Here is a 138,119-nt window from a genome sequence, read left to right as displayed (position 1 = left end):
CTGTGACCCCTGGACATTTGAAACCATCCAGAGGTTTTTTGGTACGTATATAAAGACTTGTAGATTCTAAAATAAATGAGTTCAAAAGCTGGATGCCTTTGTGTCTAGTTCTTGTGCTCCCAGATCTGCAGAAGAATTCTCTCACAACATCCAACCTATTTCTGATTTGATTTTAAGTGTAATCCAAAACACAGAAAGAAACTTAGTGTTCGAAAGGAACCAGAAGTTTAACAGAACCCCTCCTCCGTCTAACATTAATTTGCGCACTGCCATTTCCATGTAAAGCCGAGCCTGGAGTCTCCAGTGTGTGCAAAGCAATGTCAGCAGTGGGATTCGAACCCACGCCTCCAGAGGAGACCGTTCAATGGCGCACGGGCCATTTAGAAATAACGTTCTGCCAGGAGTGCAATTCCCAGATAGAGGGGACCTTTCCTCCACACTTTTCGACACTTCACTCTTCGATTTGATGCCTATAAACCATGAGGTCTCATTTATTCATTTTTTTCAAGAATTGTATATATTAAACCAATTGCAGTAATGGTCAGCCTGTTAAGAGCATTTCCTAATGAACACTGTTTTAATTGGGAAGATAATTTAGAATCTGTTCTGGTATAAATGGCAGGGAACGGATGCATTTTTAGTAGCTTTGTCAGTAATTTGCTCGCGATGAATCCATTTAAATTGTTACACTTTGTTTGTATGTTCAGTAGATTTGACTTCAAAATAAGAACATTGACCGCTTTAATTGAACAGCCCTGATTTATGGTAAGGGCTATGTGTATGGCTTCATTATCCCAAGGAGTTTCCGTCCCTTTACCTGTTTCATAAAAAAGTGAACCCTACAGTCATTTAAACTAAGTCCTGCTCCTTATGCGATGCACTAATTGCGCTTTCACAACTCATATGAAATTGATGAATCAGATTTAATGAAAAGTTTTGTATTTTTGTGGTTGTTTTTACTTTTATAAAACATTGCATACTGAAATGTCAGGCTATTCTGTCACTAAAAACAGTCAGACCAGAGTTGCACCACTGCGTCCGGCGGACGCTGCAAAAAAGTTTAGCGGACAGCGATTTCGTATGTTTTCTCAGATTGCATCACAAGCATGGTCACAAGCAAGAATATCCATTCTTAGAACTCCCCGCAGCCTGTTTATATGTGCAGTTCCCTTCCAAAACAAACGTTTGGCCGAAACCAAATGGACAGCTTCCCTGTTATATCAACAAAAGGCCTAGTCTTTTCACTTTTAACCTTTGCTGTTTACTTAAACATGCCGTGGTACGCCTCGTTGGCGCAGTTTGGCAGCGCGTCAGTCTCATAATCTTGAGGTCGTAAATTCGAGCCTCACATGGGGCAGCATGGTGGGAAATTCTTTTGAACTGACAGACTGGCTCTATTAAGGAGACACATCTTGCTGGCTCCTGCGTAGGAACGTTCGCGAGCATGTGCCCCCTGGTTAACTAGGTCCTAGGATTCGGCGCTCTCACCACTGTGGCCCGGTTTGGATTCCCGGTCAGGGAATGCGGTTTTGGACGCCCTCTTGCTGTTTTTCGTGGGAATTTGAAAACAATGTCCTTTGAAGGTCTTCAAGGCTTAAAAAGACGCTTCCTTCCATACGGATTCGAACCAGCGACCTAAGGATGACCAGTGAGATGCCTTCTTATGAATCCACTCCTTCGTTGCCCGGGCGGTGTGTTTGGGATCATTGTCATGCTGAAAAACCCAGCCACGTATCATCTTCAATGCCCTTGCTGATGAAAGGAGGTTTTCACTCAAAATCTCACGATAAATGGCCCCATTCATTCTTTCCTTTACACGGATCAGTCGTCCTGGTCCTTTTGCAGAAAAACAGCCCCAAAGCATGATGTTTTCACCCCTGTGCTTCACAGTAGGTATGGTGTTCTTTGGATGCACTCAGCATTCTTTCTCCTCCAAACACGACAAGTTGAGTTTTTACCAAAAAGTTATATTTTGGTTTCATCTGACTATATGACATTCTCCCAATCCTCTTCTGGATCATCCAAATGCTGTCTAGCAAACTTCAGAAGGGCCTCGACATGTACTGGCTTAAGCAGGGGGACACGTCTATCACTGCAGGATTTGTGTCACTGGCGGCGCAGTGTGTTACTGATGGTAGCCTTTGTTACTTTGGTCCCAGCTCTCTGCAGGTCATTCACTAGGTTCCCCACGTGTGGTTTTGGGATTTTTGCTCACTGTTCTTGTGATCATTTTGAACCAACGGGGTGAGATCTTGCGTGGAGCTCCAGATTGAGGGAGATTATCAGTGGTCTTGTATGTCTTCCATTTTCTTACAATTGCTCCCACAGTTGATTTCTTCACACCAAGCTGCTTACCTATTGCAGATTCAGTCTTCCCAGCCTGTTGCAGGTCTGGTTTCCTTTGCCAGCTATTTGGTCTTGGCCATAGTGGAGTTTGGAGTGCGACTGTTTGAGGTTGTGGACTGGTGTCTTCTATAATGATAATGAGTTCAAACAGATGCCATTAATACAGGTAACGAGTTGAGGACAGAGGAGCCTCTTAAAGAAGAAGTTACAGGTCTGTGAGAGCCAGCAATCTTGCTTGTTTGTAGGTGACCAAATACTTTTTACCAAGGAATTTACCAATTAATTCATAAAAAATTCTACAATGTGATTTTCTGGATTTTTTTTCTTATTTTGTCTCTCATAGTTGAGGTATACCTATGATGAAAATCACAGGCCAGGAGAACTTGCACATTTACTGTACTTGTCACAAATTATCCAGTGCATATTCAATATTTCTTGACAAGAAGTATTCTCCATTCCAACTGAGATGTATACCGTCCACCTGATAAAAACACACTCTCTCCGAAAAGAGCTAAACTAAGGTTATGTTACTTGCTATACGAATCCAGCCAGTTCTTTAGGGCAAAAAGACTGAAATATACATTACCTTTTCTATGAGTCTGCAGAGGTTTAGAGATGGTAATCCTTGTAGCAGGTGAAGCATTGCATACAACTTTCAACAATTCATTAAAGTCATTAGAATTTCTGATTGTCGAAGTTTAATGTAATTCACATTGGCATGCAAGACAACTGTATCAATGTTTTTATCCTGGATCTAATACCACTTGAACTTGAGCAGCAATATCAAGCACCCGAGTCCCCATAAAAAAATGCTTGCACAACAGTGTGTTTTGTCTGAACTTCCAAATGTGGGATGATAGAATTGTCAATGATGATCAATGATGTTTAACGGATGAGGTTGGGTGGCGATTGTGTTGCAGTGCTTGGTGCACAAAGCGTCTCAAATCGATTGCTCATAGTAAAGTTTAATTTCTGGTTCCTTGGGGGGATGTTCTTTAAACTAGCATTTAAAGCATTAAATAGTCTAGCTCCCTCTTATTTATCACACCTTTTAACATAATATAGGCCCATTGTTTCTCTTCGGTCATCAAACCAGAGATTACTGTGTATCCCAAAGTCTAGGTTACGATATCGGGGTGATCGTGCATTTTGTGTTGCTGCCCCCAGACTTTGGAATGCACTGCCCCTTTCCATTAGAACAGCCTCGTCACCTTCCATCTTTAAGTCTCTGTTGAAAATATACTTCTTTGACCTGGCTTTCTGTTAGTGATCTTGTGTATGTCTTTTATGTATGCTGTATTTTCTTTTCTTCTTCTTTTTTTATATTAATTTTAACTCAGTTTAAATGGTGCAGCACATTGGTCAACTTCAGTTGATTTAAATTGTGCTATATAAATAAACGTGACATTGCCACTGACACTCTGAGAATACTGCTCGCCAGTGATAATGATCTCATGTTGAATTTTTAGTCTGGTGATCATTTTTTAATATTTTAAAGCTTGAGGCTGAGAAGTGTTGGGCAGATGAGATTTAAGCAAGAATTTAACTATTATATAACTCTTAAGAGCGTGTTGGGAAAATCACAGACATCAAGAATTACCATATTAAACTCAATGACGATGACAATCAGCAGATTCATGTATGTAACGACGTCACAAACAGTCTTTTCAAAAGACACACTATCATTATTTCTGTGTCAAATGATCACAGAAGTAACGTTACTGGGATTAAAGCAGAGAGTTGCCAACTCACACGCATGAGACTCGTTTACAAGCTTCTAGGCTCCCAAATTAATCTCACATCAATTAACATACCAACATATAAAGTAAATACAGCCTGACAACAAAACTGTTCTTATGAGTGTCTTTCGGGATTGTGATACAAATGTAGAGTTGAAGTAACTACTTATATTCCACATACTATAAGTCTAACTTTACTAGAAAATGTATTTTGGGCTACCATGTACTTCCTGTGGAAAGGAAGTAGAATAGTTATAGAAACAATAGGTACCTATACACCCTCTGTGCTTGACGCCTAATAAAATACATAATTCTCAATATTACATGGGTTCATGCCACACCCGTCTTGAGTTCAGCCCTGATAAATTCAACTAGTTTCTTTCAACAGGACTTTGTCCTATTACCCAGAGCCTCCCACATCAGTATGTTCTAATCCAGGAGCTGAAGACCTGGGACGAGTCACAAACTCACTGCAGACAGCACTTCAACCGGCATTGACGTCAGTGTGGTCTGGGGTATACAATGATATTAATAGCTGGAGATGGTCTTATCGAGATATATCGAGATATTATTATGGCAACTGGAATGATTTGGCAGCGATTTGGAGTTCTTCTTTTTTTGCTACGATGGTAAGTGATAATTGCACATATCAATAAATGATTGTAGTAGAGAAGGCGGGGCGAGACCGTGGTTCGAGTCCGGTGAGTAATTGTGAATTAGCGCCAGCTGTGCGCACACCGGGCTCGAATCACGTAGGAGATTGGGAGCATATAAAAGAAACGAGCGACCGGACCATCGAAGAGAGAGGACCGGGCCCGAACATGTGTTAAGTTTATATTTATGTTCTTGTGATTTGTATTTATGTTTTGTTTGCCGGCGGTCGGCCGTGAGGGGCCGCCACCTTTTATTATTTCTGTTATTAAATGTTTAAATATTTGCCAGTTCCCGCCTCCTTCCTTCCATATGTGAATCTTATTACAATGATGCTAATGGATGACTATAGATTAACAAAGTTCGGGAGAAGCCAGAGCATATAATTATGACCGGCTGGTTCGCAACTAGCACATAAGTAGACAAAGATTCTTACCTGAAGCCAACTCTAAAGGATTACACATCACAAGAAGGACGTAAGGTATTCAAGGGATCATACGGGTTTGAAACGATGCTGTCACGCAGCAGGGCCGATCAGTGAGGCAACATTTCCAAATTTATCTTCCCGCAGACTCCGGAAGCGATTCCGTATCCCCGCTTGTTTACGTCTTGCAAGTCACCCCGTTCGTTCCCACATGCAATTGCTGCCGGCACGCTCTAGCTCGCTGCTAGACAAACTGTAGGGTTAAGCTACACAACGGGGCATGCACCAGTTACCAGTTGCTTAACCGCATGATCTCTATGACATCTCGTCTGCCAACCTGAACACAACCGCATCTTGGAATCGCAACGCATTCACAATGTTGACTCTGAAATAATTAATAGTTTTTTGACCCACACAGTGCGCACATCAACTTAAAGATACATGAGCATTCCACAAGTCGGCTAGGCTAGGCCGCGCTCCAGGTGAGCCATTGTCGATGCCAGTTGGGGGGCAGACGGGACATTTTCCGGTCCCTCGCACAGCAACCGCCAGCGCAGCTCGAGCTGGCCTGCAACAGCACTGTCCGGTCCGTTTACCCGCTAAACATCACTCCTCCACCTACCCAAGCACCCGCCTCATGGCCAGCGGATCCGCTACTAACAGCCGTCACTTGCCGTCACCGGCCTGAGGAAGCACCAGTTGGCCGCTCCAGCGAAAGCCACAACTACCCTCATCTCTGCGACTCAGGCAACGTCTCAGCATTCTTTGGGGACTGCTGTCCCCTCTCCGATGCCTTTAATTGTCTGGTTCTGGAACCTCCTCCGGTCTCTAACAGCATCAGGGCGCAGATTTTAGCAGAAATTCAGGCTGCTTGCACCAGAGGCAGACCAATCACCAACGCCGGTCCCTCCCCATTCGGCCTAAATATTCAATTAATCATCCTCTAAATACCTTGCTAACCCTCTCCAGAAACTCAATCATCCATGCCGTTTCTCACAGGACCCAACGGACATACCTCACGGCTTGGAGGATCTTCAAAACGTTTCACCTCTCATACAACATCCCCTTCCCGGATTCTTCCCTCCTCTCCATCACGTCATTCACATCCTTCCTCAATAACACGAAGCATCTCCAAGCCAGCTCCATCAATGGTTACTTGAGTGGGATTCAATTTTTCACAATTGATGTTCAACGCACCTTCCACAGACATAGGAAGTTCTCAGACATCCATGTTCCTCAAGGCCATCCAGAGAACCCAACCCACTCCCCGAGATGCCAGACATACCATCACCTTAGAGGTCCTAACCAAATTAATCTCTAATCTTCGCAAGGTTGGAATTCACTACTACGTCTCACTTCGACCCTTCAGTTCATCTTAACATTTCTGAATTGTCCATACCCCATTCTGACACAATCTCATTCATGATCAAGCAAAGCAAGCAAGCAAGTGAGACAGACCAGGCCAGAGGAGTTCATCTGCTAACCTATCCAGCCGTTCAAACCCTGGCTGCATACATCCCCTTCAGGAGGTCACAGGTTACATCTCCATCTGACCCTCTCTTCATGGACGATTCTGATCGCCCCGGTTCTTGTTTTTGGTTCATCTAAAACATCTCAAATCGGTGCTGTTACATCTAGGCATCCCAGTGGATCCATTCTCCACCCATTCATTCCGCATTTGCGCGGCAACCACTGCCGCCCAAAAAGGCCCTCATGCAATCTCAGATCCAAGCGCTCGGTCGTTGGTCGTCTGAAAAGTTCGAACGATATATCAGGACTGACCGTGCCCTCGTCAGAAAAGCAAGTAGACAGCATCGCGTCAGCGAACACCCCCACAGGGGCACGTTGATGTATACTTCTCTCTGCCGCAGCAGAACTTGTTCCAAACACGCATACTTTTCCTACCCCTGCTATCTTCATTATCTGTTCAGGTGAACTCGTGAAATGACGTTAATGGATGACTATAGATTAACAAAGTTCGGGAGAAGCCAGAAGCCATATAATTAAGACCGGCTGGTTCGCAATCAGCAATCATAGACTCTACCCTATCAGCTCAAGCGAACCAGCACATAAGTAGAGAAAGATTCTTACCCGAAGCCATCTCTCAAGGATTACACATCCCACCACATCCCCGGCTCCTCTGCTTGAGCTCTTGTCGATAGCAGAACTCCGGGGGGTGAGTTCTGGGTTCGGCCGTTTCTGAGCTCGGCGCACTCACCCCTACTGGGGGGCGGGAGCGTTCCGGGATCGGATGGAATCGGCGAGCTTGGAACCTGCTCCCCGGACAGCACGGCAAACACGCATACTTTTACTACCCCTGCTATCTTCATTATCTGCTCAGGTGAACTCGTGAAACAGTCAGTTTATTCTCAATCATTTAAATATGAAAAAGTTGGTAATAGTGTTTGTGAAATTGTTAAAATCTAGATTTCATGTTTTCTTTTATCTTCAGTTAATTCAATTAAAAGTTGTGGCTGAGGTCAGTGGTTGGGTTGCATTTCATTTCTTGTTATCACATCATTTTCTAATTAATTGCAACATTCAGTGTTACATTTAGCACCCTTAAGTAGTATGCACACTAGGCAGTGTTCACTTCATCTACATGTCGGATTCAGCTGTTATTCATGTTTTCTTCAGTGATTGTGTTTGTTAACAGCAGGTGTTCATCATTATTGAATCAATCATCACTTCATTATCTATATTCTATATTATTAAAATATTCTGTAAGGGGGCAGATGAATGGAGTTAACATTGACGAATTAACTATTTTTTTTACAGAGATACCTGTAGAGGAAGGCAATACATTTAGAATTTTAAATTATTTTATGAAACATTGGCCCGGTTTCATAGACAAGGCTTAGCCTAGGCCAGGACTATGCCTTATAGTTAATTTAATTTCAACATTTTCTGAAGAAATATCACCTCTGTGATTGAGAAGTTTCCAAAATTCAGAATGTGTTGGGAATAGCTCCACGTTTCTTCCTGCTTTATTTTTTCAAATGAAATGCATTGTTTGATACTCTGCATTTGTTCATATGGATCTCTTGTTATAAATGATCAATGTTTCATAATAAAGGACATTTATTGCAATTAAAGTGGTCTAGGACCCCCAATACACATTTGAACATTGTTTTGTGAAAGCATTCACATATATCAGACATGCATAAGAATACAAATGCACAGATGTATTGCTGTATTGCACATGCAAAGTTTTTTATTGAGCTTTCATACAGAATTACACTTATTGCTAATTTACTTAACAAAGTTAATTTAGTTTACTAAAATTAAAAGTTTGACGACGTTCATAGAAATTAAATAAATATGGACCTAGTAATGATTGGAAAAACTTTTGAAAGTTGAATTAAATTAAAATGTTGCCTCAATAAGTTAAATAACTTTAAGCACTGGAATTATAAGAATGAACAAAAATGAAAATAAAACTGCACTAGAAATGTATTAATACACAACATAAAAATAAGCCAATAAATTATAAAATGACAAAAACATATACTAAAATTGTAAAACTTCAACTAAAATTAAGACAAAAACAAAAGTAAAAAAATAAAAGCTCATTTAAAATATTTATAAAACTAAATAAAACTAAATTCAAAATAGTAACTCTAAATTACTGTGTTTAATAAAAATCTAACAAAATCATTTAACATAGCTTTAAATGTTTCATAGTTACTTTAACCGTATATGATTTCCACTATAAGTATAAATGACATATTCGTTCACTAAGACATTTTCTGATTAATTTAGTAAGTAACAATAGATGCTGAAATTACAAAACCCAATCCAGCATAGGCTTACTTCTTTTGAATATATTGAAGCAGTGTAAATATTACAACTTGAATATACATATAGAATGCATAGCTGTTAAACATGTAAAATAATTGATTTATTTGTTTTGCATTTAACTGTGTTGAATCAATATCACTTTTGTTCCCGCAATTAATGAAGATTTTTTTATATTTCAACAAACCAGCATTACTGTGATCAGGGTTTGCTTTAGTTGGGCTCCTGATTCTTGTATTTTAGAACCTACAATGGAAACAGAAACTGTTGCTGTAGTTTAGTCACTCACAACTACCAGAATCGTATCAAGGTGTCATTTCAGTGATGTTTACATCTATTTTGTAAAGAATTCCTCGCCTTAATTGTGGGTCCAAAAGGGTAATGATTCAACATACTTAACATTGACCATTGATTAATAATTTCATGTTACTTGTTTCCTTTCAGTTTAATCTCTTTACAGATGTATTACTGACTGTTACATGTCGAAAGGAAACCCTGAACAGCTTCTCTGTTTGAGATTTATTTCTTCAGGTTTTTGTGTGAAAACATTTCCATCAGGCTGTTGTCTCCATGTCAATCCTGTGTAATCTATCCCACGATCCTCCAGTTTCTGCTTTACCTGAAGACCAGAGTCAATTCTTCATTACTTCTGGTTTACACTCACACTCTGCCTGGATTAATAACACTTTTTAAAGTGCTTTTTAATAACAACTTTTTCAGGAATTCTAGAACACAGTTTAATGCTCACCCACTGTAAAATGGTCTCCATCACTGCGGGGTCATTTACATCTAAACCACACTTCACCTCCAATCTGACAATCTGCTGCGTTGATTCTGGGAAAACACTGCTTGATGCTGCAAGAACATTAGTTGAATTCGGAACAAAATAAATCCCATTGCCATTAATAGTTTTTATTAACTACTATTTATTAAATTTGAGTGGCTAAGAATCACTTGAAACCTACTGTGCATGCAGATTAAGGGAAGGACATCTGAGCAGAGCTCCTTATCTATCAGACCATCAGGACCTGCTGCGCCACAAGGTCGATTCATCCCAGTCATGTCAGGTTGATACGTATTCCAGTTAATTGGATAAGCGGTGACGTTTGTTCCATCAGACCACTTCCAAGAGTCTCTGAAAAGACCGATCCATACATAGTCATTAGATGAAAGAGGTACATTCAGCACATCGTTGTCAGCTAGAGTCTGAATGATGGCCAGGTCGGTGTAGTGTTGTCTGCAGTAGGCCAGAGCATCATGCCAGGTCCTCTCCAGATCTGTGATCAAAATAAACCTGCTGGTTCCTGTTTGATTTTCTGTAACAAGATTACATTGAAATAAAAGTTTTGAATGAATAATGAATGACCTTAACCCCCAAACAGAACAACTTTCATAAAGTGCTGAGCTCGAATAGGTTGATAAGCTAAGGTAAGAACTGTTGCTTGTGTACACCAGTGTTTTTCAACACTGTTGATTTTGGCATCAACCAGTACACATTTGGACATCTCCCAATTCAAACACAACTGATCCAATATATAAGCTCCAGGAACTGAAGTGGTTGTATCAGCAAGGGAAGGGATAATGTGAGTTTGGTGAAATGTCAACACATGTTTAAAAGTAGTAGGACGACCAAAAGGTAAAAAAGTATCTGAGTTAATTCAATTTAACTCCTTGATTCAAGTGACAATTTTTAAAGGTTGTTTAAATAATTGTATTGGGAAACGAAAAATTGAAGAATGAGGATTATTATTGACAAGTGATTCTTAGCATAGCAAAATGCAACAAGTCATTGTTGAAATCCATCCAGATAAATATTCATTATAGATACATCCCACCAAAGAAGACATTTCAAACAGACGTCTTTTCTGCATTGTCCATGACATAATCTAATTCTACAGGATGTGGATAAAGCAGTGATATTACAATTTTTAAGATATAACCTTGTTTGTTGGGAAGTGTTCAAAACATTATTAAAAATACATCATTGACTCAAATTATTCACATTATTGACATGTGCAGTTATATTTTCTTACCATCGTAGCAAAAAAAGAAGAACTCAAAATCGCACGCCAAATCATTCCAGTCGCCATTATAATATGCTACACATTCCTGTTGCCCATTATTGTTGTTTGGATCTTCAGAATAAAAGTTTGCAAATGTCACAGGTTCATCTCGATAAGTCCATCTCCAACTATTATTATCATTGTATACCCCAGTCCACACTGACGTCAATGCCGGTTGAAGTGCTGTTTGGAGATTTGTCTTCATTGCTTTGAACAGTGGCCAGGTCAATGTAATTCTGTCTGCAGTGAGCTTGTCAATCGTCCCAGGTCTTCAGCTCCTGGATTAGAACATACTGATGTGGGAGGCTCTGGGTAATCGGACAAAGTCCTGTTGAAAGAAACTAGTCGAATTTATCAGGGCTGAACTCAAGACGTGTGTGGCATGAACCCATGTAATATTGAGAATTATGTATTTTATTAGGGGTCAAGCACAGAGGGTGTATCTATTGGTTCTATAACTATTCTTCTTCCTTTCTACAGCAAGGACATGGTAGCCCAAAATACATTTTCTAGTAAAGTTAGACACACAGTATATGGCATAAAATAATTTACTTCAACTGTTCACTAAACTGAGAGGGTAATAAGTGATAGACAGAGGTAAAGTTAAGCTTCTCTAATTAATATTGGGATTTGGTCCATCCATGACTCGTTTTGAATTGTGGTTGAAAAAAAATTAAAAGTTGCTGACATAGTCAGACATCTACACGTGTCACACAAACCTCAACAATGAATAAAAGCATATTTAGGCTGTGTAATGCGGTCAGTCGTTAAAAATCTGGATATTTTATAACGCCTTAAAACTCGGCTCAGCCCATTAGTATAAAGGAAACCAACAAGAACTAACCATTTTATAATAGATATTTTTCACTTTGCAATTCAAAATCAAGGTGTTATAATTACCCAATTCAGACAGGCAATTTGGTATTATCAGTTTATAAAGTTTTCTAGTTTAGTAGTCACCTAAACAATTTTTAGTCAAATAGGTTGATGCTTTGTGCAAATATATTATGCTAATGTCAAATAAGATCGCATTTACAAATGGCACCCCTAAAGAAGCTTATACTATATTTTATTGTAATCAGCAATAATGCATCAAACAATAATTTATCACAACAAGTGAAGAATACTGTTCAAGTTCAACACTGATCACAATAATGGTGACATCAAATGAATCTTGTGTTCATTGTCAAAAAGGGGTTTTGTAGACGTTTGTTATATGGTCACTAAAAGCAATTGATGTGATCTCCTGTTTGTAAGTCATATTTAGTGTTTAATTATTCAATATTTATCATTCATAATAAGAATATTAACTGTTGTTGGTTATATAAACTAATATTACAAATTTTTCATGAGTAATTCATTTTGAGAAATATTGGGTAGACTTTATCTAATTTCTCTAAGTGTGACATGACCCATATCTGATAAATTTAGGTAGTCTTTACTTACAAACATAGAATAAAATCTACTCTATCTAATTGAGTGCAAATTGTTACCTCAATTTTATTGAGTAGATTCAGTAAGTTTGCATATAGTTTACTTTACCTAATATATGTGAGTAAAATTTAACCATAAAATGTAACACTCAAGAATATTTTTTTTCACTGTACCATTGTGATACATATACTGTCATGATTCACAATTACACAATCAGACAGGATCCCTTATTTAATGTTGGAGGGAGACTATTTTGGCACCTATTGGTTGCCCTACTCTCTCTCCGGTCTTGTCATTGTTCCTGCCCTCCTGTTTCCTAGTTAGTGTTAATTAGTATATCCCCTGCACCTGTTCCCCTCTTGATTTGGTTCCCTTTATATTGACCTCGTGTCTCTTGGCTTGTGCTGGTTGATTGTTTGTGTTATCTGTGGTGAGTTCATGTGTCTTGTTTAGTCTAGTTTATTGTAGTTTTATGTCAAGTGTCCAGTCTAGTCCATGTTCCTGATGATATGTTACACTCTCTTGGGTGTTTGTTTTGTATTACTTATTAAAATCTTGTTAACCCATTACCACCCTGTCTGCACTTGGATCCTCTGTCTCCATGTCCTCACCACCCCTAATTTTAAAGACAAATTATATATGCTTCCAGACCTTTTTGTTAATAAATTAGACTTGTATTATCAGTGAATGCAACAACAATGATGACAATCAACAAAAAAACTTCATGTTGCAATGCGTGCTGGGTAACATCTTAGCACAAAACTCATTCATGATGCCCAGCATGCATTGCAGTTGATCTGTTTATCTGAATCTGTTTGATGATTGTCACCAGTGTTGAGGTTTGTGTGATGAGTGTTGATGCCTTAGTGTGGCAGTAAAACATTTTTTATTTTGACACAATGATTGTGCATTTGTGAACTGAAACATTTTCATCAGTAAGAAAAGTCTCAAACTCATTCTTAATTTCAACAGCTTCTGTCCATTATAAAACATTGACAACTATTTTGAAATCATCTCCAAACCCTTTTTGTCCTTTGTCCTTTTAAAGATCTTATTTTCAACAATGCGCAAATGTTATTTGTGAAACACACAAGCACTAACAGAGAAAGTAACTTGAGTCAAGAGCCCAACTAAAGCAAACACGATCACCATAATGGCAGTTTAATCAGTTCCTAATATTTCTATAGTAAAGTGAACACTATTGTAATAAGTTAACTTAAGTGATGATTTTGAGTCCAGCAGTACTATTTATACTTGATAAGTTCAGACAACAATTATTTTTGAGTTCTCCTAGCAAAGAATTAAAATACTTCTTTACTTATAAGAAAATGAGGAAAACGATTGCAAAAATATTTTTTAGTAAAGTCAACTTATTACATTTCACAGTTTGACAGAGCAGTTGATATCACTAATCATATTAAGTTCAGTCTACATAGAATTTAGTGCAATTTGCATTTTTGATGGATGACCTGAACATTTTAAGTTCACCTTACTCAAATATCAAATACACATTACTTAACTTTTTTTAAGACAATCGGTTTCCTCAAAATGTTGAGGTCAACTCAACTTATTCGGGTTTACAGTAGTGCATCAGATTGAAGTGTTGTTTGTCTAAAAGAATATACAGAATGTTGGAACATTATATGCACTATTCACACCAACTAGGCATAGGTCAAATACCAATTGCAAGGTATACCGAGATTTTAAAGAGTTAAGGTTTCAAAACCACCAAGATTTTCTTTGATACCGCTTCTAAGGTATGCGATGTGTTATAACGAAAATAAAGAATTAAGTTTCAGGAATACAAAACCTACATCACAACGACTTAATAAACGATTTACACAATAAATCATTCTTCTTGTGTTTTATGAATGAGGGCCATTGTCCTTATTTGTATGAGAAATTATTGAACCCTGAGGCAAAAACTGAGATACATGCCAAACTCTTTTATGTATCATTGAAGGACTAGTACATAATGCACACAAAGTAAATATTCACAATTACCTACGAAAAACAGCAAATGAATTAGTCTTTCCATCAGTGATGTGAAGTTTATAATAGATCTGAAACAGTGAAAAGCACATATTGAATCATGACAAAAATATTTAAATAAACTGAACCAACTAGCAAATGTGAGGCAAAACATAATACAAGAAAAACTGTATTAAACAAACAAATGAAAACATTCCAGTTTACCTGCAACAAAAGTCAGAGCTGAAGTTAAAATGATCTACAATCTCTGAACATTTGGGATTTTATATCCTACGCAAATCATTATGAAAAAGCCTTTATGCAAAGCTAGTTCCAATCGGGAGATACTGAGAAACTGATTTCCATTCAGATTTTGTTAAGAAAGTGAGGCTTTATATTCAAATGGCATTAAATAGAATTTAAATCATCAGCCCAGGAAATGCATGCTCCTTCCAGCGAATTCCAAGAACACCAAGCATCAACTTTATTCCTATTGCATCATATAACCTGATGTCAGCAGTGCTTTTGAAGGTGTGTATGATAATTTTACCAGTCAACATGATGATGTAAGTGATCTCACAGTGATGTCACCATCAGCTTTCAGAATACTCATGATGAAGTCAAAATGTAACCTCACAGCAAACTCACTAGGTGCGTTTACATGGAGCACTGTAATCGGTTTAAAAGTTCAATCCGAATGAAAATGCTTCATATAAACACCTCAATGGGAATAAAAATCCCCAAACCAAATGAAATTCTAATCGGTTTAAGAGGGGTGCTATAAACCTTTCTATTAACCGAACAAAATTTAAATTCTGCCATGTAAACGCCTTAAACCGATTACTTTGTGACAAAATAAGCTTCCTCAAATCTCTGAGCAATTTCGGATGCCTCCTCTTCCCCTGGCATCCGTATCATATCTCGTATCAACCCATCCATCATCCCCTTGCAGAACATTTAGACCAACTCTTTTGAACACCCAATTGATTTGTCACTACACAGTATTACGCACAGCTTCAATATGGTCTCTTATAATGGTAAAAAAAAAACTTCCAAACATCTCATGTTCAGCCTCTAATTGTAAAATGATGTAAAAATGATAACCAGACTAAATATGTAAAAAGATCAGTGGATCATTATCGGTAGTTAGCCGGTTCTCAGCATGGGATCACTTTAGTTTGTCTTGTTATAACAATTGTGATTCACAAACCAACAATAACAGCAGGCAGGTAATACAGTGAAAAATGTGAAAGTTTTAACCAGCTTAAAAAGATTACTTTAACTTTGGATTTTGCTACGGAGACAAAAAATTCTGCAGTATTTGTATATATATACAATATATTTAATATTTTAAATTAGTAAGCATAATAGACCTTGAATAGGAGAATATAACGTCTTCTAATAGTTTGAATAAATGACTCCTGCAGAAGCTTTGCTTTTAGCAAAATGTCCTGCTTTCTTTCCTACTTTACATCGAAAGTGCACTTTGTTTACTGATAGTCAAGCTCAGCTGCAGTTTTGCTTGGCTCATTTGAATATCGCATTTCAGCTTTAGTTTAGTAAAATAGTTGAACTTTGTTCCTTCATAAACTTCTCAATTCCTCAGGTAAAAGCAACTGGCTTAATTTAAAAAAACTACAAAAAGAAGAACCGTACCTCTTTGTCTATCTTATATTTTGTGCATACAAAATGTTTAAAAACATGTTAGCTCAAGTTTGCACTTTCAATCAACTAATTTAATCATCTAAAATTTCACACATGCACACACTGAGATAGAAAAAATCTAGACCCAGCTGTAATGTGATAATCAGCTTTCAGAAAGGTCTTCGAAGCATATTATGCACATAAAATGTACACACATTCATATTTAGACACAAATACATCAATAATCAGTCTATGAATCTCAAAAATTGTGAAAATTAAGAGCGAAGCTTCAGGCTTCAATGCATGCTGGGAGTCATGATCATTTACTATGATACTGCATAGCATGCATTTTTGTTTATTGTCTTTTTTTAATCGTCACTGTTGTTGAGTTTATTGTACTGGTTCTTGATGTCCGTGTCCTAAAACCTTATCTAGCCTAAATGAGCCACATACATTCAAACTTTTTTACTTTGAGAACTCAAGTGGTCACGTTACCTGTCTGTTTTTATCTTCATCACCCAAAGACTGTTGTAGAATCCTCCATATTTCTTCTCCAGTCGGCAAAGGTCAAAGCATCTGTTCAAAGCACTACTTAATTTATTTATATATCACATTTAAATGCAATGTTGTTGCCCAAAGTTAAAATCCAATACCACTGTTGCGCACGTCACTCCTACATTACATTGGCTCTCTTTAGTCGCTCGAATCAAATTCAAGACTCTAGTCCTGGAGCCATTCTGTAGCCATCAAAAAAATCACATCTCTTCCGTCAATACCTATCTGATCAGTTCAGACTTCTATCTCTTTTCTACAAAAAAATTCCCATATGTTTTATTTTATTTAGTGGTGGGCGCCGTTAACGCAGTTAGACTATTATCGCGCGTTAAAAAAAATGTCGCCGTTAATCTATTCTCAAAGTTGGGTTGTGAGCTGGGTCTATACTACGCAAGCTATGATGACTTTCACCTTGATATTTTAGCGCGGATGTATACCAGCTTCACTGTACGGGGCGAGAACGAGATTTTTCAACTCGCGTGATTCGCGTCATTCGCGGAAGCAGAAGCAGCCTCATCATCTCATAACCAGGGCTTCATTCTCGCCGCCTCATCATCTCATAACCAGGGCTTCATTCTCGCCGCCTCATCATCTCATAACCAGGGCTTCATTCGCGCGATTCGCGCAGCAAGTAGGTCTATTGGCTCTTTTCATTAACATATAAATCACTCGCGCTTGAGGCGCCATTCGCGTTTGGTCTGAACACAACATAACGTTACTGTGAAATTACCGCATCAAACGTGACGTGCTAACATGGATGCAGCTATGAAGCCGCCGGGTTTGCTTCAGGGAATATGAATTTTTAAGAAGCTTCCCAATAGGAACATCGACAGGACTAACGTTGTTTGCACCTTGTGCAATGCGGAATTGGTTTAAAAAAAAAAACTTTCTCTCAACAGGTAGTGGTCTAACTTTAGTTGAAACCAGTAACTTTGTATTGAGATCTAATGTATTATGGCTCCTGTATGACATATCGCTTGTTGCTCCCTCACTCTTTGTAAATCGCTTTGGATAAAAGCGTCTGCTAAATGACTAAATGTAAATGTACTGTAGGAGCTCTTCCAGTCTCAAGTACCACCTAAACGGAAATCATCCCTTAGCTAATGCGGAAGTAAACGCAAGTTCATCTTATTGAACATAATTTAATTTTCATCACCAATTATCATAGTAGAACAGCTTTCTCAAGCAGTTTGTGATGCATTTTGGAAACAGGAGATGAGCCCCTGGTCTAATGCGCCACCTGGCTTGAGAAACCCGTTCTCAAAGACTTACTTTTAGTCATTATTTGGGTAGCACACATATTCTGAATGCCTTCGGCAGAATTCAAATGAGCCATTTTAATCTAGATTAATCTAGATTAAAAAAATTAATCTATGCCCACCACTAATTTTATTGCATGTTGTTCCAATTGCTTCCATTGTTTCCCTCATCTGTACGTCGCTTTGGATAAAAGCGTCTGCTAAATGACTAAATGTAAAGTTATGAGTGAGCTCTGACAGTTACTGGACATGGCTGATCAGAGACATTGGCGGCGGTATTAATAGACTCCACTGTCCACTGGGACTCCTGGACTGGCCATACATGTTGCACTTCTCATGGTCTGCCTTGGAGAAGGGAGGAGGAAAGAAGGTTCGCAGAACAATGGGTCTAGGCACACCTTGCCTTGGGTACATGAAGGCTTTGACATAGGGGGCTAAGGAGAGGCCCTCTAGAACCATGGCCAGATCCCAAGACGGGACCCTTAAAGGGGCCAATTTTGGAAAGAGGTGGAGGGCTGAGGCTGACCCAGATCTGTGAGCCCAAGGGGGATACTGCTCAAAGGTGACGGCTTGCTTCTACTGATTTCAGCTCTCCTCGATGCCCTCAACGGCCAAGACGTGCCGCTGCTGGCTCACATCGAAAATAAATACACCTGGCCACTTTGACGCTGTCGTCGGCAGCGGTGAAAACGCACATTAAGGGAGACGTCAGTACCCTCACAAAGCTCCTTAAAGGGTTCCGGGGTAATTCCTTGTCCCTTATCGAGCTCATGGAGAAGTTTGGCCAGTTTACCTTGAAGTAAAGGCATGGTTTGGTACTCTTGGCACTCTATTTCTCAACAGCCCAATAGATAGTATTCATATCCTTCTCTGTATTAGTTATCACTTCCAGAAGATCCTGATGAACAGGGTAGGCTCCAGTACATTCCTTAAAATCACAAGGATATCGGCGTCCTCAGAGCTTGATGGCTGAGGGAAGAGGCTCCCACCCCGGGCAGAAGAGGCCGCATTGCGGGATTCTGAATCCAGATCGCTAGCACTTTACGGGCCATCAGCAGGCTTTCGGCACAGGGCCCCTGAGAATTTGTTCACTGGCAAAATGTTGGCCCTTAGCGCTGGTCCTACACAGGCAGCCCTCAGCTCATCCCCCAATGTAGATTTGTAGAAATGTTGATCACTTTTGCACCTCATATTAATGTAGAATTTTTTTTGACATTTCAACAATCCAACATTACTCTGATCAGACTCTGATTAAGCTAATTAAAATTCAGTGCTTGTAATAGTGTTTAATGAAAACATTGATGAAATATATCTATAGATATGTTTAACAAAAGTTGTTTTGTATGCAATAAAATAAAATGGTTACATCAGTCAGGTACTGTAGTTCTTAATGTCTCTATTGCCTCAGACTTTGTGTACAGCGTGTGAGGGAAACATGATTAGACAGGCAAATATGCCCAACCTTAAATTCCCAAGCAAAACAGTCAGTATTGACAGATGAGATTGACAGTCAGTAATCACGATGCAGTTTCAACTGTGTAAACAAATCCGAAGGCGATCCTTGCAGCCTTAAGCTTCCCAGTGCACACCTTAGGTCACGCGATTATTACAGTGATGTCACACCATTCTCGTACTTTGATAGTGTAAGTGATATGTGAGCTCAAAGTGAATTTATTTTATTTAGTTACTATGTGGTGAGTGTTTGCTTTAACTGGACTCTTCACCCTTAACTTTTCTATACTATTTTTCCTTTGCCTGCTGCCATCGTTGCTTAATGAACCACAATTGTTATAGCGATGAAAAACATGAAGTAAATCTGATCTGAGAAAATAAACTAAATTCACATACTTTCACTCTTAAAGGTGGGCAGCCTGACTTTAAATTGACATAAGAAACTGGCCAAAACCCAAATCAAACTGATGTGGAAATTTTTACATCCACTTGATGTCAACACACTGATGTGTATTTTTGGATAAGAAAAAAACGTGTTTGCATGGTGCCTGCCTGATAGTCCAGGGGAATGTTTAAGGCGGTCTCCCAGGGCTTTGGCTATTGATGTGGTCGGTGGACTTGCTGTCCCACTTTTTGGTTGCATCTGCAATGATAAAGAAAAACATGTTTTGTGTTTAGTGTGTTACTCGTAAGGAATAATTAGTGAGTTGTTAAGATGGTTCAGTTCGCATGTAACCTATATGAAATGCCTAGGATCCACTGTTTCAGATAAATGTATTGGCCTGTGGTGCCAAATTCCGTCCAATCAAAATATAAACACTTATGCTGCTTTCATCCTTTGTTATTTTAAGAAACATTGTCTCATCTTTCAAATGTAACAGGGAATTATAATAATATGCAATCCAAAACCTTTTTCTAAATAATTATGACAAAACCAATCAGAGTTGAACTTCTGGAGCAGGAGAGTGAGTGAGTAAGGCCTGATTCACATTTCGCATTTAAAATGAGCGGAAAACAAGAGCTGCACTTACTCCTCCTTTTTTTCAAAAGTGCCAGGACTTTGTGCTCTCCTGACGTCTGTTATCCCTTAGCAACCATGGGCCAAGATTGCCGTTGAGACGAGGAGGTATAAACAAAGGATATATGGATTATATGCACTGTAAATACCTTGCAATAACCGTGCTACTAGATTTATTTATGCAGTGATCATCTGTGTCTCCATTTTCATTGCGCTTGTCTATATTGGCTGGTTGTTTCTTGTTACAAGACCTGCGAAGTGCTTGCGCCTTTATGAAAAGTTGAGATTTTTCCATCTCGATGCAACACCAATGCGCCTAAAAAAAAGAGCGCGTCGCACCATATGTAGCGTAGCGCCGAAATGTGAATCGGGCATAATTTCATAAAATGATGAAATGAACACAGATAATTTCTGTATCCGAGTCTACTAATATGTTCCTTAACAAGTAGGACTCTTTAATTCCCCGATGCGGAACGCAGACAGATTCACGTTATCCAGGGGATAAAACGGAATAACGTGGATGTGTAAATATATGCATGATCCTCATGGAGTTTTCGGTGTCTGCATCTTACTCTTTAAGGGCCTAAACACATGAAAATCTGAGCTGCTCTGAGAGTTTACTTCACATGCATTTCAAAGTTTCATTTGAGAAAAGTTAGTGCAACTGTCAAACATGCACTGAAAAGGTCTTTGAAGCGCCCCGCCAAAATAAAAGTCATTCCTCCTAATAAAAACAGTAGTTCACTTTTAGCATAATCTGTATTGGTTACTATCTGTATACTGTTGTATATCATAATAATGCTATAGTGTAGTATATATAATAATAATCTAGAAAACATCCAGAACAATTAAAAGAGGAAACAATGGAATTTAAACAGGGCTCTGCAGGATTTCTTTTGTGGGGCTTTTGGATAGATTTACTGGCTTTCTTAATTCAATATTATACAGTCATTTTATTTTCATCAATACTTAAGAAAAATGAAGTGGTTTATTTATAGATTTTCTTTTGATCCAATCAAAATTTCATTTGGATCAACCCAAATCGGTTCGATTGTTTACCTGGAGGCTTCAATCAATTTGATTAAAAGAGGATAAAATAAAAACAGAGATTACCAAGAGCACCTTTAGGAGCAGTCTAGGATTATTACTCACCTTGAAATAAAAACTGGAAGCAGAGGAAGATAATCCAATCTGAAAAATAAATAAATGCAGGGTTATATCCTCATTCATATAAACCCAAGCATCTCTGATAGTTTGTGTGATGGGTGCGATATAAGTGTGATGGGCCTCTACCACTAAAATGTTTCATCAATGATTACGGACTAATCAGAATGTAATGAACATGGCAAATCTGAGAAAAACAAACAAATAAGACTTTTCTGATAGTTTGTCAAAACCTGTACTTACAAAGTCAAAGGACTGACTGGTTGTGGCTTTTAAAAAAGCCTTTGGTGTATTTGGCAGCTTTTGACAGACTTTTCTAGTGATTGACACATCTTTTTAAAAAATAAGTTTTAGCAATAGGAAATTTACTATTTAGGTTATATAAATAAATATATATAGGCCTAATAAAATGCAACCAAGCAGCATTGGCGTGTCACAACCTTAAACAAGCAATGTAATTTAACAAAGAGTGGAGCATTATTTCTCAAGCTTGGGCCTTTCAAATACATGAAGTATTAAGTATGAAGTTAACAGCATGGCTAATAAACACTAAGATTATACCTATCCCATGTCCCAGCAAGCAATAAGCATCATTTCAATGACTCGGTTATGTATAGACAATATATAGTCCGGCAATGAGAAACCCAAATCTAGCCAAAATAACCTTGAATTTGGTTATGTTTTGTTTTTGCCCCCCAAGAAACCTTGTATGATATTCCACAATGTAAACGAAACGTTTGTTGATGTATCTTATCATGTTCTATACTTTAAAATGATCAGCAAGATGTAGTGTCCTTTCATTACACGGTCGATCTGTATTCACGATTTAGCCCTTTATTGACTAATTGTTATGTATTGGCTAGCCCTGATTTAGACCTATTAGACTAAATTGTACTTACAATTAGACCATAAACCATTCGATCATGAGTAAAAGTGTTGACATGTATATGTCCCCCACGCATATCATTCTTACTGTCATTCACAACATTTATATACATTCTTTTTGTTTATTTGGTAAAATACAATTACAATCTCAACCACTAGATGGAAAACTCTGACAAGTGATGGAACAAGTCATCGCAGCCAGATCTCGAGATGACATTTCCACCATGTTATTGCATGAGAGAGAGAACTCAGCACTGTGACTTCACTGCACAATAAGTTGGAAATTCTAAATTATATACAAACATCAAACAAGAACATTTTTGCTTTGGTCTACACTGTAAAAAATGTTCCGTAAATTTACGGAAAAATACCGGCAGTCGTGGTTGCCAGTAAAATTCCGTTAAAAATTCAGGAAAAGAACGTAAACAGCTTTGCAGTTTAAAACTTCAGGGCACAAACTTCAAGCTGTGTATGAACTTAATACATTTGCGTCTTTTATATTAATTTTACAGACAATTTTACAGTGTTTTCCCGTATTTTTGATGACAGGTTTTTTGTGTGAAAACAACAGAATTTCAATGTTCATTTCACAGACATTTTTACAGTGTAGTATGTATCTGTGTTTTCGATCTCACGTGTTCATTATTTGTTATTATGTGTAGGAACCGTAACATTTAAGCGTTAACAGTATAAGACACGTTGTAGTTAGCTTTAAATGCTAACTTAACTTAACATTACGTGCTCTTGTGCTGTAACACCAGTGTTTCTTTGTGCCCTTAAACAGTGCCCTTTTTACAATTATCTGAATTCAAGAATGTAAACATTCATGCTCTCAAATTGATCCTGAATCCCCCTCTTAAAGCTAAGACCGCTAGTTATTTATTTATTCGGTTTTCAAACCAAATTTCTCTGCTTGCGCGACATTACGTATTACGCAATCACATAGAAAAGATTACGCACGACAATCCACTTGCTGAGGCTGACGTCACCACCATATATGGAAAGTCAAATACTGTTTCCAGGTCCAAATGCTCAATAAATGCAACAACAAAAAATGCTTACATAAGATCGTGGCGAACTATAAAACTATCGGAAAACCATGACCTATAGCCTTTATCCTTATAATGAAATCCCACGTACCCAGTCAGCGATTTATTTTCATAATTTAATCAAATATTAATGTCGGAGATTCCTTGAGCCTGGTGAATGTAGTGTATACTTTGAGTTAATACACGTTTCGCTTAAATTTGCATTATGAGTAAACAGTGGTCATAAACAGCTGTAAACTGTAACTTTAGCCCCACTTGAAATTAATAGATGCTTGGACCGTTAAAACTATATATTATATAAGAAGCCAATATACAGGGAGGAGCCCTTTTTTAACTTTTTTAATTATAATTGATATATAGTAATTTTTGACTCCTGAGATAGGCGCAGGCTCCCCGTGACCCGAGGTAGTTCGGATAAAGCGGTAGAAAATGGATGGATGGATATAGTAATTTTTAAAATTTTTTTAAGAATTTCAATTAAAATTGTAAATTATTATATATTTGATTAACTTCTTATTTACATTATATTTAAAAAGCTATTAATTCACGTTATATTTGAAAAGCGATTTAAGACACTGAGTACATGAATTATGTCGTCTCTCTGTGCTTTTTTCTTGATATAAAATTGCGCCCCCCCTGTTGTGAACCACAGCTTAAAAACAACAACTTAAAACATTTCAATTTAGATTAGATCTATATATCATGTGTCACTTAAAAAATAAAACAGAATTCAACATTTAGAAATAGTATAGTTAAAGTATAGTTAAGAATTAAATTTTATATATTTCTTGTAGACATTTTCAGATTTAGAAATTCACGTATTTAATGATGTATTCATTTCTTCACATATAATCATTTATATGAAGAGTTTGGTTTCAAAATGAGATCTCAAAAATAATGTTTTTTATTATGTTTACATGTTTTTACAGTGTTTTATTGTGTTAGTTTGAAGTACTTATTTTGCTTTTATGGCTTAAATCAAAACGAACCAACTGCAGTTAATTGAAATTAACTGGAATACACAAAAACATAATTTAAAAAAAAAAAAACTAAGTTATATCATTTTGGAACCAAATTCTTCATATATTTCCTTTACAATGAACAAGTATGCGTCAAAAACAAGTTTATTAAGCAGACATAGACAGAATATCTGCGAATGACAAGTGGTCATTTCCTGCTTCATATATGACTTATTTAAGACGGTTGAAGAATCTAATTAGATGTGCAGAGAGACGCAGGAAACTTGAATCATGAGAGGAGAAACCACAGTAGATCTGCATTATTGAAGACAATGTCCAGAGCAAGATCAACACGGCAGCTCAGACGTTTCTCACCCAACACACTGAACATCAGGTGAGTGTCTTTATCTTTTCACCTCTTCAGGAAGGCAGCAATTATTTATAATCTGTACACCTACAATCTAAAAAATGACCAGGTTCATAACTCTTTTATCATTCCTTTCTAATGAAAAAAGATCTTTACATCCCTAGAGAGTAAACTGAAAAACTTTATTGTAAATATTCTAAATATACCAATGCCACAATTTTATTCATTTAATTTGTTTGACAAGCTTTTTTTAAATTAACTTCTAATCACATATATTTACTCAGGCACTTTTTAATATACATAAGTACCTATTAACAAAAATGCGAGCAGATTTACTACTAACCGTTCAATTTGGACCACTGGAAAATTATATTTTCAAAATACAATGTTTTAAAGTATTAAATTTATCCTAACCTTGTGTTTTAGACATTAAAACTCAATATATTGTCTTTGGAAGAAACATACATGTTCTATTATGTAGATGTTTAATGTTTACTCAAAATATATTTGGACTGAAATGTAATTAATTTGCAGGGTAAAAATAATATAGTACTTATAAAAAGTCATTACTTTTACATAACTGTTTCTGATCATAGAATTTCTAACATACTTTTTTACAGTAGGGATCATGTATAGACAGATATTGTTAAGACGGAACAATCCCAAGAAGTTGACCAGAACAAAGAATTGAAAGTTCAAGAGTCAAGAGCCCAACTAAACCAAACATTGATCACAATAATGGTGATTTACATTTACATTTACATTTAGCAGACGCTTTTATCCAAAGCGACTTAGAAAGAGTTTAGGAGCAATAAGCGATAGTTCATACAGGAGCCATAATACATTAGGTGCCAATACAAAGTTACTGGTTTCAACAAAAGCTAGACCACTACCTGTTGAGAGAAAGGGTTAGTGTATTTTTCTTTCATTTGTTTGTCAAGTATTCACAGAAGAGATGGGTTTTAAGTAGTTTTTTAGATGTTGTGAGATATGTGGTTGAACGAACAGAGATAGGAAGAATGTTCCACCAGGAAGGAGTTGTGAATGAGAAAGAGCGGGAGAGCGATTTACTGCCCTTATGGGAAGGCAATACAAGCCGCCGCTGGTTTGCTGAACGCAGGGATCTTGATGGGGTGTAGGAGTTCAGGAGAGTGTGGAAGTAAGCCGGTGCAGATCCAGTGATAGTCCTGTAGGCAAGCATTAGTGACTTGAATCTGATACGGGCTGCAACCAGTAGCCAGTGAAGAGAGATGAAAAGGGGAGTCACTTGAGCCCTTCTGGGCTGTTGGAAGACGAGGCGTGCTGCTGCGTTCTGAACCAACTGAAGTGGTTTGATAGCCTTTGCAGGAAGACCAGCAAGGAGAGCATTGCAGTAGTCCAACCTTGAGATTACCAGGGCCTGGACAAGGAGTTGTGCCGCATGCTCCGTGAGATATGGTCTGATCTTTCTAATGTTGAATAAGGCATATCGGCATGACCGTGTTGTCTTAGCTATGTGATCATTGAAGGACAGCTGTTCATCAAATATGACTCCGAGGTTCCTGGTTGTTTTGGAATGGGTGATTGTGGTATTGCCAAGATGGATGTTGAAATCGTGTTGGACTGTAGGGTGTGCCGGAATCACGAGTAGTTCGGTCTTGGCAGGGTTCAGCTGGAGGTGATGGTCTTTCATCCAAGCTGAGATGTCCTCGAGGCAGGCTGCAATGCGAGCTGCTACAGTGGTATCGTCTGGGTGAAACGAGATGTAGATCTGGGTGTCGTCAGCATAACAGTGATATGAGAAGCCATGTGCCTGTATGATGGGTCCCAGTGATGTCGTGTAGATGGAAAAAAACAGGGGTCCAAGCACCGATCCCCTAGGGACCCCAGTGATCATGTGGTGAGCCGTGGACAGCGAGCCCCTCCATCACACCCTGAAGGATCTGTTGGAGAGGTAGGATTTGAACCAGCAGAGGGTAGTAGTGTCAAACCCTGCAGATAGGTCTAGCAGAATCAGGACCGAGGATTTAGATTCCGCCTTGGCTAGCCACAGTGCTTCTGTGACCTATAGCAATGCCGTCTCAGTGGAGTTGTTTGTTTTGAAGCCAGACTGCTTGTCATCCAGTAGTTTATTCTGGAACAGGTAGGAAGACACCTGGTTGAAAGCTGCCCTATCAAGTTTTTTGCTATAAATGGGAGGAGAGAGACAGGTCTATAACTGTCGGGAGTAGAAGGGTCCAATGTTGGTTTCTTCAGTAGGGGCGTGACCTGGGCCTGTTTGAATGTGGATGGAAAAGTGCCGGTGAGCAGGGAGGTGTTGATGATGTGTGTGAGTGCAGGTGTGAGCGAGCTGGATATGTCCTGAAGGAGATTGGAGGGGATAGGGTCAAGGGGACAGGTGGTGGGGTGACTGGAGAGAAGCCTGGTGACTTCAGTGTCCTTAAGTGGGTCGAAAGAGGAGAGTTCGATGGTTGAAGTGTGGGAGGTGTTTCCCAAGGTCTGAGGTACCGAGAATTGTTTGCTGATGGATGATGTTTTGTCAGTGAAAAATACATCAAAGTCTTCCGCAGTCAATGATGAAGTGGGCGGGGGAGGATTGGGGCAAAGAAGAGAGGTAAATGTCTTGAAAAGCTGTCGAGTGTTAGATGCATTGCTTACCTTGGTGGTATAGAAAGACATTTTTGCCGTGGTAACACTAGCAGAGAAAGAGGAGAGTAGTGACTGGTAGTCCCCTAGGTCAGCAGGGTTCTTGGTCTTGCGCCATTTCCTTTCAGCAGCCCTGAGTGTACTACGTTGTTCACGGATGATGTCAGACAGCCAGGGGCAGCGGGGAGTGGCACGAGCCGGTCTGGAGGACAGAGGACAAAGGTTATCTAGACAGGATGTAAGTGTTGAGCATAAGGTGTCGGTGGCAGTGTCAGCTTCTTGAGAAGCAAAGTTGGAGGGAAGAGAGAATGTCACTCTGGCAGAGAGTGTGCTAGGGGAGAGAGAGCGAAGGTTCCTTCTAAAATGAACGGGTGGTGGTGTTGGTGTAGTGCATGTAGGAAGGAGCATGTTGAAAGTGATGAAGAAGTGGTCCGAGATGTGAAGAGGTGTGACTTGAATGTTATCTGAGGTGCAGTTACGGATGTAGATGAGATCCAGCTGGTTACCAGATCTATAAGTACTGGCTGTGACGAGGCGCGTGAGGTCGAACGAGGCGGTGAGGGTATGGAAGTCAGCAGCATAGGGTTTCTCCAGGTGGATGTTGAAGTCCCCAAGGACTACAAGAGGGCCGCTATCCTCCGGAAATGATGAGAGCAGCACATCTAACTCTTCAATGAAGTCGTGAAGAGGACCTGGGGGACGGTAAACTACAACAACGCTGAGCTGAGTGGGAAAAGTGATATTAACAGCGTGGTATTCAAATGAATAGTTTTTGCATAGGGAAGATAGTGTGGAATATTTCCAATCATTGGTGATAAGCAAACCTGTGCCTCCTCCTCTTCCAGTTTGGCGGGGAGTGTGAGAGAAGGAGTAGTTTGTGGAGAGAGCAGCGGGTGTGGCTGAGTCTTCAGGACGAATCCAAGTCTCAGTAAGACCAAGAATGTGAATCTCAGACTGGCCGGCAGACGCATGGATGAAGTCAGTCTTGTTCACAGCTGACTGGCAGTTCCAGAGACCCATAGATAGAGACAGAGGTGTAAAAGGGGAGATGTGAATGGGACGCGCTGGAGAGTGTGTGCGTCGTGCCTTGCGTCTTGTGTGAGAACGTGGTCTACGGTAGAATACAGGAATAAACTCGAAACACAAGTTACTAGACAATTAAATGAAAGCAAAGACATGTTAAATATACTGATGTGCCTTCCCGGTGTCTTTGCTCGGTGGAGTCGCGCAGGAAGAGTCGCAGGTCTTTACACTCGTCGGTCTTCACACGAGGAGGCTAAACACAAGGGCTGTTGCTACCGCTGACGCTTGGCGCGACAGCGCAGAGGCACTGCTTAAGTTTGTGTGGGGATTAGCGCGAACAGAATACAGCTGGAACACGCCTTCTCGATTAGCAAAACAAAGTCTGTACAACTTGAATGGGCCGCGGATCAAACAGCGATCAACTAGCTCGATGCTTTTAAGTGCAAACTTGTAATGTCAAGCCGTAACGAGCGACTAACGGCAAATTAAATTCAGTACAAACGCAACAAAAAGCGCTAACAACTTCAGTCAACAAATCATTAAATAAACAAGCTCCAATAATCTGTTGAAATTTTAAACATAACTTGTGGATCAACTTAAAAAAAATAGTCCAAATAGTAAAACCTAAAAAAGTTAAGTTGGTCCAATTTAAATTTTGCTGCTATCAAAAGTATAAAAATGTATCAGTTTGATCAACTTAAAGAATTACTTCAATTGGTAACAATTGAAAAATTAAATTGGTCCGACTTAAATTTCCTAGCTAAGAAAAGTCACAATCATGGTAACAGTGTTTCCTTGAGTTCAGCTCTTGACTCTTATTTATAAATGTGTTTGTCATTGTGTGTTTAAAGTACATTTCTTACTTTAAAATCTATTTTCTAGTTTTTAAAGTACATTTGTTTTAAAGAACTCAAATGAGAAAAGAGTTGGTTGTTAAAATGTCCGTCATCCTGTACTTTGAATCATAGCTCTTCTGAATTGTACATTTTTTTGCGTCCAGTTTTCACAAATCTTTTTTTACGTCAAAAAGAAGCGAATTCCCTTTCCACTAAAATGTTCTTTCAGCAGCACAGCATATATCTAGATGAGATCAGTGATTTACAGGATGATGGACATTTTAACTACCAACAACATTCAATACAATTCTTATTGCATTACCATAACAAATATTATTTAAAATCACACAAATATTAAAGTAACAAATGTACACTAAGCACACAGTGGCAAACAAATTTGTATATGAAAGTCAATGGTCAAGAGCCCAACTCAAGGAAACACTGATCACCGTGATGATGACTTTTTCTAGCTAGGAAATTTAAGTTGGGCCAAATTTAAGTATTACCAATTGAAGTCATTTTTTTAATTGATCCAAATTATAATTTTCTGTAAGCTGGGATGTTTAGATTGGACCAATTTAACTTTTCAAGGTGTTACCATTTGGAATAAAAAAAATTACGTTGATCCAACTGTTAAATTTTTACAATGTAAAAGTCTATGATATCTGACAGCAGACGTCTCAGAGACATATTGCAGATGAACAAACAATCAAAAAGGGAGACATTAGGGTTAACTCATATCTTGACCTAAATAAGAAGGGTATATATATTTTGCACAAATTAATTTTTCCTCATTTGTCAGGTCACTTTCGATGTCGACATGGAAACAAATGTTCTGACAGAAGAGCACAACGAGAAGGAACAGAGGTATATTGAAGGCTGTTTCTTTTTCTTTTAATCATCAGTTTCTTAACAGACAAGTTTGTGTGATCTGTCAGCTAATGAACAAGCAGGACTCGTGCAGTCTCGCTGATGTGACAGACGACTATAAAAAGCAGACAAGCTGAAAACACACCTGTTGCCCATCCAACGATTACCCATCATTTCAAGTTTTATTTTGTATAGCATTGATGTTGGATTCCGAACACACAAATACACACATGTCAAGTTCTATCTCCCGTTTTCTTATAGGTCATATTCAGCGGTGGAAAACTCTCATGAGTTCAGAACAGAGAAGACCCTGCCATCAGCGCACTACACCATCACCAGAGGAAACTTGAAGAACAGAGAACTCTGCTGGATGAGGTGACACAATAGTATCATTTTACCAGCATTTTAGCGCTAAAGTTGGGTTGCACTGAGAACATTTATGACCTGTAATAAATTACTGTTACTTAAGTGTTTGACAGGAAGAGATTTAAAGACTTCTGTGTCATGCAGCTGACCTGTATAGAGCAGGACCTGAAGGAGAACATACACAGTGAGGAAAAGAGACAATAAGAACTGGACCTAGTGAGACGGGAGTAAAATCGCATTTGCTGGAGAAGTCTGTCTTCCTCAGCCTCAACCAGCGCACAACCAAGTGTGTTCTACAACTCCAAGAACACTTTAACCAACTTTCAAAAATGTGAAAAACAATAAAAAAATTCCAGCAGGTTATACAATATATTTTAACATTTGTTTCTTTGTTTCCTGTTAGACCCTGGGTGACCAGCTACTATAAGAACATACCTATGCACATCTACTGCCTTCCCATTGAGACTGTTGTCCGAAAACAGAACAAAAAATGGATTCAAAGATGAAGAAAGTCTGCTTTGTAAAATCGATGCATTCCATGTCCGTGGGATACATTTTGTTACGTTGTCATAAATAAAATTATTTTCCTATTACAAATGATCTTTTCCCAAACTCCCACCACTACAAGTGAGAAAATACATCCTTGGTAGAATGCAAAGCAGATAAAACCAATGAATGAATGTTGAAAGTGAAATGTTAATTTTAGTGAAACAATTTTGCTTTTGCACGCTCAAATAATGTTGAAAACATGTTGAAATTTCAACAAACCAACATTATTGTGAAGAGTGTTTGCTTTAGTTGGGCTGCAGTACTTTCAATAAACTTTAACCACAACACATGTGCACTGAAAATATTTTTTTTATTTGAAATGTTTGTTGTTTTGGTTAATTTGAAGGAGTTTGCTTTATATATCAAGTGTCTCAGAGGGATACATTTGAAAAGCTTCTTTAAATGATAGTATTCAAATTGAAATAGAACAATCCAGATTATAGAGTCTATAAATAGATGATTAGGCCTTTTGTGAGAGAGGTAATACATCCAATAGTTCCATAGTTTTGTGGCTGGAGGGCTGCGGATGAAAATTCGGTCTTCGTTTACTCAACCTCAGATTATTGCAAACCTGGCATGTTTTTGTCCTGTTAAACACAAAGGAAAATGTTTGGAAGAATGTCAGTAAAAAAAATATACAGGTTCACAACAACCTGAGGGTATTTAAATTCAGTTTCTACTTTGGAATGGAGGTTGGGTGAGTATGAGGCTGGGAGGGGAAAATCACAGTATATTCTTTACGAAAAAAAAAAACTACACCTGCTACAATTTTCCAAGGCACAGGGATGAGGATCCAAACGCAGTTTATTAAAAGGGGTAATTCAAGGCTCAATCCAAAAAAGTTCAGGCACAGGTATGAAAAATACAAAAACCAGAAACGGAGAACAGAGTAACTAAAGAAAAGCAACTGGAGCATAAACACAATCCCAAGCAAAGATTGAGTTGGAAAACCGAGTTTAAATAAATGGAAGTAAACAAATAACTAGAAACCGGTGGAAGTGATTAAACAAAGAGTCCAGGCAATGAGTTATGGGAAATGTCGTGTGAAGTGCGGTTGTTGATAAGAGTGCCCTCTGGTGGAGCATGAATGGCACTGCAGCTGGAAGCTGAGACAACACTTGAGTCTGTGTGCATTATCTCTGAAAACAAGCAAAATAAATATGTGAGAATAATGTAAGTACATTAGCTAGCAAGTTAAAAGTATGTCTAGCTAAGGGATCGGCAATCCGTGGCTCTCGAGCCACATGTGGCTCTTCGGCCCCCTTGCTGTGCCTCCCTGCAGGCTTTATTGTTATTATTTTCTTGTGGTACAGTGGACATAGTTTATCAAACTGACCAAACAATCAAGGTAACAGATTTGACATGGAAAATATAGTTTAATATTTTGTCATTCAAAACAAATGTAACATCCTTTCTAAGTATACTTCTTTTACGGTCACAACTTCACCTGATGCTGCTGCTTTCATAAGCCATTCCATTCCATTTTCTACCGCTTATCCAAACTACCTCGAGTCACGGGGAGCCTGTGCTTATTTCAGGAGTCATCGGGCATCAAGGCAGGATACACCCTGGATGGAGTGCCAACCCATCACAGGGCACACTCACTCACTCACTCACTCACTCACTCACTCACACCCTACGGACAATTTTTCCAGAGATGCCAATCAACCTACCATGCATGTCTTTGGACCAGGGGAGGAAACCGGAGTACCCGGAGGAAACCCCCGAGGCACGGGGAGAACATGCAAACTCCACAAACACACACACAAGTCGGAAGCGGGAATCGAAACCCAACCCTGGAGGTTTGAGGCGAACGTGCTAACCACTAAGCCACCGTGCCCCCCCCTTCATAAGCCATGTAAATCTAAAAAAAAAACATCTCGGAAAGCAGACGAGAGTTTAATTCTGGGTGGACAGAATTATTCGCCTTAACTGCAAACGATGCAGGCCTCCCGGTATGTTTAATATGAGGTGATAAATTGGCAAACAACTTAAAAACTGAAATTGAACTACATTTCCAAGCAAAGCATGTAGCTTTTGGGTCAAAAATAACAAACTGGAAGAAAGAAAAAAGCCAATTTAGATCTGTTGCAGAAAGCTGAGCAGCGCAAATGTTACTTTGTGTGGTGGGTAAAGTCTCCAAATTCAACAACAGCTGGTAGTTTGCAGCAACCCAGGAAATATTAAAGTGCAGGGAACCGTTAAATGAACAATATATAGAATTGTTCATTAAAATGTCTGAGCATCTATTCTCAGACTTCAAAAAAATAAAGATGACATTGTTCAGAAAATCTGACAAACTCTCTAGGACAGGGCCATTGAAATAGCAGCAAACATCACAAGCCAGCAAATTAAGGACATCAATTCAGCTCATGTGATGTTAGTGACATCAGGCAGAAAGCGCTGTTGTGTAGTTATGTGAACTCTGATGGCCCGTAGGAAGAAGTCATTGAGTTCATTCAACCAAAAGTCCAAATGCAAGGTGAATACATCTGCAAGGCTGTGGTGAATTGTTTGAAAGACAAAGAAATAAATACCACCCACCTGGTGTCTGTGGCGACTAATCGTGCACCAAGCATGAAAGGAGCACAGAAGAGGGTTGTGACTTAACTTCAGAAGTCATTGTGTCGAAAGGTGCTGACATTTCACCGCATTGTGTGCTCAAACAATTCCATCCGAATGTAATAAAGGCATGGACCTTCTTATCCAGATAGTGAACAAATTAATGGCAAAAGTGTTAAATCACCGACCATTTTGTTCATTGTTAAATGAAGTTGAAGGTGCATATTTGAATCTTATGGCTGTCTAGAGGAGAGGTGCTGAAATGATTTGATGCTTGTCTGGAACATGTGAAAACCTTCATGGAAAGCAAAGGCCTTACCTATCACGAATTGGATAATGTAGATTGGTTAGAAAAGTTGTTGGATATGACAAATCACCTGAAAATTCTGAATATTACTCTCCAGGGTAAGGGGTGCACACCCGTGCAGATGCTGGACGATGTTTTGGCATTTGAACGCAAGATGACATTGTGCGCCAGAGATATACAGAAAAACATGATCTCTCATTTAAAGTTAAAAGAAGAACATAAACAGTGATTATTTACACTGTGCAAAGGTAGGGAAGAAATGTGGCCTTGCTATGTTGGTGTCACAAAAAGTCAGTTAATGTTGGGGGAAAGTTGTGAAATACCACTTTTTAGTACATCAAGAACAGGTATGTGCCAAATCCATTGGTCTTGTTGATGTGATGGGTGATGTCGCCAAAATTGTCAATAACGTACGCTCCAAGGTGCTGACTCACCGACAGTTCAAGGTTCTGTTGGACGAGATGGATGCGCAATATGGAGATGTGCTGTACAAGCAGGAGGTAAAATGGCTGAGATGAGGAAAAGTTCTCAGGAGATTTTTGGATTTGCGTGATAACATCAGAGCTTTTCAGGAAAGCAAGAATAGTAACTTTCAAGTGCCCATGGCACTGAGCATATCAATCCAATCTGAGCATATCACTCCAATCCAATCTGAGCATGTCACTCCAATCCCATGCTTTCTCAGGGTAAGGGCACGTTGTGGCATCCAAAACCAGACCTCTGGAACCTCCATTTCTGGCTCCTGGACGGGACGAGGAGATCCTGAGTGGCCTACCCCCCATGGAGGTTGAGACAATCACTCAGGTAAGGGAACCTAGCGGGTTTGTGTACCGCTGCATGTAATTTCGGTTCCCCGGACCCTCGTACAAAAAAAAACACATGTCCATTAATATTTGGGCTTCTGGGCGTCCACGTTCATGTGTTATATACTTAAAACGAAAGCGCATCCAATAACAGTCTGTTATAGTAAAGGGTTGCAGTAATAGACTGAAAATGAAAGCTGTGCGTTTCCATTCGTTCTGTATTTCTATTTTCGAAGGTTTTAGCTCTTAAAAGGAATACTTTAAATTCATTCAAAGTGAATTTAGCTGTAATATTTACATTTTTAACATGTTGTTTACATTTTAAAATGTCTATATATGCGGTTTGTAAAAACAAAAAATGTTTATATATACACATTCGAAATTTCCACTTATAAATGTCTATTTTTACCAATTCAATTATCAAAGTTAATCTTAAAGCAAATACAGCGTAGCTGAAGTATTTACATTTATACTTTTCCAGGGGGCGCAGGATGCCGTCAGGTCATCCAGCACAGGGGCCTTCCTGATCAACGTAAGTTTTTTCCAAAGTGCGGACTCAAAAGGACAGTCACATCCGGCTCTACGCCTTTCTGAACGTTGTTTCCCTGTGTTTCTGCAGATGGTGCTGCACAAGACGAACCACGCTTCCCTTCTAATGCTGCGGTACATACTGGTGGGCGGGGCGGATGCACAGTTCTTTTTTTACACATAGACACACAACCCCTGTAAAAACCTGAAAAATTATTTGCAGGGGGCTTGGGTGTCGATGGGTTTGCCTGGAGAGCCCATGATCACCGACCTCTGTACGTCCATCGCCACCCATGTTAGTGTCGAGAATCTGCGCCTTGCTCAGCTTTTATGCTCGTGTGCCTCTAAACAACATGCTGTGTTCTCTCTACCACAGGCCAAAAATAGCCACAACTCAGACAACCGCCAGAAAGTGGCACAGTATATGTGCCACGACACGTCCACAGCTGACAAGTTTTACGCCGTAAACTTAAACGCGAGAGAAGCCATCGAACACCGGCGGTTGTTTGAGGAGGCGCTGGTGGGCGAAGATGCATCGCCAGCCAAGGCAGGTGACTACGATGTGAAGGAGGAAGCGGAAGTGCTATGGCCCGGCAAGAGGTAGGCAAAGAGGAGGGGTGACCGGCATGGGGCAAAAAAACAAAGGGCCGACTTGCCCTGCTTCTTCCTGACATGCCGGCAGCACCAGTTTGTAGGAGTCCGATGAGATGAGTTCTCCAATTTGGGTTTCTCTTGAACTTCTCACACTCTCATTTGATTATAATTCCTGTCACGTTCGGTTTGAATTGTCGCTGTCTGCTTTCTACCTCCCTTTCTATCTTTACAGAGCTTGGCAGAGTTCCCCAGCACCCTGGACGAGCCGTCCCCTGCAGCATCTTGCTGAAAGTCCACGTCACCCGAGTCGCCAACTGAGGCAGCGTCACCGGAGCAGGCTTCCTTGGAGTCACCTAGCTCTGATGTGGAGCTGGCGTCCTCACACCCAGCCTCATCGGAAACGGCTGGATGTTTTGCTATAAACTCTACCGACTGACTTCTCCCCTGTACGATTTCACATGAAAAATGTATCTACTTTCCACAAATCGAACATAAAACAATAATAAACAGTATAAATAACAGAAATAACCCTTTAAATGCAAACAGTAAGTGTATCCATAAACAAAGTATTGCTCTCTCAAAACTTAAAGTGCCAACAGAAACACATTTTTTCTTCAAGCATGACAAAAGAGATAAATGAACACAGAGCAGTCTAAGATATGGTCGTATTCTTTTTCAAGAATATAAGCATGTCGATGATTACTGGCAGCAGTTGAGAACTTTTGGCAGTAACTATGTCTCCTGCAGTTGAAAAAACATGCTCGCTTGGAACAGAGGTAGCAGGGATGGAAAGGTATGCTTTGGCAAGAGGAGATAGCACAGGATATTTATAGCGGTTTTCTCTCCACCACTTCAGAGGGCAGCACATGAGTGGGTTAAGAGCCTCTCTTCTGTAGAGATCAATTTCCTTCTCAATCCCTCTGCTGGACTTTTCTGTCTTTGAGAAAGAGTCCACTATTAGATCCTCAAGCACTGTCTTCTTGGAAGCAGATTCTGTCTCTTCTGACTCGACTCCCAGAGCCCCCTCCCTCCAATGTGTGGAACAGTGAGGTTCTGCCTCTTCTCTCATCTCAGGGCTGGGGAGTATGTATGATACATGTATTTTAAATACAAAATATTATTTTGTTATTTCTATTTGATTGGGTTAATGAAAATCGCTTCATATTTTGTATCAAAATGAATATGTCAGATTTATTGCATGACTTGGGCAGTGAAAAGCTTTTGCTATCAAACATTGTTTACTTAATCCACAGATAGTGCTCTCTATCAGAAGATGGCAGAGAGCTATATCTCCCTGAAATATTACTGAGGATTGTATTACGGTGGCTTAGTGGTTAGCACGTTCGCCTCACACCTCCAAGGTTGGGGGTTCGATTCCCGCTTCCGACTTGTGTGTGTGGAGTTTGCATGTTCTCCCCGTGCCTCTGGGGTTTCCTCCCCTGGTCCAAAGACATGCATGGTAGGTTGATTGGCATCTCTGGAAAAATTGTCCGTAGGGTGTGAGTGCGTGCGTGAGTGAATGAGTGAATGAGTGAGTGCGTGTGCCCTGCGATGGGTTGGCACTCCATCCAGGGTGTATCCTGCCTTGATGCCCGATGACTCCTGAGATAGGCGCAGGCTCCCCGTGACCCGAGGTAGTTCGGATAAGCGGTAGAAACTGGATGGATGGATCTCAAAACCCTGGAGGAAACAGTACAGCATCTTAAGGAGTCAACTTGCAGCCTTGACACACTTCCAACATCCTTTTTCAAAAGAGTGTTTAACTGTTTGGAAGCAGATCTCCTAAAAATAGTTAATACCTCACTGCTCTCAGGAACTTTCCCAGAGTCCCTAAAAAATGCAGTTGTCAACCTTTTCTAAAAAAGGGCAATCTGGACAAAACCTTACTGTCTAACTACAGACCAATAACAGATCTTCCTTTTATAGGCAAGATCATAGAAAAGGTTGTCTTCAATCAGCTGACCAAATTCTTGAACTCAAATGGCTACCTGGACAATTACCAGTCTGGTTTCCGTCAGCATCATAGCACAGAGAAAGTGCTCATAAAGATAATTAATGATATTCGATTGAATTCTGATTCAGGCAAAATATCAGTTCTGGTTTTACTAGCTCTCAGTGCTGCTTTTGACACGGTAGATCACACCAAACTCCTAAATAGGCTGGAAAGCTGGGTAGGGCTTTCTGGATTGGTACTTAAATGGTTTGGGTCATACCTTCAAGGGAGAGGTTACTATGTGAATATAGGAAACCATAAATCTGACTGGACACCCATGACTTGTGGTGTTCCACAGGGCTCAATTCTTGCTCCGCTCCTCTTCAATTTGTATATGCTCCCACTTGGCCAAATAATGAAAAAGTACCAAGTTGCCTACCACAGCTATGCACACGACACTCAGATCTACTTAGCCCTCTCACCCAATGACTACAGGCCTATTGACTCTCTTTGCCAATGCATTGATGAAATTAACAGCTGGATGTGTCAAAACTTCCTTCAGTTAAATAAAAACAAAACTAAAGTCATTGTTTTTGGCAACAAGGATGAAACTAAAAGGTAAACGCAAACCTTGACTTAAGAGGTCTAAAGACACAAAGCAAGGTAAAAAATATTGGGGTCATTTCAGAGTCTGACCTTAGTTTCAGCAGTCATGTCAAAGCAATAAGTAAATCAGCCTACTACCATCTCAGAAACATAGCCAGAATCAGATGTTTTGTCTCAAGCCAAGATTTAGAGAAAGCTTTCATCACCAGCAGGGTGGATTACTGTAATTAATTCCTTACAGGTCTTCCCAAAAAGACCATCAGACAGCTGCAGCTCATACAGAACGCTGCTGCCAGGATTCTGACCAGAACTAAAAAATCTGAGCATATCACTCCAATCCTCAGGTCCTTACACTGGTTACCAGTTACTTCTAGAATCAACTTCAAAGTATTATTAATTGTCTATAAATCGCTTAATGGTCTAGGACCTAAATACATCTCAGATATGCTCATTGAATATAAACCAATCAGATTTCTCAGATCATCAGGATCAAGTCAGTTAGAGATAACAAGGGTTCACTCAAAACAGGGCGAGTCAGCATTTAGTCATTACGCCACCCGTAGCTGGAATCTGCTCTCAGAAGACATCATACATTCACCAACAGTAGCTACTTTTAAATCCAGATTAAAAACACACTTGTTTAGCTGTGCATTCACAACCTGAGCACTGTGCTGCTTTACATCACCTGCACTTCTATTTCTAATTTATTTTTATTTGCTCTTATTCTTTTTATATATACAGTCACATTTTTTTTATTTTTTTTAACACTTATTTCTTTCTGTCAATCATTTTATGTAAAGCACTTTGAATTGCCCTTGTGTATGAAATGTGCTATATAAATAAACTTGCCTTGCCTTGCCTTGCCTATCAATGTTATGAGCGTTTTGTCTCATCTCAGGGCTGGTGAGAGCTGCTGATGTGACAGCTTGATGTTCCAAGTAACGAAACAGCATATCTAAAGTGCTATTCCATCGGGTGGTAATGTCCATGATTAATTTTTGTGGTGGTAGTTGTAGCAGATTCTGCTTGGACAAGAATAACTTGGCAGCCGTTGAACTCCAGTGAATAAAAGCAGTTACTCGTCTCACTTGCCCAAGCCTACGGCGACACACGCAACACTGAGGCCAGCCCCGGTAGCAAGGTTTAAAGTGTGTATAAAGCACTTGCTGTGCGGCTCCAGTTCTGCCTCGGGCACAGCCACTTCCATATTACGAGCATTATAAGTCACAATTGCGATGCCATTGTTTGTTTTTAAAAATCTCCGAGTCTATGACATGGCTTATAAAACTTCAACTATGTTTGCTTGCCCCTGTATGGGACTCAAAAAGTGGGCGAGTCTTCATTACAAACTTTACCATTCACTGTTGATTATGTGGGCTGTAATTGTGATATTATTATTTTGAAATCAAAACGTCTATGATTGTATGGATTAGTCCGACAAAAATTGCTGCACACTTAATGTGTTTTTTAATTGCATTTAATTTCATTATATTGATAAGTTAATTCGTTTCAAAGTATGTAAAAGTATTAAAAGTATTTAAAAGTACAAAAAGTTTTTAAACTTATGATACATGCATGGTTAATTGTAAAGAAAGTCATTATGATCTCTGACTTTTCTGCATTTCTCACCAAGTTAAAGTTTTAAACTATTTTGCTTCACATGTAAAGTCCTTTTCAGCTATTGAGTGTCAGTAATGCACATTTTCATTAAAGGGCCTTTCTGTGTGTATTAAAGGATGACGACAGACCTCTGACACATGCGAATCTAAACCTGACACACTGTTTTCTCTAGGTTCAGTACAGTTTTAACCTGGGCTGGGTTCAACCCGGACAAAACGTTGCAAAACGTTTTTTAAATGGAAACAGTGGTGTGATTGAACACCCTGTTGTGATGAAGCAATCGTTGAACTATGGCAGCTGAGAAGGACATTATGTGCGTTCGTTTTGAAGAATTTGCTAAGCCTGATGAAATCGTTTAATAATTGTTTAATACTGCAAAATATGCTTGATGTTACAGTCACTGCCCTTGCCGTCCAGAATAAAAGAAAACATTTAGGCTTGTCACTGCTGCTGATCATTGCTGTTGTGATTTGATATTATAATATTTACGATCATAGGATAATATAAAAGTTTATTAAAGTGACACTCCACAATACAATAGTAAAATATTTACGTTTGTATAGTGTTTCTATTATTCAATTAATCTGTGTCTAGCACACCTTCCTAAGGAAAGGATACGGACCAGAAGACATTGCAATTACTAAATTATATTTAAACAGCCTTAAGAAAGGTCCAGATCTATACTTCTGAGCTTATTCTGTGATTTAAATAAACATGTGCAAACAATATACTTTCTCTTGTGGATTTATTTTGATTAAACATTCACTTACCAAATTCCTGCTGTATATTGGATTAGCCAATTTTGTGTCAGCTTGTTTACAGAATTAAATGGATGTAGATACTTGTACTATAAATTACCCAGAATACTTTTTCACAGGTTCTCTGTGAGAAGTTGGTTCTTTCTTGGTACACCTAACCTTGGACACCCTGATACAATTGCTGTGCTCTATTTGGTTTTTGGTGAACCAAGAGAGCTTCAGGAGTGTTGCAGACCGGTTTTATATGTCAAAAGGAACCTGTGGAGAAGTGGGCGTGGCTCAGCACAGTCTGCGGGAAGAGAGATCGACAGATCCAGAGGCAGCAGATAGAGAGAGGCTGGGAAAATGTGTGTGTGTGTGTGTGCCGGAGCCAAGAGACGTTGCGTCCAAAGGGCTGACCAGAAGGAATCTACGATCCAGAAAGATTGTGTAGAAATTTGTATGTTGAAGCCGGAAGTGAATACCCGGAAGTACTTTTGAAATAAAGAGATTCTTACAGTTTTCCCCATGCCGACCCCGACTCCTTTCTTCCCTCCCATTATTTGAACCTGTTTACAGAACCCTTCGTTATATTTTCTCTGACATTTGCAAGGTCCTTTGTACACTTAGAAATAAATACATTCATTGGCTTAGAGAGCATGAGTTCCCAAACCTGGCAAATGGCTTTCTGGTCAAAACTTGCTTCCCTGGAGTCATTGGAGGAATACATGGTAGACACATTCCCATCCCAGCACCCACAGTCCATAGAAACAGTTACATAAACAGGAAAGGACATGCAAGTATTCAACTCCAAGCAGTGTGTACATCCAGGATGATGTTCCTGGATGTGTACACTGGTTGGCAGGGCTCTGTGCACGGAACTCCCCATTAAGTGGCCATCTCCAGGATGTAATGAAAAGGGACTATCACCTGCTTGGAGACTACGCATATCCGCTAAGCACATCTCTCATTACACCATACAAAGATAATGGGCCCTTATCTCTAAGGCAAATGAAAAATTAACACACTCCACAGCTCAACTACAGTTGTGTTTGAAAGGGCATTTGCGGAAATGGAGAAGTCTGAAGTACTTGCCCATGGAAGAACTTAAAAAAGTGCCAGTGGTTATAACAGCTGCATGTGTCCAACACATTTTCCTCTTGAGGGAGGAAGGCCACCAAATTGAGGATTGTTAGGTGGATGACAACAATGACAAAGACCTATATCTGGAGGCAATGCCATCTGTTGATTGGAGTTCATCAAATACACTTGAACCGGGTAAAGGGCTCTGGGAGCTGAAAGATAAGTGAAAGTCAGACGTGTTTTAAACACTGCCCTGACAGCTCATCTTTAGTCTTTTATCTGGCCATGCTTTTCTTAAAGGTCCCTGCCAAGAAAACATTTGTAAAATCACATAAAAGGCTATAAAGTATGTACACATTGTTTTACATTAAATGTTTACTACATTTTCTAGTCTTAATGCACAGATTGGTCCACCTGGTGTTTAAATTAAGGGGCCACATGTATTAAGATGCATTTAAAGTTACAGTTTATGAAAGAGCAATGTGTCCACCAAGTTCATACGTGTGGCCTATTCTTATAAACTGCAGGGGGACTTTTACTCTGTTTTTCTCTAAGTCATACAGGAAGTTACAACATGCAGTTTGTAGGAATGGGCCACGTCTATTAAGTTGGTGGACATCCACTTTCAGGGCAGAATTCCGCCTTCTGCGAGTTGATGCTAACATATATATGTCTAATAAAGTGTAATAAAGAAATAACGTGTTTTTTAAAGCACACAAACGCAGTCAAAGTTATAGTTTATGAATGAGCAATGTGTCCACCAAGTTCATACGTGTGGCCTATGATGTGGAAAAAGTTGATCTTACAGTTCAAAAATTGCTCAGACAAAGAAGGTCCAGGTGTCAAAGATTTGACTTTATTTGTTCAAGTGAAACAAAGTGAGATGTCCCAAGTCATTCTGAAAACATCTGAATTCCAACATCTAGTTATAGTGAAACTTCTCAGAGTTGTTTCCTTTCAAAACCAAGGTAAAATTCCCGCTATCTCTTATTTTTTGTTATCCAATTGTTCTTGTCTGCCAACATTATTTCTAGGCAACAAGGTTTGTATCTTATGGTGGAATTTTAACCTTAACTCAGTTTTTTTTAAATAACTTACTCTATAAAACATCGCTGGATTTTGTATTGCTGAAATATGTTGTGCTATACTTGATGAAAATCATTATGATATTTTTATGAAAACAATCATTGCATAAGTATGTTGATTCTATCGTTATTTGTATATACTCCTCTGGGTTAGTGTGATTTCAGAGTATTCTACTTACACAACTATGTTACAAACATTCCTATGAATACTTCTTCATAACCGGGGTGAATATAAGAGCCCCATAATATACATAATATGATAAAAATTATACTCAATATATTCCCCCCTTTGGGGCTTCATAAGAGTCCCACATCTGATTAAGACTAACATAAAGGAATAATTACTTTAAAATGAATATATCAGCGTCAATAAAATGAATCAATATCAATGATAATACTCATTATTTTATGTGTATGCGTATAATCTATAAAATATAAAAATCCATCTGACCCGGCTAGGTTATCTCGTAACACGGACAACTCCTGTTTGTAACCAATGACTTTATAAAAATGACTTCTACATTAGATTGCAAATAGTTGATCGTCACTGACCGAGTACACCACCATCTGATGGTGAGGAGCAGATCTAGTAATCCTCTTAACTGCCTGCATTATGCAAGGCCAAAAAGATTAGATTAGATTAGATTCAACTTTATTGTCATTACACATATACAGGTACAGTGTAACAAAATGTAGTTTAGGTCTAACCAGAAGTGCAATTAGCAAGTGCAGATATACAGTTTGAATAAATACAGAATACAATATTAGGAAAATAATTTACGATGGGCATGTACTATGAAAATGTGACAATCGGTATGTACTATGAACAATATATACAGAAGGCTATATACTGTGAACATTAATGTACAGGAGGTTATGAACAGATAACAATATAGACTATACAATAGTGCAAGTGACTTGAGTGTGCATTAGTTACAGACATTAGCTATTAAAGTTACAGTGCAGTAGATGAGTTAATGCGGTTATTAAAGGTACGGTGCAATACATGAGTAGATGCAGATATACAGTTACAGTGCAGTAGATGAGTTAATGCGGTTATTAAAGGTACGGTGCAATACATGAGTAGATGCAGATATACAGTTACAGTGCAGTAGATGAGTTAATTCAGTTATTAAAGTTACAGTGCAGTAGATGAGTTAATGTGGTTATTAAAGGTACGGTGCAATACATGAGTAGATGCAGATATACAGTCACAGTGCAGTAGATGAGTTAATGCAGTTATTGAAGTTATAGTGCAATAGATGAGTAGATGCAGTTAGTTATGCGATAGATGCAATAATGCAATAGATGAGTTACAGTGCAGTAGGTGAGTTAGTGCATTTATTAAAGTTACAGTGCAGTAGATGAGTTAATGCAGTTATGAAAGTAGTCCATTAGTGCAAATGAGCATTCAGTGTAATGTTCCTGGTGTGCAAGTGAGCAGTATAGAGTGCAAATGATGCGTGTAAACAGTCCGGTAGAGCAGATACATGAAGTACTGGTGTGTACAGTTCCGTCATGCATGGCAGCCCTGTAGTGCAATGTAAACATTGTAATAGCAGCATTAAGTTAAAGTTATGAGAGGTAATGAAATCAGTGGGGAGCAGAGTTCAATAATGAAACAGTTCTGGGAAAAAAGCTGTTTCCTAGTCTGCTGGTTCTTGCCCGGAGGCACCTGAAGCGCCTACCGGAAGGCAGGAGAGTAAACAGTCTATGAGCGGGGTGAGAGGAGTCCTTGAGAATGCTGCGAGCTCGACGCAGACAGCGTTTCTTCTGGATGTCCTCAATGGAAGGGAGTGTAGTTCCTGTGATGCGCTGGGCTGTTTTCACCACCCGCTGCAGTGCCTTGCGCTCAGCAACAGAACAGTTCCCGTACCAGACTGTGACACAGTTGGTCAGGATGCTCTCTATCGTGCAGCGATAGAAGTTCACCAGGATAGTTGAAGACAGTTGGTTCTTCTTCAGTGTCCTCAGAAAGAAGAGACGCTGGTGAGCCTTCTTGACCAGGCATGAGGTGTTGGTGGTCCAGGACAGGTCCTCCGAAATGTGGGTTCCCACATTTCCCAAACACAGTAATATCAGAATTGGAGCCAAAATGCAGATTATCAACATCAGTATGTTATGCAAATTAGGAAATATGTTGTCAATCCAGTTCCATATTGAATTATCTGAATCTACTTCATCCTTTGCTATCATGGTAGACAGCATTGAGATATTGTGTATTCCTTGTTCGATGAGATGTCCATCCGCGTCTTTGTCTTTTATGTATGTGCAACGAGTCTCTCCAACCGTAGCGCAAACACCTCCTTGTGCTGCAGTAAATTGATCCAGTACCAAACGATTCTGAAGAGCAGTAAAACGTAATCCTTATAGTTTTTCTTTGATTTCTTCCAACATGAGTTTCGTTGTGTTGATAAATGAAGAGAACTCATATCTAGTGATCTCTACGCCAGTCATCAGTGATTCTACTCCCAGTGCTGGAGCAAAAGCAACCGCAAGTTTTTCTGCAATTGTCTATATATATAATGATTTTCTGGCACTGGGCTGTCCTGTAGGAAGTTGAATAATCCTCTTCTCACACGCCGTTGACTGTCCATCGATCGATGAGGGAAGATAATAGCTCCTCCATGTAGCTGGACTAAAGCAAACAGTCCTGTCCAGTTCTTTGGTAATAATAAATAAAGTTGATAGCCACACAGCCAGTAGTATCCCTCAACGACTCCCGTTCCTTCGTGATCAGGAACATGCACAGTTGAGCACGATGGGCATTTACTTGTCTTCTTTCGGAAATAAGAATGTACTGGTAGGTAACAACTGGCTGTGGTACTTCATGAGTAATGCTGACAGTCGTAGATGGAGGATTTAGGTAGTCTGCATAACAAAGACAGGCCATACAACTTTGTCGCGATGAATCATTAAAGGGTTTATACATTTCTGTACATTTTCACTCTGGTGTTGTTCCCAAAAAATGATGTCCTGACTTTCTTTCATTATAGACAAGATTGCTAGGTACATGTTTAACAGTTGCTATCTGAGCAAAGAGTCTGTTAGGAAGAGTGTGTGGAATCCAAGTATCATGCATAATAGTCTTCTCATTTGGGATATCTTTAGTCTATCAGCTAATATCGCATCTATGGATTCCCGCAATTTAACATCAAGGTCCTTTTTTAGTCCAGCAGCTGCTACCGCAGATTTGGCTGCTTCAAATATGTTGTTGGGATTCTGATGTGGCCACCAGTCTCCTCCGGTAGTGCTGTGAGGAACGTGAGCACAAACATAACAGTGTCTGGCAGCATACATTCTAATGGTATGATTTGTCAATCTCCTGAACATGTTAATAGCATAAGGATGAGGGGGATTGGGGTGATCCATCCATGAGTCAGAGAGTTCACTCTTCTTTCTGTTGACACTCTGTCTTTTCTGTCGGTGCTTTGATTCAGACTCTGGAACTAGTAGACCCCGGAAGAAATGTCCAGATGATGTATGATTTACTTCAAAGTCCACCAGTCCCAAGGTAGTGTTCAAGAAGTCCGTGTCATTTGAATCCATATCCATGTCGTTTCTCATAAGGATTGGTATTATGATTACACATGTTAAAATGATCAGCATAGAAGCAATGTCTCACTCTCCACACAGTCCCCGAAGCCTCCTGGGATGCCATGGATGTCTTCTACCTTCCATTATGATAGTTGCTAAAGTTCAATTCAACTTGTATCCTTCCGTGTGATAATTAAAAACCATCCACTGACCGGGTCTTAATCTGGATCCCGCCTTAAATCGAGTATGACAATTATGAGGTTTTAATTTCAAATCCCCTGTATGTAGGGTAATTGAGGGCCAAAGCAAATATTGTTTAAAGTTAAAGTCCAACTTGGTCTTCTCTCAGTCCATGTGTCATCTTGTGTTGAAGTGAATCCTACAGCCAGTATAGCACTATCAAGTGTTAGCTATCTCAAAGTTTCTATCTGTAGCTCTGGTTGTCTTTGTCCTGAAATGCAGATACATAACCGGAGATCACCAAGTCATAATAACACTGTCTCTCAGTACATTCATCTCTACATGCCGACTGAATTTCTTACGGCCAGAACCGCTGGATCCTGTTCCAGTATTTGCCGTGCTGCTGGTCCTAGTTGTCGCCTGGCATACTATGGTTGTGAATGTTGTAGCACTATTCTCTCATTCCAGTGTTGGTGTCGGTTTCGTGAATACTCTTCTTCCTGCAGCGGAAGACATCGTTTCCATGGTATCCTAATCTCCTGTCATTCTATGAACTTTAGCACGGACGCCACCTTGCTAAGAATCTGTAAACTTGCTCTGGAACACCCCCTGGTCTTGGCCTGTATATGGTGGTGATAGTAGCAAGAAAGAAAGTAAGAAAGAAAGAAAGAAAGACAGAAAACACATAATGCATATCCCTTTCATTGACATCATTTGGGACCTTTGTATGGGCAAACTAAAAGAAAGGGAAGGGGTTTTTGCCAAAAACATAAAATAAAATATCAGTTATCTTTCTGCCTATTTATGCCTAAAAGTATAAAACTACACTACACACCCCAAAAGGAAATACAATTCTAGACTTTCTCCCTTTCTTATGAAAACCGAGTTATAATAGTTAAATAAAAGTGGCACCCCCCTATTCTGGTTTGGTTGTTTGGCAAGCTAAGGTGTCTAATATTCTTCACATTTGTCCATTGCTGTGATCATGGTTAACATAAATGCCTCAGAGTCATGCTGCACATGTAACTCTGTTTGCAGTGACATTTGTTGAGCTGTGGCCTTAACCAACAAAGATCTTAGTGTAGGGAGAACACAACAGGATAATATTGCAGAGATTATTAACACAATAACAATCGTTATTCCCACTTTAGTTAGCCATTCTCCCCAGAAACCAAACATTGACTTAAACCATGTCCCCAATGCCCTCTTCCTGCATTAGCTGTTATTTAATCTCTAAGGTTTTTCAATTTCTCCATAGCATGAGTAACAGACCCATCAGGGGCAGTATTATTAGGAATGTAAGTACAGCAATCTTCTCCAGACATTGCACAGACTCCTCCTTTTTCAGCTAACAACTAATTCAGAGCTTGTCTGTTTTGCCAGGCCATTTTACTTGTTGGGGCTAGTGCATCATTTGTGTAGTTAATAAACCTCTGCTGGTTGTAATACACATAATTTCTTATTTGGGATAATCCATACAAGAATAGATTCAAATCCGGATTTAACTTCATCTCTTGCTTTAAACTGGTGTGGGATATGTGGGTCACTTTGGTAGGCCCTTTTCATTATTTTATGTTTTGGTTCCCTTTTAACATTCTCATTCGGATCCCATGTGATCATAGTGACATCTTGTTTTAGCTTCACTCTTGCACATAAACCTCTCCAGTGTTTTGGTAGTGTTGGTCTTAGTTTGCTTTCTCCACATACCCAAAAGTAATCAGCTATAGCATTAACCTGAGTTTCATAAGATTCAATCAAGGGCCATTCTATTGTCATTTTTGGGCAATCTTCCCATCCTATCACTGTAAAATTATCTGTGAGTGTAGCAGAAGCAAAGTTATTATCCCAATGCCTTTTAACCCACTCATGACTTCTGTAATCATATGGGTTTGACACAACAGTAAGTTTGCTCAATGGTGACGGGGTGCAAAACACACAACTGTCCATGTATGATTGATCTACTGTGAAATGTGCTCACCTGTACCACTCATTTTGAATAGCAATGTCCCAAAGTCCCTCATATTGGGGCAGTTCATAACATGTTGAAATCTGAGGGTGTGCACTCAAGTGTTGACAAGTCGATTGTTGGGAACTCTTCTGCCAGTAGTTGTTCGACGGATAATTATGGGCTGGGAAGCTCTGGGTCTGTGGTATGGTCTGCACCAGGCTCATCAAGAGCAGTACGGTCCTGCATCTTCCTTCAGACTTGGGCCCGGCCGTGGTTCACCGGGGGCTGTTGGGGTTGAGGTGATGTCTGGTTCTAGTCTATGGCAGCTATCTCGAGCAGCACTATGTTCCCCATGTATGTCAGGATCGTATACAGTCCTGATAACATGTTCTTCTATGCAAGCAAGGTCTGTAATTCGGGGCTCTGGTTGTATCATAACTATGGGTGCCATTATAGCAGCTTGGCACCCTGAGGCTTTTCTAGCCTCTGCATCTGCAGCATTATTTCCTTGTATTACAAAGTCATTTCCCTTTTTATGCGCTTGGCACTTAATGATACCCTGCAGTTTAGGTTGCATCATAGCCAAGATTAACTGTACAATCTGATTGGCATGCTGTATTGGGGTACCATCACTTTTTCTTAACCCTCTTTGTTTCCAAACTGCTCCATAAAGATGACAAACTCCATGCGCATATGCGTAGTCTGTATAAATATTTACAATTTGCCCCTTTGCCATCTGGCAAACTGTGGTCAAAGCTTTCAAATCAGTCAAATGTGCTGAACAAGGCTGTTCACAGTGCTGAGAAATTACAGGAATTAATTCATTTCCTTCTCGTTTAACCACAGCAAATCCAGCATGATTTCCTAAATGGTCTCTGAAGCAAGAGCCATCTACGAAATAATAAGCCACTGCATTTAGTATGGGCGTAGACTCTAAGTCTGGTCTAAGACGGGTAAAAGCTAGTGATTCAGAAACACAATCATACGGTGTGCATTCATTGTCCAGAGGTATGTAATTTGCTGGATTTACAGTAGCATAATGTTTAATGTTACATCAGGATATGTTAAAAGCGTTGAATATGCCAAGCTTCTGGCCTGTGTTAAAACAAATCTGCCTTGTTCCAACATTTACACCACCTTGTGATGTGCATATATAATCACAGGGTATCCCATAGTCAAAGTAGAAGCCTTCTCATAAGCATAATATACAGCTGCGAGTCCTTGATAGCAAGGGGATACCCCTGTGCTACACTGTCCAATTTTGTACTGTAAAAAGCAATGGGTTGTTTTCCCCTTCCCTTACAAGTTTCCTGCATCAATACTGCAGAGGCATATCCCTCTTTTCTGTTGGCAACGTACAGGTGAAAGGGTTTCATATAGTCAGGACTGGTCAGAGCTGGAGCACTTTGCAGTTCTCTTTTAATGAATTCAAATGTTATTGTTGCATCAGTATTCCATGTGAGTGTGGTTCTTAAATTTTGCTGCCCTGCCTGTTTCATCAAGGCTCTAAGTGGGGCAGTTTTGATTGCATAATCCTCTATCCAATCTGAGCTGAATCCAGTCATGCCCAGGAATGTCATGATATTACCAACAGTCTGTGGGAGCGGCACTTTGCTAATTCCTTCTAATTGGCTTTGTGATATTGCTTTGGTTTTGTATGCAATCAGTCTTCCCAAGTACTCTACTTGGGGAGGCAATACTGTAACTTTGCCTTTGAGGCTTTATGTCCTCCTTCTCCTAATATAGTCAGAATTTTAATGGAATCTCAATGGCATTGCTCAAGCGTAGGGGCACAAATCAGTAAATCATCCACATACTGGAGAAGTGTGCTGTCCAGTACCTGATCTTCCAGATCAGCTTTTAACAGCTGATTGAATATATGAGGGCTATGGCAGAACCATTGAGGGACCCTGATATAGGATATTTGCTTCCCCTCATAAGTAAAAGCAAACAAATGTCTGATGCTTTCTGCCAATGGAATGCTGAAAAAGGCAGAGCAAGGATCAATCTGGAACACCCCCTGGTCTTGGCCTGTATATGGTGGTGATAGTAGCAAGAAAGAAAGTAAGAAAGAAAGAAAGAAAGAAAGAAAGAAAACACATAATGCATATCCCTTTCATTGACATCATTTGGACCTTTGTATGGGCAAACTAAAAGAAAGGGAAGGGGTTTTTGCCAAAAACATAAAATAAAATATCAGTTATCTTTCTGCCTATTTATGCCTAAAAGTATAAAACTACACTACACACCCCAAAAGGAAATACAATTTCCTTTGTAAGCAGGGTGTGAGGATTCGGAACGTCTGCTGGCCAATCTTCTACTATTTCATTGATTGCCCTCAAATCATGTACCCAGCGCCAATTAGCTTTATCTGCTTTGGTAACTGTCAATATAGGAGTGTTATAAGGACTGGATGTCTTAAACAGCACTCCTGCTGTGGTTAGTCCTTATATAGCAGAGGTCCCCAACCCCTGGGTCGCGGCCAAGTACCGGGCCGTGAAAGAGCCGTTGCCGGGTCGCAAGAATGTGCAAAAAAATCATGTACACCACTGTATATTTTAATTATGCCTTGGCCCTTTAAGAGCGACCGTCACATGTACAAAGAGGGCGTTTTTTAAGCAAAGATTACGCTTTACATGTTCTGCCAGAATTAAAATGAGAGCCAAACAAACATCGCTCGAGGGATTCTTTAGTGGAGGAGGTAAGAAAAGACCAAGTGATGGTGATTCAGAGACCGCTAACGTTACTTACGAGAAAAAGGGGAAAAAGAAAGCCTTGGTCATACTTGGTGGCGGTTCTTATCGCTAAAGCTTAAAAGCCTTTCACTTTTGGGATGGAATTGATTTTGCCAGCTGCCAAAGACATTTGTCGTGAGATGTTTGGCGAAACTGCAGCTAACAAAATAGGCCAGATTCCTCTTTCAGTTACCATTGTCACAATGAGAATTGATGACATCGTACATGACATCGAAGATCAATTGTTAGAAAGGATTAACGAGTCACCGTGGTATGCACTGCAAGTCGACGAATCGACCGATGTTGACAACAAGGCAATACTACTTGTTTTTGTGCGATATATATTTCAAGACGATGTGCACAAAGTCATATTGTTTGTGCGCTCTTTGCCAACCAACACAACTGGAGAAGAAATGTTCAAGTCTTTGAATGACTACATATCGGGGAAACTTGACTGGTCATTTTGCGTTGGAATATCCACAAGACGGAGCTGCCTGTATGACTGGCCGACTGTCCGGCCTCACTACCCGGGTTAAAGAAGTTGCTTCTGAAAGTGAACCTACACACTGTGTCATTCATCGGGAAATGCCGGCTAGCCTTAAAATGTTACCAGAACTACACTCTGTGCTGAACGACGTTGTTAAAATAATTAACCACATCAAAGCAAATGCCCTCAACTCCCGTCTTTTCGAACAGCTTTGCGAAGAAATGGAAGCAGAACACAAATGCCTTCTGTTAAACACGGAAGTCAGGTGGCTTTCTAGGGGGAGATCTTTGGCGCGAGTTTACGAGTTAATAGAGCCTATCCAGATATTTCTTTCAAAAAGAAAGTCCCCTCTGGCAGCAAACTTTAGTGACGATGAATGGATTGGTAAACTTGCATACCTGTGTGACATCTTCAACCTGTTAAAAGAACTCAATATGTCCCTTCAGGGTAAAATGACAACAGTGTTTAAGTTGGCAGATAAAGTATCTTCATTCAAAGTTAAACTGCATATTTGGGGACAGCGTGTGCCAAGGGGTACATTTGACATGTTTCCAACATTATCTGGACATTTAGGAAAGAAGACACCTCATCCATCTCTCTCCCAGCTGATCTGTAACCACATAGCTTCACTGTCAGTAGAGTTTGAACATTACTTTCCGTGCTCGAGCGATCCAAGAATCGGAAAAGAATGGGTCTTGATCCTTTTGCAAATATGCCCTGATGAAGCATCCACGACCAGCACATTGAAATCGCAAATGATGGGGGAGTAAAGAACATTTTTCAGACATCCTCCCTTGCCCTAAGCAGAATATCCAGCCATAGCTGTGAAGGCTCTGAAATGTTTACTCCCTTTCGCAAGTTCATACCTTTGCGAAGCAGGGTTTTCTGTACTGACAACAACAAAAACAAAGTCACGAAGCAGGCTGGACATTTGCAACACACTTCGCGTCTTACTGTCACCCATCCCTCCTCGTTTGGACAGTATTATTGAGGGGAAACAAGCCCAAGGCTCCCATTAATTGAGTTATGGTGAGTTTGTAAATGGCTTTGTGTGTACCGTTAGTTTTAGAAGTCTGACGAATGGATGTAAATAAAATTGACTCTGTAATGTTTTATTAAGTTGTATGAAGTTGGAATGACGTCGAAGTTTGACGATTTAATGGAAATTTAATTGACTTTGTAATGTTTTATTTTTATTTAGTTCTTGTATGAAGTTGCAATGAGGCGAAGTTTGACTATTTAATGGAAATTAAATTGACTTTGATGTTTACTTTTTACGCAGTTGGCATGAATGTGCAGTTTGATGATTTAATGGAAATTAAATGTTACATAAATGAATAAATAAAAAAGTACGTAATGAGTTATTTATTCACAGTAATAGATAATTACTTTCATTGTATTTCCCTGTATCCCCACTGGCCGGTCCATGTAAATATTTTTAAAACAAAACCGGTCCATGGTTTAAAAAAGGTTGGAGACCGCTGTTCTATAGTACCCCTGATGCCATTTATTGCTTAATGTTTTGATGGTTATTGGTACTTGTGTGGCAATTAAGTCCCTGGTTTTGTCTTATTGAATATAGGGGAAGCAGATTTTATCAGCCCAACATCTGTGGTTATTGACTTCCACCTCTGTAGGAGTTCCCTGCATAATTGTTGCTCATGCAATCTTCATAATATGTTTATCTGCCAAGATAAAGATTAAGGGGTTGTCTGTGCTTTTCCTTTTGTGGCGAGTCACCCCATTGCGCAATCAGCGTCGCCAGGGAATAAAAGCCAGTAGGACAGAAGACACGGTGAGCTACGACTCCAAGACAAACCTGAATTGAATACTGTGTCTTATGTCCCGCAGGTTTGGACGAGTGACGACCGGCAGCACACTGTGCACGATTCACACAGGAGACACACACACGGTGGACGGACACGCACCTTGACAGGGAGATCACGGAACGCGGAAGGATATTTCCAGAGACACTCCTACGCCAGGCATCCATCCACCCATCAGACGGCGCACAGAGCACGTTCTTCACTGAACCACTGCGAGACACGATTGCGGCCCGGATTCCTCTCCAGGAGGCTCGGTCGGTGGCCCACCACTTCCTCACTAAATTCACGGACCAGGATGATGTGTAGGCATACCTCCACACCTTCAAAGTCATTGCCATTAGGGAGGCCTGGGATAAGTCCGAGTGGGTAAAAATCCTTGCCCCCTTTCTGACGGGAGAAGCACAACGGGCCTATTACGCTCTCCCCGCGGCTGTAACGGAGGACTATGGCGTATTAAAGGCAGAGATCCTCGCCAGAATGGGACTGTCAGCCGTCAGTGCAGCGCAACTTTTTTTCAAGTGGACCTATGATGAGACCACTCCGGTACGAGCCCAGGCAGCGCAACTATCACGCCTGGGACATCTATGGCTTCTTTCAGACGGACCCTCCGCATCCCAAGTGGCAGATAGGGTGCTCCTACAGGCACAACCGTGCCGGTGACGTACTACGGTCAGCATGAGGGGTCCTACCACGCTGAGAGAACTGATACAGGCAGTGGAATCGGCGCCCCGTCCTTGCGACCAACGGAGGCCACCTCCCGACCAGGTAACAGACCTGCGGCCCCCTCACCCATGGATGAACCCATGCCCACGGAGCCGGAACCAGAGGCTCCCCGAGGCTGGATGGCCGGTTGTGCGATACATAGACAAGCACCACCGGGGAATTCCCCGCCCGTCACGTCACCGTGACCGCTACCCAGGAGTCCTGGCCTCTGGATGTAGGGATTGTGGAGGATCTACCCGCCCCCGTGCTGCTCGGTTGGGATTGGCCAGGGCTTGATCAACTCCTGGCAACTTCGCTACGGCAAACCTGCCGAGGGGGCCACCCCCAGAGACACCACCCTCGGAGGACCCAGAGATCCCGCCAGGCCTGGATGGCCACCGGAAGTGAACCAGAGGGTGAGTGTCGCAATCCCAACCTCTTCTCTAACCTTTTCCAACAGATCACCGGGGTGGTCGTTTGGAAAAGAACAATGCGAAGATGAGCGCTTGTGAAACTGCTGGACCCAGGAGACGGAGTGGGCTTTCCGCTTTCCAGGCATTAAAGGTAGCCCTAACATCATCCCCGGTGTTGTATGCCCCCGACTATGGCTGCCCCTTTACACTCCAGACCGACGCCTCAGATACGGGAATAAGTGCGGTGTTGTGCAGGACTCGGTGAGGAACATCCCATTGTATACATCAGTAGAAGGCTCACCCCCGCCGAGTCTCGATATGCAATGGTGGAGAAGTAGGCCCTAGCCATAAAGTGGGCAGTCCTGGAGCTCCGATATTACCTCCTCGGGAGGAGCTTTACCCTCATTACGGATCACGCCCCCTTGCAGGAGTTCCCCCTCACCGTGGCACACAGGGCTGGGGCCTCCCACGGCAACGCCAACGGTCTGTCGAGACTCTAATCAGGTTGAACATCCCAGTCAGGTACATTCCCCAAGTCGTTATTGGAATTAGCTGCGTTTGTCCGGATCCTACTGTCTCTGTGAACTTGCCAGACATGGTGAGGTGAGAGGCATGACCTGAAATTATACATGTATAAGTTGCTCCAGTGTCTATCATCATTGGTGTGTTCTTGCCTTCAATATTGACCTGCAGCATTGGTTCTGTATCAACATCTTCAGTGATCATTGGGTGCTGTCCCCTCCCCGTAGGATCTTCTTGGCAGCCCTATTATCCGACATCTGGACCTCCACATGGGTTGACTGGTCCCTGTTGCTGTTGACCTTGTTCTGGTTGATTTTGGTGGTCCTGCCAGTGAGGTCCCTGTTGATTCTGATCTTGCCATGGGGGTTGCTGTTGCCCCTTTTGCCATGGGGGTCGCTGTGGCCCCTGACTTTGCCATGGGGGTCGTTGTTGTTGGCCTGCTTGACATCGGGAACCTTGTTGCTGGTTTGTAGTCCAAGGGTTGGTTGGACATTCTCTTCTGTTGTGTCCCAGTTGCCCACATCCCCAGCATGTGTTCCTTCCTTTATTTTGTCTTCCTTGCTCTCCTTCCACAGGCCTTGGGCCAAATCTGTTGTTCAGGTTTTACATAGATGACAATAAGCGCTGGCTGTCACAGTTTGTTGCACAGTGGCTCCTGCACCCGGCTGCTGTATCATAGGAGCTGGGACATTTACTGGAGCCATCATTGCTGCATGATCTTTTTCTTTGTCTTTGTCTTTGACCACGGCTTGTGTCTTTTTCTTTTCTTGCCAGTTCTTCGAGGTGTAGCTGTACCAGTTTTCTTTGAAGTTATTTTTCTTGGTTCTTCAGCTTTAGTTCATTTCCTTTATATTGGACGACTGAAAGGGTCACATGATCACAGAACTCTTTATGTGACTTGGAGTTCAGACCCACTATATCTTCTAGTTTGGTCTTCACTTGCGGAGGCATCGCATCAACAACAGCATTTCTGAACAGTGTTGTGATCAACAAGTCTTCATCAGGATCTCTTTCAAGTTCTTGCTTTCACTTTCTTAGTTGTTTTTGTATATAGGAGGCAGGGTTATCTTCCTCTCCCATCTGTTCTCCCTTGAGTGCTCGGGATCAATGAGGTTGTGAAATTCATCTCTTAACCCCTGCCATATCCGTCTTCCATATCTGTCGAATGGGTGTCCATCATGATCTAGGGCGTCCACCTGGATGTCTGCTGCTCTTAAAAGATCATTCAGCTTGGAGCTTCCCACACATTTGGCAAGGAGTGCTTTGATATCCCCTAATGCCAATAGCTTTCCTGTTGTCTCTTCCTCCACCAGTCTGATCCAATTGCCTGCCCCTTCATCTACGTTTGGTAGGCGCACAACTAGTCCATCCAGATCTTGAGATGCCCATGGCACATATTGTGCTTGAGCCCCTTTTAATAAAATGGGGCACTGCTTTTCTTCATTGGTGTCATGAGATTTCGGTAATGCCCCTTCAGGAAGGAATGTGGTACTTGCAGAACTTCTCAGTCTTCCTTCTGGCATTCGGGCCCAGGGCATTTTCCAGTGTTCGAGGTCTGCATCCTGGAGATAGAGACTCCCTTTGACCAGCTTTCGCTCCCCTTCCCTTGTAGGCTTCTTGAAGATACTCTCAATGAGCCGCTTTTGTTTATTGTTGGATGTCGTGTCTTTTCTTGACTGCTGGCTTTAGTGGCAACGTCTTCTTCATATTCTCCTTCTGAGCTGTTGCCTGAAACTTGACTTAAAGCATTTGCAGAATCTGTATGTATTTGTCTTAGATCTTCTGCTGTACTTTCGTAGGCCTCCTCATGTCTCTGTGTTATTTCACCAAGTGCTTTTTTCAGATATTTATAGGGACAAGGACAAAATGCAGCTCTGTCTCCCTCATCCTCTAATGCAGCGGTTCTCAACCCTGGTCCTCGCGCCCTCCCATTCTGCATCTTTTTTTGTATCTCTCTTGTTTAAAACACCTGATTTAATCTCTAGCTCATCAGAAGAGAGCTCAATGAATGAACCGCGTTCCGATTGACGTGTTCCCTGAACTGTGTCTATTGCTCTCTAATCCCTGCACACAGAAAATCGGCTGACGTTGATTTAAGAATACGAATTTGCGCAACCCTACTGCCTGCAGCATCTTCACCCAGACAAAACCTACTACGGAAGGTTTAAGGGTTATTTAACCATAATCTTGAGATTTGCGCAACATTATGCCCATTTCAAACTGGAATTATGGCAGAATATCTAGTGATGCTTACTTCGCAGGGCTCTTTCGGGTTTATTGAACAAACCTTCGAAGCGGTAGGAGAAGCATACAAAATATGCAGAGCGGGGGGGCACGAGGACCAGGATTGAGAACCGCTGCTCTAATGGATTTCTTGTATAGACTGGGGATTTCTGGCTGGCCCTGTTATCCTTACTTTTTTCTGCTTTCTTTCTCTTAATCTCAGTTGTATCTGTATCTATTTCTACCAGTCCGTCTATGGTGACATCTCCTGATAGTGCTACCACTGGCATTTGTGTTGATGTATATATCTTTTCTTACTTTCAGCTGGGGGTTCAAAGGGAGGTGGCTGAGTCATTTTCTCAAAGTTTTCTTCATTTCTTTCATCATCCTTTTTAGCACTTCTCTTATATTTTACATATTTTTCAGGAAATTAACTCCTTCATTTTTTAACAGGTTGAGCACCTTCTGTTCTAATTTTCACTTTTCTTCTCGTTGTTTGCTTCTGTCTTTTGGTTTATAGTTCTTTATTAATCCCTCCATTTCCTCACACACTGTTACATCAAAAGTACCACTTTCTGGGCATATTGTTCTTAAGTTTTTGGTTCTTGTGGCCCATTTTTTACATAATCGTTCGAGTCTTTGCATACCGGGTATCTGGACCCCAACAGATCTACAGGAGTGGACGACATAGTTAAACAATGCACAAATCAATATCGTTCTTCAATGTATTGTTTTTTTTTTAAATATAGAGATTTTAAATGTATTTCATTTGTTTATTTAAACATTGAGGTGGAAACCAAGATCTGGAGTTCTCTCGGGCTATTTCCATCACCATTTTTTTCACAGTTACTGCCACAAACTGTTGAGGAACCACTTCTCCAATTTCATTCCACGTACATAATATCTTACTTGTCCAGTTCAATGCCTTGCATGTTTAATATTTTACTACTCCTCTTTGAATTCCCTATATACTGAGCGATGTTATAAAAACATAGCATGCATCATACTATGTCCATAACTGAGTTTAGATATTAAAATGCAAACTGACCATCCTGTCAGAGCTATGCAAATGAGGCACCATGAGAAACAAAGGAACTTTCTCTGGCATACACACTTTCATGGCGTTGGCCCGAAGACCATCTGGGGGCAGGGCAGGTATGCATTTCAAACACCATCACCGATCCACTTCGGGTATATACCCTTTTGGAATTAGGAATTGGAAGGGAAAGAGAGAGGACGTGTACGACACTCAAACGGCTCTCCTCTGGGGAATCCGATTAGGCCATCTACCTTTGGACTCAGAACCCAAACTCATCGTTTCAACAGGACTGCATTCTGAAACCATTCAAGATTTTCATCCATGCGCATACGGATATTGGTCCAACAACGAGATTGCAAGTATCCGTCTCTAAATATAGAGTAGCTGCGTTAAGAGTGTGCCTCTTTGTTAAAGATGATTTTATTGGTTTTCAGACATGTTTTACCTGCCTAGCGGCCATGCCCTCTCACTCTCTCTCTCTCTCTCTCTCTCTCTATCTCATTATCACTCTCCCTCTCTCTATGTGCTCCCTATCACGTTTGTGTTTCATGTATTTGTTTTGTTTGTCGTCATTATGTTTACCATGTAGAGTAGAGTTTAATAAAAACCATAAAGGCATTTGTGATGGGTTCTCTGTGTTCACGCTCACAAACGGGTAACTTAAACTGTGTTTCGATCTATGCTACCTCTGCTCTTAATTCTTTTTGGTAAATTCACGTTACTTTTGGTCATGAGATAATGTTAGTGTATAAATCATCAATGCATTTGCTGGACGAATACATATAGGATTTTTATCACTATATTGCTTATCAGAATTGTAAAATATGTATGTGTAATGACGATAATTATATGTATTTTCCTTTGCGCTTAACTAATTCCTTGACTGAAATTGACGTTTTAAATAAGTCATTTCATGTATGTGATGTTGATAGATCTGGTGGAGAATCTTAATTTGGTGAGTTAAACTCATCCTTATTTTAAAATGCAGCTAATATCGCTACAAATGGATATTCTTGCTTGTGACCATGATTTGATACAATCTGAGAAAACATAGGAAATCGCTGTGCGCTAAAACTCTTTGGCAGCGTCTGTCGGACGCAGAGGCGCAACTCTGGTCTGACCGTTTTCATTTCAGTGACAGAATAGCCTGACATTTCAGTATGCAATGTTTTATGAAAATAAAAGTAACAACAACCACAGAAATGCACAACTTTTCATTTAGTCTGATTCATCAATTTCATATGAGGTGTGAAAGCACAATTAGTGCACCGTATAGGGAGCAGGACTTAGTTTAAATGACTGTAAGGTTAACTTTTTTTATGAAACAGGCAAAGGGACGGAAACTCCTTGGGATAATGAAGCCATACACAAAGCCCTTACCGTAAATCAGGGCTGTTCGATTACAACAGTCAATATTCTTATTTTGGTCAATATTCTTATTTTGAAGTAAAATCTACTGAACATACAAACAAAGTGTAACAATTGAAATGGATTCATCGCGAGCAAATTACTGACAAAGCTTCTCAAATGACGCCATTCCATGCCATTCCATGCCATTTATACCTGAACAGATTCTAAATTATCTTCCCAATTAAAACTGGGTTCATTACGAAATGCTCTTAACAGGCTGATCATTAATGCATTTTGTTTAATATATATAATTCTTGCAAAAATTAGAAACAGACCTCATGGTTTATAAATAAGCATCAAATCGAAGAGTGAAGTGTCAACAAGTTAGGAGTACAGGTCCCCTCTAACTGGGAATTGCGCTCCTGGCGTATTGCGCTCCTGACGTGAAAGTCGTACGTGTACCGACTGGACTCCTCCACAGTCAGGATGGCCGAGCGAGCTAAGGCGCGGCGTTCAGGTCGCAGTCTCCTCTGGAGGCGTGGGTTCGAATCGCACTTCTGACATTGCTTTGCACATGCTGGACACTCCAGGCTCGGCTTTACATGGAAACGGCCGTGCGCTAATTTATGTCAGACAGTGTAGAGTTCCAATCCACATCTGCCTTGAAGTTGCTAGTAAACCTCTGAAGGTCTTGATTTCCAGGCACGGGTTTGTTCCAGCGAGCGTGAGTTCTGTCAGCCCCAGGTCCTGTATGCCATCAGGGAGGGCCAGTGGCGGAACGGATAACGCGTCTGACTACAGATCAGAAGATTCTAGGTTCGACTCCTGGCTGGCTTGTTGCCCCTCTGCTCCTTTTTCGTGCCAAGAGGGCTTCCGCTGAGAAGGCCCAAAAATGGCTCAGACGATAGCCTTTGATAGCTCAGTTGGTAGGGTGGAGGATTGTAGCCATCTCAGTGGTCATCCTTAGGTTGCTTGTTCGAATCCGGCTCGAAGGAAGTGGCTTTTAGAGCCTTAGAGACCTTCAAAGGCCATTGTTTTCAAAGTCCCAAGAAAAACAGCCAGAGGGCATCCAAAACCGCATTCCCTGACCGGGAATCAACCCGGTCCGCGGCGGTGAGAGCGCAGAATCCTAGCCACTAGACCACCAGGGAGCACACACTAGTTAACGTTCCTGTGCTGGAGCAGCGGGTGCCGGCAAGATGTGTATCCTTTACAGAGCCAGTCTGTCAGTTCAAAAGACGGCTGGAACTCACGACCTTCAGATTATGAGACTGACACGCTGCCAAACTGCGCCAACGAGGCGTGCCACGATACGGATCATTTAACATCAACGGTCAAAAGCGAAAAGACTAGGCCTTTTGTTGATATAACAGGGAAGCTATCCATTTGGTTTCGGCCAAACGTTTGTGTTGGAAGGGAACTGCACATATAAACAGGCTGCATTGTGACCATGATGTGATACAATCTGAGAAAACATAGGAAATCGCTGTGCGCTAAAACTCTTTGGCAGTGGCGCAACTCTGGTCTGACCGTTTTCATTTCAGTGACAGAATAGCCTGACTTAGGCCATCAGATGTATTGAGTAACTTAAATGACGCGAAATGGACGTCACCTAATGGACGCTGCGAGCCAGCGCCCCCAGATTTTTCCCAGGTCTCGCGGCGGTCCCGAAATGAAGGGGAAGTTGCCCGAACACGATCTGCAGTGTCTTGGCGCGCCCACGCCGCTCGGGGTTAAAAAATGCCTGAAAAGCCCCCCACGGAAACAAGGTTAGGGGCAATACCAGGCGAAGCAACCAGAGGGCGACTGCACGTACGCCTGTAACCTACTTCGCGTGCGTCAATTAGGTGGCGAGTGGGCAGTCAGAATGAAGCCTAAACGTCCCCTTGTACCCTAGGGCCCGGCTCCGCACCTGGCGTACACGAATCACCTACGCATCTCCCTTGCCACCTATTGTGGGCGGGCATCCCAATGAGCACGCCTCCGTCCACAAAACGCCTATGCATCCCCCTTGCAGCCTAAACGTATCGGAGGCCCACCCGACGCCCCCCGAAGCCCCAAAGAACCCGAGTTTTGGGGTTCTCGCTGCCGGCCGCCGACTCCCGCTCCATATCAGTGCCGACTGGCTATATTCAAGCCTATATGCTCCGAGCGGCGGTGTGACGCACGCCAAAACACCCAAGAGCCTTTCGCTTCGAATTTCTAGTCATAATAGCGCAATGTGTATCCAAACCTAGTTTTCGCACACCTGCGATTTATTTGAAAGCGGCCCCGACTGGTGCACAGGGCGAGAACCCTGTCGGTGGTCTTGTTTACTTCGGCAATGAGTTATACAGCCTAAACCAACTGCAGTGTGCCTAAGAGACATGGTCCTTCGTGATGATGTACTTTAAAGCTCATCTTTGTGCTCCAGAAGCATAAAAACGGTGTGTCCATTATTTACCTATGTAGACCCTGTCAAATAAGTTATCTGTGGCATGTACATTACTAACTTATTTAATGGGGACCTCGTAGGTAAATAAAGGACAATGCCTATATGTGTTATTATTCAATGAGTTATTCAGCTCAAACCTACTGTAAAGCACACAGGAGACACTGGGCTTCGTGGTGATGTGCTTTACAGCTCACAGTTGTGCCCCATAGGCCTAAACAAGTTGTGTACATTTTAAACCTACGGGTAATGTGTCAAAAGTGTTATGAGTGGGATGCATTTGACTTATTAGGCCATTAACTGTTAATTACAACGTTATAACACATGTATTAAGCTTAATATCGGTTTGTCCATTATTTACCTATGGAGACCCTGTCAAATAAGTTATCTGTGACATGTACATTACTAACTTATTTAATGGGGACCTCGTAGGTAAACCATGGACAACGCCTATATCTGTTTTACCTGTTAATTACAGCATTATAAGACGTTTATTAAGCTTAATATCGGTGTGTCAGTTTTTTACCTATGGAGACGCTGTCAAATAAGTTATGTGTGGCATGTACATTACTAACTTATTTAATGGGGACCTCGTAGGTAAATAATGGACAATGCCTTTATGTGTTTTTACCTGTTAATTGCAGCATTATAACACATTTATTAAGCTTATTAACAGTGTGTCCATCATTTACCTTTGGGAGTAATGCCAAAAGTGTTATGAGTGGGACTTCCTGTGACCACCAATTATCCAATGGGGCCCTAATAATTAAATAATTAAGTGAATAATGGACAAAGTGTACATTCATAACATAAAAATGGTGTGTACATTAGACACCTACGGGGGAATCGTCAAATAAGTTACGACAGGGACTTCCTGTAACTCATCAAAACACCGGGAGTGACAGTCATAACTTATTTTACAGTTGCCTCGTAAGCTATGATTAGACAATACTTTAAATGGCTTATTTTAAGATTTTTAACAAATTTCGTATGACAAAAGATATGCATTCTGGAAGCACCCCATCAAGATATATTACACAATTCAGGCTGTTAAAAAGCTTATTTTGCATACAAGTGGACTTTTGAAAGAATTATTTTTCTGCCCAGCTTTTTATTGCTATTTATGCTTTATTTTTGTGCAAATGCTTTGGGCTTCGAATGCTAGTCCGTCGCATCATTAAGCAACACATATTCAAAGGCCATAACCCTCGCAGTAGGGCAAGTGCTTGAAATAAAATCACAAAAAATATTCCCCAAAAAATTACGTCTCAAATGGTCCCTAAAACGGGCAATTTAGCAAATAACGTGGCCGTACGCACTCGGTGCGCTAGAAAATGAATAAGGGGGCTGTGACTAGACATAGAATTTGAATTGGGGTCATTCGAACCTCCAGGGTCAGTTCTGGGGTCATCTATGAGCCTATGAGCACACCAGAGCACACCCAATTAGTACAACGGGAGGAACAGAGATGTATGAAAAATAATGAAAAATATTTAACTTTGCTCCTCGACCTAGCTCCCTCAGTATGTTGTCGTGGGCCACGTGACGCAACTTTCTGTTAGGTTTCGGGCACCTGGGGCCTGCGTGGGCTGTATGGGAGCCTCTGACACGCGCAACCTATCCCGTTCATTTTCATAGGCTCATGATGGACACTGCCGCAGAAGGTCCGATTGGCCCATTTTTCACGTAAGGTGGCCCGTGAAAGGCACCCGGGTCAGGTCTTGAAGATCCGTGCCCCTCCGACCTATTTGACCGCTCGGTTTGACCACCAGAAAAGACACCGACAGCCTATAAATAGACTACTAATGTATGCGCTAGAATACAGGGGTCAAAAGGTCACAGGGCCTCGATGTTCGTCAAGGTATACAGTGGGGGTCCCATGAACCTTGACAGCGAAATCTACTGAACATACAAACAAAGTGTGACAATTGAAATTATCGGAGAAAGACGCGCATTGCTTTGGCTCAATGAAACGGGGCACACGGGGAAAATGCTTTTCCAAAGCGCCATTAAATCACAATCGCTGCACACCACTCGCTGCACACCACTCGCTGCACACCACTCGCTGCACACCACTCGCTGCACACCACTCGCTGCACACCACTCGCTGCACACCACTCGCTGCACACCACTCGCTGCACACCACTCGCTGCACACCACTCGCTGCACACCACTCGCTGCACACCACTCGCTGCACACCACTCGGATCGTTGGTCTAGGGGCATGATTCTCGCTTTGGGTGCGAGAGGTCCCGGGTTAAATCCCGGAAGAGCCCTGCTTTAAGCGTTCCTCGTATTGTGAGGACACTCAAGGTGGCACTATGGCAATCCAGATCATGAAAGCAGGAGACCCATGGCCGGTCTCCTGCTAATAACGCCAAGGTCGCGGGTTCGATCCCCGTACTAGCCAAAGGCTTTTCTCTGGCATTCTTTTCCATTATTCAGGGCTTCAACGCCAGGGGTCGTCCGCGGACTACGATTCGCAAGTCAAGAAACCTACAAACGTGGCCGAAATAGCTCAGTTGGGAGAGCGTTAGACTGAAGATCCAAAGGTCCCTGGTTCGATCCCGGGTTTCGGCATGCGGCCCTCTGTCCACTCTAGTTATAGTGGAGCTCTTGCATTCACAAGACCGTGCACTCTTTTCTTCGGAATCTGGCATGTCGAAAACAGCTTCACATTGGGTTTCATGGTGTAATGGTTAGCACTCTGGACTCTGAATCCAGCGAGTTCAAATCTCGGTGAGACCTCTCATTGAAAGTCTACACCTTTTCGAGGGGGTCATGCCAGGGATTGTTACAGCCCCGCTCTTTGACCATTGTACTAAAACGTTTGAGCTGTCAGGCAAACACAAGTGAATTTCATGTTTACGTGCAGGAAAAGTGTTGTACATGTGAACGAGGAACCACATAGAAGGCGGAGGGTCTTTGTAATGATAACGTAAGACAATGGTAGGTTAACAACTAGGTTTCAGTAAACCTCAAGTTAAAGTAGCATTTGCTGCTTTCACACTGACAACAGGCCAACGGTACACAATGAGCCAAAGGTCAATACAACCAAGGCAAAGCGGAAAATAAATATAACAATTTGCCCATTTCTGAAACGTTAATGTGATTGCACACACACACGTACTATAAAGAGAAGATTAGGGGAGAGAGATTTTTCATGCTTAGCCTTATTTTGACAATTGCCCAACAGTAATGGAGGATAACCCTTTTCAAGAAACTACAAGAAAAGGGCAAGGAAACGATCCACCTCACATATCCACACTGGTTTATTGAAAATGCAAGTTACACAGCAAAAAAAAAACTTGTGGAATCTTAAGTGACAACTTGATTGTCTCTGATCGTGAAATGTCCTGCATTACGTTGCTCTGGGTAAAAGCAATGCGCACACCATATGGGAGATTCTTGTCATTTGTGTCCAGGTGCCATAGCGAGGAGAGACAAGGGGCACTAACGGCTTTTTGTGACTGAATATATGAACAGTATTCAACACGAAGACCTTTTTCTGCAAAGGTGAGCCTCGACAGGTAGCATAGGGAGGGCTAAGTCGCACGAAGGAAGCTCCAAAAGCCTCTAATATGGAGAATAAGACCGTCATTACCTCTACCTCTCGAATGCCAAGCGAGCGCTCTATCCTTTGAGCAAATTCCCATGCATTATCGGAAAAAGACGCGCATTTCTTTGGCTCAATGAAACGGGGCACACGGGAAAATGGTTTTCCAAAGCGCCTTGAAATCACAATCGCTGCACACAACTCGGCACGTTGGTCTAGGTGCATGATTCTCGCTTTGGGTGCGAGAGGTCCGGGGTTCAAATCCCGGACGAGCCCTGCCTTAAGCCTTCCTCGTATTGTCAGGACACTCAAGGTGGCACTATGGCAATCCAGATCATGAAAGCGGGAGACCCATGGCCGGATAGCTCAGTTGGCTAGAGCGTGGTGCTAATAACGCCAAGGTCGTGGGTTCGATCCCCGTACTGGCCAAAGGCTTTTCTCTGGCATTCTGTTCCATAATTCAGGGCTTCAGCGCCAGGGGTCGTCCGCGGACTACGATTCGCAAGTCAAGAAACCTACAAACGTGGCCGAAATAGCTCAGTTGGGAGAGCTTTTCTTCGGAATCTGGCATGTCGAAAACAGCTACACATTGGGTTTCATGGTGTAATGGTTAGCACTCTGGACTCTGAATCCAGCGATCCGAGTTCAAATCTCGGTGAGACCTCTCATTGAAAGTCTTTTCGAGGGGGTCATGTAAGGGAAGTTAGGTAAACGGTGGACAAAACCCCATTCATATTGATTGCCATTGGACGACTAGGGGTGCGAAGGGATCGTATGCCTCATTTGTACGCCCAATTAGCGCACTTTGCGATGGCAAGTGGCACTTTTTCCCTTATCGTAGTTTAGGGTCCATTTTCCGTCAAAGGCATCGTGCGGACACCACAAGGGGTGGTAAAGTACTGCGAAATGTACCATTATGCCGCGAAACGCCTAAACATCCCCCTAACTGCCTAATCTTCATCACTGCGTCCAAAAGGTGCCTTCTGCGTCCCCTAACAGCCTAACTCTACAGCAGTCTTCCTCACCGTCCATTGCGCACCTAGAGTTGGTAGTTTGACACCCCTTGCTGCCTATTGATGGCGCTTGGCCGCAAAACGCCTAAACATCCCCCTAACTGCCTAATCTTCATCATTATGTCCAAAAGGTGCCTTTCGCGTCCCCTAACCAACTAACTCTACCACAGTCTTCCTCTCGTCCGTTGAGCACCTAGAGTTGGCAGTTTGACGCCCCTTGCTGCCTATTGATGGCGCAACACCGCGAAAGTGCCGAAACGCGCCCTCGTGGGGTATCTGACAAAAAGTCGTCGGATATGCACGCCGACCGCGCCAGGCGTGCGCGGGCACTCAGAGGTCCAAGCGAGCTATAAAGATGTACGAAAAATAATGAAAAATATGTAACTTCGCGTCTCGACCTAGCTCCCTGGGTATGTCGTCGAGAGCCACGTGGCGCAACTTTCTGTTAGGTTTCAGGCTCCTGGGGCCTGCGTGGGCCGTACGGTAGCCTCTTACCGTAACCTATCTCATTCATTTTCATAGGCTCATGATGGACACTGCCGCAGAATGGTCCGATTGGCCTAATTTTCACGTATGTGGACCGTCACAGGCCCCCGGGTCGGGTCTTGGAGTTCCGCGGCCCTCCGACCTATTTGACCGCTCGGTTTTCCAGAAAAGACACCGACAGCCTACAAATAGGCTACTAATGTACGCTCAAGAATACAGGGGTCAAAAGGTCACAGGGCCTCGATGTCCGTCAAGGTATACGATGGGGGTCCCAAGAACCTTGACAGCGAGTGTGGTCATTCTAGGTCACTTCTAGGTGCCATTTTCGTGAAAAACGATTCAACCTCACTCTGGTTCATTTTGCCGATGAAAGAGCCTCTTTGTGTCTTTCAGTCAAAGAAGCTTGATTGAGAGATTTATGTGAATCACACTGAAAAAGGTTTGCTTTGGCTCTAGAAAGCCCCTCTTTTGGTATGTGAAACAGGGGCCTACAGACTACCAGAACATAATTTTGGGGGCCTCTAGAGACCCCTTGGGCCCTACGGGGGCCGCTGACACTCGTAACCTATCCCATTCATTTTCATAGGCTCATGATGGACACTGCCGCAGAATGGTCCGATTGGCCTAATTTTCACGTATGTGGACCGTCACAGGCCCCCGGGTCGGGTCTTGGAGTTCCGCGGCCCTCCGACCTATTTGACCGCTCGGTTTGCCAGAAAAGACACCGACAGCCTGCAAATAGGCTACTAATGTACGCTCAAGAATACAGGGGTCAAAAGGTCACAGGGCCTCGATGTCCGTCAAGGTATACGATGGGGGTCCCAAGAACCTTGACAGCGAGTGTGGTCTTTCTAGGTCACTTCTAGGTGCCATTTTTGTGAAAAAAAGATTCAACCTCACTCTGGTTCATTTTGCCAATGAAAGAGCCTCTTTGTGTCTTTTAGTCAAAGAGGCTTGATTTAGAGATTTATGTGAATCACACTGAAAAATGTTTGCTTTGGCTCTAGAAAGCCCCTCTTTTGGTATTTGAAACAGGGGCCTACAGACTACCAGAACATAACTTTGGGGGCCTCTAGAGACCCCTTGGGCCCTACTGGGGCCGCTGACACTCATAACCTATCCCATTCATTTTCATAGGCTCATGATGGACACTGCCGCAGAATGGTCCGATTGGCCTAATTTTCACGTATGTGGCCGTCACAGGCCCCCGGGTCGGGTCTTGGAGTTCCGCGCCCCTCCGACCTATTTGACCGCTCTGTTTGCCATAAAAGACACCGACAGCCAAAAATAGACTACTAATGTACGCTCAAGAATACAGGGGTCAAAAGGTCACAGGGCCTGGATATGCGAAAAGTTTGACCGCCAGGGGCTCCCCTATCGGGATCTCGAGTTCCTTGTCTCTAGACACTTCCCGAGACCCATATCTTCCTGGAATTATTTGCCAATCCCTTAGCCTAACCCCTTATCCATAGAGAACAATGGGAGGAAGAGAGATGTATGAAAAGGAAGAAAAAATATTTAATAGCATGTCACCAACTAGCCCTTTAGGTATGTCGTCGAGGGCTACTAGACGCAACTTTCTGCTAAGTGTTGGACTCCTGGGGCCTGCGCGGGCCGTACGGGAGCCTCTAACACGCACAACCTATTCTGTTGTCCTCATAGGTGGCTATCGTACGATGACCCCAGAACTGACCCTGGAGGTTCAAATGACCCCAATTCAAATTCTATAACTAGTCCTGGCCCCCTCATTTTTCCTAGCATACGGAGTGCGTACGGCCACGTTAATTGCTATATTGCTCGTTTTGGGTTCCATGTGAGACGTTAATTTTTTGGGAATATTTTTTTTTTTTTTTTTTTTCGAGCTCTTTCCCTACTGTGAGGGCTATGGGCTTTGAATATGTGTTGCTTACTGATGTGAAGGACTAGTATTCGAAGCCCCAAAGCTTTTGCACAAAATTAAAGCATAATTATGCATTAAAAGCTGTGCAGAGATGTAATTATATTAAAAGTCCACTTGTATGCAAAATAAGCATTTTAACAGCCTGAATTGTGTAATATATCTTTTTGGGGTGCTTCTAGAATGCATATCTGTGAGATAGTCACACAAAAACTGTTCAAAGTCTTAAAATGAAACATTTTCAGGCCCACAGCCCATAGAGATCGACGAGAGGAAATGGCATGCATGAAAAATAAGGAAAAATATTTAACTTTGCGTCATGACCTAGCCCCCTCGGTATATCGTTGAGGGCCTCGTGCCGCAACTTTATGTTAGGTTTCGGGCTCCTGGGGCCTGCGCGGGCCGTACAGAAGCCTCTGACACGCGTAACTTATTCTGGTGTGCTCATAGGTGGCTATCGTACGATGACCCAGTTAATTATTTATGAATATTTTTTGTGATTTTTTTTCGAGCACTTGCCCTACTGTGAGGGCTATGGGCTTTGAATATGTGTTGCTTAATGATGTGGAGGACTAGCATTCGAAGCCCCAAAGCTTTTGCACAAAATTAAAGCATAAATATGAATAAAAAGCTGGGCAGAGACATAATTCTATCAATAGTTCACTTGTATGCAAAAAAAGCATTTTAACAGACTGAATTGTGTAATATATCTTTATGGGTTGTTTCTAGAATGCATATCTGTTAGATTGTCATATGAAATTTGTTAAAAATCTTAAAATAAGCCATTTAAAGTATTGTCCAATGACAGCTTACGAGGCCACTGTCAAATAAGTTATGACTGTCACTTCCGGTGTTTTGATGAGTCACAGGAAGTCCCAGTCATAACTTATTTGACGGTGCCACCGTAGGTGTCTCATGTACACACCATTTCTATGTTATGAATGTACACTTTGTCCATTATTTACCTATGAGGTCCCCATTAAATAAGTTACAAATGTACATGCCACAGATAACTTATTTGACAGGGTCTCCATAGGTAAATAATGGACAAACCGATATTAAGCTTAATAAAGGTGTTATAACGCTGTAATTAACAGGTGTGGCCAAATAAGTCAAATGCATCCCACCCATAACACTTTTGACACATTACCCGTAAGTTTGAAATGTACACACCTTGTTTAGGCTTATGGGGCACAACTGTGAGCTGTAAAGCACATCACCACAAAGCCCAGTGTCTCTTTTGTGCTTTACAGTTGGTTTGAGTTTAATAAGTCATTGAATATTAACACAACTAGGCATTGTCCATGGTTTACCTACGAGGTCCCCATTAAATAAGTTACAAATGTACATGCCACAGACAACTTATTTCACAGGGTCTCCATAGGCAAATAATGGACAAACCGATATTAAGCTTAATAAAGGTGTTATAACGCTGTAATTAACAGGTGTGGCCAAATAAGTCAAATGCATCCCACCCATAACACTTTTGACACATTACCCGTAAGTTTGAAATGTACACACATTGTTTAGGCTTATGGGGCACAACTGTGAGCTGTAAAACACATCACCACGAAGCCCAGTGTATCTTTTGTGCTTTACAGTTGGTTTGAGTTTAATAAGTCATTGAATATTAACACAACTAGGCATTGTCCATGGTTTACCTACGAGGTCCCCATTAAATAAGTTACAAATGTACATGCCACAGACAACTTATTTGACAGGGTCTCCATAGGTAAATAATGGACAAACCGATATTAAGCTTCATAAACGTCTTATAACACTGTAATTAACAGGTAAAACAGATACAGGCATTGTCCATGGTGTACCTACGAGGTCCCCATTAAATAAGTTACAAATGTACATGCCACAGATAACTTATTTGACTCGGTCTCCATAGGTAAATAATGGACAAACCGATATTAAGCTTAATAAACATCTTATAACACTGTAATTAACAGGTAAAACAGGTATAGGCATTGTCCATGGTTTTCCTACGAGGTCCCCATTAAATAAGTTACAAATGTACATGCCACAGATAACTTATTTGACAGGGTCTCCATAGGTAAATAATGGACAAACCGATATTAAGCTTAATAAAGGTGTTATAACGCTGTAATTAACAGGTGTGGCCAAATAAGTCAAATGCATCCCACTCATAACACTTTTGACACATTACCCGTAAGTTTGAAATGTACACACCTTGTTTAGGCTTATGGGGCACAACTGTGAGCTGCAAAACACATCACCACGAAGCCCAGTGTCTCTTTTGTGCTTTACAGTTGGTTTGAGTTTAATAAGTCATTGAATATTAACACAACTAGGCATTGTCCATTATTTACCTACGAGGTCCCCACTAAATAAGTTACAAATGTACATGCCACAGACAACTTATTTGACAGGGTCTCCATAGGTAAATAATGGACAAACCGATATTAAGCTTAATAAAGTTGTTATAACGCTGTAATTAACAGGTAAAAACACATAGGCATTGTCCATGGTTTACCTACGTGGTCCCCATTAAATAAGTTAGTAATGTACATGACACAGATAACTTATTTGACAGGGTCTCCATAGGTAAATTATGGACAAACCGATATTAAGCTTAATAAACGTCTTATAACACTGTAATTAACAGGTAAAACAGATATAGGCATTGTCCATGGTTCACCTACGAGGTCCCCATTAAATAAGTTACAAATGTACATGCCACAGATAACTTATTTGACAGGGTCTCCATAGGTAAATAATGGACAAACCGATGTTAAGCTTAATAAAGGTTCTACAATGCTGTAATTAACAGGTAATGGCCAAATAAGACAAATGCATCCCTCTCATAACACTTTTGACACATTACCCGTAGGTTTCAAATGTACACACCTTGTTTAGGCTTATGGGGCACAACTGTGAGCTGTAAAGCACATCACCACGAAGCCCAGTGTCTCCTGTGTGCTTTACAGTTGGTTTGAGTTTAATAAGTCATTGAATATTAACACAACTAGGCATTGTCCATTATTTACCTACGAGGTCCCCATTAAATAAGTTACAAATGTACATGCCACAGACAACTTATTTGACAGGCTCTCCATAGGTAAATAATGGACAAACCGATATTAAGCTTAATAAACGTCTTATAACACTGTAATTAACAGGTAAAACAGATATAGGCATTGTCCATGGTTTACCTACGAGGTCCCCATTAAATAAGTTACAAATGTACATGCCACAGACAACTTATTTGACAGGCTCTCCATAGGTAAATAATGGACAAACCGATATTAAGCTTAATAAACGTCTTATAACACTGTAATTAACAGGTAAAACAGATAAAGGCATTGTCCATGGTTTACCTACGAGGTCCCCATTAAATAAGTTACAAATGTACATGCCACAGACAACTTATTTGACAGGGTCTCCATAGGTAAATAATGGACAAACCGATATTAAGCTTCATAAACATCTTATAACACTGTAATTAACAGGTAAAACAGATATAGGCATTGTCCTTGGTGTACCTACGAGGTCCCCATTAAATAAGTTACAAATGTACATGCCACAGATAACTTATTTGACTCGGTCTCCATAGGTAAATAATGGACAAACCGATATTAAGCTTAATAAACATCTGATAACACTGTAATTAACAGGTAAAACAGGTATAGGCATTGTCCATGGTTTACCTACGAGGTCCCCATTAAATAAGTTAGTAATGTACATGACACAGATAACTTATTTGACAGGGTCTCCATAGGTAAATAATGGACAAACCGATATTAAGCTTAATAAACGTCTTATAACACTGTAATTAACAGGTAAAACAGATATAGGCATTGTCCATGGTTTACCTACGAGGTCCCCATTAAATAAGTTACAAATGTACATGCCACAGATAACTTATTTGACAGGGTCTCCATAGGTAAATAATGGACAAACCGATATTAAACTTAATAAAGGTTCTACAATGCTTTAATTAACAGGTAATGGCCAAATAAGACAAATGCATCCCACTCATAACACTTTTGACACATTACCCGTAGGTTTTAAATGTACACACCTTGTTTAGGCTTATGGGGCACAACTGTGAGCTGTAAAGCACATCACCACGAAGCCCAGTGTCTCCTGTGTGCTTTACAGGTGTTTTGAGCTGAATAACTCATTGAATAATAACACGTATAGGCATTGTCCATTATTTACCTACGAGGTCCCCATTAAATAAGTTAGGAATGTACATGCCACACATAACTTATTTGACAGGGTCTCCATAGGTAAATAATGGACACAACGTTTTTATGCTTCTGGAGCACAAAGATGAGCTTTAAAGTACATCATCACGAAGAACCATGTCTCTATGGCACTCTGCAGCTGGTTTAGGCTGTATAGCTCATTGCCGAAGTAGACAAGACCACTGGACTGGGTTCTCGCCCTGTGCACCAGTCGGGGCCGCTTTCGAATAAATGGCAGGTGTGAGAAAACTAGATTTGGATACACATTTCCCTTTTATGACTCGAAATTCAAAGCGAAGGGCTCTTGGGTGTTTGGGCGTGCGTCGCACCGCAGCTCGGGGCCTATCGGCGCGAATATGGCCAGTCGGCACCGATACGGAGCGGGAGTCGGCGGCCGGCAACGAGAACGCCACGTCTCGGGTTCTTTGGGGCTTCGGGGGGCGTCCGGGGCGTCGGATGGGTCCTCCGATGCGTTTAGGCTGCAAGGGGGATGCATAGGCATTTTGTGGACGGAGGCGTGTCCATTGGGATGCCCCGCCCAAAATAGGTGGCAAGGGGGATGGGTAGGTGATTCGTGTACGCCGGGTGCGGAGCCGGGCCCTAGGCGTCAAGGGGACGTTTAGGCTTCATTCTGACTGCCCACTCGCCACCTAATCGACGCGCGCGAAATAGGTTACACGCGTACGTGCAGTCGCCCTCTGGTTGCTTCGCCTCGTATTGCCCCTAACCTTGTTTCCGTGGGGCGCTTTTCGGGCATTTTTCACGTGGTCCCCGGGCGTGGGCGCGCCGAGACACTGCGGATAGCATTCGGGCAACTTCCCCTTCGTTTCGGGACCGCCGCGCGAACTGGGAAAAATCTGGGGGCTCTGGCGCGCAGCGTCCATTTGGTGCCATCCATTTCGCGTCATTTAAGTTACCCAATACATCTGATGGCCTAAGGCATGCCAGGGATTGTTACAGCCCCGGTCTTTGACCTTTGTACTAAAACGTTTAAGCTGTCAGGCAAACACAAGTGAATTTCATGTTTACGTGCAGGAAAAGTGTTGTACATGTGGAACGAGGAACCACATAGAAGGCGGAGGGTCTTTGTAATGATAACGTAAGACAATGGTAGGTTAACAACTAGGTTTTCAGTAAACCTCAAGTTAAAGTAGCATTTGCTGCTTTCACACTGACAACAGGCCAACGGTACACAATGAGCCAAAGGTCAATACAACCAAGGCAAAGCAGAAAATAAATATAACAATTTGCCCATTTCTGAAACGTTAATGTGATTGCACACACACACGTACTATAAAGAGAAGATTAGGGGAGAGAGATTTTTCATGCTTAGCCTTATTTTGACAATTGCCCAACAGTAATGGAGGATAACCCTTTTCAAGTAACTACAAGAAAAGGGCAAGGAAACAATCCACCTCACAAATCCACACTGGTTTATTGAAAATGCAAGTTACACAGCAAAAAAAACTTGTGGAATCTTAAGTGACAACTTGATTGTCTCTGATCGTGAAATGTCCTGCATTACGTTGCTCTGGGTAAAAGCAATGCGCACACCATATTAGAGCGTTAGACTGAAGATCGAAAGGCCCCTGGTTCGATCCCGGGTTTTGGCATGCGTCCCTCTTTCCACTCTAGTTATAGTGGAGCTCTTGCATTCACAAGACCGTGCACTCTTTTCTTCGGAATCTGGCATGTCGACAACAGCTTCACATTGGGTTTCATGGTGTAATGGTTAGCACTCTGGACTCTGAATCCAGCGATCCGAGTTCAAATCTCGGTGAGACCTCTCATTGAAAGTCTACACCTTTTCGAGGGGGTCATGCCAGGGATTGTTACAGCCCCGCTCTTTGACCTTTGTACTAAAACGTTTAAGCTGTCAGGCAAACACAAGTGAATTTCATCTGTTTCCCATGCATTATCGGAAAAAGACACGCATTGCTTTGGCTCAATGAAACGGGGCACACGGGGAAAATGCTTTTCCAAAGCGCCTTGAAATCACAATCGCTGCACACCACTCGGCTCGTTGGTCTAGGGGCATGATTCTCGCTTTGGGTGCGAGAGGTCCCGGGTTCAGATCCCGGACGAGCCCTGCTTTAAGCGTTCCTCGTATTGCGAGTACACTCAAGGTGGCACTATGGCAATCCAGATGATGAAAGCTGGAGACCCATGGCCGGTTAGCTCAGTTAGCTCAGTTAGCTAGAGCGTGGTTCGATCCCCGTACTGGCCAAAGGCTTTTCTCTGGCATTCTGTTCCATAATTCAGGTCTTCAGCGCCAGGGGTCGTCCGCGGACTACGATTCGCAAGTCAAGAAACCTACAAACGTGTCCGAAATAGCTCAGTTGGGAGAGCGTTAGACTGAAGATCTAAGGGTCCCTGGTTCGATCCCGGGTTTCGGCATGCGTCCCTCTTTCCACTCTAGTTATAGTGGAGCTCTTGCATTTCAGTATGCAATGTTTTATAAAAATAAAACAACAAACACAAAATACAAAACACAAAACTTTTCATTAAATCTGATTCATCAATTTCATATGAGTTGTTAAAGCGCAATTAGTGCATCGCATGAGGAGCAGGACTTAGTTTAAATGACTGTAGGGTTCACTTTTTTATGAAACAGGTAAAGGGACGGAAACTCCTTGGGATAATGAGGCCATACACATAGCCCTTACCATAAATCAGGGCTGTTCAATTAAAGCGGTCAATGTTCTTTTTTTGAAGTAAAATCTACTGAACATACAAACAAAGTGTAACAATTTAAATGGATTCATCGCGAGCAAATTACTGACATAGCTACTAAAAATGCATCCGTTCCCTGCCATTTATACCAGAACAGATTCTAAATTATCTTCCCAATTAAAACAGTGTTCATTAGGAAATGCTCTTAACAGGCTGATCATTAATGCAATTGGTTTAAAATATATAATTCTTGCAAAAAATAGAAACAAGAACTCATGGTTTATGAATAAGCATCAAATCGAAGAGTGAAGTGTCGAAAAGTGAGGAGGAAAGGTCCCCTCTATCTGGGAATCGCGCTCCTTGCGGTACGTTATTTCTAAATGGCCTGTGTGCCATTGAACGGCTGCACTTAAGGGTCCATTCCGAAAGTGGTGTGTGCACGATTGCTGAGAGGCCGAACGCCCACACTGTCAGGATGGCCGAGCAGTCTAAGGCGCTGCGTTCAGGTCGTCATGGGTTCGAATCCCACTTCTGACATTGCTTTGCATGTCACACTGGAGACTCCAGGCTCGGTTTTACATGGAAACGGCCGTTCGCTAATTTAAGTCAGACAGTGTAGGGGTTCCAATCCACATCTGCTTTGAAGTTGCAAGTAATCTTGATTACCAGGCACAGGTTTGTTGCAGAGAGCGTGGGTTCTTTCAGCCCCTTTGCCTGTTCTCGATCTGCGTTCTTCCTGTGTGCCCTCAAAGAGGGCCAGTGGCGCAATGGATAACGCGTCTGACTACGGATCAGAAGATTCTAGGTTCGACTCCTTGCTGGTTCGTTGCTCCTCATCTCCTTTTCGTGCCACGAGGGCTTCCGCTGACAAGGCCCAAAAATAGCTCAGAGGATAGACGGTATCCGGGCCTTCGATAGCTCAGTTGGTAGAGCGGAGGACTGTAGGCATCTCACTGGTCATCCTTAGGTCGCTGGTTCGAATCCGGCTCGAAGGAAGCTTCTCTTTAAGCCTTGGAGACCTTCAAAGGTTATTGTTTTTTCAAAGTCCCACGAAAACAGCCAGCGGGTGTCCAAAAGCGCAGTCCCTGACCGAGAATCGAACCCGGGCCGCAGCGGTAAGAGCGCCGAATCCTAGCCACTAGACCACCAGGGAGCACCCGCTCGTGAACGTTCCTACGCGGGAGCCGGAAAGATGTGTCGCCTTAATAGAGCCAGTCTGTCAGTTCAAAAGAATTTCCCACCACGCTTCCCCGTGTGAGGCTCGAACTCACGACCTTCAGATTATGAGACTGACGCGCTGCCAAACTGCGCCAACGAGGCGTACCACGGCATGTTTAAGTAAACAGCAAAGGTTAAAAGTGAAAAGACTAGGCCTTTTGTTCATATAACAGGGAAGCTGTCCATTTGGTTTCGGCCAAACATTTGTTTTGGAAGGGAACTGCACATATAAACAGGCTGCGGGGAGTTCTAAGAATGGATATTCTTGCTTGTGACCATGCTTGTGATGCAATCTGAGAAAACATAGGAAATCGCTGTCCGCTAAATTCTTTTGCAGCGTCCGCCGGACGCAGTGGAGCAACTCTGGTCTGACCGTTTTCAGTGACAGAATAGCCTGACATTTCAGTATGCAATGTTTTATAAAAATAAAAGTAACAACAACCACAAAATACAAAACACAAAACTTTTCATTAAATCTGATTCATCAATTTCATATGAGTTGTTAAAGCGCAATTAATGCATCGCATGAGGAGCAGGACTTAGTTTAAATGACTGTAGGGTTCACTTTTTAATGAAACAGGTAAAGGGACGGAAACTCCTTGGGATAATGAAGCCATACACATAGCCCTTACATAAATCAGGGCTGTTCAATTAAAGCGGTCAATGTTCTTTTTTTGAAGTAAAATCTACTGAACATACAAACAAAGTGTAACAATTTAAATGGATTCATCGCGAGCAAATTACTGACAAAGCTACTAAAAATGCATCCGTTCCCTGCCATTTATAACACATTTAAGTGAGCGATCTAAGGCACTGGATGAAAGCTCCAGTCACTTCAGAGGCGTGGGTTCAAATCCCACCGCTGCCAGCTGAGGTGTAAAACGATTAGTTTGCCCTCGGCCGAGCTTTGAGGTCGACTTTTAAATCACATCTCACTTTCTTGCACCTGCAGACCATCTGAGCCAAATTGACCGGTACAGATGTGCTCGATGGGTTGTCGATGCAACTAGGTATACAACAATGTAGTAAACATTTAATGTAAAACAATGTGTACATACTTTATAGCCTCTTAAGTGATTTTACAAATGTTTTCTTGGCAGGAACCTTTAAGGAAAGCACGGCCAGATAAAAGACCAAAGATGAGCTGTCAGGGCAGTTTTTAAAGCACGTCTGACTTTCAGCTCCCAGAGCCCGTTACCCGGTTCAAGTGTACTTGATGAACTGCAATCAACAGATGGCATCGCCTCCAGATATAGGACTGAACACCCCTGCATCAGAAAGGTGCACCCCGGTTCGAATCCGGGTTACGGCAGTCCTTATTGAAGTCCTGCCTTTCCCTTTTTGACATCGTCCTCTTTGCAGCACGACCGAAACCCAGAGGCCCTGGAACCTGTTGTAGTCGTGGCCGAGCGGTTAAGGCGATGGACTTGAAATCCATTGGGGTCTCCCCGCGCAGGTTCAAACCCTGCCGACTGCGGCTGCTTGAGAGAGAGAAGAAGATCAAGCCTTTATAGACTACCACGTTTTTCTTTAAGAGCGACTCTGCAACAGATCAACGTGTTGTTGATATAACACAAATTGACAGGTACAGGACTGCTCGATGGGTCGTCGATGCAACTAGGTATATAACAATGTAGTAAAACAATGTGTACATACTTTATAGCCTTTTATGTGGTTTTACAAATGTTTAAGAGCGACTCTGCAACAGATGGCACGAGTTGTTGATATAACACAAATTGACTGGTACAGGAGTGCTCTCTGGGTTGTCGATGCAAATAGGTATACAACAACGAGTAAACATTTAATGTAAAACAATGTGTACATACTTTATAGCCTTTAATGTGATTTTATAAATGTTTTTTTTTGCATGGACCTTTAAGCCAGATAAAAGACCAAAGATTAGCAGTGTTTAAAACACGTCTGACTTTCAGCTCCCAGAGCCCGTTACCCGGTTCAAGGGTACCTGATGAACTGCAATCAACAGATGGCATCGTCTCCAGATATAGAACTGAACACCCCTGCATCAGAAAGGTGCATTGAACCCTAGGCCGACAGAACCCTGTAAGCTCTTGATTGTCTGCGAAATATCGGTCGGTAGAGCATCACACTTTTAATCTGAGGGTCCAGGGTTCAAGTCCCTGTTTGGGCGATGTGTTTCCACTCTGTTAGTAACCTTTACCTTGTGAGCTCTTATGGGCCCTCTCTCTGTTTATATAAATTAAATAAACAGTTTGCTCGTGCTTTGTAGGTCTGCAGATTGGCTTTGAGCAGGGACTTCATCGAGCACATGCGTAAGGAATTCCGTGAGACCTCAGCAAAAGCTGCCAATCTTCTCCCTGCAGATCTAGTCACTCAGTCGTGGTAGCGCAACTTTGCCTGAGGCATGTTGGCTAGCCGTGATCGTATAGTGGTTAGTACTCTGCGTTGTGGTCGCAGCATCCCCGGTTCGAATCCGGGTCACGGCAGGGCACCACGTCTTATTGAAGTCCTGCCTTTCCCTTTTTGACATCGTCCTCTTTGCAGCACGACCCAAACCAGAGGCCCTGGAACCTGTTGTAGTCGTGGCCGAGTGGTTAAGGCGATGGACTTGAAATCCATTGGGGTCTCCCCGCGCAGGTTCAAACCCTGCCGACTACGGCTGCTTGAGTGAGAGAAGAAGATCAAGCCTTTATAGACTACCACGTTTTTCTTTAAGAGCGACTCTGCAACAGATCAACGTGTTGTTGATATAACACAAATTGACAGGTACAGGAGTGCTCGATGGGTCGTCGATGCAATTAGGTAAATAACAATGTAGTAAACACTTAATGTAAATCAATGTGTACATACTTTATAGCCTTTTATATGATTTTACAAATGTTTAAGAGCACCTCTGCAACAGAGGGCACGTGTTGTTGATATAACCATAAGTGACCGGCACAGGAGTGCTCGATGGGTTGTCGATGCAACTAGGTATACAACAACGAGTAAACATTTAATGTAAAACAATGTGTACATACTTTATAGCCATTAATGTGATTTTATTAATGTTTTCTTTGCATGGACCTTTAAGGAAAGCAGGGCCAGATAAAAGACCAAAGATGAGCTGTCAGTGCAGTTTTTAAAACATGTCTGACTTTCAGCTCCCAGAGCCCGTTACCCCGGTTCAAGTGTACTTGATGAACTGCAATCAACAGATGGCATCGCCTCCAGACATAGGACTGAACACCCCTGCATCAGAAAGGTGCACTCATTCAATGCACTACATTCAATGTAAAACAATGTGTACATACTTTACAGCTGTTTATGTGATTTTCCGAGGGTCCAGGGTTCAAGTCCCTGTTCGGGCAATGAGTTTCCCCTTTGTAAGTCCCCTTTACCTTGTGAGCTCTTTTGGCCCCGCCCTCTGTTGATAAAAATACAAAGGGGAACAGCAAACTGTTTATTTTAAGACACCATTACCTTGTGAGCTCTTCTAGCTCTTCTGATAAAAGACCAAAGATGAGCTGTTAGGTCAATTTTAAAGCAGGTCTGACTTTCTCTTGCCTGCCAACTCCCAGAGCCACGTTTCCCGGTTCAGGTGTACTTGATGAACTGCAAGTCAGCATGCTCTTGACTGCCTGCCAAAAGTCACAGCGTGCCTACTGTAAAACACAATGGTGGAAAGTGGAGGCAGAACGTACCATTTTGTGGTAGCGTGGCCGAGCGGTCTAAGGTGCTGGATTAAGGCTCCAGTCTCTTCGGAGGCGTGGGTTCAAATCCCACCGCTGCCAGCGGAGGTGTAATACGGCCAGTTTGTCCTCGGGCTGAGCTTTGACGTCAGCTTTTAAATCGCATCTCACTTTCATGCACCTGCAGACCATCTTAGCCAAATTGACCGGTAAATGTGTGCTTGATGACTTGTCGTTGCAACTAGGTATATAACAATGTAGTAAACATTCAATGTAAAACAATGTGTACATACTTTACAGCCATTTATGTGATTTTCTGAGGGTCCAGGGTTCAAGTCCCAGTTCGGGTGATGAGTTTCCACTTTGTAAGTCAGCTCACAAGGTAATGGTATAACAATGTATAACAATGTGTACATACTTTACAGCTGTTTATGTGATTTTCTGAGGGTTCAAGGGTCCAGAGCTCACAAGGTAATGGTGACTTACAAAGGGGAAACTCATCGCCCGAACAGGGACTTGAACCCTGGACCCTCAGAAAATCACATAAACGGCTGTAAAGTATGAAGTATGAGCATGATGACTTGCAGTTCATCAAATACACCTTAACCGGGAAACGTGGCTTTGGGAGTTGGCAGGCAAGAGAAAGTCAGACCTGCTTTAAAATTGCCCTAACAGCTCATCTTTGGTCTTTTATCAGAAGAGCTAGAAGAGCTCATAAGGTAATGGTGACTTACAAAGGGGAACAGCAAACTGTTTATTTTATTTTTATCAACAGAGGGCGGGGCCAAAAGAGCTCACAAGATAAAGGGGACTTACAAAGGGGAAACTCATCGCCCGAACGGGGACTTGAACCCTGGACCCTCAGAAAATCACATTGTTATTTACCTAGTTGCATCGAAAACCCATCGAGAACTCCTGGGGCCCGTTTCAATAAGGAAGTTCAACCAACACCGAGTTAAAATCTGAACTCTGAGTTGATTTACTCAGAGAATCGCTACTCTGAGTTTTCAGTTTCAGAACAGCTGATTTGAGTTAGTTCAATCAACCCTGAGTAAGTTCACTCTAGGTTACGCGCGTTCAGCATGGCGATGAAAAGCCATTATCAATTGAGTGAAGATAGCACGATTCACCATGGCAACGGCACGTGACAAAAAGCGCTCTGTTCATTTCTCGCCAATCGAATTGAAGGTACTGTTACAAGCGTAAGGTGAATATTAAGAAAAAAAGAGCAACACAGCCGCAGCAGCAAAAGAAAGAGAGTTGGTATGGGAGAAAAGTGCTTCACTTGTTAATGCGCCAGTTTATATGTCAATCACTTTTATATTTATTTTGTTGAAACTGTGAAAATGCGAATTATATTTAACTCTCTCGCTCTCATGTAGGTGCTATCCTTTTGCAATAAAAAGATCTTGGCAGCAGCTGAATATGAAATATACGACGGCGTCGTAAAAAAAAAAAAACATTTCGAGAATAAAGTCGAAATGTTACGAGAATAAAGTCGAAATATAAAGTCAAAATGTTACGAGAATAAAGTCGAAATATAAAGTCAAAATGTTACGAGAATAAAGTCGAAATTTTACGAGAAAAAGTCGAAATATAAGGTCGAAATGTTACGAGAATAAAGTCGAAATATAAGGTCGAAATGTTACGAGAATAAAGTCGAAATGTTACGAGAATAAAGTCGTAATATTTTGATAAAAATAACAGAATTTCTAGAAACAATGGATGTGGAGGATTTGGTTAAATCCTACTTTAGATTATGATTTAGCAATAAGGAAATTCTTTGTATTTTGGCGCATCATCACGGAGTTATAATTAGTAAAAGGACACTGCAGCCGTTATGTAGGAAACTGAATTTATTCAGAAGAAAAAATCTGACATGAACTACGAATTAACTCACTGATTCAGATGACGTGCTCAAACATAACTTCAACTCTTAAACTACAACCTTCACGAAAATAAAATACGTATTACGACGAGTTTATTCTCGTAACATTTCGACTTTAATCTCGTAACATTTCGACTTTAATCTCGTAATCTTGAATTTATTTTATTTTCAACGTGCCACTAAAACGCCGTCGTAGAAATACAATAACATCATTTATTCAGGAAACTTTAAAGAAATAAAATGGTCTTGCTAGTAAGATGCCTGATTGGGAAATGTTAAATATACTTCTTAAACTGGCCTTAAAAGTTAAGATAAAACGTCCAAACGGGGCCTCACAATTCTCTCCCGACATAAATATAATTCTCTGCGAATTAATGCAGCTTCCTCTTCTATGGGTTCCTAAATAAACGGACATGCCATTTTAAGTTCTGTGTGACTAAATTGAGCGCGATTAGGAACACGAATCAATAAACAAATGACGTATGTAATTTCAACACCGCTCGCTTTCACTTCGAAAAGGGGGAGGAGATTGTAACAAACCCTAGGTTTGCGGAATAAAACCTGCTCCCGACCAGGTTAGGTTCACGGAGTAGGTTACTCTGGTTACTCACTCGGAGTATAAAATACCTCGATTTCTGAAATGGGCTTGACTTACTCCGTGGTCGCGGGTTTGACATACCTCGCGTTCTGAAACCAAAAACCCTGAGTATTCCGTTTTCTGGGGTTGACTTACTCTGAGTTTGCACTTACCCTGCTTTCTGAAACGGGCCCCTGTACCGGTCAATTTGTGTTATATCAACAACACGTGCCATCTGTTGCAGTGTCGCTCTTAAAGAAAAACGTGGTAGTCTATAAAGGCTTGATCTTCATCTCTCTCTCAAGCAGCCGTAGTCGGCAGGGTTTGAACCTGCGCAGGGAGACCCCAATGGATTTCAAGTCCATCGCCTTAACCACTCGGCCATGACTACAACAGGTTCCATGCCCTCTGGGTTTCGGTCGTTCAGCTGCAGAGGACGATGTCAAAAAGGGAAAGGCAGGACTTCAATAAGGACTGCCATAACCCGGATTCGAACCGGGGTTACTGCGACCACAACGCAGAGTACTAACCACTATACGATCACGGCTAGCCAACATGCCTGCGGCAAAGTGACTGAGTGACTACATCTGCAGGGAGAAGATTGGCAGCGGGTTGAGTTGCAGCGACCTGTTGAGTACAACAGGTACACTGGCAGCGATTGCAGGTTCATCCCTCATCAAACACACCTTAACCAGCTAATATGGCTCTGGAGGTAAGAGAAAAACTAGACTCACAACGATCCAAGCGGAGCAGAGACCCACTGGCAGCGGTGGGATTTGAACCCACGCCTCCAAAGAGACTGGCGCCTAAATCCAGCGCCTTAGACCGCTCGTCCACTCTACCTCAAAAATGCACGTTGTGCCGCCGGTTTCCACCATTGTGTTTTACAGTAGGCCCGCTGCGACATTTCGCAGACAGTCAAGACCTTACAGGGTTCTGTCGTCTTAGGGTTCAGTGCACCTTTCTGATGCAGGGGTGTTCAGTCCTATATCTGGAGGCGATGCCATCTGTTGATTGCAGTTCATCAAGTACGTTTGAACCGGGTAACGGGCTCTGGGAGCTGAAAGTCAGACGTGTTTTAAACACTGCCCTGAAAGCTCATCTTTGGTCTTTTATCTGCCCGTGCTTTCCTTAAAGGTCCCTGCAAAGAAAACATTTATAAAATCACATTAGAGGCTATAAAGTATGTACACATTGTTTTACATTAAATGTTTACTACATTGTTGTATACCTAATTGCATCGACAACCCATTGAGCACTCCTGTGCCGGTCACTTATGGTTATATCAACAACACGTGCCCTCTGTTGCAGAGGTGCTCTTAAACATTTGTAAAATCATATAAAAGGCTATAAAGTATGTACACATTGATTTACATTAAGTGTTTACTACATTGTTATTTACCTAATTGCATCGACAACCCATCGAGCACTCCTGTACCGGTCAATTATGGTTATATCAACAACAGGTGCCATCTGTTGCAGAGGTGCTCTTAAACATTTGTAAAATCATATAAAAGGCTATAAAGTATGTACACATTGATTTACATTAAGTGTTTACTACATTGTTATTTACCTAATTGCATCGACAACCCATCGAGCACTCCTGTACCGGTCAATTTGTGTTATATCAACAACACGTGCCATCTGTTGCAGAGTCGCTCTTAAAGAAAAAACGTGGTAGTCTATAAAGGCTTGATCTTCATCTCTCTCTCAAGCAGCCATAGTCGGCAGGGTTTGAACCTGCGCGGGGAGACCCCAATGGATTTCAAGATACCCCACCAAACAGCACATTCGGGAGCACTGCAGAACAAAGATTCCTGGTCCTCAAGAACTTCTCAAAAGGATTGAGGGGGTCATGCAGCACTTCCATTTGGCAGCTGATCCAAATGGTGTTCACCTCTACAAACCCTCTATGTTGAAGACATGGCGCATTCAGCGTGTCCATATTTTGAGGGGATGTCTTAGTGATCCTGAAGTAGCAGGTGAGATCCTGTATAGGCATGGTGGGACACTGCAGCTTAATCACGTCCAGGGTGAGGGAGCTAAAGTTATGTCTGGTTGCCAATAAGAGGCACATCACAGCAGGAGGGCTACCACTTCCACCAGGCTCAGTGGGTCACCGGCACACGTGTTTCCTCTGAGTTGTTTCAAGCCTAGGGGATGATGGGAGTGGCGCCTGGTGGACCTGAAATCACCAGGTGTTCGGCTTCCTGGTGTATTTGATCCATCCCTGATCGCAGATCTCAATACTGCATCTGAAAGGGTGTTCGGAATGCCCAAGTATCCTGCCCTTCTAGTGTCCAGCAAGGATTCTGGGGAGAGGTTTGGGCTAGACTATGTGGAGCCTGGATGTCGCCCTGTTGTGCTAGATTGGGAAAAGCACAAGAGCAAAACTGATCTGCCTTTAGATCTTCCCGAGCAAAGCAGACCGTCCACTGCCAGGGCTGGATACCTTTCATCTGACCTTGATCCACAGCCAGAGTCAGGTAACGCTTTTTTAAAAGAACATATAGGACGTTATCATACACTTAATGTCTTTAAAGTGACTCTATTAATGCTGTTTTGTTCCTCTAGGTTCCATTACCACTTTGCCTGCCCCCTTGCTGTCCTCATGCCATGGTGCTCATGTGGATCTTCAGCCTAAGCCAGGTAAACATTTTACATATGTACAGTGTCATGCTTAAAATGCCCTTTTTCTTTACACATAAAAGCAAATACTTGCTAAAAATACACCTTGATGAAAAAAGTATTTCTGCTGCTGCTGTTGTAGAATCTGCTGATACGCTGCCTGTGTCATTGTTTCACCGTAACTGCACAGAGCCTCAGTCAGAGCCAGGTGAATATTAAAAAAATTAACAAATTAATTTAACAAATGGTATAAGAGCCAAAATATTGATTGCCTCATTTTCTGTGCTATAGGAACAAAACATGTACCGCCTCTGCCTATGGTGTCCTCACCTCCAAGCGCTCGTACTGGACCTGTGAAGACTGGTGGAAGGGTGTTTGTGCTAGACCACAAACGGTGGACAACGGCAATGAAGGAGGCAATTGACAACCTGCTTACTGAACATCATGGGAAGAAGGATATGCTCAAACTTGTGGATTTGGAGTATGCAGCAATGGTCCATAACTCCAGTACTGATCCCAACAGCATGCTCCATCCTACTACAAAACTGCACATAGCTCAGTATGTCAAGCACTTGGCCAAATTGCTAAACACCAGTTCTTCGTTAAATACTTCTTCTGAAAAACTACTTCAGACACAGCGACTGTGGCACTCTCTGACAGAGGGGAGCGAGACTACTAGTGTGCCAGTGGTTAAAATTTATCCTGCAGTTGTAAACCCACCAGCACTTGCTCTGACCACACCACTTTCACACGCAACCATTGAGAGGATCGTTGAGGGCATTATGGAGAAGCATCAACAGCAACAACAACAACAACAACAACCAGAACAAAAAAAGAAACAGATGAAGACTTGTGCTGCCTGCAGACAGCCCAAGTCTCGCTATGAAAGTGATGGTTCCTCCATCCATTTTTTTTCCAGCAAGGACCTGTTAGGTACTTCTACTGTTCCACCAAGGTTTTTAAGGCTTATAGTGGTGAAGGGCTGACAAATCCCATAATGCCTTTTAAAGATGTTATGGAAACAGAGTTCTTCCAGAGGGAACTGGATGACACAAAAAAAAGGGATGGAAGAGAAGGGACAGCAAAAACGAAAAATTCCTGAATCTCCGCATGTAGGTCGCCTGTGTCGGTTTTGTAAAATGGCAAAACCACCGTGAGTTTAATGTAATTTTGGACGGCTCCGCTCACAGCAGGCCTTCATTATTGTGCCAAGAACCAGAGCGTTTAAGAATCTGCCTCTGTCGGATTGCTTCTGAACATCGTTGTCTCCTAGCTGTTTTGGGACTCTTGGTTTCACCACGTTTGTTGCAAGTTTATTGTCAGCACCTGCTCAGATAGGTAGAAAATCTTCTGCGATGCACTTCAAATGTGTGATTGTTATTTCGCTTCCTCTGTGCTGGGAAACAGTTGAAGTGCACGTCGGCTCCAGGTCGGAAGAAGACAGCTAAGGCGTCCCATATGGTCTAGCGGTTAGGATTCCTGGTTTTCACCCAGGCGGCCCGGGTTCAACTCCCGGTATGGGAATTAGCATTTTCTCAGTTGGTTATTTTCAAATGAAAAAGCTGCTGTTTCACGGTGAGGCTCTGACGAGTCAGCTGTGTAGGAGGTCAAACAAATAGTCACTTATCTCGTATATCAGCCTTTCTTGGCACCTTCTACATTTTAACTCCTTTGCACAATCCAAATTCAAGTGAGCAAACAGTATTTACCTTGTATTATATGGTGCGTCCTGAGGTCTCAGGCAACAAGTGCTGGACACAAAGTGCTGCGTTCTGGTTGCCGACAACTGAAAAGTACAGAAGGTACATCTGGGACAATTTTTACGAGATGTCTTTACACTATCTTGACGTTTTTAACCACACCTCTACATGGAGAAAACCTTAAACATCCAAAAGAGCTAAAGTGGTCAGTCATGTGGGTACAAAAAGCTCCCTTTGGTTCTAAAACGTAATCTCGGTGAACGACTTCCTAGCAGCAATTAGTGTGCGACATCAGCCTCACGGTGTTGTTAACAAGCCGTCCACGCAGAAAGAAATCTTGACCCCGACGTGATTTGAACACGCAACTTTCTGATCTGGAGTCAGACGGCCTACCGTTGCGCCACAAGGCCTCTAGCTGGGCAGTCGCCAATGATGGCGCCACAGAGACGGACAGTTGCACGAAAGCCATCAGGAGACGGCGGCAGAAAGAGACGTCAAATTTGTTGTTCTCGGACAGAGCAACGGTTTGACTAGGAAAGAAACAGCAGAGGTTTGCAAAGTCATAACAACGAACGTCGCCGCACGAAAATATAGCGTCCGTCTTCCGAGAGCCGCCTTTGCAGCATAACGGTTAAGCCGTCAAGTGTTCAGTATTTTCCAAGAAGCTGCCTGACTGTTCTGTCACTAAGCCTGGGAACCGAGGCCTAGGTGAAAGACACCAAGATCAAAAGTCATTTGCACGTCCAACGTGGGGCTCGAGCACACGACGCTGAATCTTATCCTCTACCGACCCTGACATTAAGAGTCTCATGTTCTACTGACAGAGCATGCCTGGCATACCTTGCTGCACATAAAGGCTGACAAAGCAAAACATGGCAGGGATGACCCACAAGGACACTCAAGCTCCCCGTCGGGGAAATCGAACCCCGGTCTTCCGCGTGACAGGTGGAGATACTGTCCACTATACTAACGAGGACTGGCTTGCAATTGCGGAAATGTTTTTGTGCCGAACTGCAACCGATATCTCATAGCGTTCTCTTTGGAAAAGATTAGTTTTTTGATATTGGATGTGTGCAGGAGGAAGGCTGCAAGCTTGGCTAATTTAGAGTGTTGTGCAGACTTTCTGAATCCTCCTTTGGACCTCGGTGGAATTGTCAACACATCATCACACTTTAATTTGTTGGTTAAAAGAAATTCAGTAGAGGAAGAAGGACGCCGTACTCTATCCATTTGCATTTTTCATTTGGCAGATGCTTTTATCCAAAGTAGGAGAGCATATGAACCATGTGTCAACATGCTAAACAGTACCATTGTTCTGATTCAGCTAGAGTTTTCGGAGATTGAAGATTTGTATTTTATTTCTTGGCAGATCCAGATCCTAGTACCTGTGGTCGGTAGGATTCTAGCTTCAGGAACATCTCTTCAGACTTGGCTTTTGCAGTAATTTGTTGATGGAAGAGAACTTTGTCTCTTTGGCCCCTCCCAGAGTGAATTTTCAGGTAGGAGCCTCGACCAAATATTAGCCCCTTGAACATTGCGGTGCGACAAAGGAAGCACACTGGGCCGAGAGCTGGTGGATGCAGCTCGAGTTTCTCTTAATCTACGCATAAATCTTCTGCCTTTTACAAAATATTTCCGCAGAATGAAACCACCGTGAGTTTAATGTAATTTTTGACGGCTCCGCTCACAGCAGGCCTTCGTTATTGTGCCAAGAACCAGAGCGTTTAAGAATCTGCCTCTGTCGGATTGCTTCTGCACATCATTGTCTCCTAGCTGTTTTGGGACTCTTGGTTTCACCAAGTTTGTTGCAAGTTTATTGTCAGCACCTGCTCAGATAGGTAGAAAATCTTCTGGGATGCACTTCAAATGTGTGATTGTTATTTCGCTTCCTATGTGCTGGGAAACAGTTGAAGTGTACGTCGGCTCCAGGTCGGAAGAAGACAGCTAAGGCGTCCCATATGGTCTAGCGGTTAGGATTCCTGGTTTTCACCCAGGCGGCCCGGGTTCAACTCCCGGTATGGGAATTACCATTTTCTCAGTTGGTTATTTTCAAATGAAAAAGCTGCTGTTTCACGGTGAGGCTCTGACGAGTCAGCTGTGTAGGAGGTAAAAACAAATAGTCACTTATCTCGTATATCAGCCTTTCTTGGCACCTTCTACATTTTAACTCCTTTGCACAATCCAAATTCAAGTGAGCAAGCAGTACGTTCTTGGTGCCAACAACTGAAAAGTACAGAGGGTACATTTGGGACAATTTTTACGAGATGTCTTTACACTATCTTGACGTTTTTAACCACACCTCTACATGGAGAAAATCTTAAACATCCAAAAGAGCTAAAGTGGTCAGTCATGTGGGTACAAAAAGCTCCCTTTGGTTCTAAAACGTAATCTCGGTGAACGACTTCCTAGCAGCAATTAGTGTGCGACATCAGCCTCACGGTGTTGTTAACAAGCCGTCCACGCAGAAAGAAATCTTGACCCCGACGTGATTTGAACACGCAACTTTCTGATCTGGAGTCAGACGGCCTACCGTTGCGCCACAAGGCCTCTCGCTGGGCAGTCGCCAATGATGGCGCCACAGAGACGGACAGTTGCACAAAAGCCATCAGGAGACGGCGGCAGAAAGAGACGTCAAATTTGTTGTTCTCGGACAGAGCAACGGTTTGACTAGGAAAGAAACAGCAGAGGTTTGCAAAGTCATAACAACGAACGTCGCCGCACGAAAATATAGCGTCCGTCTTCCGAGAGCCGCCTTTGCAGCATAACGGTTAAGTCGTCAAGTGTTCAGTATTTTCCAAGAAGCTGCCTGACTGTTCTGTCACTAAGCCTGGGAACCGAGGCCTAGGTGAAAGACACCAAGATCAAAAGTCATTTGCACGTCCAAAGTGGGGCTCGAGCACACAACGCTGAATCTTATCCTCTACCGACCCTGACATTAAGAGTCTCATGTTCTACTGACAGAGCATGCCTGGCATACCTTGCTGCACATAAAGGCTGACAAAGAAACACATGGCTGGGATGACCCACAAGGACACTCAAGCTCCCCGTCGGGGAATCGAACCCCGGTCTGGCCCTCTTTGGGGGCACACAGAAAGAACGCAGATCGAGAACAGGCGAAGGGGCTGACAGAACCCACGCTCTCTGGAACAAACCTGTGCCTGGTAATCAAGATTACTTGCAACTTCAAAGCAGATCTGGATTGGAACCCTTACACTGTCTGACTTAAATTAGCGCATGGCCGTTTCCATGTAAAGCCGAGCCTGGAGTCTCCAGTGTGACATGCAAAGCAATGTCAGAAATGGGATTCGAACCCACGCCTCCAGAGGAGACTGCGACCTGAACGCTGCGCCTTAGACCGCTCGGCCATCCTGACGGTGGGGTCATACGGCCTCTCAGCAACCGTGCATTCACGACTTTCGGAATGGACCCTTAAATGCGGCCGTTCAATGGCACACATGCCATTTAGAAATAACGTACCGCAAGGAGCGCGATTCCCAGATTAAGGGGACCTTTCCTCCTCACTTTTCGACACTTCACTCTTCGATTTGATGCTGATTCATAAACCATGAGGTCTTGTTTCTATTTTTTGCAAGAATTATATATTTTAAACCAATTGCATTAATGATCAGCCTGTTAAGAGCATTTCCTAATGAACACTGTTTTAATTGGGAAGATCATTTAGAATCTGTTCTCTTGTTACACTTTGTTTGTATGTTCAGTAGATTTTACTTCAAAATAAGAACATTGACCGCTTTAATTAAACAGCCCTGATTTATGGTAAGGGCTATGTGTATGGCTTCATTATCCCAAGGAGTTTCCGTCCCTTTACCTGTTTCATAAAAAAGTGAACCCTACAGTCATTTAAACTAAGTCCTGCTCCTTATGCGATGCACTAATTGCGCTTTCACAACTCATATGAAATTGATGAATCAGATTTAATGAAAAGTTTTGTGTTTTGTATTTTGTTGTTACTTTTATAAAACATTGCATACTGAAATGTCAGTCTATTCTGTCACTGAAAATGGTCAGACCAGAGTTGCACCACTGGGTCCGGCGGACGCTGCAAAAGAGTTTAGCGGACAGCGATTTCCTATGTTTTCTCAGATTGCATCACAAGCATGGTCACAAGCAAGAATATCCATTCTTAGAACTCCCCTCAGCCTGTTTATATGTGCAGTTCCCTTCCAAAACAAACGTTTGGCCGAAACCAAATGGACAGCTTCCCTGTTATATCAACAAAAGGCCTAGTCTTTTCACTTTTAAGCTTTGCTGTTTATTTAAACATGCCGTGGTACGCCTCGTTGGCGCAGTTTGGCAGCGCGTCAGTCTCATAATCTGAAGGTCGTGAGTTCGAGCCTCACACGGGGCAGCGTGGTGAGAACTTCTTATGAACTGACAGACTGGTTCTATTAAGGTGACACATCTTTCCGGCGCCCGCGTAGCGACGTTCACGAGCGGGTGCTCCCTGGTGGTCTAGTGGCTAGGATTCGGCGCTCTCACCGCCGCGGCCAGGGTTCGATTCCCGGTCAGGGAATGCGCTTTTGGACACCCTCTGGCTGTTTTCGTGGGACTTTGAAAACAATAGCCTTTGAAGGTCTCCAAGAGACACTTCCTTCGAGCCGGATTCGAACAAGCGACCTAAGGATGACCAGTGAGATGCCTACAGTCCTCCGTTCTACCAACTGAGCTATCTAAGCCCCGGATTCCGTCTATCGTCTGAGCTTTTTTTGGGCCTTGTCAGCGGAAGCCCTCCTGGCACGAAAAGGAGCTGAGGGGCAACGAGCCAGCCAGGAGTCGAACCTAGAATCTTCTGATTCGTAGTCAGACGCGTTATCCATTGCGCCCTCTTTGAGGGCACACAGAAAGAACGCAGATCGAGAACAGGCAAAGGGGCTGACAGAACCCACGCTCTCTGGAACAAACCTGTGCCTGGTAATCAAGATTACTTGCAACTTCAAAGCAGATCTGGATTGGAACCCTTACACTGTCTGACTTAAATTAGCGCATGGCCGTTTCCATGTAAAGCCGAGCCTGGAGTCTCCAGTGTGACATGCAAAGCAATGTCAGAAGTGGGATTCGAACCCACGCCTCCAGAGGAGACTGCGACCTGAACGCAGCGCCTTAGACCGCTCGGCCATCCTGACAATGGGGGAGAACGGTCTCTCAGCAACGTTGCACCCACGACTTTCGGAATGGACTCTTAAATGCAGCCGTTCAATGGCACACAGAAATATTTAGAAATAACATTTAGAAATAACGTACCGCAAGGAGCGCGATTCCCAGATAGAGGGGACCTTTCCTCCCCACTTTTCGACACTTCACTCTTGGATTTGATGCTTATTCATAAACCATGAGGTCTTGTTTCTATTTTTTGCAAGAATTATATATTTTATACCAATTTCATTAATGATCAGCCTGATCAGAGCATTTCCTAATGAACACTGTTTTAATTGGGAAGATAATTTAGAATCTGTTCTGGTATAAATGGCAGGGAACGGATGCATTTTTAATAGCTCTGTCAGTAATTTGCTCACAATGAATCCATTTAAATTGTTACACTTTGTTTGTATGTTCAGTAGATTTTACTTCAAAGAAAGAACATTGACCGCTTCAATTGAACAGCCCTGATTTATGTTGAGTACAACAGGTGAGTGCAGGTTCATCCCTCATCAAACACACCGTAACCAGCTAAAGTGGCTCTGGAGGTAAGACGAAAACTAGACTCACAACTATCCAAGCGTAGCAAAGACCCGCTGGCAGCGGTGGGATTTGAACCCACGTCTCCAAAGAGACTGGAGCCTAAATTCAGCACCTTAGACCGCTCAGCCACGCTACCTCAAAAACGCACGTTGTGCCGCCGGTTTCCACCATTGTGTTTTAGAGTAGGCCCGCTGTGACATTTCGCAGACAGTCAAGAGCTTACAGGGTTCTGTCGGTTTAGGGTTCAGTGCACCTTTCTGATGCAGGGGTGTTCAGTCCTATATCTGGAGGCGATGCCATCTGTTGATTGCAGTTCATCAAGTACACTTGAACCGGGTAACGGGCTCTGGGAGCTGAAAGTCAGACGTGATTCAAACACTGCCCTGACAGCTCATCTTTGGTCTTTTATCTGCCCGTGCTTTCCTTAAGGTCCCTGCAAAGAAAACATTTTTAAAATCACATAAAAGGCTATAAAGTATGTAAACATTGTTTTAGATTAAATGTTTACTACATTGTTGTATACCTAGTTGCATCGACAACCCATCGAGCACTCCTGTACCGGTCAATTTGTGTTATATCAACAACACGTGCCATCTGTTGCAGAGTCGCTCCTAAAGAAAAACGTGGTAGTCTATAAAGGCTTGATCTTCTTCTCTCTCTCAAGCAGCCGTAGTCGGCAGGATTTGAACCTGCGCGGGGAGACCCCAGTGGATTTTAAGTCCATCGCCTTAACCACTCGACCATGACTACAACAGGTTCCAGGCCCTCTGGGTTTCGGTCGTGCTGCAAAGAGGACGATGTCAAAAAGGGAGAGCCAGGACTTCAATAAGACGTGTGTCACAGGGTGAGGGACAAGGGGGAACTATTGTCCCGGGAAATGTTTCCGGGTGGGGCCAGTTAGAGTGTAACATCGAGCTGGTTCCGGGTGTTTCCCCATGTTTTGTGTCCGGGCGCAGTGACCGAATGCATAGATAATAGTCAGCTGTGTGGGAGGATGGGAGAGAGCTGTGATTGGGACACGTACCCATAATGTGGATTATAAATACGGCGTGCGGACAGACGGAAAGGGAAGAGCATCGGGGGTAGAACATCGAGGGGTACGGAGCAGGAAGGATTGACGTGAAGGAAAGTCTTTCTCTGCATTTTGGGGAACTGGACGGGGAGATTTACGAGGTGAAAGCAAGCGGGATGGAAGAGTGGCTGAGTATCCATATCCTCCAGGCAGCAGATACCCCATACTGTGTTGGATATACAGACCTATAAAAGGGAGATGACATCGGCTGGGACCTCGAATGGGAGCCTTATTCACTGTGAGTTTGCTGTGTACTGCAGTGCTTTGTGTGAAGTGAACAGGTGTGACTCTTTGAAGTGATTTACCATGTGCACGAGTGAGGGTGATTAATCCTGCTTCCACCCGTTGGCCCAGTGGGTAGAAAGTCTCTTACCACATTCTGTTCTATGGATTGCCACTGCCTGTTCCGAAGGAAAGTTGCTGGAAGCCGCTATGTACTCTGAAGGAAAGCCGCTGTGAGGAAGTTTCTTACCACATTCTGTTCTATGGACTGCCGCTGCCTGTTCCGAAGGAAAGTTGCTGGAAGCCGCTATCTGCTCTGAAGGAAAGCCGCTGTGAGGAAGTCTCTTACCACATTCTGTTCTATGGACTGCCGCTGCCTGTTCCGAAGGAAAGTTGCTTGAAGCTGCTGCCTGTTCTGAAGGGAAGCCGCTGTGAGAAAGTCTCTTGCCACCTTCTGACCCATTGGTCGCTGTGGCCTGCTCTGAGGAGGAACGATTGAGCCAATCCTCTGCTTCGTCACCCGCCGGATTGGGACTGAGGTGCCAGGAGCTCCCACCGCTGCTGGACAGGGGAGATCAGAGTTGGGGCTCGCCCACTATGTGTTTTAGCTATAGGGAGTTTTTACTATAATAAAACCGAACTTTTAATTACTTACGTTGTTGTCTGTCTGTGGTGTCTCTGGGTAACTCCTCGAGGTGGTCTGTCCGCGAGGGGCTCGTCCCGGCCCGTGACACGTGGTGCCCTGCTGTGACCCGGATTCGAACCGGGGTTGCTGCGACCACAACGCAGAGTACTAACCACTATACGATCACGGCTAGCCAACATGCCTCCGGCAAAGTTTAGCTACCAGGACTGAGTGACTAGATCTGCAGGGAGAAGATTGGCAGCTTTTGCTGAGGTCTCACGGAATTCCTTACGCATGTGCTCGATGAAAACCCTGCTCAAAGCCAATGTGCAGACCTACAACGCACGGCAAACTGTTTACTTAATATTTATCAACAGAGGGAGGGCCCATAAGAGCTCACAAGGTAAAGGAGACTAACAAAGAGGAAACACATGGACCCTCAGATTAAAAGTCTGATGCTCTAACGACTGAGCTATCCGGGCTCTTGAGTTGCAGCGACGTGTTCTAAGTGTAGGCTCTCGGGTTGGGGCATGCCAGGGATTGTTACCGCCCCACTCTTTGACCTTTGTCCAAAAACGTTTAAGCTGTCTGGCAAACCCAAGTGAATTTCATCTGTTTACGTGCAGGAAAAGTGTTGTACTTGTGGAATGAGGATCCACATAGAAGGTGGAGGGTCTTTGTAATGATAACGTAAGACAATGGTAGGTTAACAACTAGGTTTCAGTAAACCTCAAGTTAAAGTAGCACTTTCTGCTTTCACACTGACAACAGGCCAACAGTACACAATGCGCCAAAGGTCAAAACACCCAAGGCAAAGCGGAAAATAAACATAACAAATTGCCCATTTCTGAAACTTCTCGTTTGGCTCTCATCGGAGGCGGTCACATTTTCACTCTCCCCGTCCTTGCCCATATCTTCCCTGCTTTGTCTCCTGTCTTGTCTTGTCTCATCTATTGAGAGACTCTCTGCACTGCTCTCGAAACTTGGAAATTATGGATCTGATCAACTGGTCACTTAGCGCAATTGACACCATTTTCTCGACGAGAAACAAAGGTTCGGGTGAACCTGAATGCCCTGACGGAACGTTCGCAGCTGGCTACACGATGGACGCGTGGGAGAGATGGCGGATCGTGTGTCTGGCGGCTCTTTCCGTGGAGGACATTGAAGATATCTACCTTTTCGGAACCATGATAACAGGTATTATGCTGATTGGATTATGCTTTGCCCTGGGTTATCGAAAAATTCTTAAAACGGGAACAGCTGTCCAAAGCCTCACAAACAGGTTTTGACGGAGGCCGTGGGAAGAGCGGTCAGCATTGAGACTGGGACTATTAATCGCAATATGGATTACATCTTGAAAAAGCTCACGGCTCTGGAAAGGAAAATTGATGATGTTAGAGACCAGAATGGACGAAGAGAGTAGCCGTGGAATTGGAATGCGGTTTACTCGCCTCAAGACGAAACATCTGCAATCTTATCTTTTCGGCCCCCCTTGAACCAGGATTGGCCTTGGCAGAGGCTGATACTGGAGAAACAACCCTGAAGGGCAATGTGGCGAGACGCTCTTGGGTTCCCTCCCCCATCATACACACACACACAGACTTTTGGACCTTATCGCTCACACAGACACACACACAAACACAGACTCTGACCAATTCCAAACCTCCGTCGCTTTGACCCGCCAGCTTGGCAAGTGGGTCTGTGTTAAGCGCCGTAATGGCTGCAGGACCGGATGGCTGCTTGCCGAAGCTGGATTATCTTACCCTTTTGCAAGTCTTGTCTATGGTGTATTATGTGTATCTGTTTTTCTCTCCACTTCCCTCATGTTTGCTGTATTCTTCTTCTTAAATCCATTTCGTTACACTGTACTTGTTATATGTGTAATGACAATAAATTGAATCCAGTCCATCCGATCCAAAACGTTAATGTGATTTCACACACACATACTTAAAATAGACAATTTGGGGAGGGACATTTTTCATGCCCAGGGCTAAGGACTTCTTTTGACAACTGCCCAACAATAACTGAGGATAATCCTTTTCAAGAAACTACAAGAAAAGGGCAAGGAGACGTATAACAGCAGACGTCCACACTGTTTTTTTTTAAATGCAAGTAACACTGCTAGAAAATGTGTGGAATGTTAAATTACAACTTGATTGTCTTTGAACATGAAATGTCCAGATCATGTGACTGAAAAGTAACAAAGGGGCAAAAACTCACAGTAAAATGGAGGAAAACATGCAAAGGGATTGTTTAAGAGTTATTGAATGTGTGTACCCTCTTCATGTAGCAACATATCCTTCCCTTTTCACGATTTTGGGGAGTTTTCTGCAAACTAAATCAACCACGACTCTGGTGGGACTCGAACCCACAACCTTTGAATCCCCACATTACTCAATCTAGAAGTCCAATGCCCTATCCATTGCGCCACAGAGCCTTGAATGCTGTTCCTGTCCATGTTCATCAGGCATCACGCGCATGACAAAACTATTCCCAGGAGAACGGAATAAATCTGTCTATAAAGACAGGGGAGTAGTAAACAAAGAGCACACACACTAGGCACCGCTGGGATTTGAACCCAGGATCTCCTGTTTACAAGACAGGCGCTTTGACCAGCTAAGCCACGGCGCCAACTCCAAATAGCGGTTTTAACAGGGTAATGAGTAAAACTACATGTCGAGGGGCAATGGCTAGGTTTCCCTAGTCTAAAGATCACAAAGGAATCACACAAACTTCCCAGGCACCGCTGGGATTTGAACCCAGGATCTCCTGTTTACTAGACAGGCACTTTGACCAGCTAAGCCACGGCGCCAACTACAAAAAGCGATTTTGTGATGACTGTGACTGACCAGTTACAAAGGGGAAAACAAACAATTAAGGAGAGATGGGAATCATGGAAGAGGTCTCCTTTGACAGGGGTATGGGAACCCAGGTCCACACTGGGGCAGAGTCAGTCATGAATAGATCAGTTTATTTCAAAACCGTCACGGTCTTCATTTTTGATACAACAATTACAGTTTGTGAACTTGACAAAATGTTTTTTAACTGAAACTTGCCACACAAGTCCGATTTTTCTGTGGACTGCTTGACATCCACCATCACTTCAGTGCTGCAATACTGTGCAGGTAAGCAGGATGTGATGAGCAAGTTCACTTCTTGGGTGTTTCTGGAACATTTAAAATAACAAAACCCTTCTTTCATTTACGAAACGATGTGCAACAAGAAGCTCCAAGGCACTAGGCTCCGCTGGGATTTAAAACCCAGGATCTCCCGTTTACGAGACAGGTGCTTTGCCAGCTAAGCCACGGCGCCTACGCCCAATGCCTGCAGATCATGTGACTGAAAAGTAACAAAGGGGCAAAAACTGCCAGTAAACTGGAGGAAAACATGCAAAGGGATGTTTAAGAAATATTGAATGTGTGTACCCTCTTTATGTAGCAACATATCCTTCCCTAGGAAGGATTTTTAGGGAGTTTTCTGCAAACTTAATCAACCACGACTCTGGTGGGACTCGAACCCACAACCTTTGAATACCCACATTTCTCAATCTAGAAGTCTTATGCGCTATCCATTGCCCCACAGAGCATTGAATGCTCTTCCTGTCCCTGTTCATCAGGCATCAGGCGCAAGACAAAACTATTCCCAGGAGAAAGGAATAAATCTGTCTACAAAGATAAGGGAGTAGTAAACAAAGAGCACACACACTAGGCACCGCTGGGATTTGAAGCCAGGATCTCCTGTTTACTAGACAGGCACTTTGACCAGCTAAGCCACGGCGCCATGACCCGGAATGATCACAGCACGTGTAACTGAAAAAACGAAAGGGGCCAAAACATGATGACAAAGTATCAAGTTGATGCAGAAGGCAGTCGACAGGTTGAAGCCCCATCTCTAGCAACTGAAAGGTTTGCAGTATTTTCCTCAACGTTTAGAGAGTATATTTTACCCCTGCACGCCACACATTATTCCTACGTCACGTTGCACACGCATCCAGCTTTTGCGAGGATTAATGCCCATCCATCATCTCTTAAATATTTCCAAACTTTGCAGTTTAAACGGGGTAATGAGTAAAACTACATGTCGAGGGGCAATGGCTAGGTTTCCCCAGTCTAAAGATCACAAAGGAAGCACACAAACTTCCCAGGCACCGCTGGGATTTGAACCCAGGATCTCCTGTTTACAAGACATGCGCTTTGACCAGCTAAGCCACGGCGCCAAATACAAAAAGCGGTTTTGTGATGACTGTGACTGACCAGTTAAAAAGGGGAAAACAAAAAATTAAGGAGATATGGGAATCATGGAAGAGGTCTCCTATGACAGGGGTATGGGAACCAAGGTCCACACTGGGGCAGAGTCAGTCATGAATAGATCAGTTTATTTCAAAACCGTCACGGTCTTCATTTTTGATACAACAATTACAGTTTGTGAACTTGACAAAATGTTTTTTAACTGAAACTTGCCACACAAGTCCGATTTTTCTGTGGACTGCTTGACATCCACCATCACTTCAGTGCTGCAATACTGTGCAGGTAAGCAGGATGTGATGAGCAAGTTCACTTCTTGAGTGTTTCAGGAACATTTAAAATAACAAAACCCTTCTTTCAAATACGAAAAGATGTGCTACAAGAAGCGCCAAGGCACTAGGCTCCGCTGGGATTTGAACCCAGGATCTCCTGTTTACGAGACAGGTGCTTTGCCAGCTAAACCACGGCGCCTACGCCCAATGCCTGCAGATCATGTGACTGAAAAGTTACAAAGGGGCAAAAACTCACAGTAAACTGGAGGAAAACATGCAAAGGGATGTTTAAGAGTTATTGAATGTGTGTACCCTCTTCATGTAGCAACATATCCTTCCCTAGGAAGGATTTTTAGGGAGTTTTCTGCAAACTTAATCAACCAAGACTCTGGTGGGACTCGAACCCACAACCTTTGAATACCCACATTTCTCAATCTAGAAGTCCAATGCGCTATCCATTGCGCCACAGAGCCTTGAATGTTAATCTTGTCCCTGTTCATCACGTATCACGCGCAAGACAAAACTATTCCCAGAAGAACGGAATAAATCTGTCTACAAAGACAAGGGAATAGTAAACAAAGAGCACACACACTAGGCACCGCTGGGATTTGAACCCAGGATCTCCTGTTTACTAGACAGGCACTTTGACCAGCTAAGCCACGGCGCCATCACCCGGAATGATCACAGCACGTGTAACTGAAAAAAACGAAAGGGGCCAAAACATGATGACAAAGTATCAAGTTGATGCAGAAGGCAGTCGACAGGTTGAAGCCCCATCTCTAGCAACTACAAGGTGTGCAGTATTTTCCTCAACGTTTAGAGAATATCTTTTACCCCTGCACGCCACACTTTATTCCTACGTCACGTTGCACACGCATCCAGCTTTTGCGAGGATTAATGCCCATCCATCATCTCTTAAATATTTCCAAACTTTGCAGTTTAAACGGGGTAATGAGTAAAACTACATGTCGAGGGGCAATGGCTAGGTTTCCCTAGTCTAAAGATCACAAAGGAATCACACAAACTTCCCAGGCACCGCTGGGATTTGAACCCAGGCCCTGTTTACAAGACAGGCGCTTTGACCAGCTAAGCCACGGCGCCAAATACAAAAAGCGGTTTTGTGATGACTGTGACTGACCAGTTACAAAGGGGAAAGCAAACAATTAAGGAGAGATGGGAATCATGGAAGAGGTCTCCTTTGACAGTGGTATGGGAACCAAGGTCCACACTGGGGCAGAGTCAGTCATGAATAGATCAGTTTATTTCAAAACCGTCACGGTCTTCATTTTTGATACAACAATTACAGTTTGTGAACTTGACAAAATGTTTTTTAACTGAAACTTGCCACACAAGTCCGATTTTTCTGTGGACTGCTTTACATCCACCATCACTTCAGTGCTGCAATACTGTGCAGGTAAGCAGGATGTGATGAGCAAGTTCACTTATTGAGTGTTTCAGGAACATTTAAAATAACAAAACCCTTCTTTCAAATACGAAAAGATGTGCTACAAGAAGCGCCAAGGCACTAGGCTCCGCTGGGATTTGAAGCCAGGATCTCCTGTTTACGAGACAGGTGCTTTGCCAGCTAAGCCACGGCGCCTACGCCCAATGCCTGCAGATCATGTGACTGAAAAGTTACAAAGGGGCAAAAACTCGCAGTAAACTGGAGGAAAACATGCAAAGGGATGTTTAAGAGTTATTGAATGTGTGTACCCTCTTCATGTAGCAACATATCCTTCCCTAGGAAGGATTTTTAGGGAGTTTTCTGCAAACTTAATCAACCACGACTCTGGTGGGACTCGAACCCACAACCTTTGAATACCCACATTTCTCAATCTAGAAGTCCAATGCGCTATCCATTGCGCCACAGAGCCTTGAATGTTGATCTTGTCCCTGTTCATCAGGGATCGCGCGCAAGACAAAACTATTCCCAGAAGAACGGAATAAATCTGTCTACAAAGACAAGGGAGTAGTAAACAAAGAGCACACACAATAGGCACCGCTGGGATTTGAACCCAGGATCTCCTGTTTACTAGACAGGCACTTTGACCAGCTAAGCCACGGCGCCATCACCCGGAATGATCACAGCACGTGTAACTGAAAAAAACGAAAGGGGCCAAAACATGATGACAAAGTATCAAGTTGATGCAGAAGGCAGTCGACAGGTTGAAGCCCCATATCTAGCAACTACAAGGTGTGCAGTATTTTCCTCAACGTTTAGAGAATATCTTTTACCCCTGCACGCCACACATTATTCCTACGTCACGTTGCACACGCATCCAGCTTTTGCGAGGATTAATGCCCATCCATCATCTCTTAAATATTTCCAAACTTTGCAGTTTAAACGGGGTAATGAGTAAAACTACATGTCGAGGGGCAATGGCTAGGTTTCCCTAGTCTAAAGATCACAAAGGAATCACACAAACTTCCCAGGCACCGCTGGGATTTGAACCCAGGATCTCCTGTTTACAAGACAGGCGCTTTGACCAGCTAAGCCACGGCGCCAAATACAAAAAGCGGTTTTGTGATGACTGTGACTGACCAGTTAAAAATGGGAAAACAAAAAATTAAGGAGAGATGGGAATCATGGAAGAGGTCTCCTTTGACAGGGGTATGGGAACCAAGGTCCACACTGGGGCAGAGTCAGTCATGAATAGATCAGTTTATTTCAAAACCGTCACGGTCTTCATTTTTGATACAACAATTACAGTTTGTGAACTTGACAAAATGTTTTTTAACTGAAACTTGCCACACAAGTCCGATTTTTCTGTGGACTGCTTTATATCCAGCATCACTTCAGTGCTGCAATACTGTGCAGGTAAGCAGGATGTGATGAGCAAGTTCACTTCTTGAGTGTTTCAGGAACATTTAAAATAACAAAACCCTTCTTTCAAATACGAAAAGATGTGCTACAAGAAGCGCCAAGGCACTAGGCTCCGCTGGGATTTGAACCCAGGATCTCCTGTTTACGAGACAGGTGCTTTGCCAGCTAAACCACGGCGCCTACGCCCAATGCCTGCAGATCATGTGACTGAAAAGTTACAAAGGGGCAAAAACTCACAGTAAACTGGAGGAAAACATGCAAAGGGATGTTTAAGAGTTATTGAATGTGTGTACCCTCTTCATGTAGCAACATATCCTTCCCTAGGAAGGATTTTTAGGGAGTTTTCTGCAAACTTAATCAACCAAGACTCTGGTGGGACTCGAACCCACAACCTTTGAATACCCACATTTCTCAATCTAGAAGTCCAATGCGCTATCCATTGCGCCACAGAGCCTTGAATGTTAATCTTGTCCCTGTTCATCAGGTATCACGCGCAAGACAAAACTATTCCCAGAAGAACGGAATAAATCTGTCTACAAAGACAAGGGAGTAGTAAACAAAGAGCACACACAATAGGCACCGCTGGGATTTGAACCCAGGATCTCCTGTTTACTAGACAGGCACTTTGACCAGCTAAGCCACGGCGCCATCACCCGGAATGATCACAGCACGTGTAACTGAAAAAAACGAAAGGGGCCAAAACATGATGACAAAGTATCAAGTTGATGCAGAAGGCAGTCGACAGGTTGAAGCCCCATATCTAGCAACTACAAGGTGTGCAGTATTTTCCTCAACGTTTAGAGAATATCTTTTACCCCTGCACGCCACACATTATTCCTACGTCACGTTGCACACGCATCCAGCTTTTGCGAGGATTAATGCCCATCCATCATCTCTTAAATATTTCCAAACTTTGCAGTTTAAACGGGGTAATGAGTAAAACTACATGTCGAGGGGCAATGGCTAGGTTTCCCTAGTCTAAAGATCACAAAGGAATCACACAAACTTCCCAGGCACCGCTGGGATTTGAACCCAGGATCTCCTGTTTACAAGACAGGCGCTTTGACCAGCTAAGCCACGGCGCCAAATACAAAAAGCGGTTTTGTGATGACTGTGACTGACCAGTTAAAAATGGGAAAACAAAAAATTAAGGAGAGATGGGAATCATGGAAGAGGTCTCCTTTGACAGGGGTATGGGAACCAAGGTCCACACTGGGGCAGAGTCAGTCATGAATAGATCAGTTTATTTCAAAACCGTCACGGTCTTCATTTTTGATACAACAATTACAGTTTGTGAACTTGACAAAATGTTTTTTAACTGAAACTTGCCACACAAGTCCGATTTTTCTGTGGACTGCTTTATATCCAGCATCACTTCAGTGCTGCAATACTGTGCAGGTAAGCAGGATGTGATGAGCAAGTTCACTTCTTGAGTGTTTCAGGAACATTTAAAATAACAAAACCCTTCTTTCAAATACGAAAAGATGTGCTACAAGAAGCGCCAAGGCACTAGGCTCCGCTGGGATTTGAACCCAGGATCTCCTGTTTACGAGACAGGTGCTTTGCCAGCTAAACCACGGCGCCTACGCCAAATGCCTGCAGATCATGTGACTGAAAAGTTACAAAGGGGCAAAAACTCACAGTAAACTGGAGGAAAACATGCAAAGGGATGTTTAAGAGTTATTGAATGTGTGTACCCTCTTCATGTAGCAACATATCCTTCCCTAGGAAGGATTTTTAGGGAGTTTTCTGCAAACTTAATCAACCAAGACTCTGGTGGGACTCGAACCCACAACCTTTGAATACCCACATTTCTCAATCTAGAAGTCCAATGCGCTATCCATTGCGCCACAGAGCCTTGAATGTTAATCTTGTCCCTGTTCATCAGGTATCACGCGCAAGACAAAACTATTCCCAGAAGAACGGGATAAATCTGTCTACAAAGACAAGGGAATAGTAAACAAAGAGCACACACACTAGGCACCGCTGGGATTTGAACCCAGGATCTCCTGTTTACTAGACAGGCACTTTGACCAGCTAAGCCACGGCGCCATCACCCGGAATGATCACAGCACGTGTAACTGAAAAAAACGAAAGGGGCCAAAACATGATGACAAAGTATCAAGTTGATGCAGAAGGCAGTCGACAGGTTGAAGCCCCATCTCTAGCAACTACAAGGTGTGCAGTATTTTCCTCAACGTTTAGAGAATATCTTTTACCCCTGCACGCCACACTTTATTCCTACGTCACGTTGCACACGCATCCAGCTTTTGCGAGGATTAATGCCCATCCATCATCTCTTAAATATTTCCAAACTTTGCAGTTTAAACGGGGTAATGAGTAAAACTACATGTCGAGGGGCAATGGCTAGGTTTCCCTAGTCTAAAGATCACAAAGGAATCACACAAACTTCCCAGGCACCGCTGGGATTTGAACCCAGGCCCTGTTTACAAGACAGGCGCTTTGACCAGCTAAGCCACGGCGCCAAATACAAAAAGCGGTTTTGTGATGACTGTGACTGACCAGTTACAAAGGGGAAAGCAAACAATTAAGGAGAGATGGGAATCATGGAAGAGGTCTCCTTTGACAGTGGTATGGGAACCAAGGTCCACACTGGGGCAGAGTCAGTCATGAATAGATCAGTTTATTTCAAAACCGTCACGGTCTTCATTTTTGATACAACAATTACAGTTTGTGAACTTGACAAAATGTTTTTTAACTGAAACTTGCCACACAAGTCCGATTTTTCTGTGGACTGCTTTACATCCACCATCACTTCAGTGCTGCAATACTGTGCAGGTAAGCAGGATGTGATGAGCAAGTTCACTTATTGAGTGTTTCAGGAACATTTAAAATAACAAAACCCTTCTTTCAAATACGAAAAGATGTGCTACAAGAAGCGCCAAGGCACTAGGCTCCGCTGGGATTTGAAGCCAGGATCTCCTGTTTACGAGACAGGTGCTTTGCCAGCTAAGCCACGGCGCCTACGCCCAATGCCTGCAGATCATGTGACTGAAAAGTAACAAAGGGGCAAAAACTCACAGTAAACTGGAGGAAAACATGCAAAGGGATGTTTAAGAGTTATTGAATGTGTGTACCCTCTTCATGTAGCAACATATCCTTCCCTAGGAAGGATTTTTAGGGAGTTTTCTGCAAACTTAATCAACCAAGACTCTGGTGGGACTCGAACCCACAACCTTTGAATACACACATTTCTCAATCTAGAAGTCCAATGCGCTATCCATTGCGCCACAGAGCCTTGAATGTTGATCTTGTCCCTGTTCATCAGGGATCACGCGCAAGACAAAACTATTCCCAGAAGAACGGAATAAATCTGTCTACAAAGACAAGGGAGTAGTAAACAAAGAGCACACACACTAGGCACCGCTGGGATTTGAACCCAGGATCTCCTGTTTACTAGACAGGCACTTTGACCAGCTAAGCCACGGCGCCATCACCCGGAATGATCACAGCACGTGTAACTGAATAAACGAAAGAGGCCAAAACATGATGACAAAGTATCAAGTTGATGCAGAAGGCAGTCGACAGGTTGAAGCCCCATCTCATCATCTCTTAAATATTTCCAAACTTTGCAGTTTAAACGGGGTAATGAGTAAAACTACATGTCGAGGGGCAATGGCTAGGTTTCCCTAGTCTAAAGATCACAAATGAATCACACAAACTTCCCAGGCACCACTGGGATTTGAACCAAGGATCTCCTGTTTACAAGACAGGCGCTTTGACCAGCTAAGCCACGGCGCCAAATACAAAAAGCGGTTTTGTGATGACTGTGACTGACCAGTTACAAAGGGGAAAGCAAACAATTAAGGAGAGATGGGAATCATGGAAGAGGTCTCCTTTGACAGTGGTATGGGAACCAAGGTCCACACTGGGGCAGAGTCAGTCATGAATAGATCAGTTTATTTCAAAACCGTCACGGTCTTCATTTTTGATACAACAATTACAGTTTGTGAACTTGACAAAATGTTTTTTAACTGAAACTTGCCACACAAGTCCGATTTTTCTGTGGACTGCTTTACATCCACCATCACTTCAGTGCTGCAATACTGTGCAGGTAAGCAGGATGTGATGAGCAAGTTCACTTATTGAGTGTTTCAGGAACATTTAAAATAACAAAACCCTTCTTTCAAATACGAAAAGATGTGCTACAAGAAGCGCCAAGGCACTAGGCTCCGCTGGGATTTGAAGCCAGGATCTCCTGTTTACGAGACAGGTGCTTTGCCAGCTAAGCCACGGCGCCTACGCCCAATGCCTGCAGATCATGTGACTGAAAAGTTACAAAGGGGCAAAAACTCGCAGTAAACTGGAGGAAAACATGCAAAGGGATGTTTAAGAGTTATTGAATGTGTGTACCCTCTTCATGTAGCAACATATCCTTCCCTAGGAAGGATTTTTAGGGAGTTTTCTGCAAACTTAATCAACCACGACTCTGGTGGGACTCGAACCCACAACCTTTGAATACCCACATTTCTCAATCTAGAAGTCCAATGCGCTATCCATTGCGCCACAGAGCCTTGAATGTTGATCTTGTCCCTGTTCATCAGGGATCGCGCGCAAGACAAAACTATTCCCAGAAGAACGGAATAAATCTGTCTACAAAGACAAGGGAGTAGTAAACAAAGAGCACACACAATAGGCACCGCTGGGATTTGAACCCAGGATCTCCTGTTTACTAGACAGGCACTTTGACCAGCTAAGCCACGGCGCCATCACCCGGAATGATCACAGCACGTGTAACTGAAAAAAACGAAAGGGGCCAAAACATGATGACAAAGTATCAAGTTGATGCAGAAGGCAGTCGACAGGTTGAAGCCCCATATCTAGCAACTACAAGGTGTGCAGTATTTTCCTCAACGTTTAGAGAATATCTTTTACCCCTGCACGCCACACATTATTCCTACGTCACGTTGCACACGCATCCAGCTTTTGCGAGGATTAATGCCCATCCATCATCTCTTAAATATTTCCAAACTTTGCAGTTTAAACGGGGTAATGAGTAAAACTACATGTCGAGGGGCAATGGCTAGGTTTCCCTAGTCTAAAGATCACAAAGGAATCACACAAACTTCCCAGGCACCGCTGGGATTTGAACCCAGGATCTCCTGTTTACAAGACAGGCGCTTTGACCAGCTAAGCCACGGCGCCAAATACAAAAAGCGGTTTTGTGATGACTGTGACTGACCAGTTAAAAATGGGAAAACAAAAAATTAAGGAGAGATGGGAATCATGGAAGAGGTCTCCTTTGACAGGGGTATGGGAACCAAGGTCCACACTGGGGCAGAGTCAGTCATGAATAGATCAGTTTATTTCAAAACCGTCACGGTCTTCATTTTTGATACAACAATTACAGTTTGTGAACTTGACAAAATGTTTTTTAACTGAAACTTGCCACACAAGTCCGATTTTTCTGTGGACTGCTTTATATCCAGCATCACTTCAGTGCTGCAATACTGTGCAGGTAAGCAGGATGTGATGAGCAAGTTCACTTCTTGAGTGTTTCAGGAACATTTAAAATAACAAAACCCTTCTTTCAAATACGAAAAGATGTGCTACAAGAAGCGCCAAGGCACTAGGCTCCGCTGGGATTTGAACCCAGGATCTCCTGTTTACGAGACAGGTGCTTTGCCAGCTAAACCACGGCGCCTACGCCCAATGCCTGCAGATCATGTGACTGAAAAGTTACAAAGGGGCAAAAACTCACAGTAAACTGGAGGAAAACATGCAAAGGGATGTTTAAGAGTTATTGAATGTGTGTACCCTCTTCATGTAGCAACATATCCTTCCCTAGGAAGGATTTTTAGGGAGTTTTCTGCAAACTTAATCAACCAAGACTCTGGTGGGACTCGAACCCACAACCTTTGAATACCCACATTTCTCAATCTAGAAGTCCAATGCGCTATCCATTGCGCCACAGAGCCTTGAATGTTAATCTTGTCCCTGTTCATCAGGTATCACGCGCAAGACAAAACTATTCCCAGAAGAACGGAATAAATCTGTCTACAAAGACAAGGGAATAGTAAACAAAGAGCACACACACTAGGCACCGCTGGGATTTGAACCCAGGATCTCCTGTTTACTAGACAGGCACTTTGACCAGCTAAGCCACGGCGCCATCACCCGGAATGATCACAGCACGTGTAACTGAAAAAAACGAAAGGGGCCAAAACATGATGACAAAGTATCAAGTTGATGCAGAAGGCAGTCGACAGGTTGAAGCCCCATCTCTAGCAACTACAAGGTGTGCAGTATTTTCCTCAACGTTTAGAGAATATCTTTTACCCCTGCACGCCACACTTTATTCCTACGTCACGTTGCACACGCATCCAGCTTTTGCGAGGATTAATGCCCATCCATCATCTCTTAAATATTTCCAAACTTTGCAGTTTAAACGGGGTAATGAGTAAAACTACATGTCGAGGGGCAATGGCTAGGTTTCCCTAGTCTAAAGATCACAAAGGAATCACACAAACTTCCCAGGCACCGCTGGGATTTGAACCCAGGCCCTGTTTACAAGACAGGCGCTTTGACCAGCTAAGCCACGGCGCCAAATACAAAAAGCGGTTTTGTGATGACTGTGACTGACCAGTTACAAAGGGGAAAGCAAACAATTAAGGAGAGATGGGAATCATGGAAGAGGTCTCCTTTGACAGTGGTATGGGAACCAAGGTCCACACTGGGGCAGAGTCAGTCATGAATAGATCAGTTTATTTCAAAACCGTCACGGTCTTCATTTTTGATACAACAATTACAGTTTGTGAACTTGACAAAATGTTTTTTAACTGAAACTTGCCACACAAGTCCGATTTTTCTGTGGACTGCTTTACATCCACCATCACTTCAGTGCTGCAATACTGTGCAGGTAAGCAGGATGTGATGAGCAAGTTCACTTATTGAGTGTTTCAGGAACATTTAAAATAACAAAACCCTTCTTTCAAATACGAAAAGATGTGCTACAAGAAGCGCCAAGGCACTAGGCTCCGCTGGGATTTGAAGCCAGGATCTCCTGTTTACGAGACAGGTGCTTTGCCAGCTAAGCCACGGCGCCTACGCCCAATGCCTGCAGATCATGTGACTGAAAAGTTACAAAGGGGCAAAAACTCGCAGTAAACTGGAGGAAAACATGCAAAGGGATGTTTAAGAGTTATTGAATGTGTGTACCCTCTTCATGTAGCAACATATCCTTCCCTAGGAAGGATTTTTAGGGAGTTTTCTGCAAACTTAATCAACCACGACTCTGGTGGGACTCGAACCCACAACCTTTGAATACCCACATTTCTCAATCTAGAAGTCCAATGCGCTATCCATTGCGCCACAGAGCCTTGAATGTTGATCTTGTCCCTGTTCATCAGGGATCGCGCGCAAGACAAAACTATTCCCAGAAGAACGGAATAAATCTGTCTACAAAGACAAGGGAGTAGTAAACAAAGAGCACACACAATAGGCACCGCTGGGATTTGAACCCAGGATCTCCTGTTTACTAGACAGGCACTTTGACCAGCTAAGCCACGGCGCCATCACCCGGAATGATCACAGCACGTGTAACTGAAAAAAACGAAAGGGGCCAAAACATGATGACAAAGTATCAAGTTGATGCAGAAGGCAGTCGACAGGTTGAAGCCCCATATCTAGCAACTACAAGGTGTGCAGTATTTTCCTCAACGTTTAGAGAATATCTTTTACCCCTGCACGCCACACATTATTCCTACGTCACGTTGCACACGCATCCAGCTTTTGCGAGGATTAATGCCCATCCATCATCTCTTAAATATTTCCAAACTTTGCAGTTTAAACGGGGTAATGAGTAAAACTACATGTCGAGGGGCAATGGCTAGGTTTCCCCAGTCTAAAGATCACAAAGGAAGCACACAAACTTCCCAGGCACCGCTGGGATTTGAACCCAGGATCTCCTGTTTACAAGACATGCGCTTTGACCAGCTAAGCCACGGCGCCAAATACAAAAAGCGGTTTTGTGATGACTGTGACTGACCAGTTAAAAAGGGGAAAACAAAAAATTAAGGAGATATGGGAATCATGGAAGAGGTCTCCTATGACAGGGGTATGGGAACCAAGGTCCACACTGGGGCAGAGTCAGTCATGAATAGATCAGTTTATTTCAAAACCGTCACGGTCTTCATTTTTGATACAACAATTACAGTTTGTGAACTTGACAAAATGTTTTTTAACTGAAACTTGCCACACAAGTCCGATTTTTCTGTGGACTGCTTGACATCCACCATCACTTCAGTGCTGCAATACTGTGCAGGTAAGCAGGATGTGATGAGCAAGTTCACTTCTTGAGTGTTTCAGGAACATTTAAAATAACAAAACCCTTCTTTCAAATACGAAAAGATGTGCTACAAGAAGCGCCAAGGCACTAGGCTCCGCTGGGATTTGAACCCAGGATCTCCTGTTTACGAGACAGGTGCTTTGCCAGCTAAACCACGGCGCCTACGCCCAATGCCTGCAGATCATGTGACTGAAAAGTTACAAAGGGGCAAAAACTCACAGTAAACTGGAGGAAAACATGCAAAGGGATGTTTAAGAGTTATTGAATGTGTGTACCCTCTTCATGTAGCAACATATCCTTCCCTAGGAAGGATTTTTAGGGAGTTTTCTGCAAACTTAATCAACCAAGACTCTGGTGGGACTCGAACCCACAACCTTTGAATACCCACATTTCTCAATCTAGAAGTCCAATGCGCTATCCATTGCGCCACAGAGCCTTGAATGTTAATCTTGTCCCTGTTCATCAGGTATCACGCGCAAGACAAAACTATTCCCAGAAGAACGGAATAAATCTGTCTACAAAGACAAGGGAATAGTAAACAAAGAGCACACACACTAGGCACCGCTGGGATTTGAACCCAGGATCTCCTGTTTACTAGACAGGCACTTTGACCAGCTAAGCCACGGCGCCATCACCCGGAATGATCACAGCACGTGTAACTGAAAAAAACGAAAGGGGCCAAAACATGATGACAAAGTATCAAGTTGATGCAGAAGGCAGTCGACAGGTTGAAGCCCCATCTCTAGCAACTACAAGGTGTGCAGTATTTTCCTCAACGTTTAGAGAATATCTTTTACCCCTGCACGCCACACTTTATTCCTACGTCACGTTGCACACGCATCCAGCTTTTGCGAGGATTAATGCCCATCCATCATCTCTTAAATATTTCCAAACTTTGCAGTTTAAACGGGGTAATGAGTAAAACTACATGTCGAGGGGCAATGGCTAGGTTTCCCTAGTCTAAAGATCACAAAGGAATCACACAAACTTCCCAGGCACCGCTGGGATTTGAACCCAGGCCCTGTTTACAAGACAGGCGCTTTGACCAGCTAAGCCACGGCGCCAAATACAAAAAGCGGTTTTGTGATGACTGTGACTGACCAGTTACAAAGGGGAAAGCAAACAATTAAGGAGAGATGGGAATCATGGAAGAGGTCTCCTTTGACAGTGGTATGGGAACCAAGGTCCACACTGGGGCAGAGTCAGTCATGAATAGATCAGTTTATTTCAAAACCGTCACGGTCTTCATTTTTGATACAACAATTACAGTTTGTGAACTTGACAAAATGTTTTTTAACTGAAACTTGCCACACAAGTCCGATTTTTCTGTGGACTGCTTTACATCCACCATCACTTCAGTGCTGCAATACTGTGCAGGTAAGCAGGATGTGATGAGCAAGTTCACTTATTGAGTGTTTCAGGAACATTTAAAATAACAAAACCCTTCTTTCAAATACGAAAAGATGTGCTACAAGAAGCGCCAAGGCACTAGGCTCCGCTGGGATTTGAAGCCAGGATCTCCTGTTTACGAGACAGGTGCTTTGCCAGCTAAGCCACGGCGCCTACGCCCAATGCCTGCAGATCATGTGACTGAAAAGTTACAAAGGGGCAAAAACTCGCAGTAAACTGGAGGAAAACATGCAAAGGGATGTTTAAGAGTTATTGAATGTGTGTACCCTCTTCATGTAGCAACATATCCTTCCCTAGGAAGGATTTTTAGGGAGTTTTCTGCAAACTTAATCAACCACGACTCTGGTGGGACTCGAACCCACAACCTTTGAATACCCACATTTCTCAATCTAGAAGTCCAATGCGCTATCCATTGCGCCACAGAGCCTTGAATGTTGATCTTGTCCCTGTTCATCAGGGATCGCGCGCAAGACAAAACTATTCCCAGAAGAACGGAATAAATCTGTCTACAAAGACAAGCGAGTAGTAAACAAAGAGCACACACAATAGGCACCGCTGGGATTTGAACCCAGGATCTCCTGTTTACTAGACAGGCACTTTGACCAGCTAAGCCACGGCGCCATCACCCGGAATGATCACAGCACGTGTAACTGAAAAAAACGAAAGGGGCCAAAACATGATGACAAAGTATCAAGTTGATGCAGAAGGCAGTCGACAGGTTGAAGCCCCATCTCATCATCTCTTAAATATTTCCAAACTTTGCAGTTTAAACGGGGTAATGAGTAAAACTACATGTCGAGGGGCAATGGCTAGGTTTCCCTAGTCTAAAGATCACAAATGAATCACACAAACTTCCCAGGCACCACTGGGATTTGAACCAAGGATCTCCTGTTTACAAGACAGGCGCTTTGACCAGCTAAGCCACGGCGCCAACTCCAAAAAGCGGTTTTGTGATGACTGTGACTGACCAGTTACAAAGGGGAAAACAAACAATTAAGGAGAGATGGGAATCATGGAAGAGGTCTCCTTTGACAGTGGTATGGGAACCAAGGTCCACACTGGGGCAGAGTCAGTCATGAATAGATCAGTTTATTTCAAAACCGTCACGGTCTTCATTTTTGATACAACAATTACAGTTTGTGAACTTGACAAAATGTTTTTTAACTGAAACTTGCCACACAAGTCCGATTTTTCTGTGGACTGCTTGACATCCACCATCACTTCAGTGCTGCAATACTGTGCAGGTAAGCAGGATGTGATGAGCAAGTTCACTTCTTTGGTGTTTCAGGAACATTTAAAATAACAAAACCCTTCTTTCAAATACGAAAAGATGTGCAACAAGAAACGCCAAGGCACTTGGCTCCGCTGGGATTTGAATCCAGGATCTCCTGTTTTCGAGACAGGTGCTTTGCCAGCTAAGCCACGGCGCCTACGCCCAATGCCTGCAGGTCATGTGACTGAAAAGTAACAAAGGGGCAAAAACTCACAGTAAAATGGAGGAAAACATGCAAAGGGATTGTTTAAGAGTTATTGAATGTGTGTACCCTCTTCATGTAGCAACATATCCTTCCCTAGTCACGATTTTGGGGAGTTTTCTGCAAACTAAATCAACCTCGACTCTGGTGGGACTCGAACCCACAACCTTTGAATGCCGACATTACTCAATCTAGAAGTCCTATGAACTATCCATTGCGCCACATGGCCTTGAATGCTGTTCCTGTCCATGTTCATCAGCTATCAGGCGCATGACAAAACTATTCCCAGGAGAACAGACTAAATCTGTCTACAAAGACAGGGGAGTAGCAAACAAAGAGCACACACACTAGGTACCGCTGGGATTTGAACCCAGGATCTCCTGTTTACTAGACAGGCACTTTGACCAGCTAAGCCACGGCTTCATCACCCTTAATGATCACAGCACGTGTAACTGAAAAAACGAAAGGGGCCAAAACATGATGACAAAGTATCAAGTTGATGCAGAAGGCAGTCGACAGGTTGAAGCCCCATCTCTAGCAACTGAAAGGTGTGAAGTATTTTCCTCAACGTTTAGAGAATATCTTTTACACCTGCACGCCACACATTATTCCTACGTCACGTTTCACACGCATCCAGCTTTTGCGAGGATTAATGCCCATCCATCATCTCTTAAATATTTCCAAACTTTGCAGTTTAAACGGGGTAATGAGTAAAACTACATGTCGAGGGGCAATGGCTAGGTTTCCCTAGTCTAAAGATCACAAAGGAATCACACAAACTTCCCAGGCACCGCTGGGATTTGAACCCAGGATCTACTGTTTACAAGACAGGCGCTTTGACCAGCTAAGCCACGGCGCCAACTCCAAAAAGCGGTTTTATGATGACTCTGACTGACCAGTTAGAAAGGGGAAAACAAACAATTAAGGAGAGATGGGAATCATGGAAGAGGTCTCCTTTGACAGGGGTATGGGAACCGAGGTCCACACTGGGACAGAGTCAGTCATGAATAGATCAGTTTATTTCAAAACCGTCACGGTCTTCATTTTTGATACAACAATTACAGTTTGTGAACTTGACAAAATGTTTTTTAACTGAAACTTGCCACACAAGTCCGATTTTTCTGTGGACTGCTTGACATCCACCATCACTTCAGTGCTGCAATACTGTGCAGGTAAGCAGGATGTGATGAGCACGTTCACTTCTTGGGTGTTTCTGGAATGGAATAAATCTGTCTACAAAGACAAGGGAGTAGTAAACAAAGAGCACACACACTAGGCTCCACTGGGATTTGAACCTAGGATCTCCTGTTTACGAGACAGGTGCTTTGCCAGCTAAGCCACGGCGCCTACGCCCAACACTACAAATGTAAATGTAGTGTTATCATATACTGTGTGTCAAAAAGTTTGATTGATTTATGTACACCTGTCAAATTTTCTGTCCACCCTCATTTCATCTTCTCAGTCTCAACCATCCTCAGGGGAAACCCTACACCTTTTTTTGTCTTATAACGAACCACATCTCCTAAGTAGCCCTCATCCTCTTTTCTCTTCCAGAACGCAGGCCATGCCTCCAAAGTGCTCAGCATCGAGTTGGGGGGTATGCGTACTCCGGCGGCTGTCCCACTTTCTCGCTTTATGGGGGTGCGCTCTGGCCTCAGACCGGTTTCTTAGCTCGGCGCACTCACCAGTACTAAGGTAGAGTGTTTCGGGTTCGGATAGATCTGGCGAGCTCGGAGCCCGCTTCCCGGACAGCACGCCAAATACGCATAACCTTAATAACCAAGCTCTATCATTATCCCTATCAACATCACTGTTATCTGTTGGGGGGGACTTGTGAATGATATTGTTTGAAATTAAATAATATACTGCATGTCTTTAAACAGCACGTCAGTCACGTGACAAATGTTCAGACATCAGACATCAAGCAGACATCAAGAATAAAACCAAAAAACCTCATAAGATAAACGCAATGCATTCTGGGTATCATCAAAGCACAAAACTCATCCATGACTCACAGCATTGCAAGGCTGAAAGCTTTTCATTTGTTGGTCCCAACTGTTGAGTTTCATACACAGATTCTTGATGTTTGAGTCAAAGACCAAATGCAGACCTTTTAACGGTTTAAATGTAATTTCACTCAGTCTGTTGTAATAAAAAACAATGAGAAACTATACAACATCAGAGAAAACGCTTGTGAACGAATCTTATCACATTTTCTTTTGATGTTATTTGCTACAAAACTATGTTTTATATTAAACACTGTTTTAGCAGCCCCAAGAAAACTGGAATTTTACATATGTACACTATATACACTAAAGCAAACACTGATCACAATAACAGTGACTTTAAACAACAATAAAACATCAAGTCATGGATGTTATGCTGCAGTCCCTGTGTAGCAGAAGTGGTGATCATCTTCAGTATTCTGACATATAATTCCAAGATGAATAGTGGGTTTAGATCATGTTTATCACTGTGAATTTCTTGGTGAATAAAAAGAGGATGTTCCCGTAAGTTTACGGTAGTTTGCTGGCAACCACAGCTGCCGGTATTTTTCCGTAATAACTAAGGAATTTGTATCTTCTCTTTTCTTTTCTGATATTAACTTTTTTATGGGTCACCACAATGCTGAAGAGTGGAGTCTGTGTTTAAGTCAAGGTCCGGCAATGAGATGCTGATGTCATGCTGCATGTTGCTTTGTTTAAAAGTGACTTTGATGTTTTTAATAATGAATTAGAAAGAAATAAATTAAGTAAAAGTAATGTTTTCACTTTTATGCATTTGTACCAAGTTTTCATTTAAAAAAAAAAATGCTGTTAATATAAAAGACTCAAATGTATTAAGTTCATGCCAGCTAGAAGTTTGTGCCCTGAGTTTTAAACTGCAAAGCTGTTTACGTTCTTTTCCTGTATTTTTTACAGAATTTTACTGGCTACCACAGCTGCTGGTATTTTTCTGTAAAAATAACGGAACAATTTTTAAAGTGTACTGTAAAAGAAACTTAAATACAAATATAGTGCATATAGGAGGGAAAAATGATATTAAGATGTTTTTAAAATTTAGTAGAGGGTATAACCAACCAAAATTGCCTCCATGGAAATGAAACGTAAGTGTGACAACAAGAGGAGCACATCTAGGAATAGGGAGGAGGAACACCGATGTTCATCTCATACAAGGCAGTGTAGCACAGTATTTCAGAAGAGGTAGCCCCACCTTTACATTATCAAGTTGATCAATAACTTCATCATTCAAGCACTGAATGCTCTTCACACTGTGGAGAGACCAGAGTACATTGATTTATTCAGATAGAATTACCCTCCATGCATTTGATGTCTAGAATAACATTGGGAAGCGTGCTTGATGATAAGTATATTACAATGAAAAGTACGAAACCCAGTCTTCCGCGTGACAGGCGGAGACACTTTCCACTATACTAACGAGGACAGGCATGCAGCGGTGTCTGTTTTGCCGAACTGCTGGTGGCGAAGTTGTGCCCGAATGCAACCTATAAGTCGTTGCATCAACATATGAAAAGAAATACTTGAGGTTCTTTGGGTCACATTCAAATAATTCAAACAAAAGTAAGTGGCAAATGGATCCAATGAATTGCTGTTCGGGATTTTGGATATGTGCAGGAGCAAGGCTGAAATCTGGGATCATAAGAATGTTGTGGTGAAATGAGGGGTTCGTTGATGATTAAATTTGGATATATGAAACAGTAGGCAGTCGGTAAGAACTGAGTGAGATGGATTCTTAAATCAGAATTAAGCACTCGACAAAGGTTTGAATGATGTCCAATATACTGAAGAGCTTGGTGGATATACAGATGTGGTTTTCTGCAACAAGTTAAACCAAGAACAAACTTAATCACATGAATATACAACGTTTTCCCATTAAACATATCTTAAACACTGCAACACTGTAACACAATTACCACATAACATTACTAATTCAATATATATAAGAGGTAATTATCCTCTTAATGTCTGCAAGAGGGCCCTACTAGCATGCAAATGTTGTATAGTTGCAGCTTTCCGGACTGAACATGGGCTCCCACATGTCCAATAATAATGCGGATAGGCAATACTAACAGTTAAAATATAAACATCTTACAACAAACAGCATGGAAGCATTAAGGAATGTACAGAATCAAGCATGTTATATCAACAGAGCTTTGTGCATAATAACGAGAGATATGAACAGCTATCACTTACTTCACATTTACGCACACTGTAACCCAATAAAGTCACTAGCTCAGTTGTATCTGAGTGGATTAGAGTACATTTACATTCACATTTAGTCATTTAAAAGACACTTTTATCCAAAGCGACTTACAGGTGGGGTAGGCAATGGAAGCAATTGGGACAGCATAAGTACAACAAAAGCATAAGTGCAATCAAAAAGAAGGCTGGTCTCATATAACCTAACACAGTATACAGAGCTAAGTTAGTTTTAAGTTTTAAGTTCGCTAAGTAGAGAAGAAATAGAAGTCAGAAAAGATCAGTCAGATGTTGATGGAAGAGATGTGTTTTTAGACGTTTCTTGAAGATGACTACAGAATCTGCAGATCTTGTAGCAGCGGGCAAATCATTCCACATAGGCGGAACAGATCTGGAGAAGGTACGAGAGAGAGATTTTTTACCTTTTTGGGATGCCACCACAAGTGGTTCCAAGTTGGCGATTGCACCGGTTTTTTGATGGACGAGAACTTCAACTCTTTAGCCCCTCCCAGATGGAATGTTTAGGGAGGTGCCCGCACCAAAGATCTCCCCTTTAAACATTGCGGTGCGACAAAGGAAGCATGCTGGTTTGAGAACAGGTGGGTGTAGCTCGAGTTTCTCTTGATCTAAGCATTAAAACGTCGGCCTTTTCCAAAAGAATGTCTTTTTACAAAGAATTACAAAGAAATGAATTAAGTAAAAGTAATGTTTTCACTTTTATGCATTTGTACCAAGTTTTCAATACCTTGAAAATGGTTATCGGCCCATGCCTAAATACAAGACGGCGCTTGTTTGCTGCACACAGGGTTCTTGGTGGGATGTAGGTGTGTGGGAGGGTGTGAAAGTTTGCTGGTGCAGATCCAGTGATAGTCATATAGACAAGCATTAGTGACTTGAATCTGATACGAGCTTCAAGGGGTAGCCAGTGGAGAGAAATGAAAATGGGTGTCACATGAGCCCGTTTTGGCTGTTGGAAGTTTAGGTGTGCTGCTGCATTTTGAACCAGCTGGAGCGGTTTCATAGCGTTTGCAGGAAAACCAGCAAGAAGAGCATTGCACTAGACCAACCTTAAGATGTCATGGGCCTGGACAAGGAGTTGCGCCGCATGGTCAGTGAGAAAGGGTCTAACCTTTCTAATGTTAAATAAGGCATATTGCCATGACCGCGTTGTCTTTGCAATGTGATCATTGAAGGACAGCTGTTGATCAAATATGACGCCGAGTTTCCTGGCTGTTTTGAAAGGAATGATTGTGGTATTGCTTAAGTTTGATTTTGAGATTGTTATGCACCATGGGTTGTGCCAGAAAGACGAGTAGTTTTGTCTTGGCGGGGTTCAGCTGTAGGTGATGCCCTTTCATTCAAGCTGAGATGTCTTCTAGGCAGGCTGTAATGCAAGTATCAACTGGGTGAAACGAGATGTAAATCTGGGTGTCGTCAGCATAACAGTGATACGAGAAGACATGTGCCTGTTTGATGGGTCCCAAGGAAGTTGTCTATATGGAAAAAGCAATGGTGACAATCAACAAAAGAAAGCTTCAAGCTGCAATGCATGCTGGGTAACATCATAGTAGAAAACTCATTCATGTCTCCCAGCATGTATTTGAGTTGATCTGTTTATCTTTTTTTTTCAAAGTTTGATGATTGTCACCATTGTTGAGGTTTTCATGATGACTGTTGATGTCAAAGTGTGCCTAGTAAATTGCCTGTTTATTTATCACAACTAATATTATGGAAGCAAAAAAATATTATGCAAGCAAAAAACAGCATATAGTTTAAATCATATATTTCATTAGATTTCCTCAATGTATAGTTGTTTGGCTGAAAATGTACACAGGACCAGTCACAGCATTCCCCCAAAACGTTTTGATTGGCAAATGTTTTTTGGTCCTACGCCTTTCACATATGATATATACTTATTATATTATATTAATATTATACTAAAATATTATTTGACCTTTATAATTCTTTGTTGCTATCAGAATGTGAAGAGACTTCCAAACAACATGACAAATAATGATTCTGGACAGGATCACCCCCCCCTTGCTTTCAAATAAAGCCTATCTCTGCAAGCCTGTGAGAAAATGAACCGATCATACTTCGCACCCCTTCTGACGTAGGCAACCGTACTTATTATAAAATTACCGCCCCTTTTTCTGAAGTTGTCCACCCATAATTCTGCCGCCATTTTTGTTTTCGCAAGCTACATGCCTGAATTAGTTCTGACACCATGGCAAAAGTAAGAAAAGCAGAACAAAGCATGCTTACTGTTCTGTTGTTTGCTGCACAGAGCAGCACAGAACACTGTTCCCAGCCTCACAGGAGACAAGAGATTACAAGGATCGTCCTGTGTTCCGTTACTATCACTTAGAGAAAACACGATGCATTTATCTTGTGTACCTTAACTTATAGTAAGCAGTGTGCATGGTTTGTCAAGCAACGGGTTTGACGTGCTGCTTTCATTCACCTTTTGTTCTTCGTAGCCTGTAATCCCATGAGCAATTGTGAAAATGGCCAGTTGGGTTGCAGGAGTGAAAAATTCTGTACAAAACAGAATCGATACTATCACTTTTGTAACCCTCTGGGTGTGGATTATATTCAATTCAAGTTTATTTATATAGCGCTTTTCACAATGTGCATTGTTCCAAAGCAGCTTTTCAGGGGCAAACAGGAAAAACACAAAAAAGGTAAAACACAGCACAGTGCATGGTGTTTATAGAATGAGCAGGATCATTCTCATAAATAATATCTAATTAATGAATAATTAAATAAATGCAGTCTCCCGGTGAGTAAGCCAACACTGCCCTGCTGTTGCGAGGAACCCAAACTCCAATGATTGATTAATGGAGCAAAAACCTTGGGAGAAACCAGGCTCAGCCGGGAGGGCCAGATCCCTCTCTGACGTGTCATAGCTGCACTCAGTGTCCCCGAGCAAATATCCACGAGGAAGAGGGAGAGCCCACCATTCGCAACCCAGAAAGTCCCACTTGCCGAAAACCGTGCAGGTTCAACCCGGTCCCACTCCACGATCGACACCAGAAAACAGAGGAACAACCAGGGAAAACAGTAATGGCATGTTGTAACTTTATTCCTCTGTTGTCCGATATCGACCACAAAACAAGGCAAAACGGGACCCACACAGCCCCAGCAAATGAATACCTCAACCACAACCAAAGAGCCCCCTCACTCCCCACAAACACCCATCCAGGAACCTCCAATCAGGGCCACTGAATGCAGCTATAACTTCAAACTGCTGACATGTGATGTGAGTTTAGCATTAAATACCAAGTATTGTAATTTCAGCATTAATGTGACAAGTAGTCCGTCTTTGCTCTTGGTTGGAGATGAAGTGGTCTAAGCTGTGATGGTCCGATGGTCGTATTTCTCTTGTGTGGTGGTGGAATTGCCTTAGATGTAGCTGGGATTGTCAGTCAGTCTGCAACTGTAGCTGACGTAATCTCTATTTGGGGATGGGCATATGTCGATCATCTGGACCTGGCTGAATTTCTTCCTTCCTCGGAATGGGCATCCCGAGGCGGAGGCAGAAAGAGAATAAACAGGGCCCTAAAACCGATCCCTGAGGTAATCCATAATTTACTTGCGTGAGATTTGACAATTTCCCATTTAAATGGACATATTGATATCTGTATGTTAAGTAAGATCTTTCTTCCGTTCTCAGCCCAGTGCAATAGGCCTCTGCAGGACTATGCTCGGGAGGTTGACGCCAGGAGGGCATCATTCCCCGAGGTGCTGGTGAGTGGCTACCTAATGACTGGGATGGACAACCCACCATCTTTTCCTGAGCGGGATGAGTTGGTGTATCAGCTGTTCCCACAGTTAGTGGAACGGCTGCAGCTTCGAGAGGAGTGTTACAAAGACTCCTCTCCCAGCTGTTTGGGTCCATCCCAGAGGACCATGTGGTGGGTACTCTCACCTTGGGGAATTCCACACCGTCCTCCTTCTCACCTCCTGTAGTCCCTCCGCCGCTGACGGACCTCGGTGGCAAAAGGGGGAAACAGGAATCCTGGGGGTCCTCTTCTGAGGCCTCCAACCCAGAGCCAGACGTGCCCTTCACCTCATTCCTCCTGCCGACCACCAGACGGGTGGGTCGGCTAAAGAAGAAGAGGCAACGGGCGCAGTTCCTGTTGTTCCAAGTCCCAAAGATTTTTTGAGGGGCGGCGTAAGGGCAGGACGGTCCGATCGGCAAGTTCGGCCGTCGGGTCCCCTCAGCAACCGGTACCCAGCCCGGTCCAGCAGCCATCACCAAGCCTGGTCCAGCAGCCGCCAGAGAGCACTGCCCAGCCGGCATTCCAGTCCGTGTCCAGTTCAGCCATCCAGCCGGTGTCCGCTCCAACAATCCAGCCGGTGTCTGTTCCGGCATTCCAGCCGGGGTCTGTTCCGGCATTCCAGCTGACGATCCAGTCGGCATTCCAGCCGACGATCCAGTCAGCCTTCCAGTCATGGTCCACTCCGGCATTCCAGGCGGCAGTCCTGCAGGGGACAATGACAGTTCCCCCCAGGACTTCCCCAGTCAAGCCCCCCGGGCCTCGGCCCCACAGACTAAGACTTCCCCACCCAGTCCCACCCCTGGAAATCCCCCCATGTACTCTTGTTTGACTCACCCCCCTCCCTTGTTTGTTATTCTTATTGTTATTTGGAGGTACAACAGTGAGCTTTCTTCTTCCATTCCCACCTGACAATTTAAAAACACATTATACAATAAGGATCTAGTATTGATGAACTTGTTGATTACTGTGGCGAGGCGCTGACCTAGGTTCAGCGTCGCCTTGGAAACGGCATAAAAGCCGCTGTCCTCGTTTGACCCCCAGCGCGACAGAGTTAGGGAGACACGAATTAGAACGACCTACCTGCACGAGCACGGACTGGCGGACATTATATTATGAGCACCCCGGGTGACACCTTTTCTATTGTTTATTGTTGAGTTGTGCAATAAATGCCCCACTGGGGTTGTTCGTATCACCCTTCTGCCTGTGTCGTGTCTCTCACCTCGTTACATTACGATTTTCACTGAAGTGTCTTCTTACCCATATTCTATCAACTCTTCCCAGTGCATTACTGTAAAAATGAGATGTAGCCTAGGCTCTAAGGTTGGAATGTAAAGAGAAATGTTCAATTATAATTATCCATTGAAATGACTTCCAATTTGCACAGCTATTCACATGTTTGTTTCTGTTCTGGTTGACAGTACACTGTAAAAAACAACCTATAAAATCTACTCAATAAAATTGAGGTAACAATTTGCACTTACTTTAAAGGAGTATATTCTACCCCATATTTTTGAGTAAAGAGTAACTAAATTTATAAGTTATAACAAACTAAATTAAATTGGATCAATTTTACCTAATATATTATACAAGTAATTACTTAATAAAATTGGGTAGTGTTTACCCTTTGACAGCAGGTATTGCTCTTCTACCTAATTATTATTAGTGATATATAGCCAATATAAATAATTAAATGTTACTCATTAAGAGATGGTTGAATTTACTTAAAAACGGTGAAAGGTCATTGCAATAAAAACATTTCAATGAACACTTTATTTTGTAAACACTGAAATCCTCTTACACTCAATTTCTAATAACATACCACATCACTTCTACAAATTACTCCTCACATTTCAAAATAAACATGGACTGCTGACACAAACATTTCATCTTTTAAACATTAAACACTAATGCAAGTGCAAAAGAGCCCTTCTACATTCAAATTCAAGTGACACAGAACTATTGCAAACTATACAAAATATTCAAAATATACATTCATAGCAATATTCTTATTCTTAACATCAATTTCAATTGTGATTCTTGAACATTTTCCATCCAAAAATGTCTTTGTTGGCTAAAGCAAATGTACAGTAAAAAAGCGTATTCCCTAATCTTACGTTTAAGGGTTTGCCCACGTAGGAGGAGACGTTCGCGCGACCTTGTTCAACGTTCCCTAAAAGTTATCTAAAGGTAACGAAAGTTCCGAACCTTTACAGAACATTAAGGACGTTCTTGGAACGTCCTACTTTGGTTATGAAAGTGCTGCAGTTCAAGGTTCCTTATATGACTATAGGGGGACGTTCTATTTGGGGCATTTTATGGTCACATAGAAAACGTAACAGAGAGGACATTTGAGACGTTAACAGAACATTATCGCATGGTCCTCTGTTGGTCATATAATAACGTTCCCAAAGTGACTTTAGGGGAACGTTCCATACTGGTTGCTATATGGTCATGAAACAACGTTACAAAGAGGACATTCCGGACGTGAACAGAACGTTCCCATATGGTTCTCTGTTGGTCATATAATAACGTTCCGAATGTGGTTATTATATGGTCACAAAACAACGTTAAAATATGACAAATTAATGAACGCAAAGATGTATTAAATCTACATCTAATTCATGAAAATATTAAATAATAATATAAAAAGTATTAAACGTATTTGTTAGATAATAACACTAACATGCTAGCCAATTTATTAGGTCCTCTCTGCTAATTTTTTAGGATTTGATATTTGTTAGGCTACTTCAAAATAAAAACTATGGCTTTTACTCTACAGATTCTAAAATCCTTGAGTGTCCATAAATCCCTTATTAACAAATAGAACAATACAAAACAATACAATGTCATAGATCAAGGCAACGTGAAAATAAGCGATGCGTAAGTGATGCAGTTAAATTTTTTAAATTTATCAAGCGCACTTTACGACTTAATATAGTCTAAAAATACTTACTACCATTGCTGCAGAATGGTGAACACATTTACCATTTATTATTTTCTATATAAATGTCCAATATAAATGTCTATATAGCCTACTGTACATTTCAATACAAATATTAAAAATATTTTGGTGAGGTACTGCAACACCAATTTGAATACAGGCTGTCTGTATTCAGAAGGGAGAGCTGCAGCCCAATTTAACTGCTGCTGGTGCATCGTCCTTTCTTTATGTGCGGAGCGCGCGCACTGCGGGCATGGAAGCGGCCATGCAGTCCTTTGCATTTTTTTCCTGTCAACAGTGTAAAAAAACTTAAAATACTAAATTTTTGGTCAAAATAATAATACATTATTTAAAGCTTTTATTTGTGTAAACTGAAAATATCAAGAAAACTTTAGCTAAATAAATCACCACAAAAAGGACTGTTTTAAATCTGCTATGAATATGAAGTATGAAGATTGTTGTATTGTACTGTATCTTCTATAAAGATGAATATTACAGTTCGTTAATTTAAAAAGCACTTTAATGTTGTATAAATAAATAATAAACTTTTGTTCTGTTAGATGTGTTTTGGCTAGTTTTTGTATGTTGTATAATTAATATCTAGGTAATGAAAAAAAAATATATATATTTATATTTATATATTTACATTTATTCATTTAGCAGATGCTTTTAACAAAGCGACTTAAAGATGAAGACAGTGGAAGCAATCAAAAACAACAAAAAGAGCAATGATATATAAGTGCTATAACAAGTCTCAGTTAGGTTAACACAGTGCATGTAGCATGGGATTTTATATAATATAAAGAAAACAGATAGAATAAATAAATAAAAAAAAGAATAGAGCAAGCTACCTAGAGGTCTTTACACATACACATACAATTGCATAATAAATGAAAATAAAATAGAATACAAAAGATTAGAAAGGTAGTTAGATTTTTTTAAGAATAGAATTAGAATAGTGAGTGTTAAAGTTAGAGGGTCAAATAAAGATATTATATATATATATATATATATATATATATAATGAAAACACAAAAACAAAAACTGCTTGAGTGATTCAGGAAAGCAGCTGCTTGAACCTCATTCTGGGAGAAGACTTATTTATTTTTTACCATGAAGAAAAAAAAATCAATCGGAGGAGTCAGGTTCTGCACATCTGAGAAGAAACAGGTATGACGTTTATACATCTTTATCTTACACATTACAATAATGTGTATATATACGATTTTTCATGAGAAATGTTCGCCTATCTATAAGACGAATAAAACACGACAATTTTACAACCGGGAAATATGACCTATGGGTTTATTTGCACTTCAACATTTTTAAATAAATTGTAAAAATAATACTAAATTACAATTTGTCAGATCCCGGTACACACTCAGGTAGACGGTGTGGAAAGTGGTTGAACCCAAAAGGTGAGGCAGACTCAACGATGCGTGCAAAAGGATGATTTAATGGTCAAACAAAAAGATAATCCATCAAGCACAATCCATCTCAAAAATAATCCACAAAATAATAAATCCAAAAAAGGTACATCCATAAAAGGTAATCCACAAAAGGGTATCTTGAAACTAACGGGAGAAAACAGAGCTCACCGTAATACGGAACGGGCAGTAACATACAAACTTAACAGGAAGAACTAAGTGCATAACAGGGTGAATAAAAACTCTCCAACAAACGAGGCACAGGCGCAATCACTAAACAACTAAGTATAACATGACCCCCAGGCGACCCCTGGTGGCCAAATGGTGACACAATTATTATAATATGAATTATTTATCAGTAAATAATACTAAATTACTATATTTTTATTTATTTATAGTCATTTAATTTATATATTTGAATTCTAATGTATTATTTCTTGATAACAGACGCTGCTAATTATAAATAAAAAATTAAATTAAAATTAAATACAATTTTATGCATTTAGCAGACGCTTTTATCCAAAGCGACTTACAGTGCATTCAGGCTATCAATTTTTACATATCATGTGTATAACACACCGTTGCCATGAAAAACAAAGCGTTGCTATGGACGCAGGATTCTAACCTTATATAGAGACGGAAATGACTATTTTCTTTAATATTTTCTTTATTTTATTTTTTTCACATTATCCATTACATAATATAATGTAATTATTAGTATTATAACGCAATAAATAATTATATAAATATACATATATTTTTTTATATAAAATAAAAAACGTTTAACACCTAGGTCACAAATTAATCAATTAGTGAACAGGCAAAATAAGTGCATTGCCAGCTGAAGGGAAGAAGCTATTTTGTGTGAAATACAGTACAAACAGATTTGTAACGAAAATCGTATTTTAAAAAATGTTTTGAATTTGGTTGGAGTGTTTTATATTGTGTGAGTTGTAGGTTGGTATTTTTTGTCATGGCATTTTGTGAGAAAATTCCTTGTGAAAGTACTCAACTCCCCTGAACTGAGTTTATCCCATGCTTTCAATGTCTGTTTTTAGACAAACCACCTCCTGACATCACAGCTCACTCACCTGAGGAGGATGAGCCATCCCTGCCAAATCTTTCTGCTAATAATACTTTTCATGGTATGCATTTTTAATGTTGATATTCTATTCATCTGTTAAAATAAATGTTTTTTTTTTTAAATCTTCAAAAAATTAAGATTATGGCTGCATTTTTTTACTGTCTTCTAATCTCAATCTCTGTTACCTTACATTATACATTCATCTCTGTAAAGCTGCTTTTAAACAATCTGCATTGTTAAAAGTGCTATATAAATGAAGATGGCTTGATTTACTATCCAAATAAGACCATACTGTAGCTATTGCATCTGGCAATACAGTTATGCCAATGTCTATATTTTATTTCTTGAAGTACCACACATATGCCTGAATACTAAGCAAATAACTAAATGTCAAGATGAACCCCCCCCCCTTCCATCATCATCATCTCACCCATCTAAATTTTTCAGATTGCCAGCATCTCATCGAGCAATCTGAGCAGCGGATGCTCCTCGCAATAGAGAGAATGTCGACCGATATTTCTAATTCTATTGAGCGTCTGATCCAGGCTATTCAACAGAATCGTCCTGGTCCGGCAACCATCACAACACCACCACAGGAGACCATTGAGAGGCCCTGCAAAACATTGCAGGAGCTGCAAGCTTTCATATTAAAACTTGAGGACCCAGAAGGGAAAAAAAAGGATGGTATGTTGATATAGCACAGGGGTCAGTAACCTTTTTGTTACAAAGTGACATTTTTAATTTCAAAATGTAGATTTGTTTGCATGTAGGCTAAATTATCTTATAATAATATAATATTTAATCTAATATTCTTGTCAGATTTCGGTCTGATTTTGCCCAGTTACGATCCGGGGCCTTTCACGTGTGATGTGGCATTAAAACCACTGCATCACAGAAACCCCACAACACCAGCATACTTTTTTTTTATTTCTGTAAGTTTTGCTACTGGCACAAAAATAGACAACCCGTTTCCACTCAGATTTCAACTAGGGACCTTTCAAGTCAGGAGAATGCGACAGTCACTAAAAGAACGTAGCCTGTGACATAATAGAGGCTTAATTTGACAATCCCAAAATGCTTTCAATCAGGCTGATACGCAGTGCAGCTAAATTTTTTACCGAAGGCATCTGATCTGCTGGACACCAAAACCTGCATACTGCTTCTGCTCAGTCTCTAGTGGCAACGTGTTTGTGTGAACCAGCAAGCGGCCTCGTGGCACAACTGTAGTGCGTCTGACTCAAGATCAGAAGATTGCATATTCGAATCACGTCGTGGTCACTGGTTCTTTGTGCGTAGTTGTTTTGTTAACAATGCCTTGTGGCTGCTTTCGCACACTCTGGCTTTAGTGACTGCTGCAAGCTAATCGGTCGCCGTGACCCTGCGGCAGAATCAGAAGGAGCTTTTTGCACCTACTTGATTGTCCACTTTAAAACCGGTGGACGTTTAGGATTTTTTTATGTAGAGGTGAGGTTCAAAATGTGAAGACAGTGTTAAGACGTGTCGTGAAAAAGATCCGCGCTTCTCCTTCCATACTTTTGAATTGTTGGCAACCTGGACACAACACTGTGTATCCAGCATTTGTTGCCTGAGGCTTTAGAGCATGATAATTTAAAAGGTAAATACTTTGTGCTCACTTGACTTTGGATTTTGCAAAGGGGCTCAAAGTAGGAGGAGCCCAGAAAGCCTCATAAACGAGATCAGTGGGAATTTGTTTGGGAATATTTGCCCCTTCACTTCCATGATTAGATACCTCCAGACTCGCCCCGGCCATCTTTAATTATCCCCCCTATTTATGTCATCAAATGGGTTTCCCTTAACAAAAGACTGGTTCAGGACTCATCTTGCAGCAGCTCTGGAGAGTTGTGGCAAGTCTTCACAACTTTACACCGGGCAATCATTTACATTTACATTTAGTCATTTAGCAGACGCTTTTATCCAAAGCGACTTACAAGTGGGGTAGGCAATAGAAGCAATTGGGACAGCATAAGTACAATAAAAGCATAAGTGCAATCAAAAATGGATTTTTTTTAAAGAGTAGAGAAGAAATTAGAGTTAGAACAGATCAGTCAGATGTTGACGGAAGAGCTGTGTTTTCAGACATTTCTTAAATATGGCTACAGAATCTGCAGATCTTGTAGCAGCAGGCAGATCATTCCACATACGTGGAACAGATCCGGAGAAGGTGCGTGAGAGAGATTTTTTACCTTTTTGGGATGGCACCACAGGACACTGTTCGTTGCAGAGCCTAGGGATCTGGCGGGTACTTATGTCTGCAGTAGCGAGTGAAGATAAGGTGGTGCCGAACCAGTGGTGGTCATGTAGGCCAGAAGCAGAGTCTTGAATTTGATGCGAGCGACTATAGGGAGCCAATGTAGCTTAATGAATAGAGGAGTGACGTGTGCTCTCTTTGGTTCATTAAAGATAACTCTTGCCTCAGCATTCTGGATCATCTGTAGAGGTTTGGTTGTGCAAGCTGGAAGTTGACCCAGTAGCGCATTGCAGTAGTCCAGTCTGAACAGGACCAGAGCCTTTACTGGGACTTGCTTATATTGTAGAGGATGAATCTACAGGACATGGTGGTGCTAGCAATTTGATCTGTGAAGTTGAGCTGATCATCGATCACCACTCTCAGGTTTCTTGCCTTTCTGGAAGATGTGATGGTTGATGAGCCCAGTTGAATGGAGAGGCTTTGATGAGTCTTTGTATCGGCCTGGATTGCAAGCAGTTCTGTTTTTTTTAAAAGGTTCAGCTGCAGGTGATGGTCATTCATCCAGAGCGAGATGTCAATGAAGGGGAGGAGGGATACCGGTCTGTAGTTTTCTAACAGTGCAGGATTAAGAGTAGGTTTTTTTAGTAGTGGGGTAATACGGGCCTCTTTGAAGAGTGTAGGAAATGTACCAGTGGTGAGAGATCAGTTGATAATGTGGGTCAGAGAGGGAACAACCGATGGGGAAATGGCCTGGATGAGATGACTGGGGATGGGATCTAGGGGGCAGGTAGTCGGGTGGTTAGAAGAAATGACCTTGGAAACATCCTCTTCAGATACGAGAGAGAACGAGGGGAGCAAGCATGTGTCTGGGAATTGGGCGTGGTCAAGAGGCGGTGGCGCAGAGAATTGATTGCTGATGCCGGTCGTTTTATTTACAAAGAACGACACAAAATCGTCAGCTGTTAAGTCAGATGGAGGTGAGGGGGTAGGTGGGCAAAGACGAGCAGAAAAGGTTTTAAAGGGAGTACGAGGGTCAGGAGAGTTACTGATTTTAGCGTGGTAGTACTGGCTTTTCGCATAGGAGACATCCGCAGAGAAAGAAGAGATAATAGACTGATAAAGAGAGAGGTCGGTAGGTTCTTTTGATTTGCGCCACTTTCTCTCAGCAGACCTGATAGAGGCGCGATGTTCACAGAGAACATCAGATAACCAGGGGGCAGAAGGAGATGTACAAGATGGCCTAGATCTGAGAGGGCATAAGATATCTAAGCAGGAGGTTAATGTGGAGCAAAGGGTGTGAGTGGCGGTGTTAGCCTCAAGGAGAGAGAAAGGTTTAGGGGGTGGGAGAGTGGCAGAGACTGCAGAGGATAAGCGGGAGGGAGAGAGTGATTGAAGGTTGCGTCGGAATGTGACCAGTGGGGAAGCATGTGTAGTGTCTGGAGAAGTTAAGTCGAGATCAAGAGTGATGAGGAAATGATCTGACTTGTGCAGCGGGGTGGCCTGGGAGTGATGGGTGAAACAATGGCGTGTTTAGATAAGATCAAGTTGATTACCAGCTTTATGAGTCGCTGAAGTTGGGACTCGCTTGAGGTCAAACAACGCAAAATCCATTTAGGATTGGCGCAGCTGCTTCTGCAGCCTGTGGGATTCCGACTTCTTCTATTAAGGTCCTGAGCAGATGGTCATTTATGCCATTAGAATCCTATATAAGCCTGGATTCTAAAACCATACTGGATGCTCAGCAGGTGTACTCCAAAAGCTTAAGGAACTTACTTTGCATTTACTGGTGGTGGTTGCTTAAGTATAGGTTACTTATAGCACGGCTTTGGCAAGCCTCATATTAGCCTTCGTATGCTTTGGGTAAATTCTGTCGGCTTGCTTAAGCCCATTCAGCCTGTGCAGGCTCCTGGATATTCTGTTGACTTGTGCAAGCCCATTCAGCCTGTGCAGGCTCCTGGAACTTCTATTGGCTTGTGCAAGCCCATTCAGCCTGTGCAGGCTCCTGGAAATTCTGTTGGCTTGTGCAAGCCCATTCAGCCTGTGCAGGCTTCTGGAAATTCTGTTGGCCCGTGCAAGCCCATTCACCCTGTGCAGGCTTCTGGAAATTCTGTTGGCTTGTGCAAGCCCATTCAGCCTATGCAGGCTTCTGAAAAATTATGTTGGCTTGTGCAAGGCCATTCAGCCTGTGCAGGCTCTGTCGTTTTTATGTTTGTTGTTTATTTTATCTTTTCTTTTTGTGCTTTTGCAAGCCCATTCAGCCTGTGCAGGTTCTGTTAAAAACAGTGATATGCAACTATTTACCCTTAAAAATGTTGTGATTGCTACATTCAATAGAAGTATGATATAACCTCATGTTCATGTTTCAACCATGAATGACAGGCACATACTTTCTCCTTTAGGAACCTCAGGGAGATGAATCATCTGGTGCGTTTATTTTTGTTTACCTTCTCTTCTGGGGTAGGCTCCGCCCCTGCCTTATCTTCAGGCAGGAACATCAGAATCATTTTTTTATGATTCCTTCATCGGACGGGGCCTATGCTCAAAGATCTTTAACATTATAATTTAAATCTATGTTTGATAAATATCATATATCGTTCTATGTTTCCTGAGTCTTTCTGGTAGAACTATATATTTCCTTTGGAAAAGTATTGTTCTGACACAAAGTGACATTTTCCGTTATTTCTACCAATTGCATAATATACATTTTTTGGAAAAATAAATGAATGCTCAAGTGTGCCACACGCTGTTCAATAAAGCTATTTACAGAAGGGGATGTCACTGTTAATACAATAGTTTTTTCAAAGTAGAATTTGTACACAAACACATTTAAAGGGCCGCAAATCCAGGTGTTTTCTGCAATGTAAAAATAGTCAGTGGTATTCCCAGAATGTCTGTGTAAACGGTCAGCTCAAAATACATCACATATCTTTCATTACAATACGATGAACACTGCCATTTGTGGCTGCAATGGAAAACATGGTGTTTTGGTGTGTGTCTCTTTAAATGCAAATGAGCTTCTGGTCCCCTCCCCGTATCCAAAGTATGACATAGAGCCCTTACATATGTGCTTTGGATGCAGCAAGACAAGCATTTAGGCATTTGGCAGATGCTTTTATCCAAAGCGACTCACATTGCTTTATCTTATACATTTTACACATGTATTTGCAATCCCCTGTGATCGAACTCACAACCTTGCGTTGTTAACGCAATGCTCTTACCACTGAGTTACAGGAAAGCTATATGGCAGAAAGCGCAATTACGTCTGTAAAGCCTTGTCCAACCAAAACCACACACTAACTGCAATAAAAATAGCCTTAATCCCTTGTTCATAAATACGAATTAAATGGAAAAGGACATAACACTGAACTCAACAAGAAAGACACTGCTATAATTTTCTTTCACTACGCTTTACATAAATAATGTCGGTCACAAGTCTTCTGAACCGAGGGGCACTATGCGTTTTACTACTAACATTACAACATAACACATGTCTTTGGACCAATGTACAGTGCGGTTCCTGATTGCATCGCTGCCGGCGGCTAGTTTGTATCCTCTGACACTTGCTTCACCTCACATTTGTTCTTGGTCTTATTATTAGTGTATTTTACTATCGTTACATATCACTGTCGTTGCCGAATTATTTATAACTTTATATTTTAAACCTATATTCATTGAAACGTAACGCCGCTAGCATATTAGCGTGTTAGCTTGCCTTCTGTTTACATTGTGGAATATCATCTCCCCCTATTTGTCTTGTGTGCTAACTGTTTCTCTTTTTAAGTGTATATACTAAGACTCATCAAGCAACCTTGGTAAGTTAGGATTGCACTTCATACCCGGTGAGTTATGGCTTCTATTCCTATTGTTGTTACTTGCACCTCATGTCATATGTTTAGTTTAGCCTTCTCTGTCAGCGGCGAGGGTTTTACATGTGATAAATGCAGGGAAGTAGTTAGGCTGACGGAGAAGATCTTAGAATTAGAGTCTCGCTAGTAAGAGTGTTAGGACTGTAGAAAACACTTCGGATGCGAGCAATGTTAGCGCACACAGCTCGGTTCCGGTTGAAAATCCCCTGCAGCTGGGAAACTTTGTGACGGTGAGACGGCATAGTCGCAGGACAAAACATCACTCAACCGTTCCGATTAAAGTCTCGAACAGGTTTGCCCTGCTCAGTGACGCACCGACTGAGAAACCTGCTGAAAGTGCCCTAGTGATCGGTGATTCTATTCTCCGGAACGTTAATATAGAGACACCAGCCACCATAGTCAAATGTTTACCGGGAGCCAGAGCGCCTGACATCAAGTCAAATTTAAATGTGCTGGCTAAGGCTAATCATAAATACAGTAAGATTGTTATTCATGTCGGCACAAATGATGTTAGACACTGTATATCGGAGATCACTAAAGATAATATTAAAGAGGTGTGTGAGCTCGCAAAAACGATGTCAGACACTGTAATATTCTCTGGCCTCCTTACTGCTTACCGTGGTGATGAGATTTATAGCAGATTATCATCACTAAATGGCTGGTTGTCTGAGTGGTGCCTGCAGAATAATATAGATTTTATAAATAACTGGAAGAGTTTTGAGGGCAGACCTGACCTGTTGAAACGAGATGGTCTCCATCCCTCCTGGGATGGGGTTTCCCTCCTCTCTAGAAATTTGGCACACAGTCTTAATAATGCTAAAGTCTGACTACCTAGGGCCCAGGTCAGGAAGGAGACAGAATGGCTTAACCAACTGCTTGCCGTCTCGCGTTACAGAATACACAAAATATACAACATGTAATAATCCCTTTTTACAAACAACATAAAATAGAGACTGTGTCTGTCCCCCGGATTAGCAAACATAAAATATTGCGTAAACCTCTTGAAAGTAATTTAATAAACGTTAAACAAATCAAACATGAACAAAATACAGATAATCAACTGTTACGACTCGGATTGCTTAATATTAGATCTCTCTCAAATAAAGCACTTTTTGTTAACGATTTGATAACCGATCATAAAATAGACATGCTTTGTTTGACAGAAACATGGCTAAAGCCAGATGATTATATTACTCTAAATGAATCCGTACCCCATGATTATTACTATAAACACGAGCCTCGTCTAAAAGGTAGAGGGGGAGGTGTCGCTGCACTTTACAAGAATTCTTTTATTACCTCTCAGAAGTCTAATTTTAAATACAATTCTTTTGAAGTCATGTTACTTCACGTATCGACACCTAATACTAAGGACAAAACATTTTTAAAATTTATTCTAGCTATTGTATATAGGCCTCCAGGGCACCACACAGATTTTATTAAAGATTTTGGTGGGTTCTTATCAGAACTAGTACTGGTCGCAGATAGAGTCCTTGTCGTCGGTGACTTTAATATCCATGTAGACAATGATACAGATGCCTTGGGACTGGCTTTCAAAGACACTCTTAACTCCATGGGCGTTAGTCAACATGTGTCAGGACCCACTCACCTTCGTAATCATACTTTAGATTTAATACTTTCTTATGGTATAAATGTGGACGATGTTAAAATCGTTCAGCAGAGTGAAGATATTTTGGATCATTATCTGATATTATGTTCAATGGCCTACGGCTGCAAATCACACTCCTTGTTACAAATATGGTGGAACGATTACTTCAACTACCAAAGATGCGTTCCTCGATAATCTGCCTGAATTGTCTAAAATATCTAGCATGAGTAATAACGTTGACGATTTTGACACTACTATTGAAAATTTTAACTCTACTTTCTCGGAAATATTAGACACAGTTGCTCCTCTGCGATTAAAGAAAATTAAAAATAGCAGCCCAACACCGTGGTATAATGAACACACTCAGACTCTAAAAAAAGCATCCCGTAAAATGGAGCGCAACTTTAAGAAAACTAATTTAGAGGTATTTCGTATAGCATGGAAGGATAGTACTCGAAATTACAGGAATGCCATAAAAACGTCTAGATCCGCCTACTTTTCAACACTAATAGAGGAAAACCATCACAACCCTAGGTTCTTATTTAACACCGTGGCTAAATTAACAAAAAATAAGTCGTCATCGACGTCAGATTCTGATTATCAGCATAACAGTGATGAATTTATGAACTACTTCACGAGTAAAATCCAAGATATAAGAGAAAAAATTATAACAATGCAACCTTTAGTGAAGTCCGCTGAACATACTAACTACAGCACCCCTAAGGAGAAATTGCAATTATTTTCTACAGTAGATCACGATGAACTGTCTAAAATCATTAGATCATCTAAATCAACAACATGCATGCTAGACCCTATACCTACAAAACTACTGAAAGAAATGCTCCCAGAAATTATAGATCCTCTTCTTAGTATTATTAACTCATCTCTGACATTAGGACATGTGCCTAAAGCATTTAAGGTGGCTGTTATAAGGCCTCTTTTAAAAAAAACCAAACTCGACCCTAAAGAACTAGGGAATTACAGGCCTATATCGAATTTACCTTTTATATCTAAAGTTCTGGAAAAAGTAGTTTCAACTCAATTATGCTCCTTCCTCCAAAGGATTGACATTAATGATGAATTCCAGTCTGGATTTCGAGCATGTCACAGTACAGAGACTGCTTTGATCAGAGTTACAAATGATCTGCTTTTAGCGTCTGACCGTGGCTGTATTTCGTTATTGGTGCTGCTAGACCTCAGTGCTGCATTTGACTACATTGACCACAGCATACTTCTACATAGACTCGAAAATTACGTCGGCATTAACGGAATAGCATTGAAATGGTTTAAGTCTTATTTATCCGACCGTTTTCAATTTGTAGCAATAAACAATGAGGTGTCCCGCAAATCACAAGTCCAGTACGGTGTACCACAGGGCTCAGTCTTGGGACCCCTGCTCTTCGCATTATACATGCTACCTCTAGGAGATATAATAAAGTGACACGGAATTAGCTTTCACTGTTATGCTGATGATACTCAACTTTATATTTCCTCGATGCCTCATGAAACCCAACTGTTTCATCGAATAAAGGATTGCATAGTTGACTTAAAAATGTGGATGAGTAACAATTTTTTACTACTAAACTCGGAAAAAACAGAAGTGTTACTTACTGGACCGAAAACTGCTATGCGTAACAACCAAGAATACTGCTTAACGATTGACGGATGCTCCATAAAATCCTCGTCATCAGCTAAGAATCTTGGCGTTGTATTCGACAGTACTCTCTCATTTGAAAGCCATGTCGCCAACACCTGTAAAATTGCATTTTTCCATTTTAAGAATATATCTAAATTACGTCATATGCTGTCACTGTCAGATGCAGAGAAATTAATTCATGCATTCATGACATCAAGACTAGATTACTGTAATGCACTTCTAGGTGGTTGCCCTGCTGGCCTATTACAAAAACTGCAACTGGTTCAAAACGCGGCAGCTCGAGTTCTTACACGTACAAAAAAGTATGAGCATATAACCCCGGTTCTGTCAACCTTGCACTGGTTACCTATAAAGCATCGCATTAACTTTAAGATCTTGCTTATTACCTATAAAGCCCTACATGGTCTAGCGCCGCAGTATTTGAATGAACTTCTATTGTATTACAGACCTCCACGTACATTACGCTCTCAGGCGTCCTGTCAGTTGGTAATACCTAGAATTTCAAAATCAAGTGCAGGTGGTAGATCCTTTTCTTATCTAGCGCCTAAACTTTGGAATATTCTTCCCTGCACGGTCCGGGAAGCAGACACACTCTGTCAGTTTAAATCTAGACTAAAGACTCATCTTTTTAATCTTGCACACACTACACCTTCATAATATTATTCCTCAGAGGATTTAGGCTGCATTATTTAGATCAACCGGAACCAGGAAAACATACAACAACAAATGATGTACTTGTTGCATCAAAGAGTGCAGAACAGTACTCTACTCTCAGCCAGTCTTGTCTCTTTGTTCCAAGGTTACCGCAGGATGCAGTTCATGCCCAGACCTGATGGCAGAGCTGAGAATGGGAAGCGGTGACCTGACAAGAGCTAAGAGGATAGAGCTGGATAAAGGACGCGACAACTTTGTTTTTCCTACAACATTTCAAATGCTATTAGATTTTTAATGATAATCTTAAATCCTTAATTTTTATATTTTTATTAAGCCTTGTTGTGCAAGCACTGTTGAGCTTGTGCAGAGGCAGCAGCTTTTGCCAGAGGGGAACTGGAATCCCCTGGTTGGGCCTGGGTTCCCCTGAGGGTTTTTTTCTCAATGGGAGTTTTGGGTTCCTCACCACCATCTGCCTGGCCGGGGGGGCTGCTTTAGAATTCATACTTGTATTAAATGTGTCTCATGTACAGCTGCTTTGTAACAATGAAAATTGTAAAAAGCGCTATATAAATAAAGTTGAGTTGAGTTATCAGCTGCACCCTCTCAGCTGAAATGGCCTTCAGGCCCTGTGAAATGGTGTGGCCCAGGTAATGGACTTTGGGTTGCACCGACTGCAGTTTGTCATTTAAGGCCTTAAATCCAGCGCTCGCAAGCA

General features: G+C 42.1%; 74 non-coding genes across 74 annotated transcripts; 18 read left to right on the top strand and 56 right to left on the bottom strand.

Moving 5' to 3' along the window:
* The first annotated feature begins 60,631 nt into the window (after nt 1–60,631).
* trnac-aca (transfer RNA cysteine (anticodon ACA)) lies at nt 60,632–60,704 on the top strand. Its single transcript has one exon. It is a non-coding gene; the product is annotated as a tRNA-Cys (tRNA).
* A 4,100-nt stretch (nt 60,705–64,804) lies between these two features.
* Nucleotides 64,805–64,877, top strand: trnaf-gaa (transfer RNA phenylalanine (anticodon GAA)). Its single transcript has one exon. It is a non-coding gene; the product is annotated as a tRNA-Phe (tRNA).
* A 1,331-nt stretch (nt 64,878–66,208) lies between these two features.
* Nucleotides 66,209–66,282, top strand: trnai-aau (transfer RNA isoleucine (anticodon AAU)). The gene has a single exon. It is a non-coding gene; the product is annotated as a tRNA-Ile (tRNA).
* Nucleotides 66,283–66,445: 163 nt separating this feature from the next.
* trnaq-cug (transfer RNA glutamine (anticodon CUG)) lies at nt 66,446–66,517 on the top strand. The gene has a single exon. It is a non-coding gene; the product is annotated as a tRNA-Gln (tRNA).
* Nucleotides 66,518–75,183: 8,666 nt separating this feature from the next.
* trnaq-cug (transfer RNA glutamine (anticodon CUG)) lies at nt 75,184–75,255 on the top strand. Its single transcript has one exon. It is a non-coding gene; the product is annotated as a tRNA-Gln (tRNA).
* Nucleotides 75,256–75,486: 231 nt separating this feature from the next.
* On the top strand, nt 75,487–75,558 carry trnap-ugg (transfer RNA proline (anticodon UGG)). The gene has a single exon. It is a non-coding gene; the product is annotated as a tRNA-Pro (tRNA).
* Nucleotides 75,559–75,793: 235 nt separating this feature from the next.
* trnaf-gaa (transfer RNA phenylalanine (anticodon GAA)) lies at nt 75,794–75,866 on the top strand. Its single transcript has one exon. It is a non-coding gene; the product is annotated as a tRNA-Phe (tRNA).
* A 1,029-nt stretch (nt 75,867–76,895) lies between these two features.
* Nucleotides 76,896–76,968, top strand: trnar-acg (transfer RNA arginine (anticodon ACG)). The gene has a single exon. It is a non-coding gene; the product is annotated as a tRNA-Arg (tRNA).
* An 82-nt stretch (nt 76,969–77,050) lies between these two features.
* Nucleotides 77,051–77,137, top strand: trnay-gua (transfer RNA tyrosine (anticodon GUA)). Its single transcript is given in 2 exon segments — nt 77,051–77,087; nt 77,102–77,137. It is a non-coding gene; the product is annotated as a tRNA-Tyr (tRNA).
* A 251-nt stretch (nt 77,138–77,388) lies between these two features.
* trnam-cau (transfer RNA methionine (anticodon CAU)) lies at nt 77,389–77,462 on the bottom strand. The gene has a single exon. It is a non-coding gene; the product is annotated as a tRNA-Met (tRNA).
* Nucleotides 77,463–78,755: 1,293 nt separating this feature from the next.
* trnas-uga (transfer RNA serine (anticodon UGA)) lies at nt 78,756–78,837 on the top strand. The gene has a single exon. It is a non-coding gene; the product is annotated as a tRNA-Ser (tRNA).
* Nucleotides 78,838–79,753: 916 nt separating this feature from the next.
* On the top strand, nt 79,754–79,825 carry trnah-gug (transfer RNA histidin (anticodon GUG)). The gene has a single exon. It is a non-coding gene; the product is annotated as a tRNA-His (tRNA).
* A 90-nt stretch (nt 79,826–79,915) lies between these two features.
* trnas-uga (transfer RNA serine (anticodon UGA)) lies at nt 79,916–79,997 on the top strand. Its single transcript has one exon. It is a non-coding gene; the product is annotated as a tRNA-Ser (tRNA).
* Nucleotides 79,998–81,030: 1,033 nt separating this feature from the next.
* trnal-aag (transfer RNA leucine (anticodon AAG)) lies at nt 81,031–81,112 on the top strand. The gene has a single exon. It is a non-coding gene; the product is annotated as a tRNA-Leu (tRNA).
* A 2,672-nt stretch (nt 81,113–83,784) lies between these two features.
* Nucleotides 83,785–83,866, bottom strand: trnas-uga (transfer RNA serine (anticodon UGA)). The gene has a single exon. It is a non-coding gene; the product is annotated as a tRNA-Ser (tRNA).
* An 84-nt stretch (nt 83,867–83,950) lies between these two features.
* Nucleotides 83,951–84,022, bottom strand: trnah-gug (transfer RNA histidin (anticodon GUG)). The gene has a single exon. It is a non-coding gene; the product is annotated as a tRNA-His (tRNA).
* A 3,533-nt stretch (nt 84,023–87,555) lies between these two features.
* On the top strand, nt 87,556–87,627 carry trnae-uuc (transfer RNA glutamic acid (anticodon UUC)). Its single transcript has one exon. It is a non-coding gene; the product is annotated as a tRNA-Glu (tRNA).
* A 1,756-nt stretch (nt 87,628–89,383) lies between these two features.
* On the top strand, nt 89,384–89,500 carry LOC130421545 (U5 spliceosomal RNA). Its single transcript, XR_008906860.1, has one exon. It is a non-coding gene; the product is annotated as a U5 spliceosomal RNA (small nuclear RNA).
* A 255-nt stretch (nt 89,501–89,755) lies between these two features.
* trnae-uuc (transfer RNA glutamic acid (anticodon UUC)) lies at nt 89,756–89,827 on the top strand. Its single transcript has one exon. It is a non-coding gene; the product is annotated as a tRNA-Glu (tRNA).
* A 1,266-nt stretch (nt 89,828–91,093) lies between these two features.
* On the bottom strand, nt 91,094–91,176 carry trnal-cag (transfer RNA leucine (anticodon CAG)). Its single transcript has one exon. It is a non-coding gene; the product is annotated as a tRNA-Leu (tRNA).
* Nucleotides 91,177–92,098: 922 nt separating this feature from the next.
* Nucleotides 92,099–92,172, top strand: trnam-cau (transfer RNA methionine (anticodon CAU)). Its single transcript has one exon. It is a non-coding gene; the product is annotated as a tRNA-Met (tRNA).
* A 93-nt stretch (nt 92,173–92,265) lies between these two features.
* trnae-cuc (transfer RNA glutamic acid (anticodon CUC)) lies at nt 92,266–92,337 on the top strand. The gene has a single exon. It is a non-coding gene; the product is annotated as a tRNA-Glu (tRNA).
* A 527-nt stretch (nt 92,338–92,864) lies between these two features.
* On the bottom strand, nt 92,865–92,947 carry trnal-cag (transfer RNA leucine (anticodon CAG)). The gene has a single exon. It is a non-coding gene; the product is annotated as a tRNA-Leu (tRNA).
* A 610-nt stretch (nt 92,948–93,557) lies between these two features.
* On the bottom strand, nt 93,558–93,639 carry trnal-uag (transfer RNA leucine (anticodon UAG)). Its single transcript has one exon. It is a non-coding gene; the product is annotated as a tRNA-Leu (tRNA).
* A 532-nt stretch (nt 93,640–94,171) lies between these two features.
* On the bottom strand, nt 94,172–94,253 carry trnal-uaa (transfer RNA leucine (anticodon UAA)). Its single transcript has one exon. It is a non-coding gene; the product is annotated as a tRNA-Leu (tRNA).
* A 3,516-nt stretch (nt 94,254–97,769) lies between these two features.
* Nucleotides 97,770–97,859, bottom strand: trnar-ucu (transfer RNA arginine (anticodon UCU)). Its single transcript is given in 2 exon segments — nt 97,770–97,805; nt 97,823–97,859. It is a non-coding gene; the product is annotated as a tRNA-Arg (tRNA).
* Nucleotides 97,860–97,979: 120 nt separating this feature from the next.
* On the bottom strand, nt 97,980–98,053 carry trnat-ugu (transfer RNA threonine (anticodon UGU)). Its single transcript has one exon. It is a non-coding gene; the product is annotated as a tRNA-Thr (tRNA).
* Nucleotides 98,054–98,160: 107 nt separating this feature from the next.
* Nucleotides 98,161–98,234, bottom strand: trnat-agu (transfer RNA threonine (anticodon AGU)). Its single transcript has one exon. It is a non-coding gene; the product is annotated as a tRNA-Thr (tRNA).
* Nucleotides 98,235–99,128: 894 nt separating this feature from the next.
* On the bottom strand, nt 99,129–99,202 carry trnat-agu (transfer RNA threonine (anticodon AGU)). Its single transcript has one exon. It is a non-coding gene; the product is annotated as a tRNA-Thr (tRNA).
* A 362-nt stretch (nt 99,203–99,564) lies between these two features.
* Nucleotides 99,565–99,638, bottom strand: trnat-ugu (transfer RNA threonine (anticodon UGU)). Its single transcript has one exon. It is a non-coding gene; the product is annotated as a tRNA-Thr (tRNA).
* Nucleotides 99,639–100,064: 426 nt separating this feature from the next.
* trnat-cgu (transfer RNA threonine (anticodon CGU)) lies at nt 100,065–100,137 on the bottom strand. The gene has a single exon. It is a non-coding gene; the product is annotated as a tRNA-Thr (tRNA).
* Nucleotides 100,138–100,321: 184 nt separating this feature from the next.
* trnar-ucu (transfer RNA arginine (anticodon UCU)) lies at nt 100,322–100,411 on the bottom strand. The gene is given in 2 exon segments: nt 100,322–100,357; nt 100,375–100,411. It is a non-coding gene; the product is annotated as a tRNA-Arg (tRNA).
* A 120-nt stretch (nt 100,412–100,531) lies between these two features.
* trnat-agu (transfer RNA threonine (anticodon AGU)) lies at nt 100,532–100,605 on the bottom strand. Its single transcript has one exon. It is a non-coding gene; the product is annotated as a tRNA-Thr (tRNA).
* Nucleotides 100,606–100,968: 363 nt separating this feature from the next.
* Nucleotides 100,969–101,039, bottom strand: trnat-ugu (transfer RNA threonine (anticodon UGU)). The gene has a single exon. It is a non-coding gene; the product is annotated as a tRNA-Thr (tRNA).
* A 426-nt stretch (nt 101,040–101,465) lies between these two features.
* trnat-cgu (transfer RNA threonine (anticodon CGU)) lies at nt 101,466–101,538 on the bottom strand. Its single transcript has one exon. It is a non-coding gene; the product is annotated as a tRNA-Thr (tRNA).
* Nucleotides 101,539–101,722: 184 nt separating this feature from the next.
* Nucleotides 101,723–101,812, bottom strand: trnar-ucu (transfer RNA arginine (anticodon UCU)). The gene is given in 2 exon segments: nt 101,723–101,758; nt 101,776–101,812. It is a non-coding gene; the product is annotated as a tRNA-Arg (tRNA).
* Nucleotides 101,813–101,932: 120 nt separating this feature from the next.
* Nucleotides 101,933–102,006, bottom strand: trnat-agu (transfer RNA threonine (anticodon AGU)). The gene has a single exon. It is a non-coding gene; the product is annotated as a tRNA-Thr (tRNA).
* Nucleotides 102,007–102,369: 363 nt separating this feature from the next.
* Nucleotides 102,370–102,443, bottom strand: trnat-ugu (transfer RNA threonine (anticodon UGU)). The gene has a single exon. It is a non-coding gene; the product is annotated as a tRNA-Thr (tRNA).
* A 426-nt stretch (nt 102,444–102,869) lies between these two features.
* On the bottom strand, nt 102,870–102,942 carry trnat-cgu (transfer RNA threonine (anticodon CGU)). Its single transcript has one exon. It is a non-coding gene; the product is annotated as a tRNA-Thr (tRNA).
* A 184-nt stretch (nt 102,943–103,126) lies between these two features.
* On the bottom strand, nt 103,127–103,216 carry trnar-ucu (transfer RNA arginine (anticodon UCU)). The gene is given in 2 exon segments: nt 103,127–103,162; nt 103,180–103,216. It is a non-coding gene; the product is annotated as a tRNA-Arg (tRNA).
* A 120-nt stretch (nt 103,217–103,336) lies between these two features.
* trnat-agu (transfer RNA threonine (anticodon AGU)) lies at nt 103,337–103,410 on the bottom strand. Its single transcript has one exon. It is a non-coding gene; the product is annotated as a tRNA-Thr (tRNA).
* A 363-nt stretch (nt 103,411–103,773) lies between these two features.
* trnat-ugu (transfer RNA threonine (anticodon UGU)) lies at nt 103,774–103,847 on the bottom strand. Its single transcript has one exon. It is a non-coding gene; the product is annotated as a tRNA-Thr (tRNA).
* Nucleotides 103,848–104,273: 426 nt separating this feature from the next.
* trnat-cgu (transfer RNA threonine (anticodon CGU)) lies at nt 104,274–104,346 on the bottom strand. Its single transcript has one exon. It is a non-coding gene; the product is annotated as a tRNA-Thr (tRNA).
* Nucleotides 104,347–104,530: 184 nt separating this feature from the next.
* Nucleotides 104,531–104,620, bottom strand: trnar-ucu (transfer RNA arginine (anticodon UCU)). Its single transcript is given in 2 exon segments — nt 104,531–104,566; nt 104,584–104,620. It is a non-coding gene; the product is annotated as a tRNA-Arg (tRNA).
* Nucleotides 104,621–104,740: 120 nt separating this feature from the next.
* On the bottom strand, nt 104,741–104,814 carry trnat-agu (transfer RNA threonine (anticodon AGU)). The gene has a single exon. It is a non-coding gene; the product is annotated as a tRNA-Thr (tRNA).
* A 363-nt stretch (nt 104,815–105,177) lies between these two features.
* trnat-ugu (transfer RNA threonine (anticodon UGU)) lies at nt 105,178–105,248 on the bottom strand. The gene has a single exon. It is a non-coding gene; the product is annotated as a tRNA-Thr (tRNA).
* Nucleotides 105,249–105,674: 426 nt separating this feature from the next.
* trnat-cgu (transfer RNA threonine (anticodon CGU)) lies at nt 105,675–105,747 on the bottom strand. The gene has a single exon. It is a non-coding gene; the product is annotated as a tRNA-Thr (tRNA).
* A 184-nt stretch (nt 105,748–105,931) lies between these two features.
* Nucleotides 105,932–106,021, bottom strand: trnar-ucu (transfer RNA arginine (anticodon UCU)). Its single transcript is given in 2 exon segments — nt 105,932–105,967; nt 105,985–106,021. It is a non-coding gene; the product is annotated as a tRNA-Arg (tRNA).
* A 120-nt stretch (nt 106,022–106,141) lies between these two features.
* trnat-agu (transfer RNA threonine (anticodon AGU)) lies at nt 106,142–106,215 on the bottom strand. Its single transcript has one exon. It is a non-coding gene; the product is annotated as a tRNA-Thr (tRNA).
* A 235-nt stretch (nt 106,216–106,450) lies between these two features.
* Nucleotides 106,451–106,524, bottom strand: trnat-ugu (transfer RNA threonine (anticodon UGU)). Its single transcript has one exon. It is a non-coding gene; the product is annotated as a tRNA-Thr (tRNA).
* A 426-nt stretch (nt 106,525–106,950) lies between these two features.
* Nucleotides 106,951–107,023, bottom strand: trnat-cgu (transfer RNA threonine (anticodon CGU)). Its single transcript has one exon. It is a non-coding gene; the product is annotated as a tRNA-Thr (tRNA).
* A 184-nt stretch (nt 107,024–107,207) lies between these two features.
* On the bottom strand, nt 107,208–107,297 carry trnar-ucu (transfer RNA arginine (anticodon UCU)). Its single transcript is given in 2 exon segments — nt 107,208–107,243; nt 107,261–107,297. It is a non-coding gene; the product is annotated as a tRNA-Arg (tRNA).
* A 120-nt stretch (nt 107,298–107,417) lies between these two features.
* On the bottom strand, nt 107,418–107,491 carry trnat-agu (transfer RNA threonine (anticodon AGU)). The gene has a single exon. It is a non-coding gene; the product is annotated as a tRNA-Thr (tRNA).
* A 363-nt stretch (nt 107,492–107,854) lies between these two features.
* On the bottom strand, nt 107,855–107,928 carry trnat-ugu (transfer RNA threonine (anticodon UGU)). Its single transcript has one exon. It is a non-coding gene; the product is annotated as a tRNA-Thr (tRNA).
* A 426-nt stretch (nt 107,929–108,354) lies between these two features.
* On the bottom strand, nt 108,355–108,427 carry trnat-cgu (transfer RNA threonine (anticodon CGU)). Its single transcript has one exon. It is a non-coding gene; the product is annotated as a tRNA-Thr (tRNA).
* Nucleotides 108,428–108,611: 184 nt separating this feature from the next.
* On the bottom strand, nt 108,612–108,701 carry trnar-ucu (transfer RNA arginine (anticodon UCU)). The gene is given in 2 exon segments: nt 108,612–108,647; nt 108,665–108,701. It is a non-coding gene; the product is annotated as a tRNA-Arg (tRNA).
* Nucleotides 108,702–108,821: 120 nt separating this feature from the next.
* On the bottom strand, nt 108,822–108,895 carry trnat-agu (transfer RNA threonine (anticodon AGU)). Its single transcript has one exon. It is a non-coding gene; the product is annotated as a tRNA-Thr (tRNA).
* A 363-nt stretch (nt 108,896–109,258) lies between these two features.
* Nucleotides 109,259–109,329, bottom strand: trnat-ugu (transfer RNA threonine (anticodon UGU)). Its single transcript has one exon. It is a non-coding gene; the product is annotated as a tRNA-Thr (tRNA).
* A 426-nt stretch (nt 109,330–109,755) lies between these two features.
* Nucleotides 109,756–109,828, bottom strand: trnat-cgu (transfer RNA threonine (anticodon CGU)). The gene has a single exon. It is a non-coding gene; the product is annotated as a tRNA-Thr (tRNA).
* Nucleotides 109,829–110,012: 184 nt separating this feature from the next.
* Nucleotides 110,013–110,102, bottom strand: trnar-ucu (transfer RNA arginine (anticodon UCU)). Its single transcript is given in 2 exon segments — nt 110,013–110,048; nt 110,066–110,102. It is a non-coding gene; the product is annotated as a tRNA-Arg (tRNA).
* Nucleotides 110,103–110,222: 120 nt separating this feature from the next.
* trnat-agu (transfer RNA threonine (anticodon AGU)) lies at nt 110,223–110,296 on the bottom strand. Its single transcript has one exon. It is a non-coding gene; the product is annotated as a tRNA-Thr (tRNA).
* Nucleotides 110,297–110,659: 363 nt separating this feature from the next.
* trnat-ugu (transfer RNA threonine (anticodon UGU)) lies at nt 110,660–110,733 on the bottom strand. The gene has a single exon. It is a non-coding gene; the product is annotated as a tRNA-Thr (tRNA).
* A 426-nt stretch (nt 110,734–111,159) lies between these two features.
* Nucleotides 111,160–111,232, bottom strand: trnat-cgu (transfer RNA threonine (anticodon CGU)). Its single transcript has one exon. It is a non-coding gene; the product is annotated as a tRNA-Thr (tRNA).
* A 184-nt stretch (nt 111,233–111,416) lies between these two features.
* On the bottom strand, nt 111,417–111,506 carry trnar-ucu (transfer RNA arginine (anticodon UCU)). Its single transcript is given in 2 exon segments — nt 111,417–111,452; nt 111,470–111,506. It is a non-coding gene; the product is annotated as a tRNA-Arg (tRNA).
* Nucleotides 111,507–111,626: 120 nt separating this feature from the next.
* On the bottom strand, nt 111,627–111,700 carry trnat-agu (transfer RNA threonine (anticodon AGU)). The gene has a single exon. It is a non-coding gene; the product is annotated as a tRNA-Thr (tRNA).
* A 363-nt stretch (nt 111,701–112,063) lies between these two features.
* Nucleotides 112,064–112,134, bottom strand: trnat-ugu (transfer RNA threonine (anticodon UGU)). Its single transcript has one exon. It is a non-coding gene; the product is annotated as a tRNA-Thr (tRNA).
* Nucleotides 112,135–112,560: 426 nt separating this feature from the next.
* On the bottom strand, nt 112,561–112,633 carry trnat-cgu (transfer RNA threonine (anticodon CGU)). Its single transcript has one exon. It is a non-coding gene; the product is annotated as a tRNA-Thr (tRNA).
* A 184-nt stretch (nt 112,634–112,817) lies between these two features.
* trnar-ucu (transfer RNA arginine (anticodon UCU)) lies at nt 112,818–112,907 on the bottom strand. Its single transcript is given in 2 exon segments — nt 112,818–112,853; nt 112,871–112,907. It is a non-coding gene; the product is annotated as a tRNA-Arg (tRNA).
* Nucleotides 112,908–113,027: 120 nt separating this feature from the next.
* On the bottom strand, nt 113,028–113,101 carry trnat-agu (transfer RNA threonine (anticodon AGU)). Its single transcript has one exon. It is a non-coding gene; the product is annotated as a tRNA-Thr (tRNA).
* Nucleotides 113,102–113,337: 236 nt separating this feature from the next.
* On the bottom strand, nt 113,338–113,411 carry trnat-ugu (transfer RNA threonine (anticodon UGU)). The gene has a single exon. It is a non-coding gene; the product is annotated as a tRNA-Thr (tRNA).
* Nucleotides 113,412–113,837: 426 nt separating this feature from the next.
* trnas-cga (transfer RNA serine (anticodon CGA)) lies at nt 113,838–113,910 on the bottom strand. The gene has a single exon. It is a non-coding gene; the product is annotated as a tRNA-Ser (tRNA).
* Nucleotides 113,911–114,304: 394 nt separating this feature from the next.
* trnat-agu (transfer RNA threonine (anticodon AGU)) lies at nt 114,305–114,384 on the bottom strand. Its single transcript has one exon. It is a non-coding gene; the product is annotated as a tRNA-Thr (tRNA).
* Nucleotides 114,385–114,740: 356 nt separating this feature from the next.
* trnat-ugu (transfer RNA threonine (anticodon UGU)) lies at nt 114,741–114,814 on the bottom strand. Its single transcript has one exon. It is a non-coding gene; the product is annotated as a tRNA-Thr (tRNA).
* A 415-nt stretch (nt 114,815–115,229) lies between these two features.
* Nucleotides 115,230–115,302, bottom strand: trnat-cgu (transfer RNA threonine (anticodon CGU)). The gene has a single exon. It is a non-coding gene; the product is annotated as a tRNA-Thr (tRNA).
* Between the last annotated feature and the right edge of the window lie 22,817 nt (nt 115,303–138,119).

This window comes from Triplophysa dalaica, chromosome 5 (assembly GCF_015846415.1).
Source record: "Triplophysa dalaica isolate WHDGS20190420 chromosome 5, ASM1584641v1, whole genome shotgun sequence".
Classification (NCBI taxonomy): Eukaryota; Metazoa; Chordata; class Actinopteri; order Cypriniformes; family Nemacheilidae; genus Triplophysa; species Triplophysa dalaica.
The sequence above is the reverse complement of the archived record's forward strand: the minus strand, read 5'-3'. Positions and strand labels throughout refer to the sequence as shown.